At 41.5% G+C, this 121896-nt stretch overlaps 7 protein-coding genes across 10 annotated transcripts; 1 reads left to right on the plus strand and 6 right to left on the minus strand.

Moving 5' to 3' along the window:
* Window positions 1–14761: 14761 nt before the first annotated feature.
* Window positions 14762–30485, minus strand: LOC306964577 (cholesterol 7-desaturase nvd). Its single transcript, XM_079558646.1, has 7 exons — window positions 30089–30485; window positions 21259–21447; window positions 20061–20239; window positions 19005–19130; window positions 18462–18581; window positions 15707–15883; window positions 14762–15015 (listed from the first exon to the last, which is right to left on the minus strand). The coding sequence occupies exons 1-7, from the start codon at window positions 30480–30482 to the stop codon at window positions 14854–14856; spliced, it is 1347 nt and encodes a 448-aa protein (XP_079414772.1). The 5' UTR covers window positions 30483–30485; the 3' UTR covers window positions 14762–14853.
* Window positions 30486–41090: 10605 nt separating this feature from the next.
* Window positions 41091–67070, minus strand: LOC306964157 (uncharacterized protein). Of its 2 annotated transcripts, none has more exons than XR_013792954.1 (6): window positions 66990–67070; window positions 66350–66694; window positions 61501–61710; window positions 44009–44113; window positions 41564–41713; window positions 41091–41144 (listed from the first exon to the last, which is right to left on the minus strand). XR_013792954.1 is itself a non-coding variant. In XM_079558078.1 (6 exons), exons 1-6 carry the CDS (start codon window positions 67021–67023, stop codon window positions 60413–60415), a joined length of 798 nt encoding a protein of 265 aa, XP_079414204.1. In that variant the 5' UTR covers window positions 67024–67064; the 3' UTR covers window positions 60392–60412. The 2 variants fall into 2 exon arrangements, 1 of the variants encoding a protein (XP_079414204.1); XM_079558078.1 differs by lacking the exons at window positions 41091–41144; window positions 41564–41713; window positions 44009–44113 and adding exons at window positions 60392–60511; window positions 60596–60621; window positions 60727–60810 and having other exon boundaries at window positions 66990–67064.
* LOC306964171 (uncharacterized protein) lies at window positions 50490–52648 on the minus strand. The gene is made up of 5 exons (XM_079558113.1): window positions 52367–52648; window positions 52246–52278; window positions 50810–50893; window positions 50677–50702; window positions 50490–50600 (listed from the first exon to the last, which is right to left on the minus strand). The coding sequence occupies exons 1-5, from the start codon at window positions 52479–52481 to the stop codon at window positions 50496–50498; spliced, it is 363 nt and encodes a 120-aa protein (XP_079414239.1). The 5' UTR covers window positions 52482–52648; the 3' UTR covers window positions 50490–50495.
* Window positions 67071–75798: 8728 nt separating the features above from the next.
* Window positions 75799–81219, minus strand: LOC306964832 (uncharacterized protein). Of its 2 annotated transcripts, none has more exons than XM_079558991.1 (6): window positions 81138–81219; window positions 78908–79234; window positions 78798–78833; window positions 76321–76416; window positions 76118–76143; window positions 75799–76044 (listed from the first exon to the last, which is right to left on the minus strand). In XM_079558991.1, exons 1-6 carry the CDS (start codon window positions 81169–81171, stop codon window positions 75916–75918), a joined length of 648 nt encoding a protein of 215 aa, XP_079415117.1. In that variant the 5' UTR covers window positions 81172–81219; the 3' UTR covers window positions 75799–75915. The 2 variants fall into 2 exon arrangements, with proteins under 2 accessions (XP_079415117.1, XP_079415118.1); XM_079558992.1 differs by having other exon boundaries at window positions 78908–79231; window positions 81138–81212.
* A 5866-nt stretch (window positions 81220–87085) lies between these two features.
* LOC306964167 (uncharacterized protein) lies at window positions 87086–92979 on the minus strand. Of its 2 annotated transcripts, none has more exons than XM_079558109.1 (6): window positions 92843–92979; window positions 89965–89994; window positions 89544–89858; window positions 89348–89467; window positions 88169–88231; window positions 87086–87380 (listed from the first exon to the last, which is right to left on the minus strand). In XM_079558109.1, exons 1-6 carry the CDS (start codon window positions 92880–92882, stop codon window positions 87283–87285), a joined length of 666 nt encoding a protein of 221 aa, XP_079414235.1. In that variant the 5' UTR covers window positions 92883–92979; the 3' UTR covers window positions 87086–87282. The 2 variants fall into 2 exon arrangements, with proteins under 2 accessions (XP_079414235.1, XP_079414234.1); XM_079558108.1 differs by having other exon boundaries at window positions 89345–89467.
* A 6782-nt stretch (window positions 92980–99761) lies between these two features.
* Window positions 99762–107833, minus strand: LOC306964145 (uncharacterized protein). Its single transcript, XM_079558064.1, has 6 exons — window positions 107697–107833; window positions 103929–104333; window positions 103702–103791; window positions 102823–103185; window positions 102627–102746; window positions 99762–100073 (listed from the first exon to the last, which is right to left on the minus strand). The coding sequence occupies exons 1-6, from the start codon at window positions 107734–107736 to the stop codon at window positions 99946–99948; spliced, it is 1146 nt and encodes a 381-aa protein (XP_079414190.1). The 5' UTR covers window positions 107737–107833; the 3' UTR covers window positions 99762–99945.
* A 1676-nt stretch (window positions 107834–109509) lies between these two features.
* Window positions 109510–112020, plus strand: LOC306964644 (uncharacterized protein). Its single transcript, XM_079558727.1, has 4 exons — window positions 109510–109549; window positions 109808–110119; window positions 110602–110916; window positions 111929–112020. Exons 1-4 carry the CDS (start codon window positions 109513–109515, stop codon window positions 111958–111960), a joined length of 696 nt encoding a protein of 231 aa, XP_079414853.1. The 5' UTR covers window positions 109510–109512; the 3' UTR covers window positions 111961–112020.
* The last annotated feature ends 9876 nt before the right edge of the window (window positions 112021–121896 follow it).

The following is a 121896-nucleotide window of genomic DNA, read 5'->3' on the forward strand; positions in this document are numbered from 1 at the left end:
TAAGACGGCCCGCCACTGTTAATAAAATGGTTAAAATTACTCTATCGACACAGACATTTATATGGTTAGTCTGGCGTTGTAAGTGACTTGCCTCAGGTGCACTGTGGAGTGCGTCAGACTGTTTTTAATGCAGGCTAGCTGATATCGTAGAAATGCACTAGCCTTGCATTAGCCTAGCGCCACAAAACTCAGCAAATATTAGAACTGCTTGAATTACAAAAAAAATATCTCCAGAAATCAGCAGCACTCTGGATAACTAGGAAATGAGGCCCTATGTCAAAAATCCTGTTCCATTAAACTTGTGAGTTTTTAGAGAGTTTCTGCTTGGATTTATTTGCAGAGTGTCAGAATAGCCTCCCAGATCTGCTGTTTGGATGAAAACCTGCCTCCCACCCTTATAGATGTTTTGCTTGTTAATGCTCCAAAGGTTCTCAATAGGGTTGAAGTCAGGGGAGGATATTTTGAAGCTGCTATCAAAGAAGGGCTCCTATGTTAAAACATAGCTTGACCTTTCAAGATGTTTTTGATTGAAATAGCTTTTGATTTCAGTAAATATGACCTCCTAATGCTACAAATTCAACAAATGACCATTTTCAGTCAATTACAAGCTTTAAAATGTATTGAAACTATGAGTTACATAATAATTTGGAACAGTAGATTTGGAGTTTACTATATTTATTATCAATTTCAATGGTAATCAATGGGATATTTTTTCAATCACATTTAAATGATCCTCTACCAGTTAAAGACATGAAAATTATGCTGACTCTCATTAGAAAATCAGAGAAAAATGTCATTTGCATAATAATTTGGAATGCGGTGTACAGTGCCTCTCGAAAGTATTCATACACCTTGAACCTTTGCACATTTTGTCATGGTTACAACTCTAAACATCAAGATTTTATTTTGATTTTTTACTGAACGTTCACACACAAGTAACAGACAACTGTGAAGTGAAAGTGAAATGATACATGATTGTTATTTTTCAAAAAATAGAAAACCAAAAAGAGGGGCGTGCATAAGTATTCATACTTCCATTCCTCTTTACAAAACAACCCAAGCTCTGTCAAATAAGAAGGAGAACGTTTGTGAACAGCAGTTTTCAGATTATTCCACAGATTTTCAATAGGATTTAGGTCAGGACTTTGACTGGGCCATTCTAACACATTAATATGTTTTTATTGAACCATTCCATTGTAGATTTATCTTTGTGTTTAGGGTCATTGTCCTGCTGGAAGGTGAATCTCCGCCCCAGCCTCAGTTCTCTTTCTGACTCCAGCAGGTTTTCCTCCAAAATGTCTCTGTATTTGGCTCCATCCATGTTCCCAACTATTCTTACAATCTCCCCAGTCCCCGCTGAGGAAAAGCAGCCCCACAGCATGATGTTCCCCCCGTATATTTGACACTGGGGATGGTGCACTCAGGACGATGAGCAGTGTTAGATTTGCTCCATACATAACGTTTTGCATTTGGGCCAAAAAGTTCAATTTTTGTCTCATCTGACCAAAGCTCCTTCTTCCACATGGAGCTGTGTCCTCCATATGACTTCTAGCAAACTTCAAACGGGAATTTTTATGGCCTCCTTTCAATAATGGCTTTCTTCTTCCACTCGTTCATGAAGGCCAGATTTGTGTAGAGTACAACTTATAGTTGTCCCAAGTACAGATTCCCCCAGCTCAGCGGCAGGACTTCACAGCTCCTCCAGAGTTATCTTGGGGCACTTGGGTGCATTTCCTAACAGTGTCCTCCTTGTTTGATCTAATATTTTATGTGAACGACCGTGTCTTGGTAAGTTCATAGTGGTGCTATACTCTTTCCATTTCTGAATGATCGATTGAACAGTTGCTCCGGGAGATGTTTAAATCTTGGGAAATCTTTGTATAACTTAACGCTCCTTTAAACTTCTCCAGAACTTTATCCCTGACCTCTCTGGTGCTCCTTGACCTTCATGATGTTATTTAGTGACCAATACACTCCGACCACAGCTCTGAGGGCCTAAAAGAACAGCTGAAATTATACTGAGAGTAGATTACACACAGGTGGCCTCTATTTAATGGTTAGGCCAAGGAGTGAACATTCTGGAGTCATTAGGAATGTTATAAAGGCAATTTAATGCACTTAGAAAATGCTTTATGAATACTTATGCACGCCCCTCTTTTCACGTAACTTGTGTGTGAACGTTCAGTTAAAAAATCTAAATAAAATCTTTATGTTTAGGCATGTAAACATGACAAAATGTGCAAAAGTTTAAGGTGTATGAATACTTTCGAGAGGCACTGTATATTAGCTTGTGCATCAGTGATCCCTCTATATAATTGGAGCACACCCTCCGATCCCCCTTTTTAAAGAGAGGGACCACCTGCCAATCCAGGGGGACCGTCCCGGTCACGCCACGCGATGTTGCAGAGACGTATCAGCCAAGACAGTCCTACAACATCCAGAGACTTGAGGTACTCAGGACGAATCTCATCCACCCCCGGAGCCCTGCCAACTAACTACCTAGGTGACTTGGGTTAAGGGTCGAACCCCCCTCCGAGTCCCCAGCTTCTGCTTCCTCATTGGAAGACGTGACAGTGGGATTGAGGAGGTCCTCGAAGTACTCCTTCCACCGCCCGACCACATCCCCAGTATAGCAGCATAGGTATAGGTATACCTTCTGAGCCTGACCCAACGTAGGAAGCGTCTCAACTGGGCCAAGGAGAAAAAGGACTGGACTGTTACCCAGTGGTCCAAGGTCCTCTTTTCCGATGAAAGTAAAGTGTGCCTTTCATTCGGGAATCAAGGTCCAAGGGTTTGGAGGAAGACGGGTGAGGAACAGAACCCAAGCTGCTTGAGGTCCAGTGTGAAATATCCACAGTCAGTCATGATTTGGGGTGCAGTGTAGAGCCCTGCACTCCCGCGGGAGTCCCGCGGAACTCGCGGGACCCAACGCAAAACAGTGCGGCGCGGGACACATTTTTAAAGCTCATTGCGGGCGCGGGAGGGGGGCGGGACGGCAGAGTGCGGGAGCGGGCGGGTGGGACGATAAACTGCTGTCCCGCAAACTAAATAATTTTTCATTTTCATTTCATTTGTTCATTCTATTTTGATAACGAGAGCATTGGGCTGCCAACTCTCACGGTTTCACCGTGAGACACACGCATTTGAGTGCCTTCACACGCTCTCACGCCACACTCCTCATATCACACGCTCAACTAAAAAACATCCCTGACTTTTTGCAGTGAGCGGCTGCAGACGCTTTATTTTGTCTGTGTGCCTGTCCACGGCTCCTCTGGCGTGTGTTTGTGTGTCTGTCGGCGGCTCTAGTGATGTGATATGAACGGGTTCGCGGAGAACTTCTGCGGTACTAATGATTAGTACCGCAGAATCACTGTGTTCACGCTCAACATTGATACAGTTATTGGCTCCAGTCACTGCGTAACACAAACGCAGACTGGATCTATCAAACACATAACAACAAACGCATGCGCAATGAGTTAGTGCAACATGGCATTCAGCCAGACTTTACTCCACAGAATAAGCATAAAAAACACTACACTCACTGTGCACTCGATCTTCTGAGGATCCTTCGAAGAACTCGCTGCTCTTCGCCTCTTTATCCAATGATTCTCTCTCGTCGTGTCGTCATTAGCGCCATTTGGAAAAACTTCTTTTGCATAATCCACAACAACAGGCCTGTCTTCACCTGCCCCGCGCCCACCACCGCTTGTTTTACATGTCAAAAGTTGTAAATGTTTCATTCTGTTCCGTTTACTCAGTCTTAAACCATACAGAATGGACGTAATAGTTTGTAATCTCAGCTTTATTCGTAGACATGCGGGAACACACGTACATGCTACTGCAGCCTGCTCTTAGACCCGGTGTCACACTCAAAGTGGTCCCCCTAGGAACACAACAATAACATTGCTATTGACACATCCTTTCTCTTTTTTTTTTTCTTTTTTTTTTTTTATAATATCTTTCAGCTTACTTCAACCAAAATTTACATTTTTTTTTTCTTTTCTTTTTTTTTTTTTTTCATTACAGTGCAACAGCAGTCAGTAATAAAACAGTAAACAACCGTCACTTACAGTAGTCTTTCAGATATGCAGGTGTTTTAACCTGACGACCCGACCTAGTAACCGTGGTATCACCAGCTTTCTCAGTGGTTACTACCATCTGTGCTTTGGTCAAAGTCTCTGTTTGAGTGGGTGGAGTAGGTGGGCTGTGGTTGTGCCTGAGATGGCGACGATTACGCCTCAGGACACTACCTGACTCCAGCTCAACCTCGTATGATCTTGGGCTCACAGTCTTGAGTACTTTTGCAACTTTCCAGGTTTTGCAATGATCGAACGGTTGGACTCGCACACTGTCCCCTGGTTTGAGACAGTCCAAGTCCTTTGCTGTACGGTTGTAGTATTTCTCCTGTCTGTGTTTGTTGTTGATAAGTCCTTGTTCGTTGTTAGTCACTTCTGGCTCCAACAGTGACTCTTTTGTAGGCAGAAGCGTCCGGGTTCTCCTACTCAAAAGTCTCTGGGCTGGGCTTGTGTCAAGACCTTGGCTTGGAGTATTTCGATGATCCAGTATAGCCAAGTATGGGTCTTGTCCTGCAGCTGCGGCTTTCTGCATGAGCCGTTTTGCTGTTTTGACTGCAGACTCAGCTTTTCCGTTGCTTTGTGGGTATCCCGGTGAAGATGTTCGATGCTCGAATTCCCACTTTTCACTGAACGTTTTAAACTCCTGTGACGAATACTGCGGTCCATTATCGGAAATCAGCACATCCGGTATTCCTTGACGAGCGAAATGTGCTTTCAGCTTGTGGATTACTGTGGTGCTCTTGGTGTCTGGGAGATAGTCGACTTCCCAGAAGTTTGAATAATAGTCCACAGTTACCATGTAGTCCTTGTTATGCCATGAAAACAGATCACTTCCTACTTTGGACCACGGTCTGTAGGAAACATCATGGGGCTGTAAAGTCTCTTTTTGTTGTTTGGGGTCAACTGACCTGCAGATGTCACATTTGGATATGAAAGTCTTTATCTGTTCATTCATGCCCTGCCAGTACACACACTCACGTGCTCGTCTGAGGCATCCTTCGACTCCCAGGTGTGATGAGTGTATGCGGCAGGTGAGGTCGGCTCTGAGCGTGTCAGGGATAACTGCTCTTTCTCCCCTGAACACAATGCCATCCTGGAAGCTCAGCTCGTCCTGAAATGCAAAATAATGTTGTATGTCCAGAGTAATGTCTCTTTTGTGCTTAGGCCAACCTTTTTTGATCAGCTCTATCACTCTTTGTAACTTTGCGTCCTCTTTTGTCGCATCCCGGATTGCGGACAGTCTCTCTGCAGAAATCGGTAGGTAGGTTAGCATGTTAACAGTCTCTAGTTCGGACTCTGTGTCGCCCTGCGTACTGTCAGATAAGTATGCTCTGCTCAGCGTGTCTGCTAACAGCATGTCTCTACCTGGTACGTAAGTCACGTCAATGTCATATTTCTGCAGCCTGAGTAACATTCTCTGTAGTCTCTTTGGCGCACTAAGTAGTGGCTTTCTCACTATATTCTCAAGGGGTTTATGGTCACTCTGCACTGTCACCTTTCTACCATATGTATACTGGTGGAATTTTTCCATCCCAAAAACAATGGCTAAACATTCCTTTTCTATTTGGGCGTAACCCCTTTCGGTGGGAGTTAGCGCTCTGCTCGCGAAGGCTACAGGTTTACCTTTCTGAGTCAGGGCAGCACCTAGACCTGTCTCTGAAGCATCACACTGCAGCGTTAACTCCTCGGACTGGTCATAGTATTTCAGTAGTGGTGCGTCACTTATTTTGTCTTTCAGTCTGTTAAAAGCTGTCTCTTGCACCTCAGTCCACTCCCACATATTGTCCTTGTGTGTAAGTTGTCTCAAAACTTCACAGTCATCTGAAAGGTGAGCACAAAACTTTGACAAGTAGTTCAGCATCCCTACAAGTCTCTGTACACCTTTAACGTCTGTGGGCCTGGGCAAGTCTTTAATCGCCCGTACCTTCTCCGGGTCAATCCGAAGGCCCTCTGAAGTCAGTAAATGTCCAATGTAAGGGACTGACTCTCTCTTTAGCTTAAACTTGTCCGCATTCAACTTAATGTCCTTTTGCCTGCATCTCAGAAGAAAATGTCTCAGATTCTCATTGTGTCTCTCATTTGCCATTTCCTGTGTGTCTCCCTCACCTGTGATAAGTATATCATCTGCGATGACATAGGCCCCTGGTAAACCCTCCAGTGCCTGCATCAGCTTCCTTTGGAAGATTTCTGGAGCTGGGCTGATACCCATAGGCATCCTGAGCCATCGGTACCGCCCAAACGGGGTCGAAAACGTGGTGAGATAGCTTGACTCCTCGTCCAGCTTAACATGCCAAAACCCATGTTTTACATCACAAACTGTGAATACCTTGGCCTTTGAGAGTTCCGGTAAGATGTCATCAATAGTGGGTAGAGGGAAATGACTCCTCTTCAGCGCCTTGTTCAGCGGTTTGGGGTCAATGCAGATCCTTGGCTTTCCATTTGGCTTAGTCACCGACACCATGCTGCTTATCCAGTCTGTACTGCGCTCAACTGGTGCAATGATGCCTCTCCTCTCCAAGTCTTTAAGCTCTTCCTTGAGCGGTGCCATCAGAGCAACAGGCACTCTGCGCTTCGGGAGTTTCACTGGTGGGACACTTTTGTCTATTTCAATCTTGTACTCTCCTTCGAGGCAGCCTACACCAGTGAAAACATCTCTGAACTCAGTCTTTATCTGGTCCATGTTCGACAGCTGCTCACTTCCTTCTCGTGTATTCTCAGGACACTGCTTAGTCACTATGCTGTCTATTGCCAGGATGTTCTCATACTGTACTTTAATCAACTTCATGGCCTCACTAGCTTTTCTCCCAAGCAAGGGGATCCTGTCATCCTGGTCTACCACTTGGAACTCCAGCCTGTACAGCTTTTCATTTCTAGGATTTCTGAGCTTAACTTTACACTTTCCCAGCGGTTTCAGTCTTGTCTTGTTGTACATCACTAGTACTTTCTCTGTCTTGTCAAGTTGTGTGTCTGGACTTAGCATGTGCAGAGGTATCACATTACAAGTAGCGCCACAGTCTATTTGGAAGTCAATCAGCTTTTTATTCAACACCATACCTGCGAAAAGCTGTTGGTTTTTACAGTGCGCCTCTTTCACTTGGTTAATTGTCTCTTGGTTTTCACACACGTCCGTTATGGTCATGATGTCCTCACATGATCCACTCGACTCTGAGATTGTGTGTATCGGTCTGCTTTTCTTTACTCTCTCCAGCTTGGACTTACATTTTGAAGCAAAATGGTTCTCTTTTCCACACTTCTTACACTTCTTGCCAAAAGCTGGGCATTTATGCTTGTTTTTCTCATGCAGGTTACCACAAAAGTTGCAGTCGATCTCCTCCTTCTTGTCTCTCCTTGGACTCCATTTCACTGCATGTATTTCTTCCAGTGTCTTTCCTTGTATTGTTTTGCTGTTTTCTCTTGAAAGTTCTGCAGCCCTACATACTTGCATGCACTTATCCAGCGTTAAGTTTTCTTCTCTTAGCAGTCTTTCTCTCATAGCAGCGCTATTTGTACCACATACAATGCGATCTCTTATTAATGAGTCTTTTATGTCACCAAAGTTGCATGTGCTGGCCAAAACTCTCAGATCTGTAACATATTTGTCTATATTCTCGTCTTGTCCTTGGTTCCTCACAAAAAACTTGTATCTCTCAACAGTCTCATTAAGTTTTGGATTACGGTGATCATCGAACAGCGCCATCATAGAACTCACTGTCCTCCTGGCCGTCGTCCTGCCACTCTCCAGCGTGGTCAAAAGCTCCCTTCCTCTCTCTCCGAGGAGGTAGTTGAACAACTTTACTTTTGTTGTTTCCTCCGCGCTGGGCAGAGTGAGGTCCGTGTACAATGTGAACTCCTCTTTCCAACTTTTCCATGTCTTCGCCAAGTTGGCAGAGTCCAACACCAGTGTGGGTGGCGGCTTCAGACCTTCCATCTTGAAGTCCACTTCTCTCGGTTCCTCACTGTCACTGTTTGTAGTTGGCCCTGACATCGGCCGTCTCTCGTTCGCGCTCCCGGGCTAGGCTAACAGCTAGCGGCACTTTTCTTACGTGGCAAAACTCTTCGCCTCGGGTACTTTCATGACCGCTGCCACCATGTTTCATTCTGTTCCGTTTACTCAGTCTTAAACCATACAGAATGGACGTAATAGTTTGTAATCTCAGCTTTATTCGTAGACATGCGGGAACACACGTACATGCTACTGCAGCCTGCTCTTAGACCCGTTGTCACACTCAAAGTGGTCCCCCTAGGAACACAACAATAACATTGCTATTGACACAGTAAATAAGCCTTATTATCCATGGTGTGGCTACTGTAACCACGCGCTGTTGTTGTTGTGCGAGGCAGCGTGAGAGATGCATTCAGGGACCGTAAGAAGTGCGCACTTTTGCCGCCGCTCCTCAGGTGCTGAAGTTGTTCCGCTGGCTTTTCCTCCTCCTGCGGTCGTTCCTCCTGATGTTTGGGAGCCAGTCCCTGCCACCCCTATTGCCCCCCCGCTGAACCCCACTGTTATATATTTGTCCACATTTTCCTCACGTTTGTGGATAAAAGGGACAGTAAGAAGTGCGCCTTTCCCGCACTTCTTACTGTCCCTGAATGCATCTTCCACGCTGCCTCCACTGACCAAAACAACAGCGCGTGGTTACATACAGTCTATGTAGCTACACCATGGCTACGTTAAGGCTTATTTACAACTTTTGACATGTAAAACAAGCGGCGATGGGCGCAGGGCAGGTGAAGACAGGCCTGTTTTGTGGATTATAAAGTTTTTCCAACTGGAGCTGAGGACTGACCCAGAAGATCGAGTGCACAGTGAGTGTAGTGTTTTTATGCTTATTCTGTGGAGTAAAGTCGGCCCTTAATGTGCGGCTATTACACTGACTTATCTTACATGAAGCGCGTGCGTTTGTTGATAGATTCAGTCTGTGTTTGATGCTACACAGTGACAGCTTAGTTTGGGGTTGAACTGGCGTGACTGTCCCATACACCGTGAAAAACCTCTGTTATACACAAGGCTATATGGACAGGCCTGAGCTGGTCTATTTGCTTTTTGTGTAACCCGATTTGGCAAGAGCCCAATGAGTCAGGGGAGAGCAGGGCGGAGCAAGACGTCTCTGCTCTGCCCCGTGTGCGCGCCCGAGGTCTGTCCACACGTCTTCCTGCACTGGTCATGACTCCTGCAGTGCAAACGTCCCCATTTTGCATATTGCGGGATTTTTGCGGGCGGGAGCGGGACAAAACAACACAGATGCGGGCGGGAGCGGGAATAAAAATTACAATCCTTTGCGGGATGCGGGCGGGAGCGGTACTGCACCATGCGGGGGCGGGCGGGCGCGGGACTGAAAAATCGGTACCGCGCAGACCTCTAGTGCAGTGTCCTCTGCCTTCTTAAATCCAAGGTCACCGCATCAGTCTATCAGAATGTTTTAGAGGACTTCATGATTCCTTCTGCTGAGGATCTGTATAGAGATGCAGATTTCATCTTCCAGCAGGACCTGGCCCCTGCCCATACCGCCAGAAGCACCAAAGCCTGGTTTGATGCCCATGCCATCACAGTGCTTGACTGGCCAGCCAACTCACCCGACCTAAACCCCATTGACAATCTGTGGGGTTCATCAAGAGGAAAAAGAGGGACACCAGACCCAAAAACAAAGAGCTGACAGCAAGCATCAAGGAAATCTGGGCTTCCATAACTCCCTGGCAATGCCACAAAGTATTGAAGATTGACGTATTTCTTTATTTTTCTGCAAAAACTGAGAAGTAAATGGTGATTTCTTCACAGTAATTTTTAGAAATCCTGTTTTCGTGAAATGGTTGAAATGGTTTAAGTTGTGGGCCCTGAATCTATAATCTATGGAAGTTTAATGTTTTGAATGGAATTATGGTAATAAATACACTTTTCCATGACATTCTAATTTTTTGGCAAGGGTCTGGACATTTGGACATTTCTTTGTGATTTCATTGTTGGTACGATGGTTACATAATTGTGGAGAGCTACTTGTCTGGTATGGTATAGGCTGTTTTGAGGTGGCAGTGAGTAAAAAAATGTCCAACTTGCATCTAGTCCCTTTAAATGAAAGCAATTTAAAAATAGGTTTAAACTCACTCAAATGTGGGAACCTGGATAGAAAACTGGATAGAACAGAATTGGAATTTCACCCCGCTAAGGTCACACAGGCTCGAGAACTGAGAGGAACGACAGACTAAAAATAGAAGTTGGTGACATTACTTTTAAAATTATAGGTTTACAAAAGTTTGCTCAGCCTTTCTGTGTGGAGTTTACATGTTCTCCTCATGTCTGCGTAGGTTTCCTCCTGCCACTCTGGTTTCCCCTACCACTTAAAACATGTACAATAGGCCAGGATGAATGAGAGTGTGTTTGAGAGTGCGCATGGGGGATGACGGATGCGAAGAAGCCCAAGGCTATAATCTGGGGTGACTTGTTCAATAACATGCACTGTCCCAACCAAATAAACCAACAAATAAAATAAAATAAAATGGTAAGACACGGTTCTGAGACACTATTTATTTATTTATTGTTTTAAACTGTCCATCTCCAACCAATAACTACCTCCACACTGTCAAACACATGTGGAGCCTATAAATCAAATTAAACAGTGCCCTCTACAGGTTACACATGGGATTCTTAAAGGAACAGAAACCTAGAGAACGATGATGATTTCACACGTGAAAACCCATGAAAGGTCAGCTATTCGTCATGGAGGTATGTTTTAACTTCAAATGCAATACAATGGCTTTGTGTCGTATTGGTGAACATATATAGTAATTTTATGCACACATTGTTTGTAAATGCAATTTATACATGTTTGCAGGGTTTAGGTGCCTTTGTGGCTGTGTGCCATGGCCACACCATCACTGCTGCTACTGTGGCCGCACAGTCACCAGACGGGACCTATTTGTTCAGCATCTTAAGACCTGCAGCATTACTGTAGGTATTCCTTTGATTCAACTTTTTTTATTTTTATGTTTTAGCATACATGTACCTTCATTTCTCACAGTTTGCAGCTTCAATATACATGCTTTGTCTCTCTCCCCCATCAATACTGCAGCCTCCTCTGTCTATGCCTTAGCAGCATCCTGTGCCCGTGGAGCCTCCCCTGCCTCATCAGCGTCCTGTGCCCGTGGTAATGTTGACATTGATGGTATTGTCATAGAATAATGAATGTGAGAACAATTCTGAGTTGCTGGAGGTTAGTGAGAATCCACTCCAGAATCATTGACAAACGTTTTTTAGAATTATTTGGGAGAAATGTATTTTCAAATATCAGCATGAAGATATACTTAGTTACATTTCAAAGTGAAAGTCTTTTTCAGTATAAAAGGAAATTTTGTCATTTTAGTCATACTATCAATATGGACCATCACCATCTTCTTATGTAACTATTTGTTTTCAGGCTATCATAACTTGGGACCTTGTCTCAGCATGGGTATCCAGGAAAGAGAGGTGAACCCTTTTCCTCGAGGATGAGCAACTCCATGAGGTTGTCTCATTCATGTTTGCAATCATCAGGGAGACCCAAGAGCAAGATAGCAAGATGACTGGGTTGACGTCGACATGCATGTGCCCTTACCAGAGGTATTGCATGATTTATATATTTTTGTACATTACATTTGTAGGCCCGAGCGCCACCAGGCTGGCAAAGGGTCTATTGTAATCAAAGTGCGCACAAAACAAACACAAAGGAACCTGGGTGAACGGAGGAACCCTGCATTCTGGAATCTGAGGACTGGACGGTCTGCGATCTTGGCCCGTCTGCTGAGGGATCCTTCGGCCCTGGGTCTCTATAGCCTGTCCGTCCATGGGAGTGGATCTCTCCTTCTGTGGTTTTCCCCAAGGTTTCTCTTTTCTCCTGCCGGGTTTTGAGTTTTTCCTTGCCGTGCTGGAGAGTCTAAGGACGGGGGACGCCCACGCCGCTCGTCGCTACCTCCTATTGGACATTATATTTGCCATTATATTTACCTGAAATTTTAATTGTCATATTTATTGCTCTGTTTTATTGCCTTGATGTTTGGTGCAGCCCTGTGAGGCGACTTCTGTTGTGATATTGGGCTATACAAAACCATTAAACTTGAAACTTGAAACAAATCCCCCCTCAAACATACACTAACACACTCATCTCATTGTGCATGTTTCCGGGACGTACACTGTACTGGAAAAACGACCGCATCGCAACATTGTTAATGTACATGGGGACTCGTGAGTCGGACTTGAGTCTGACTTAAGTCGTTAATTTTAGAGACTTGCAACTCGACTCGGACTCGTTCCCTAAAGACTCGAGACTTGACTCGGACTCGTGGTCTGAGACTCGTGAACATTACCAGTCCCTCATGGACTTTTTTTGGACGCTTGATTCTGGCTTTTTTGCTTTTTGCTGGCTTGCTCTGTCTCTCCTCCTGCTCTCTCTGTCACACCAGTGCACGCTGGAGCCGCTGGAGCATGTGCGCCTGCTCATTGGTGTTGCTTTGGCTGGGTTATCCTGTTCAGAAAACTCACATGGATAGTGAGTAAACCAGTGCTTAAAAAGTCTGTCACTGCAGAAAAAATAAAACTTCCCAGAGTACGGGAGCTTAATCGTCAGCAAAAGTCTTCGTACCAGTTTTGTTAGGGAATAAAGAGGGATTAAATAAAGTACATTCATTCAGGCGGGGGTCACAAACCCAGTTCAATGTTATGGGGGTTGCGGCTCCAAAAGGTGGAGAACAAGTGGATTAGATAACGGTTGATAACAGAAATATTGGCTAATGTATTGAAATAAAAGTGCCATGATACAACAAACAGTCAATATTAAATCACATCATGTGTTGTATGCACAAATAAGGATGGTGATGGTTATACCGTAGCTGCCAAATAATCTTTTAATGTGTTGTCAATGCCAACCTGATTTACCAGACAAAAAAAAATCAAACTACCATCTGTTTGTGACAACAGAGACACTTGTTCCACTATTGAAGGTGCACTATGCACTTTTTAACGTAAAAAAAAAAAGTTCATATTAGTGCGTATTTAAGCTTTCAGTCAGCAGCTGTATGGGTGGTTAGCATGGTGCCTTTGCTTTCCATCTCGGTGTGTCACATGGCCCAAAATGCAGACTGCAACGGAACTGATTTAATAAGTGCCAAAATCCAAACAAGAAACTGACAAAAAACAAAAGTAAAGCAGGAGCAACTGAAAACTCAACTCACAGATGAACTGACCAAGAACAAGGGAAACGCAGGGGTAGAAATACATGAGGAAAGGGACAAAGGGGAGACACATAAGGGCGGGGCAGGCAATAACTAGGGATGCACCGATACCAATACCAGTATCGGGTATCAGGCCGATACCACATGCTTGTACTCATACTCGTACTCATTCATGAGGTCCCGATACCAGAAACCGATACCATTTGACGTGTGGCCAGGCAGCGCACCTACGAGGCGCAGCTCTCAGTTGAGGAGAGAAGAAGCAACAAACTGGAGAATTCTGTAGTGCAAATACAATATTCCACATAGAGCTGACTTTATTACAGACTGCGCTCCCTAAATCAGAGTCTGTGCTGGATTTAACCAGAGCTTAATGTTGTTAGTGCTGCAGCGTCTGCAGTGTTTACAACATACAGGCTACGTTGCTAACTCGCGTCTAGTAGTTTTGGCCATTCTGACGCCATTTTATGCCCAGGGGTTTATTCATCTGAAAAACTAACCCAGCGACTAAAAAGTCCTCCGAAAATCCAAAATAAAGAGATACAGCATGTCCATATTGAGCGAAAATGAGCTGCAGAAGAACAATGAAAACGCTGTAGCCACTGGCTAAGATGCAACAAACACACGAGAAAATCTGCAAGAGCTGAAGTAAAGACGAAAAGGGACCATTTAAGTAACATCTCAATACTATTGTTAAATAAAAACACATAAATGAATAAAGCACAGGCATTGGGGAGCTTTTGGACATGGGCTTTTCTGTCTATGATGGACAGAGCAATAAAAATAAATTATATTGAATGAAAATAAAAATAAATAATAAATGGCATCAACACAATTCTAATATAACTGCTCTTTAATGTGTAGCCTACTTTACTTAAGGAAATGTAAATGAGTAAATTTACTAATTACAAAACAGCAAAGTACAGATGAAAGAACTTTATTCTACTGTGAATCATTCCTGTACGACTTACTATTGACTATTGTCCCCATAGCGACCTCTGCAGCAAGTAGAAGGACTTGGCGTTTGGAAGAATGCTGCATATTATGCTAAGAGTTTCACAGTCTGACAAAACCTCTACTGCTATATGTACAATATGATTTCTATCTTTTTTTTCTTAGCTTCACAAAAATATAAAGCAAGCATTCTTTGATAATTGGATCATGAATGCCCCATTATAATTCATTCATTCATTTTTTAAATTTTTTTTTTACTACATATGTAGAGAATATTTTTATTTTCACATCTTGTAAATCAACACTCTGGAAAACATATTAGGGTAAGTTCAAATAATAAAATGCCTAGGCTAATATTTCTCACAGGGCTCATTGTGTTGGTTGCCCCCTGCTGGAGACACTACGCATAGCAGTGAAGACAATGTAGCTCTGAAGTCCCACAAAGAGCGACTTGAGACTCGAACTGGGTCTCATTTGGAGCGGAAAAGTGAGCAAAAGCAATTTCAAACACATCACCAGAGGAGATTGTGTATTTTTATGTTCCAGGGCATTTGTGGGAGCCTCATTTATGGACTGGGCTTCAACCACATCACAAGGAGTCCTGACAGTACTGGGCCCACACGGTTCAGAAGTCCATGGAGTCCCGTTGGTATTGGAAGCGTGGGCTGTTCTCGCTGTAGAACTGGCTAAACCAGCGCCTGTGCCTCTGGATGGCGCTGTCCTCCTTCACCAGCATGGGACTGGGGTTGTACTTCTTATTGTTCCACACCATCACGTCTCGCTCAAACTGAGCACAAAGAATCAGAAAAAAAGAGAGAATTAGAATTGTGTCTGTTTTAGTTACAAAGCTAATTTTCCTCCAGGCCTAATTAGTGCTAGTACAGGCTTCAGTGGCAGTAAACTACCAACCACCACCACACGTTCACTCTTGTTTGCTATTTTTAAATCATAATGAAAAAAGAAAGTACCAAAGAGACCCTGATCAAAAGTTTACATACCCCAGTTCTTAACATCAACATCAATGAGAGCTTGGAGTCTTTTGTGGTAGTTGTGGAGACGGTTCTGTTTATAATCTAATGGTAAAGCGGCCCATTCTTCTTCGCAAAAAACCTCCAGTTTCTGCAAATTCCTGGGCTGTCTGGCATGAACTGCATGTTTGAGATCTCCTCACAGTAGTTCAATGATATTGAGGTCAGGAGACTATGGTGGACATTAACAGGCCTTCACTTTAATCTGGAGCCAGTGAGATCAGCGAACCACCTCCATATTTCACTGTAGGTATGGTGCACTTTTAATCATAGGCCTTGTTGATAACAAAAAAGTGCACCATGCCTACTGTGAAATATGCAGGTGGTTCTCTTGTATGAGTACAAGAATGTGGGATCGAGCCAATACCCGATACTGGTATCGGTGCATCCCTACCTGCTTCTTCTAAAAGTTCCCTATTGCTTTCACTTATTTACAGGTACCAGCCCTACCTGCACACACTCGGAGTAGAGGATGAACTTGGGCACAGGCGCGGGGATGCTGGCCTTGTAGAAGATGGTGTGGGTGACCAGCTGTAGCAGAGGCTCCAAGGGGGTCACACAATGCATGATGACCCCCGACCCGAGGAAGCGGTGGTCAAAGCGGATGAACACCAAGCCCGGGCCTGTCTGCAAAACACGGGAGATGAAAGAAAATCCACCACAACAGCTATAAGATTCTCGCAAAGAGCCGTGTGCTTTGAGAAGCTTGTAAAATGTAATTTTCTTCTGTATTGCAAGTTTTCTTTTATCTTATAGAAGGAACCAAAAATATAATTGTAAAAATGTCCAAAACTGCTTATGTTATTTGGCAAAGAAATTTGAATTTGAATAACTGATAGAGCCAGGTTTCAATTCATCTTTATATTATCTTTTTAAGAGAAAAAAAAAATCATGTAATATATATTTTTTGTTATAAATAAGGCTAGAAATTAGATATCCTTCAACATATTGAGAAGGTCAAGACTGGAAAATGTGGTATCTATGAGCGCTACTGAAGTGGAGATTTGGTTGCAAGAGTGCAGTGCGGGGTCAAAAAAGGCACAGATGTTTTCATCAATAAACACTTGACAAGACGGAATGCCGACATCGTGAGGAAACCAAGACTCAGAAGACACAAAAAAGCAAGGCAAGATTCAACGCACCTGGGTAGTAACAAACTGTAAGATCTTCACCAAACTGAACGAGACTCCCGAGGAAGCTAAAGTTTTTGTGGTGAAGAAGATAGAAGGTCTTAACAAGTACTAAGACGGATGCACCACATGGTATCAAGGCAACATCCAACTCACTACAATGTCAAATACACCAAAAACGGCAACAACCCCAAGCAATGACATGTAGTCAGGAGGGAAATGAAAACATGTGACACCCATGGGCATTTTTTTCAGATTTTTGGCAACATAGCTACGTTTACTAATTCAAGGGTGTTGCGCTAACATAGCCAATTCGGTCCGGGGCGCTCCTACGTGTGTGACCCAGTAGCCTGTCACCTGCTGCCTGTGTGCTGTTGGTGCTCGTTGACCTGGTGTCATGTCATGCCGGGGTGGAGCACGGTGGTGGTGATGGCTCCTGGATTATTCACAACCGAGAGTTTCTTTTATCCCTGCGAGACTCATTTGGCTCTCTGACAAACAATGTCCCCATGGACCTCCTCAGACCAGGACCATCAAAACTTCGGAAAAGAGGAAGGAGTCTGGTCTAGCTGTCTGGTCTTTGTGCGTGCGCTCAGTCACGCAAATAGACCAAACATGTCGTTAGCATTCAGCCTCTCCCAGCATATGTGGCATCCGCACAGTAAAGATTACTGCGCAGTAAAGTGAGGAGTACTGCGCGGATTTCTAACTACTCCTGGTATTATTACGCCTTACAATATACTTCCCCTTTTTATTCGCTTAGAAAATCCACATTGTTTAATTTTGTGCAATTATACTTGGTAGTGTAACACTTCACGTAACCATATTTAAATGGGGAAAACGTGGAAGAGCTTGGTAGCTTCTATCTTGACCTGTTTTGGAGCTATAGTGGAGAGAGGGAGAGGATAAATGCTAACGCCGTCTGCGCTGTGTTTACATGACTGAAGGCACGGGGGAAGATCAGACAGGTCCTAAAGAACTCGTCAAAGCTAAGGTAAGAACATATCTCAGTATGTAAAAACGGCGGCCTATTCCTTTAAGGAAATTTAACTCTTTTAGTGTGTCTTTTAGCGCTATCTGGCCCCAGCGAGAAAGACAAACAGATATTGAAACTCATTTATTCTAACTGCCATTGACCTCTTAAACTCAGGACTGCGTCACTCACCTTATTGAGGTTGTGAGGTTGTGTCTCTGGTTGTTGTTGCCTACTATGTAGTGATGTGTCGGTCGCGAACGGTCCGGCTCTTTTGAACGAGTCTTTACAGTGAACGATATGAACGGTTTCGCGGAGGTGAACGGCTCTTTCACTGCTGGAGTGGGGCAGACGGAGAGAGGAGTGGCAGAGGGACAGTGTGTGAATGCACGACCGCGGGACGTGAGCGCGGCCTGCGGGGAAAGGGTTTTAGATCGCGGCTCTGGGGAAACAGTGAGAGCGCGCCTGAAAGCTCCCAGTGCCAGTGCTCTCCCGGGCCATGGGAGAGAAAAGGCGTGTGGGTTCCGTGAGTGAGAGGCGGCTACAGGAGCTGTTGGCCGCCTCCGAAGCGACATCACCGCACACTGCCTCCTCCTCAGTCCGCCCCGGTGTCGGCCCCACGAGGAGCTTAAAGTGAGCACGCATAAGGCAACGCGTTTGAGAAATAAAAATCTTAATGAAATAATAAACAACGGTTAGGAGATCACATTGAAGCTCGACCTTTAGTTTATTTTTCACATACGTTTTTCCCCCTCTTGCGTGAGGGAGAGAGAGGCAGAGAAAAAGTTAGGCTACGTGAATGAGAGCAATAGAAGCGCTTCTATCACTCTCATTCACGTAACGTCTATTCGGAGGGTATTTACTTCATTTAAAAAAAAAAAAATTATTCAAAGGAGCCAGTCTTTTGAACGGCTCTTTAAAGTGAACGGCTCTCGAATGAACGGCTCCCTTCAAGAGCCATAAATCCCATCACTACAACTATGAACACTGACAAATAACTATAATGTTCGTTGTTGATTGACATGATATGTACTTGTATGTTTTTTTTATCGTTATAACTGCTTGTAAAGGGTCTTTGCGTAATCTTCAGGGGAAGTTTTACCTGTCGAGCCACCACACTGACGTCGAGCAGGGACAAGTGCAGGCCAAACAGATGCATGGCGTGGTTGACCAGCATCTGAGAGCAGTGCGTGTTGGGATCGGGCTCGGGGTGCCACTCCACCTGCACATCAAAACAACCCGAGTCAAATCACAGATGTGCAGTGATCTTTATATATAGTATTGCATAAATTGAGTTTTTGAAGGATATAAACATATACACATATAAACGCGTGACGTGACAAAACAACAGGACTCACAAATACACAATAAGCAGCAAACGCTAACACTGATTTAACCAGAGTATGTTTGCCTGGCGACTGTGTAGTTTTCAACACCTGTGCACATGAGTGTCACTATCCACTGCGCCAGCCTAGCGGGATATTAGCTGTATGAAGACTTGAAGTTGCAATGTGATACAGGCACTGGATTTGGCGTCAATACAAATCACATGTAAATATTGTGGGAGGATATGAAAATCTTCCTTTCTCATAACTTGCCATACGGTCAAAGACAGGCATATAAGATCTTTGTTTTAATGCCTGACCTTCCATTCGTGCTTCATGAACTCCCAGGCTTTGCTTTTGGTGTAGCGTAGGTCCACGCCGCTGATCATCCCAGGCTGGTGCAGGTGGCCAAGGTGCGCAATGTCCGCCGCGTTCTCTGGAATCTCCTAAGAAAGAACTGTTTGTTGTTGTTGTTTTGATTGAAAATATGTACATTATTGGCAACCTGTTTTTATAAAGCAGCATGATTTAGAGAGGAAAAAAAAACACCTAATACGGTTTCTTTCCAGTGTTGCAATTGCAATTTACGATCAAATGCTTAACTTAAAAATCTGCTCACAAACTTCACAACACGCATTTCCTCTCCTCAACACGAGTGGAGGGACCGGTATCTCTCAAGCTCTCCCCTCTGTTGCTCACCCGAAGCAAAGGCGCAGTTAAACAGGACAGATCAGGAGCAAAGATCATGTACCAGAGCACAATGTGTCACTGTTTCAAATATTATTGTAGGAACAAATGAATGCAGCTTTGCATAGTTTTGTTTTCGCTTTTAAATGAAACTTAAGTCTACATGTCTAATTTGCATAAACTCCGACAGTCTTCACTGTGTTGTTAATGCAGCTGTTGCTAATTAACATAACTTTGGTTTTCTCCCCTACCGCTCTGTCTTACCCTACACGAGGTGCAGAGCCGATCTGGTCATGTTTGTCAGTGTTTTCTCCCTGCACGGTACCATCAGGTTGAGATTCGCTGAATCTGAGAGCTGCAGGTGCGGAGCTGAGAGATGAAAACAATAGGTATACAGTAGCTACAGTGGGTTGCATAAGTATCCACCCTATTTAACTTTTTGACATTTTGCCACGCTATGGACAACAAACATAAATAGATTTCATTTAATATGTATGTAAAAGACACACTCTAAGACACACAGTAAGCGACAGACCGAAATTAAATCGAGAATCTGTGGAAAGATCTGAACTGCGGTGCAAAAAGCTCTGAGCTTGAGCTGTTTTGCAAAGAAGAATGGGCAAAAATTCCAGTCTCAAGACGCACAAGACTGGTTGAGACATACCCCAACAGACTTGCAGCTTCCTGACCTGTATGTGTGCACTGACATAGTGCTCAGTCCTCCCGCGGTACACCCACTCCCCTCTGGAGATCTCCTCCTGTTCCGGGACGGCCCACTGAGGCTGCTGCCCGTCGCAGTGGAACCACACGTAGATCTGGCCGTTCACCTCTACGCTAGGCCAACGCCGCACTCTGGCAAATTCTGGCACTGAAAATCAAGTCAAAAAGTAGTTTTACAGAACAATTAGGAATGACTTCAGGATGCACAGCTCTCACTTTGTAAATATAGCAGTTACAGTGGCTTGCAAAAGTATCCGCCCTCCTTTATGATGACCCTGGATGAACTGCAGAAAAAAAAAAGCATCATAGGCTTCTTGGTAACAGCTGTGGTCAGTGCTTTCCTGGTTCGGTCAGTAAGTTTAGGAGGACGGCCGGGTCAGTGATGCCAGACTCTTTCCATTCCTGGATGGTGTATTTAACTGTACACTGAGAGATGTTTAAAGCTTTGGAAATCTTTTTATAACCTAACCCAGCTTTATACTTCCCAATAACGTTCTCCCAGTGTCTGCCCTCCAATGTCTCTTAACACTTTTTTGTCCTGGGTACCCCTTGAGACTTTCGTTTTACATTCAAAGTACCAATTATTTCAAGGGTGAAAAGGAAAAAACTGAACTTCCTCCCATTTCTCCAGCATTACTTTAACAAATGCTAAATTATGAATAAGTGTTCTACTGAATAAAGATACATAGACATGGAGAGGAGTAAAGTGGTTTAACAGCCAACAAATACTAAAAAACGAACAGTTCCTAACCAGGAAGCTTAGGTTAGCTTCATGCTACACACGCTAACATTAGCGACGAGTGCCGTTTTTCACTTGCTGTGAAAAAACATCCATATGGACCAGATTTTGGCTTGACTTTATTGGTGTATGATAAATACCTTTATATTCCACCAGAAAATGACTAAAATGTGGAAAAAGTTGTGATTCCCATGAGTTGTGATTCCAATCGGCTATGCCACGCCCCCTTGTATGCCACATTGCCATCTGTATCTATATCAATGACACTTTTAGATATACTGTATATTTTTGCATCATCTTGTAATAGATTGATTTAGGTTTTCAGATGTAATTATTGTATGAATATCTAAAATGTGTAAGAACACCTTTCACACCCAGCTTCTACAATTTGCCTGCCACACACTTTCACGCTGTCATCATCATCATACCTTTTTCTGCATAAGGAATCTTGGCACATTTCCCATCGCTGCCCTCAAACTGCCATCCGTGGAAGGGGCACTCGATGCAGTTGCCCACCACACGGCCCCCCACTGCCAGGTTAGCCCCCAGGTGAGGGCAGTAGGCGTCCAGCACAAAGGCCTTGCCCTCCTGGCCCCGGAACACCACTACCTGCTCCCCTGGAAGAGACAGGACATACTTATGTTCAGGAATCATACTATAAAATGTTAATTATTCCACCCAGAAAGAAAATGTTTTGTAAAATCGGTGTATTGTATTTTTCGGATTATTGAGTTGCACCAACAAAATTTAAAAACAATTTTGTTTCGTTTTTTTTTAATATACTGTATATGCCGCACTTGTCTATAAGCCGCAGGTGTCCATGTTGTTACAAAGCGCAAATTTTAAAATTATGCAATGTTTATTTGTGATTTTGTGTGTAAAATTGTAACTTGTATGTAAACCTGTTCCCCTGCATCTTGGCCAGGACACTCTTGAAAAAGAGATTTTTAATCTCAATGAGTTTTATCCTGGATAAATAAAGGACAAAAAAAAATCATAATGTTAAGAGATTTGTGGCTGATTCAAAGCACACACGGGTTTGTGCAGATAAAGGCACAATGAGGACAGTTTCTGCCAGAAGCAGCAAACAGGTATTTGAAGCTGCTGGTGCCTCTGGAGTCTCTCGAAAATCAAGGTGTAGGACCCTCCAAAGGCTTGCAATTGTGCATAAACCTTATATGCAGCCTCCTCTAAACTGTTGAATGAATGCTCACGAGCAGAAATGGCTGCAGTGGGCCCAGAAATACATTAAAGAGGGGTTATTGTGCTTTTTTCAATCACATAGCACTAGTCTATATCACACTACAACGATGACGAAACCTTCTGTTGGTCTGTAAATGCAGTAAATTAAAATAATTGCCTTGTATAAAATTGCTCTCTCAAAATGGCTGTAGTGAATGTCTTGAAATAGGCCTCTGTCTCTTTAAGAACCTCTGACCCTTTCCGACACGCCCCCTCCACACGCTGTCTGTGGCATCAGTGGGGAGGGGGTTCTGCTGAGGAACAGTGGTTGGTTACTCGGCTGGTGACGAAAGCTCGGAGGCGTCTCCAGGAGGTGGGGGTGTTCCTAGGAGGACTCAGGCAAACCTATCCCTAAAATGGCTGCCATCAGAGTTTTTACAGATTACTCAAAAATACGTGAATGTGTCAAGGCAACACTTCAGGCATGTTTTAATGAGGGAATGACATAATAACATGATGTAAGCTTGAAAAAGTCGATTTTGCATAATACCCCCCCTTAAAGACTCTACAGTCTTGTTCACTGATGAGGCCGTGTAACCCTGGATGGTCAGATGGATGGAGTAGTGAATGATTGGTGAATGGCCACCATGTCCCAACAAGGCTGTGAGGCAGCAAGGAGGGGGCGGAGCCAAGTTTTGGCCTGGAATCATGGGAAGAGAACTGGTCGGCCACTTTGGGCTCCCTGAAGGTGTGAAAATGACCTCTGAAACATATGTGGAGTTTCTGAATGACCACGTTCTTCTATGGTACAAAAAAAAAAGAGCCGTGCTTTCCCGAACAAAGTCATCTTCATGCAGGACAACACACCATGTCATGCTGTAAAGAATACCTCTGCATCACTGGCTGCTATGGGCATAAAAGGAGAGAAACTCATGATGTGGACCCCATCCTACCCTGACCTCAACCCTATGAGGGTGGGAGGCAGTTCACATCCAAACAGCAGCTCTGGGAGGCTATTCTGACATCCTGCAAAGAAATCCAAGCAGAAACTCTCCAAAAACTCACTGAAGCTGCTATCAAAGAAGGGTCCTATGTTAAAATATAACTTGACCTGTTAAGATGTTTTTGATTGAAATAGCTTTTTAATTCAGTAAATATGACCTCCTAATGCTGCAAATTCAACAAATGACCATGTTCAGTTCTCTACAACCTATAAAATGTATTGAAACTCTATTGTGAATCATAATTTGGAACAGTACATTTTGAGTTGTTTATTAAATGTATATTTGAAAAAAATACTGTCACTGTTTTTTTCAATCACATTCAAATGATCCGCTAACAGTAACAGAAAATTATGTTGACTGTCATGTGAGGTGACAATTTAGAAAATCTGAGAAAAATATGATTTGCATAATAATTTGGAACATACTTTATATGCGTTTGAGTGAGTGAACCTAGGTTGCTACAGAAGGCCCTGACTGAAACCCCACGACACGCCACTTAGTACAAGCTGTTGTGTTGTGCGTCATCTGAAGCAACCTTGTTTGGCCCTTTGAGTTGCGATATGAGTGAGTTCTGTTGATTTATGTGATGTTTACACAATATATATTAGATTATTGCGGCAAGTTTGACTGATTTTGTGACTAAAACATGTTTATCTTTTGTGTCTTTTTCAGGTTTCAGGTAAACCCCTATCCAAACGACACCAGCCAGTTCCTTGGAGGAAACAATGCAAAAGGAAAGTTTATCATGTCAGTATTTTATTTCTTGACATATTAGTCTAAATACTTATTGCTGCCTTATTCTAGATTACCTTTATCTCCAGCCATTTAGCAGCTAGCAAACACTAAACTCCTAATTACTGCTTGTCAGTGAAGCTAACACATTGTTGGAACAGATTACTTTTAGAGGCAGCTCAACTTTGGATTCTTCTGGTCCTCCTTGCCCCGTCCTCCTCGAGTCTAGAGTTTTCTTGCCCTTTTGTCGACCCCTGCAGAGCTCAGACTTGGTTTCAGTTCAGATCGCGCTGACCCTGAAGTGTGTGCTCTACTCTATAGTCTTGTGCCAAAGTCTGGGAATGGAGCACGGAGCTTGGCTAAAAGTCCCCAGTGAAAGAGCAGTAAGCGGACATGATTTATGAGGTAACAGCTGCGTGAGGGACGTCCTGAGGAGAAAATATGAGCCATGTTAGAAGGCTGTGCACGGGCAGCGCATGAAGCTTATGTAGGTCACAGATTGCTTTCTAATAAATTACAGGTCATTTTACAGATGGCTATCCGGTATTACATTTTAAAGTGACACTAGAGTGACCTGGGGCCAGATCTTCTGGTGAGAGGGAGTTGCTTATTAAAAAAGGAGGTTGACTAAGGCGTGGTTCATTACAAGCAGCAGTGAGAGTGCAGCTCGTCTTTCGCAGCCTAAACATTATTTTTCCCTTTACATCACACTGCCGTATCCACAAACATATGAAGGCTCAACAACGTGACATACTTCATAGATGATAGTACGATGTAAACAAAGCGGCTTAGGACAAAAGAGTTCAGCAAAAGAAGGCGTGTGTGGCTTGTTTATAGAAAACTGTTGGGGGGGGGTGCGTGCTGATACTGTACCAAAGTAGTTGCCAGTCTGCACTCGGCTAATAGTTGCATTAACGCGACCCACACAAAAGCACGTGTTCACCCCCACCACCCCTCTCCCTTGCCCTCGGAGTCTGGTTGGAGGAAAAACGTTGTTCTACATAACAACGCCATTGGCCACAGGAGTTTGTCCTGTATTTGTATTGTATTGTGCCAGGACTTTTAGATCTCTGCAAGATCTAAAAGTGCGCTCCTACTATAGTCTGCGTTTAGAAACACAAGGTCGGGTCCCATATGTCCGAGTTTACCCAGGACAGTCTCAGTTTTGAGTCCTCAGTCCCATGTCCCAGTACAATTGATGGCTGTTATTGTTTACTTCCATATTCCGTATTGTTTACTTCCGGCACATGCACAGTGTCCGGTTGGCAAGAGCTGCTAAGCTGACATGTGGCATGCCGTTTGTATTGCACGACTGGCAGTACACAATTTGCGTTCAAGTAGATGCTGGTGTCAATATAACGGCTGGAAAAACATACGGTTTTGTAGTTCATGTACAATTGTACATGTTAAAAGGTTATGTTTAGTCACATTTAAGTTCAGTTTCTATGTTTAGAGAGTAGACTGATGAGAGAAAAACTCCCGAGTGACTGTATGTAACAGCATAGTGAGAGCAACTCAACAAAAGTAAAGATTGTTAAGTGTACATCGTTACTACCCATTCTGAGGTACTGCATTGATGTTATTTTCCCAAAATTAAGAGCCAAACTTGCTTATACACAACCAATGTTTGTATGATTCCACCATAATAAATATTACATTTCAAAACATGACTCATTAGTTCTTTATAACCACATAAATCAACTTGAAGATATTAAAAAGTCACTTTGGTAAGTCTTCAAAAAAAGGTGGAGATAGAACTACATGGCTATATTTCATTTGATATTTTGCACACTTCATTGCTTTCACCCATGCTTTCGGTCTTTGTGGCGCCAACGGCAGACAAAGGTTCTTTTTACAATTATTAGATTCCCGGTTAGTACGGTTTATGGTACGGCATTTCGCTATCTCGTGTTGTTTTGCCTATACCGACCTTTATACCAGACAACCAGACAACATCACGATCGCTCGCATGTTTTTAACACGCAGCCAGTGACGTCCCATCAGTATGTCGCTGTCCGTGATGTTTTCTTAAACTATTAGTTGATTTGAGCAAGATCCTTATAAGGAAAATGGCGAGAGAGGAAGGACCGCCATGTCCGGAGATTGCACTCAGAAGTCACGTGTCATTTGCGGGCATAGAGCCCATTGGCAGCGCACAGATTCTTCTTAGTATCACGCAGTTTATGGAATATTCTATTTGTGTGTTTGACACCTGCGTTACACTAGCACTGGTATAGATTTATATGAAATTTGAACTTCAAAGTTAGTTTTCTACACAAACGCGAAACTAGGGAACAATTTGGTAAATGGTCACTTTGGTAAATGGTTTACTGTAGCACCTTTCTACCTGCTTTAGCCACTCAAAGCGCTTAACATCAAGGAATCGCTCACTCATTCATACACCAGTGTACGCAGACACTGGAGGCAAGGTGGGTGAAGTGTCTTGCCCAAGGACACAACGACAGTGTGCGTCTGTGGGATTCGAACCGCCGATCCTTTGATCACAAGACGAGCCGATCTACTACCTGTGCCACTGTCGCCCCTAATTTGGTCATCTTAGCGAAGAGTTGAATTACATTCTGAATGATTTCTCAAGCCTGCCCAGTCATGCCCCCCATTGAATGAAAAGACATGATGATCTGTGGTTACCGATAACAACTTCTGACACAAATCTGGAATTCGCCCCACAAACAGTTTAGAGTTTCACTTAAATGCTCACTGCTATTGTGCGGTCAGTCAGTTGACGCTATCGTATCCACAGCACGGCGTGAGCCATTTCTGTTCACACAATCAGCTTTATTTGGACAGGCGAGAGTGCCAGCCAATGTCCAAGGTTAATATTTACCCCCGTATCGTAATGCCACATCATTACAGTACTTTGTGCATTGTTCAGTCACCCTCCAGCACAGAACACTTTTTTCTTTCTTGGTCAATGTCCTCAATGTCCTCCTTTAAGCCTTGCACAACCGGGGTCCCACAGGGATCAATCCTGGGGCCCTTGCTGTTCAACAATTATATAAATCGCCTCCCTGATGTGTGCAAAGACCTGGATATAATTATGTATGCAGATGATGCCGTCATATTCACACATGGAAAGGATATGCAGACAGTGGCCTCAAAGTTGTCTTCAGCATTGGAAGAAATCCAAAATTGGCTCCAATCCTCATGTCTGACATTAAACACTAGTAAAACAGTTGGCATGTATTTTCACAAAACAAATAATACAAAAGAGATGCCTAACATCTATGTGAATGGAGAGGCACTAAAACATGTAGCAGAAACAAAATACTTAGGACTCTATTTAGACCAAACACAGACATTCAAAAAGCATGTTAAAAAGGTAACCAACACAATTAAATATAATATTTCCTCTCTAAAACATATGAGGAACAGCCTGACAGTCGCGGTGGCTTTCACTTATTTCAACGCCATGATAATTCCTCACTTTACTTACTGTTTATCCAGCTGGTCACAGGCAAAGGAGACCACACTCAAACCACTGTGATCCTTGTATAATCAGGCCTTAAACCACTCGATAAAAAAAAACACTTCGTCATCATCATTGCAATATCCTGAGTAAGTACAAACTGCTCAGTTTTGTCAATCTAATTTTATACAATAATCCAAGAACTATATTCAAAATCACCAATAACGCAGCTCCACCACCACTGAGGAACTTTGTCAGACTTTGTTCTGAGCAAAATACTAGAGCCACTCGATCCACTGCAAACAAAAACTGATTAGATTAGATTCATAGATTATAATTGTAATGCTTTATGTTCACACCTGTCCAGGGACTGCGGATGGAAAATAGCTGCTGACCTAAATCTGGTACAAACCATCTCCTCTTGTAAAGACTAATGGTTCTGTAAATGGCCTCACCTGCTAAATAAAAAGAAAACCCTCAGTGGGCTGTTTGTAATTGGCGTTTAGGGATATGCCTGCATTGCTTTAAAAGACAGTATTTTGCAGATGTTTCAGTGGCACATTTAGGCCTCTGGTTTAGGGCTGCACGATTTTAACAAAAAAAACAAATTGCGATTTTTCAGACAAATATTGCGATTTTCATATTTGATTCATTTATATGCATCAACTGCGGAAAATTATGAGTGAAGGAAGATACTTTTAGACTGTCAAAAAACATATTCTTGCTCAAATTGCCCCACGTTAGAACATTGCTCCATTACTTTTTTACGTTTAATTTTCGAGTAGGAGAGGAGGAGAAAGGAGGAGAGGATGGCGGCATGTTACTTGGTCCCTGAGCGCAGCAGTGATTGGAAAAGAGCCTCACTTACAGAAAATACAGTAGGCTATGTCTTAATATTTTTAAGTATAGAAATACGGCAAGTCAGTATATTCTTAATTCAACAAAGAAAACAGTGAATGGTTACAAGTTCAAGTAATTAACAAAGCATTTTTAAAGAAGAAACTATGATTCCCAATTGTTTCAATAATTGTGAATATTTGTAAAAATCACAATTATTTTCTCTCCATAATAACTGTGACTCAAGAATGTGAAATCGTGACATTCCTTGCCAAAAAAACAAAAATAATCAGTTCTTGGTGTCGTCACTTTTGGTCATCCCAATCTGGTCAGGTCAACTCGTCAATCAACCGCTTAGCCCAAGCCTGAACCAAGCACATTTTATAGAGTTTTGGTTTTTACCCAAATCTAAACGCTCCTAGAAAAAAAGTGCCACCATAGCGACAAAAATTATATGAGAACGAGGATGAAATCGCAACAAATGTGCAACAAAAATGTGACAACAAAGTGAGTCTTTTTCCAAATGTTTTTTTCCTGAATGTTTATTTTTTTTTAAAAGAAGAAAAACTGATTTTATGTGTAGCTAGGTTCTCCGGAGGAATATGTTTGTGAAGCTACTATACTTCAATGGTCTTGTTTTGTTTTTTTATTGTTCATTAGTAGTTATGCGGAGAGGCCAAGAACAAACAAGCGGGTCAGCCACAATCAGTGTAAACATTTGCACAGATACGAAAATTCAACCCTCATGTAATTATGATTTTAATGATGTTTCCTTGATGTTAAGAATGTGCTGTTTAGTTAATGCCATATTTCACGTATGTATGTGTATATTTCAATATGTGCAGAGACCGTCACAGACACTACTCGTCTTCAATCTGCTAATGGTCTGCCTGTTTTTGATGTGCACCACACAACACTTATTTTTTTGCCACCAATTTGAAATGATAGACAAACATAATATGCGGCATGTTTTTGAACATGTGCGGCCTATTGTGGCATTCCTACTGCTCACATAGGCGTAGGCATTACACCTAACAACCAAGGTTTGACCCTTTAAAAAAACAGCATACACACATTTTACATTATGATCTTAACGGGCATTTTTAAAGGGACTAGATGGAGTTTAAAAATTTTAAAATTAAGTATTTTCCTCTCCCTACTCCCTACAATGTCCTAATGTGTAGAATGAGCCCATACCTGCTCATCACAACTGCCTCTCAAAAAGGTGTTACTTCGGGTCCGAAGTGCCGTCATGCACGAGCTTAAAGGAACAGGCCACTATTTTTACATACTCAGATATGTTCTTGCCTAAGCTTAGACGAGCTGATACGTACCTGTCTGGTCTTTGTGCGTGCTCTCAGTCACGCAAAACGACCAAAGATGTTGTTAGCATTTGGCCTCTCCCAATGTATTCCTATAGCTCCAAACGGGGGTGAAGTTGGAAGCGACCAAGCTCTTCCACAGGCGGCACGCACAAAGACCAGACAGGTACACATCAACTTGTCTAAGCTCAGGTAAGAACATATCTCAGTATGGAAGAACGCGTGGCCTGTTCCTTTAATATAGAACACGCAGTTACGCGTAAGACCTCAGATGGCAGATTGTGATATTTACAAAGAAAAGTTCATATCTACATCTATTAGATCTACATCAGTTTTAAAGATTGAAGATTGATTTACTCACAGTGGGAAATGTAGCAATTATTTGTCTCAAGTAAGAGTATAGATACAGCATTTTTACCTTATTCCCGAGGAAGACCCTTTGTTTTGGACTTTTTAATTTTTCTAAAACTGAGTGCCTTGGAAACTTTCTTGCCACACTCCTTTTTTAATGCATTATAATGTTATTCAAGTAGAAGTAAAAAGTCCTGTATGATAAAAACACATGTAGGCCTACTTGAGTAAATGTAACTGAGTACTAGCTACCCTACATGAACCCAGTCATGACGCCTTGATTGTAGCAGAAGGCGATTTTTCGTAAGTTTGCAGTAAGGCCCTGAATAGTCAATACATGCGTAACTATTTAAAAGCAGGCATGATTAGGCTGTAAGTGTGTGTCTGCTGTTGAGTCACGTACCCAGCACCGTGAGACTGCGCACCTCCCCGCGGAGCAGCAGGTGTGAGTCCAGGACGCGGTACCAGCCATTGGGATACACCGGTGGCAGCTCCCCGGTCTTCCTCCGTCTGCGCGCCTCGTTCACCGCCTGCGCTCTGGACCGTCCCTCCGGCACCACGTAGCCAACCTGTTCGGGACACCTGAGCAGCTCTAGCGGGCTGAAGAGCTGGCGGTAGACCCACCGCAGCAGCAGGAGGGCCGCAGCGGCGTAGAGGCACAGCACGAGCCTCCCGGCGGCGGCTGAGTCCCAGAGCCCCTCGCCCACCAAGGAGGAGAGCTCCCAGCTGTCACCCTGAGACACGAACAAGCGGGACACCGCAAGTCCGAGCACAGCGGGCACTACGGCCTGATCCATCCCGCTCCCGGTGCTCTGCCGTGACAGCGGCTGCAGAGACTGCAGAGACTGCAGCCAGAAGACACCGCGCCTGACTGAAGCCCCGCCCACGAGCGGCTCACCTGTTAATGTTCACCTAAAGCATACAGTACAGGCTTTTAAACAGGTAGGCTGACTTCTATGAAGGTGCATGAGGTGCATCTTCCGGGCTGAGCTCAACCTTAGTGCACTGACGAAGCCTTTTGGATGAGAGGCGAAACGTTTGACACCAACTACAGAGTACAGAAGATGACTCAAGAACCTTCACTGAAGATGGATGACGACTGACAGGTAGGCTGACTGTTATTTACAGCCCGCTGAACAAAAAACGATGAACGTTTCATGTCAAATGGTGTCTTTCTCTTGATTTGTGTCCCATAGTAAACATCTCTGCCCGTGCATTTTGCTCAGTGAAGCAGTGATGGCACGCAGGGGAAACCGAGGCTCGTGGTTAACCTCTTAACCCCCACCTGAACCAAGCACATTTTCTCCAGTTTAGCTTTACACAAATTGAAAAGCCTCCTAAAAAAAAGTCTGGAAATTGCAAAAAACAGAAAGACAAAAACGTTGATTTAAATACAACAAAAGAGCAACACAAACGTGAGAAATAAAATCTATGAAAAAGTGACAAAAAAAACACAAAAGTGTTGCAGAAAAGTGACAAGAATGCAACAAAAAACGTCGACAATGCAAGGAAAAAGATTTGTTTAGATGAGTTTTCAAATGAGGTGCTGCTCTGGCCTACAGGTTGCACATTTTCAGATTTGGGTAAAACCAAACTGGAGAAAATGCACTTGGTTAAGGCGGGGGTTAAATTATATATATATATATAGTCATATATCGATATTTATGCCAGATATCTCGATATCGATACGATATAGCTACTGTTAGAGGACAACAAATCGCTATTTATCATACTGGGTCAAGGCTATGACAGAGATAGTACGACTGTAGAGCTTGACCCGATATGAGAAATAGCGATTTAATGTTAGCATTAAAACGCAAGCATTTTTCTTCATAACACAAAAGAGTTCAGTTTTATTGATGAGAATCTATATTGTTTATATCTTGTTTTTTCAATACTACACAGGAAAACGCGTAATTTGCTGTAATTGCTGGTAAGATACTCAAAGCCCAAACCGTTGTAGACGTTTACTATAGTTTCTGCTGGGGTGCTTATACATGTTCACAATTGTAAATCAAACTAAGCATTTACTAGTGCATTACTAACAGTGAATAGTTTTCCGTCATCTGATCTTCACCTACTTCCCAAATTGTTAAAGGTGCATTATGGAATGTTTTATGTGGGGGGAAAAAGTGGATATGTGTGCATATTTTACCTTAGTGACCCGGTGGCTGTATGTATAGGCTCAAGACCCACCTTTTTAGCTTAGTTTTTAACTGACATCTATGTAGTTATTTCTAGCTTCATTAATTCCTTTCACTTCAGGATTTTAAACTCTTATGAGGGTTTTTAGATGGTTTCTTATATTTGTAGGCTCTCCAAGTGTCTCCTCTGAAGGGGCCCTCTGGCTCGGGAGCAATGATGGGCTGTGGCTGTGTGGGTGCTGTCCTGTGGATGATCAGGTGGATAATAAAGTTTGATTTGATTTGATTTGATATGATGGGTCAGCATAGCGCCTTTACTTTCCATCACAGTGGTCTCTAGGACGCTCTAGTAATGGAGCCATTCAAACCACTCATACAGACTAACAGTTACGCATAAAGGTAGGAGGTAGCAGAGGCGGGTAAATAAAAATGACAACTTCCATAGTCCCTTTAAGTATTTATCTTACCTGTAATCCTGTAATCTGTTTTTGTTTACAGCTCCAACGTGCTGCTGTGCATAATCCTGGGTAATGACAATATTAGAAAGATTACTGTGGACCAGTTGCCAAACAGTGTCGAGGAATTCAAAGCCAACCTCAAGAAACACTTTAACTCTGTGGAGAACTTGTCATAGAATATCAAGACCCTGACTTGTGGAACTGTGCGATCTCAGTTGCATGATGGATCTGCCTAAAGAGAAAGCAACTTTGGCAGTACACACCAAGGCCCCAGAATCAGACCACACTGACTCCACACTGGACACTGAAAGCCTGTCATCATCCTGTGAAGAGCCTGCGAGTGGTCCCAGTCAAAGATGCGAATCACCACGCCCTTATCCAATCTCGACTTTTTCTTGATGATGTGGACTTGAGGCTGAGCAGAGCCAATGAAGAGAATGGGGATAGTTTTGAACCATCAAAAGAGATGAAAAGTCATATGTTTGAACAATTAGTAGAAGCCATGTTTGCCTACACCTGATATCCAACCTGTGAGGAGATTGATTACTAGAGCCTGCGCCTGTGCGTCTAACAGAAAGATCCAGGTTTCTTTGTGGTACATTTGAAAGTTTAGTTTAAAGTTCAAAGTTCAAAACAGCAGACCGAAGCTTCGACAAGCTGGATGTCCTGAGCGTTCACTAAACACGCGTTCCTCTTGTCAAACTCCAAAAGGCTCAAGAAAGCGAAAAAGTCAGGAGTACACCTCTTGCCAAGATTTCCAGAGGGAAAGAGTGAAGCTCTTGGAAAAGGAAAGGACCAATGAGATGAAACAAATAATTGACTGGAAGCTTGTTGATCAAGTGATGGACAGCACCTTCTCATTGAGGAGAATGGAGATTATCAAAGATGAACCACTGGTGGCACAAGTCTGGGAAAGATGGCCGGCTTTGTTCAATGTACGACAGGTGTGTGTATATAAATTGTGTATTTTAAAGACAAACTTGTATTTGTTTTACTTAAAGCCACACCACGTAGGATTTTACCTGAAATATTCAAAATGAAATACAACAATTTTTTTTTATGACAGATATTTTCATCATTGAAATATACCTCATAAATGTACAAGCAAACGTGAGCTTTTGCTGTGAGTGGCTCAGCTCTCCTAAGACATGACTGTAACTTTACTGGGAGTGGGTACGTCTCCAGCTCGTCTCCATGGAGATGTGACTAAAGTCAGCAGAATTTGAGATTTAAACAGGTTAGTTTCACATCTAAATACATTATGTGATTATCCACTGCAGTAATAGCATTTTCTGTGTTGAGCTGGTCATTAGGAGCATGTTTTGTACTAATGGCAACGGTATGGTCCAAAAAGTTACGCAGTGTGCCTTTAAGTAATATACACACATGTAATTCAACATATAAATATAACAACATATAGCTAAAATGTATTACAATGGATTTGTGTGTCTGTGTGTGTTTTTTCTCCCTTCATTAGACTGAAGTGGAATTTTCTATTATTACATCAGCTAACCTGAAAGACACACTTCTTGCAGGACTTCCTCGAGCTCTTGACGGCAAAGAGTGGCATACCTGGACTCGCCAGGCTCACAGTACTGTTGGATGTAAGATCACATTCACTAGCAAGGACCACGCCACAACAAAATGCAAATAAGATTTTATTCACAAGGTTGTTGTGTGGAGTGAGACTGTGGGTGGGGGCTCCGTCTCGGATGAACCCAGCTCCCCTCTCTAAGCAGTAGAACCATTGCTGAAATTGAACAGACATCAAGGGAGGGAGGGCGGGGTCGACAGTTTCAAACAAACTGAGATGACGAGGCTTGGCTGGTATATAGTGGCCCGTGAGAAATTAGAGGCGTGGTTAGGTGAAAGCAAGAGTGGATGGTGTGATAGGTTGAGGCGTGGTCCTGCTGCCCAACCTAGTCATATAAATATTGACTCCATTTGTTTTACACAAGATTTACAGTTCTTTTTTGAGAACTTTTCGTTGTATTTGTGGCGAGTTGCTAATTGACAGATGAAGTTATGATTGAAGTTTACCCATAGTGTTCGGTTGAATACAGGATGCACGACAACGCCACTGGGAAATATCCCAGAAACACCAACGTAAAGGCACTCGGGTTTGTTTGCCTTCAAGAAAACAACACAAGACTCAATTAAGTAGATTAAAGATTATTCCATTTACTTGTTTTCTTTATCTTTTTTTTTTTTTTTTTAAAGAAGGCAGCACCACCGGTGTCACCACGGGGAAACTCAGCTCCTGAAACAAAAAAGGGATTTAGTAAAACGGACACACTAAATTACACTCTAAAATGAACATTAAACACCCCCCGTCTTAGGCACACTGTTGTCAACTGTCTGTTAGACTGACTGGAGAAAAAGGGGTGGCGGAAGAGGCATTAAATCTGATACTGTATTAATCTCTGTAGAGAAATTAGTTCTCTGCATTTGACCCATCCTCAGTATCGCATGGGGCGACCTGTAGGAGCAGTGAGCTGCAAGCATGGGCCGGCACTCGGGGACCCATCTCCATGATGTGGGGCCAGGCTGGTGGTCAGAAACCACTAAACTATTGCACATGTTTTTTATAACCTACCACTAACCTACGCAGACACGGGGAGAACATGCAAACTCCACACAGAAGGGTCCCATCCAGGTGGGAATCGAACCCGGGACCTTCGAGCTGTGAGGCACGAGCACTAACCGCTACGCCAACGTGCTGACCTATTACACGGGCACAGTAATTCACCAAATGTTACACAACATATAATCAATAAATGCCATTTGTGACGAGGCAGATGAAAACACCGCCAAGAGACAATTAATCAAAAGAAAGCTAGTAGGCAAAACAACAGCGTGCGCCCCAGAGCTGAGTCATATTGGAGGCTGATGGCGACCTGGCACAACCAGAGTTGGAGCCAACGGTTACACCCCGCCATTCCGACACACCGCTACTCCGACATTTTTTTCCCCCCTTTGTCGGAGTGGTGACACTTTTATCTTTTGGACAACGTCTCGCCATTTCGACACACAAGATAATTACAGTTTTAATTTCGTCAACTAAAATATTTAGTCTTAATTTTAGTCATAGTGATATTTTTGACGATTAAAATTGGACTAAAACTAAATTAAAAGTTTTTCATGAGACTAAAACTATGACTAAAATGTCCAGATATTTTAGTCGACTAAAATAAGACTAAATAAAAATGAAAAGGAGAGACTAAAATCATCCAAACTTCTATTGACAGTTTGAAAGAGCCTCATATCATGTAAATTCTCTGCCAAAGGAGCAGCTCTGAGCTTTGTTCATGTGGGAGCAGCTCCATTTTTATTTTATTTTATTTATTGACCTTTATTTAACCAGGACCTTTATTTAACTCACTCACTCCCTTCACTCACCCACTCACTCACTACATTCACTCACTCACTACCTTCACTCACTTACTACCTCACTCCACTCACTCACTCCACTCACTCACTACCTTCACTCACTCACTTACTACCTCACTCCACTCACTCACTACCTTCACTCACTCACTACCTTCACTCACTTACTACCTCACTCCACTCACTCACTACCTTCACTCACTCACTCACTCACTCACTCACTCACTCACTCACTCACTCACTCACTCACTCACTACATTCACTCACTCACTACCTTCACTCACTCACTACCTTCACTCACTTACTACCTCACTCCACTCACTCACTCCACTCACTCACTACCTTCACTCACTCACTTACTACCTCACTCCACTCACTCACTCCACTCACTCACTACCTTCACTCACTCACTACCTTCACTCACTTACTACCTCACTCCACTCACTCACTCACTCACTCACTCACTCACTCACTCACTCACTCACTACCTTCATCACTCACTCACTCACTCACTACATTCACTCACTCACTACCTTCACTCACTCACTACCTTCACTCACTCACTACCTTCACTCACTCACTCACTCACTCACTCACTCACTACCTTCACTCACTCACTACCTTCACTCACTACCTTCACTCACTCACTCACTCACTCACTCACTCACTCACTCACTCACTACCTTCACTCACTCACTACCTCCACTCACTCACTCACTCATTCACTACCTTCACTCACTCACTCACTCACTCACTACATTCACTCACTCACTACCTTCACTCACTCACTACCTTCACTCACTTACTACCTCACTCCACTCACTCACTCACTCCACTCACTCACTACCTTCACTCACTCACTACCTTCACTCACTCACTTACTACCTCACTCCACTCACTCACTACCTTCACTCACTCACTCACTCACTCACTCACTCACTCACTCACTCACTCACTCACTCACTACCTTCACTCACTCACTACCTTCACTCACTCACTCACTCATTCACTACCTTCACTCACTCACTACCTTCACTCACTCACTCACTCACTCACTCACTCACTCACTCACTACCTTCACTCACTCACTACCTTCACTCACTCACTCACTCACTCATTCACTACCTTCACTCACTCACTCACTCACTCACTCACTCACTCACTCACTACATTCACTCACTCACTACCTTCACTCACTCACTACCTTCACTCACTCACTTACTACCTCACTCCACTCACTCACTCCACTCACTCACTACCTTCACTCACTCACTTACTACCTCACTCCACTCACTCACTCCACTCACTCACTACCTTCACTCACTCACTACCTTCACTCACTCACTTACTACCTCACTCCACTCACTCACTCCACTCACTCACTACCTTCACTCACTCACTGCATTCACTCACTCCACTCACTCACTCACTAGAAAATAGGGGTAGGAAATAGCCTAGGCCATATTATACCCCGGGGTATATTATGGCCTAGGCCATTTTATGCCCGGAGTATGAAATGGCCTAGGCCCCTTTAACCCCGGGTGTAGTCCAGATGGGGGTATACTCTGGCCTGTTACACCTGGTGTCGAGTCTGACTTTTCGGGGCGGCCCTAATGTCTTCAAAAATGATCACAAATTGCTAAAAGGTGCTCACGTCCTTGACCGACTTACGACTCAACTTTTTTGTATATTTTTTTCTTTTTCGTGAAAATCAGTAAATTGTTCCTGGGAATGGGGTACATTTTGCCTGTAGTGGGCAGAATTTTTTTTTTTTTTACTTGACAGGCTAAAGTTGCTGTTCCACGATTCTAATAAATTGTTATTTCAACCTGAAAAGACTCACAAGACATGCATTTAGAACGTTTTATTGAACATGGAAATCATTATTGGGGCTCAGAACCCGGCGGAAGCTCTCTTGAACGGCAAGAGCTGCTGGCATTGGACGCTTGCCAGTATCTTCCCCGGAGCCTGGACACTGGTGGTGGTAGAAGAGACCGGGGTGGCCTGACGATGGGTTGAGGAGAGGCCAGGCGGAGAAGGGGTGGAGGAGGGTCGTAGCACGGCTGGGAAACTCTGAGTGATTGACCAGGGGGCTTAAGAAGGGGAGCCTGAGCGACGAGTGGCTGGAGCATAGACGAACGCAGCGGCTATTGGCTGACTTGTAGGTGCGGCTTGAGCTGGGTCTGTGATTGGATGATTGACGAGCTGCCGGTGATGAGATGAATGAATGCAGCTGGTATGTCTTCCAGGTTGAATTTGCGCCTAAGCTTCATTTGTGACGAGCGCACGCAACCCATATCCTTTTTTTTTTTTTCATTGTTTAGTCCAACTTTAGACCTGGTTTATTCATAGTCTAGACCTAGTTCAGACCTGGTGTAGTCCTGGTTCTGTTCTGAGTTAGTCCTGAGTTGGTCTTGGTTTAGATGGTGTGTAAATTGCCAATAAATAAATAAATAATAATAATCTCCAATCTTTGCTTTGTTAGGGGTCAATAATGTATTAATGTGCATTTTTTTTTTCACATTTTATTGGCTAAGAAACTGTGGCTTCCTTCCGCTTCGGGACATAAGAAACTCAGGAGAAGGTGTCAGTTCGAAGAAGTCTTTAATTAAATCAATTGCACAAAGTACAAGTTACATTTGAACAAGTATTTGATTGGAAGTCTCTGTCCATCCCTTTATACTTAAGTTCAGCCTCTAGCTCTTACTGGCCTTCATTGAGATGTTTGCACGGAAAACAAGATAGTAACAAGGTCGAAAATGAATAACAAGATCGTGAATGGCTATATTAGACAGCGTTGCAAGGTTACTGTCACAGAACACTTGTATCAGCATGACACAGCAAAATCATCACCCAGTGGTCATGTGATTCTCTCCTATAAGTTTTAAACAAGCAGATACAATTATTTTTCTTACAATACTGTTGTTTTTCTTTTGCACAAGATAGAGTTTGAGCGAGACCGGGCCACAGACCCATATGACACACACACACACATCTTTGCGGTATGTTTTGTCATAATGCAATTCCTACAGTCTTTCCCTTGTAAAGGTGTGAATAAACTCTGTATGTTTTTATTACACAGCGCTGGGGGTTCAATGCAGAATCGATTGGATGAACTTCCCATGAAGCTGTCATGGACATTCGTGACCGGGACCGCAGCTATAGTGGAGTGGGTGAGTACCAAATGTCTATGTAGTGTTTTAGTAAGAGTCATGAACAGCATAAAATAGAAAATATGATGTAGGTGCATCTGTAATATTCTGTATCGGCGTAGCAGACACAAGTTGCGGATGTGGAACAGCCAGCCATTGCTCAAACATGGGATGCAAGGAGGGGACCACTGTCTGGGAATAATTACACTAAGATCGCCCTCTTCTTCAAATACATGAACAAGAGAATGGTGGCATCTTCTACTATGGGATGCAGCATTTCTACTGCGTACCAGCTGTAAGGGAGAAAAGAAGAGGGCCGCCCTTATCAAGCGATTACAGACTAAAAACAGTGTTGTCGCCCTTGGTTAGCAATAAACTGCATGTATTTGCAAATCCTCAAATAGCTGACATGTATCTGTATTTCTATTTTAGTTGGCGGATGAATGGATTCAGTCGTTTATGTGCTCTGTCCCATTTTTCGTTTGTAAATCAGAATCATTTTTGTATTTGAGATAGTGAGACACTTTCTAATGTAATGTTTGTGTTTTATTATAACAAGAGCTTCAAAGAGATAGGCGTTTTACATTCCCTTGACGTCTGGTATACTGCACAGCATCTCACTAAGAGACTTTATGCTGCAAGTGACATGATTTTCATGTTGAAAGTGTCATGCAGAAATGAAACATGAATTTGAAATTTGAGCTCTTTCAACAGGCTGGGGCGACGGCGAAGTAATAGATGTCAACTTTGCTTATTGCATAGTATATTACATAGGTTCTGAGCTATTTATGTAAATGACATTTCTGTGTTTTAGGGTGTGTGGCGAGGTGTACTCCACCATGTCATGAGTGAGCCCTTGGCAGATGCCTCTAATGGCCTTTAGGTGATAAAAGTAAGGAAAGAGAGGTCATACCCCCTGGATCTGCCTTTTCATATGAAGCCTATGAAGCCAGTGCATTTCTTGCAGCGTTTGACCACAACCACCAACACAACCACAGGCCAGTGCATGTCAACAACAAAGGCCATGTGTCGTAAGTGATTGCTTTACCCTACCCTCCATGAAGAGCATCTGACGTCTGAACTGATGTGTCTTTTCAAAGGGACCGTTTTCAATACCGTTGCGTATGAAGGGAGAAAGCATGTTGATGAACAAATGTGCAGATGGCGCGCTGGTGGTAAAAAAATTAAAATCTCGGAAGAAGAAGGAGGAGACGCTTTGGGGAAAAGTCCTGTTCACATACACGCTTCTGCCCGCGGCTATTGTGGTGCAATCTGTTTGTCAAAAGCTATATAGAACCAAGAGGGTATCATTATTTATCCCAATTTCCAATACTTACCGAAATTAATTATTACTTTGTATAATGAAAGTGACTAAAACGTGATGAAAATCTGTTTAGTTTTTGTCTAACTAAAACGTGGCTAAAGCTAAAACAACACTGGTTTCAGCTTTTTGCTTTCGGCCTAACCTAGCCTATAGTTCAGGATTAAAGTGTCACATCGCTAAGCACCATGGGATCAGCAGCAACAACCAACCAATGGACACTCTAAAAGGCGAAACTCATTGTTCCCATCAAAACACTTGGACTCCAGTGTTAGATGTATTTGATTATTTTTACACCCGCGGCTCCAGTGACGGTGGCCATCTTTGTAGTTGCCAAAAAGGTTCTCGGTTAAAAACACAGAATAAAAAGGACAGTTGTGATGTCGATGATGATAATAAAAATAATAATGAATTACTTCAATAGTATAATGAATATAACGATTATTGTATTCCCCTAAAAAACACGTGGCTGCCCTCTTTGTAGTTCTTTTTTTATTTTATATTTTTCTTATACACTTATAAATAAAAATAAAAATGTCTCCACATTGAAGCATAAAAATGGAAAATACTGCTATATGACGTACATCAGAGTGTGGGCAGGCCATTTGAGTGGATGTAGGACTAAATATGCAGGATGACAGAAACATATCTCCCTTACTGTTACGTTTCTGATGTAGCATTATAACACGTGTAAAAGCTTAAAATATAAAAGATACATTTTGCATTAGATGGACCCTTTTGACACCCAATGGTATAAATTAATTCACATGTGCCTGTGTCGCAAAAGAATGAAATGCAGTCCCGGTTATTAGTCCCAGTTTCCCTCTCACTCCTGTGGAGCAGCAACAGTGGAGTAAAGCGCATCATCAGTGTGGGTCTGAACGGCAGAGTACAGCACTGCTGCAGTCTGACTCCTGGGGGCGCTGTTCACAGTCAGGTTGTTGCTGTTGAGGAAATCCACTTCAGTGTAGTCCAAGTCATTTAAAGAATCCTCTACCTAAAAACAAAAACAAAAGGTAAACACGCTGCCATTTTGATAGTATCTACTCAAAACATTTGCATATTTTGTCTTGCAAACACCACATTTCCTGAGAACAGCGGATACCTGTGGTTGAAGATGGCCTGTATCTATATTAAGGCTTCCTCTTTACTGATACAGTAGCAACGCTTACTTTAAGGGGGAAAATAATGAATGGCAGTAACATAAGAAGAGAGAGAAATCTTCAATCTTCTGCTGCTTTTCGTTTTGCAAATTAAGAGAATTTCTTGCATTCACGCATAGTTGAGTTATCAGTTACTTAGAAAAGAAGAAATTGGTTTTATTTTCATGTTATGTAAGTTCTCTATGAAGTCGTTCCAGTTTTTGACTCCAGTATCGTCCACCCCGAGAAGCTTCAGCAGCAGATAAGATCTTACTTGGAGCTGGTCTGTGGGTGCTGTGGCCAGACTGTAGATGTCTGAAGAGGTCTGGTCTTCAGCCAGGTTACTGAAGGAGGCTGAAGCGTACACCGTGGAGATTTCCACAGGTCTCTTGATGTCTTGGATCTCCTCATATAGTATGTTGGACTAAAGAAAAGAGACTGGTTTAGGATTAGAGGCACCATGACAGAGGCAGATAAAGGATTGTTTTATTCTCTTAACCTCTTTACCCCCACTTTCAATGAGCACATTTTCTCCAGTTCAACTTCCCAAATCTAAAAGTTTCTTGACTGGAGTTTAGAGCCTATAGGTCAGAGAAACGGCTCAATTGAAAGCTAAGACCTACACAACTCATCGAAGATTTTTCACTTTTTTGTTGCGTTTTGATCACATTTTTGTTGTGTTTTTGTTGCTTTTCCATCTCTTTTGACGTGTTTTGTAACTTTTTTGATGCTTTTTTTTTTTCAAGAAGCTTTTAGATTTGGGTCAAATTGAACTGGAGAATATGTTCTCGGTTCAGGCGGGGATTAAGAGACTTACTTTTCATTCAGGTCAAAGTGAAGCAATTCTCCAAACCACCACAAATGTGACTGGATATAGCGTCTTACCCAAAGACTCAGAACAAGTCTGTCGGAAAGTCGCTTCAAGTTAACACTCTACTGTTGCTAAAACGTACCTCTGGTGTTTGTTCATGCTCTGCACTCCCGGGAGGTTCTGCTGAAAACAAATAAGCATTTATCGCAACACATTTGACCATTCATGATGAGACGTTTTCAAATCAACATGGACTAAAGCTCTTGAGTCATCTCATCCAAGAAGCTTCTCCAGTAAATTTTCTGACCACAGGCAGATTAAATAAAGACCACTGGGAGGGGTTTTCATAGTCCAACCTCTCTTCCTCCAGGCCTGGGGCGTAGGACATGGCTGTACAGAGGGGAAAGACTGAATCTGAGACATCAGTTCCTACACATTGAAGGATTTTGTTTCATTACAAAAAAAAAACGTATTTAGTCCCTTCCAAGCCAAACCTCACTGTCATCCAAGGAGTTGTTGGTGTCTTTAAGTGGCTTTAGGTTATGTGGACTGCAGACTGAGTGGAGGTGAACTGCACACTGAGGATTGAGCTTTCTCCACGGTGCTGGTAGAGCCTCTAATGCAGTTGTTGTTTAGTTTCTCCAACATGATGCTTTTTGCACTCTTCTTCTTTGCAATGAATTGAATAAAAAACACATTGCACAAAGAGTCCCTTTTGCAAAAGCCGATACCTGTTATATTTGTTATTGTACTCAACAGATGCCACTTATGCAACTAAAGTTGTGTGAATTTAATTAAGAACAGTTGATCTTAGATTTTTATGGCACAGAAACAAAAAATTCAAAAAACTTGAAAAAACTCAATGTTTGCTTGAAAATGTCTCTTTACGTCATTGCCAGTACATTAAAGGGGCTGGAAGAAAGTTCGCCATTTTATACTCACTACTGCCACCTCAGGCCATATGTGTAACTGCACCTTCTATATTAAGCTTGTGCTTGACGGCAATTCGGGCCGAAGTGACACATTTTTGAGTGACCGTACAGGATTTCAGAGGCAGTTGTGGTGAACAGGTCTGGGCTCATTCTACACATTAGGACATGGAGGAACATGTAGGGGGAGGAAAATACTTAATTTTAACATTTTTAAACTCCTTATAGTCCCTTTAAGTACATGTACTCATGTAACTTGTTGCTAATTCTACTTTTGAAAGTAGTTTTTTCATACAGTACATTTTACTTCGACTTGAGTAGTATTAAAGTGTCTGTACACTTACCGGAGAAAAAAAAAAAAAGTCACTCCACTGTGAGTAAAAACAATAGTGCCACTGTGAGTAAATCTCTAAGTGACAAATTTTCATTTTGACACGTGAAAACTGTGTTTCTCGTTTTGTTTTCTAAATTCTTCATAATGATTTACATATTTTTTATGGTATTTTCTTTGACAATCTGTTCATTTTGTTTCTCATCATTTCTGTCACTGCTGAAACATGAATCAGACTTTAACGCTTAAAGAGTTACTCAGTACTCACAGTACTCAAGTCAAATTTTCTCCAAGTACTGTTTTACTCTTGAGTAGTTCCCTGGGCCACAACTTTTTACTTGGAAAAGTATATCAAAGTAACGATACTCTAACTTGAGTAAACATTTTGGCTACTCTACACGCAAATGAACTGTTCTTTTGTCCTTGGGATGCACTCTTTCTTATCTCAGCATGTTCACTGGTTTGAAGTAAAGTGGGATTTTCTGTACCCGAAAGATCCTTTGAAGTTTTAGAATAGAGGGGCAGGATTAGGACAAGCTAACCCCTGACCGTGGTCTTTTATTTAATCCACCGGTCCGGAAATCTTTAATGACGCTGACAAAGCTTCGTAGACGAGAGCTGACATGGACATGAATCATTATAGCTCACCTGTTTGTTTACTGCGTCCCTTGTTGCAGTGGAATATGAGCAGAGCTGCTGCTAACAAGACTGCGACAGCTGCCAGAGCAAGGCCAGTGTACAGGGCTGCTGACCCTGTGGAAGAAAAATACTTTTATCCACATTTCTTCATTTTCATTCCAGAGGGAGCTCACAGTATGGGACGAGTAACAACACATGCGGATAGGCCAGTGGTTCTCATGCTTTTTTTTAGACAGGACCCCGAGTATAGAGAACTGTTGGTCTTCGCAACCCCCACAATACATGTTTTCCTTTCAAACTAGATAGAACATGTGCCTGCAATCCCCCCTAGTTTGAGAACCACTGAGATAGAGAATGGCACGACACAACAAATGCAAGCAATACGAGATGCAAGCGTTTAAAGCCTGTTCTATTTTAGGTGTTTAGGCCCAGATACACTATCGTTAAAAAGTTTGACGTCACCCAAACTATTGTGTGTTTTCTATAAACACTCATATTAACATCCTTCATTTCTCAGAATAAACTGTCAAGTGCCAGAAGAAAGTTCCCTTTTCTGGTAATTTTGAGTGTAAAATCGAACCCACACATGTTGCTCCAGATACTCAACATCCTGTTTTACAGCTTCTCCGAACAGCCCAACAGTTTTGAGCTGTGCAAACAAAATTGCACAAGGGTCATCTTATCATCAACACGATTGTCTAATACAATGTACCATTAGAAGATTGGAGTGATGGCTGCTAAAATACGTCCCTGTGCACTTATGTTGGTATTCCATTAAAATAACCAGTTTCAAGCTAGACATTAGGCTACCACATTCATTTGAAGTGACCCCAAACTTTTGAACGGCAGTGTACTTGTAGAAGTTGCTTTGACAACAACACAGCTTGGACAGACATAATTTTGCAAACCAGGCTACGACTGATCAGAGCAGAAATCTCCTCCAACTGAACATTTCTACTGACTTAACGGAAAAACAATCTGATATGAAGAGTTCACAGTTTTATGTCCAGTGTCCACGAGCTACAGTACCACAGGCTTATTTGCTGGCATCACTCTTTAAAATTATTACTTAACTTTATTGTATTTATTTATTTGGTAAAGTCTATTGAAATGTTTAAAGGGATTTGGACTTGGAACCAGGAGGAGGGTGAGACTGTTTCTTAACAAAAATCGGACTTTTATATTACAAACTGAACCTTGATTCATATTAGAGTGTCACTTAAATTACATTTTTCAGATTTTATTATTTATTTGTCTTATGTGGTCCAGCACTAACTGAGCAAAGGCTTTTCGATGATTAAAATCAAATGTGATTTTAGAGCAGGAGCCCAAAATAGGTAATTGCCGGGTTGCAGGTTCTAGAATATGATGATGTCATCGGACCCAGCGGGGGGCAGGAGCCAGTTTTTCCTATTAACTGCATTTCACAAGTCGTAGCTAAAAAGAAAATGTATGAATTAAAAAAAAAAGATCATTAATATCAGTCACTGGGTCCATGATCTCTCTGTACAAGACCAAAAATTTCCTCAAAAACAAAATATTTTTTCCTCTATATAGTAGAATAGGCCTTCAGAACGCTGTGATGATGAATAGTGAACAGTGGTAGCTGGAATTGTAGCGTGCCCCAAGCGCTTCCAATGCAGTGACTAAACAGGACTCCCTAATGTTCGGCATTTGGTCCAAGTTGGTGATTTTTGTAATATTTGTGCTGATTTGTTTTAATTGGAATATTCATGCAACAGTGCTGGGGTTTAAATTTGTTATAACATTGGAAAACTGGAGATCTGTTTCAACGATGAGGAACAGGCCTGAGAGAGTTGTTGGAGCACAGTAGCGTTTGATTTTGACCCGTCCCGAACATTTAGGGAGTTCCTCAAGGAGCACAGACTGAACTCAATGTACCTGATGCAGGGGTGTGCTGCTGGGGCTCGGATGGTGTGGATGTGTGAAGTGACACTGGTCCCTGGTTTAAACTTGGTTGTGTTGAAGTCACAGTAATAGTGGATGCAGAGTCACCTGTTTGTACTGCGAGGTCTGGAGCAGAGGTCAGTGTGTCGTTTGAAGGTTTTAGCACAAAAGTTGGGTTTAAGGCGGCATCTGAAAAATATAAAATGATGAAATTGATCCTTTAACTTTTCATTTTGCACACAGAACACAAGAAAATTTTACTAAAGATGTATTATTGTAAACTTACTTTTTGCAACATAAATCCTAAATTCCTCGTTGGCATCTGCTGCAATTCTTCCTTTCAAAACACACTGGTATCGTCCGGAGTCAGATCTGGTCACATTGGTAATGCTGACATTCATTACATCATAACCAAATTTTTTTCCTTTATATTCAATGCAGAATCTCTCTTGGCATTTATTATTTTCAGACGTCTCAACCAAAATGTCTTTTTCTTCACAGTCATCTTTACAGAAGATTCTTGTGTGTCCACGAAAAAGAAACTGACATACAACTGAGATATTCCCTCCAACAGCCACTTCATGCACCGTCTCTGCTCTGATGAAACCATTTCCTTCACACAGCACTGTCCAGGAAACACAGATACAGCAGAGAATAAACAATGTTAATGTATTAATTTCACAAATTCACTAAGAAATTAATTCAAATTGGTCAACATGAGATCCAAAGTAGCAACAGTAAAGAAAAAACACAAACATTCATGCTTTTTTATTTTTAATTCATCCCATACAGAGAAAATTATTCATAAATCTACACAATTACACTAATAAATATTTGAATTAATTTACTTTCTCTCAAACAAAAAGGGAAAAGACTTCTGTCAGACACTAAAAAGTCAAAAAATGCTGAAAGAGGGATGCTCAAAACCCCTGAAATGACAAAAAAAATATTGGGATGGGACACGGAACCAAACATTTTGTTGCCAATAGCCAGCAAGGCATCGAGAAGCAGGTTTAAGGAAAGAAACAAACACAAAATCGAACGTAGAGCCACCAGGAAACCATTATCTTCCAGCGCTGCCATTTTCACTGACCTGTAACTTGATGTCACAGCCGAGGCTTTACTTAAATAATAATAATAATAATAATACATTTTATTTGTAACGCACTTTTCATTCAGAGAATCTCAGAGTGCTACAAGAAAACACACACATTAAAAAACATCAACAATTATAAGCTTTCTTAAAAAGGAAAGTTTTCATTTTAGCTTTAAAAAAGTCCAGGTTTTTTGTTTCTCTCAACTCCACGGGGAGGCTGTTCCAAAGCCTTGGTGCAGCAGAACAAAAGGCTCTGTCCCCCATGGTTCGGCGCTTGATCGAAGGAACATGGAGGTGGAGGCTACTGGATTACCTGAGGGTGCGGTTGAATAAAAATGTAGTTACTTTAATAATTACCAACAACACCACCTTGGATTCTGGGCCCAAGGAACCACAAATCTTTGTTTCTGCCAGGCTTAAAAGGTCACAGGTTCGATAGGAGCACGAAAGTGGACAGACGAAGCAAAAGTTATCATATAAAGTTGAGTTTATTTATTATTTGTTATATTCAATTTATAAATCAATATATATATTTTTTTTAAGCTCGACTGCATTCACACTCATGAATATCCAAATCAACTCAAACAATGAATGAAATAAAACAATAGTCCTATTGCACAATGTGGGGCTCACATGATTTTTGTACATTTTGGTGTTGAAAGCCGCTTGCGAAAGAAATGCGCTCGAGTTTCATTTTGGTTTTGGGAGCCGCCTCGGCGTGCTGTCTGAACACACAAGAGCTTTCCCATCTGCACAACAGGACACGACTTGACACCAGACGCTGGCCAAACGCTCTGTCCCCAGGCTAAGCTACGTGACGTCAGAGGCGAAAAGGAGGGCTAAAGGTGAGATGCACCCTTCATATAGAGTCGGATCTAGCGGGGAGAGGTTAACTAGCGGAAGTGCGAACCACCACACAGACAACGTCAATGTGAGAAAAGTGGAAACCCGGCCTATATTATGCAAGACACATAAACGTCTAGACTAGTTGAGGAATGACTAGTTGGGTGGGGGCACGGGTTATTGTAATGTAAAGGATGAGTTAGTTGGACCATTTTGAGTTAGAGATGGACTGAAACTCAACTCCCAAACCTACTGCCAGTTTATAGAGGATCCTTCTTCAAGTCCATCCAGAGTCACCTTGACCTCATCCATCCGTAAAACAAACATCTGTCTTTAGATCATATCATTCTTTAGTGTTTTATTCAATACTTCCGTTGAAAATGAACTGGTAGATAATAAAATCCTTATGGCTTCATGCTTGACTTTGTTCCCCTGTAAACTCGCTTCTTGTGACCATGCTGACTATTGGTATCACAACATTTGATGGTTCTGTGGTCCGATCCCAGTGACGAGCTTTCAGCAGCTTTTTGACTTGAATGAGAAGGAAGCAGCGTAGTAATTCTGCACACCCAATTCTGAGTGTGGACCTGCTGTGGCCTCACTTCCTCATCCTCTCACAACCATCACCTGGAACCCTTCAATTCTACAGTCTTTACAGTTTTGTACAGTTTGTATTTTTAAATGTGAAGAAAAATAACAATATGGTAAAAAAAAAAACTCACTGTAATTATTGTAATGTAATTATTGTGCAAACACTGTACAGGCCTATTCTTCATCTGTTCTCCCATAATCTCACTAATAGATTCATTTGTTAGTGACCATTTGGAAACACATCACACACACACAGCGTGACTATCATTTAATGCGTTGTCTGCAATGACTGCGAGATTTATAATGCCATGCAAACGCATTTTGATCATCTCATCAATAAACGAAGCATCTCTCCGGGCTCCTGTTGTGTACAGAACTTGATAAATGAGATCTCATGGATGTGAACTTGTCTGTGAACCATCAAGGCTGCAATTCTAAATGTCTTATTTTGTGTCCACTTCTTCCATCTCTGCTCTAATTTACCCAACTTTCAGTCTTAGATAATAAGTCCTTCTTTCTATCACACACATTTCCAGCATAATATCTCTACATTGAGTCAAACTTAAACTCTATTCATCTATGTAATGATTTTCTTTCTGACTTTAAAGTTCATTTACTGAAACCTGCTTTGACCCCTGCAGTGAGTGTCAGATCGGATGTGGGCTTTCATTCTGTGCATCGATGGCTAAGTTCCTTCCTCATGAGTTGTGTGGTTTTGTCGTTGTTTGACCTTCAATCAAACCTCTTCTCTTCCCTTGGCCCATTTCCACCTCACAACGGTCAGAGCATAATACAAATCATTCATTCAAGTGTGTGAAGTACTCACTCAGAAAGACGGCTGAAAGCTGGAGCCTGAGTTTCATCTTTGCTGCCGCACTTTGTCACACACACCGTGTCAGTGTGTCACAAACCAGGAACTGGACGTGTACTTCTCTAAACCAGCGACCACATTCATGATCTCCTCCCATTTTTCATAAAACGCTTTGACTCTGAGTGCTAATAATAAGCCTCTGTGCCGTAATGAGCTATGTGTTTTGCATTTATGGATGCAGTGATTGAGGCGGCTTAGCGGTGGTCTTCTAACTAAAACCAAGTTCACTTTACACAGACCTGAAAGTTTGCGCTGTGTGTTCTGTTGCTGGGATACACCATGGTGTGGGCGGTGAGTCAAAAATTACCGTCTGTAGCGCTTTAAGGAACTTGTCAACTTTAAAATGGCCATTATGAAACTCAAATAAAACTTTAAATGAAATAATGTATGAGGAACTAACACGTTGACAATGATCTAATATGTCATTTTCTTTGAGTCAACAAAGGAATGAGGTTAGTCAGGTACTGTAGATAAAGGTGTTGTTTACATTTTGCTCTGTATTGCTACAATTGTTGATTTTGTTCTACTAAAACTAGGCTTTTGTCATAGTTAACATTTGTTTTAATGTATCATCTTATTTGTATATATATAATTAAATGCAAATACCCCAAAAAATATACCAAAAAAATCAACTAAAGTAACTATTATTATTTGCAGTTATCAGCACTTTGCGCTTGACATCGCCGTGTTTGGCCCGCGACCCACAGGCACTTTTTCATTTTGGCCCTCAGAGACAAAAACTTTGAGCACCCCTGGTCTAGACCCTTCAAAGCTAGGGACACGTTACTATTTTTATTTTTTTTTACCTGATTTTGAGACTCTCCTCCATTTGTGGTGGTGTGGGCCATAAAGCCCTTCTCATAATCAGTTATTTGTGGTGGCGCTTGTCCTGTGTGTGGTCAGTGTGATTCAGACTCAAAACAAACACAAAAGAGCTTGGATTTTAATTCTGTTTTTTTCTCTTTCAGGCAGAGGAATGAGATTGAGACTGAGATTGGATTACTCCAACATGCAAAACTGAAACACAGTGTCATAAGATGGAAAACTCCAAAATGGGTAAGCATGGCAATAGAAATAGAAATTCAAATGAAATTTAAAATACATGAAAGAAAAAAAGGTTCATCTCTTTCTCCTCAACGTTGTGAACAGCCCACAGAGTGAAGTGAATAAAACATATCTGGAGCAGGTTACAGTGTGCTGTAGATTTGGTTTTGGCCTTTTGCGTCCGAAGAGAGACTCTGGTAAGTGTCGCCTGCAGGATCCAACGTTGGATCATTGATGTACTCGTTCATCTGGAGAGAAAGAAATTGAACAAGAAAAAACATAGTCTTGTAGTCTTTTGTTTGACCGAAAAGAAATTGAACAAACCTGTGAGTTTTGAGAGTGTTCCCAATCTGCAAAAACAAACAGTACAGTTTATTGTGTAAATCCTCACTCTGAGGCATTTCTGCAGTTCAAATGTTCTCGCATAGAAAATACCCATAAATATAGGTATTCTTACCGTTGTGCCTCCTCTTCTTGTAGATTACAAAAACAGTGACCAGGATGACGGGAATCAGAGCCAGCAGCAGAAGAAAATACAAACCTGTAAAAGAAACATAAAGCCACACTGTGTGACATTTTACTAAAATACAAAACATCTATGTAAGATGAAAGTTAGAAATAAATTCATATCTGAACAGTGCGGCAATATGTTAAAACTTGGATGTAAATAATTCACCATTATGTGAGGTCTGTGTTTGTGAATGTAGTTTTAGCCTTGAAGCTAAAGGCTAACGTTGATTTTGATGCTAACAAAGGGTAAGTAGCGCCACAACCTCAACTAAATTGATGAAACCGTCTTGGCGTGACATGTCATTCAAGTCTCTTCTTTTCAGTTTATGTTAAAATTAGTGGTGGGACTCGATAATTAAAAAAAAAAATCGAGTTAATTATGGCCTTTGTAAATAATTAATCGCATTTAAGCATCATTTATGTAGGGGTTGTATTTTTTTTTTTATAGGTATATTTTAGATGCTTCTTTGTATTCGTATCCGGCATTTGAACTCATCTGAAGTGGAGATGTGAGGCCTGTGTGAACATTTCAAACACTTTTTGGAGAATGATCTTTTTAAATAGGTCCATGTTGGCGCTTAACTGTGTGAATAAACATGTTTAACAGTCAAATTGTTAAAGCAGTACTAAGTAACTCTTCCCCTAGAGGCCATAAGCGCAACTGCAGGTGCAGTAGCAAGTTACGATTTTTTAACTTATTAATTGTCTTGGAGAGTAAATCCTACGCTGACAGGAAAGGCGAAGGGAGAGAGGGTTACTGTGCATCCAATTATACAATGGAAATATTTTTTTTCACTCAAACTTGGCTGTAAATACTGTTTAAAGTGACGTTAGCCCGCAGTTAGCTTTGCCCGTTAGCCTGTTAGCTTCTTCTTCTCTTCTTCTCTTCGTGATTCCATTAGTGTGTATTGCTTTCTCCGGACCGGTGGCAGTCAAGTTGCAAACATGGTTTTCTGTCCAGAGACACCAGGGGAGATGAAAGACCCTCCAATCATCCCATAAACGCTTGTATTACCCTCACAGGGACTACGGAAAGGATTTAGTAAGGTAAACACGTTGCTTAGTACTGCTTTAAGTGCGATTAATTTTGATTAATATTTTTAATCGCACTAAACCTTATGTAATTAATTAATCGTAATCAATCAAAAAAAGTCCTGGCCCTAGTTAAAATGTTTAGCCAAAGTTATGTCCTCATATGGCAAACTGCATGTATTCAGTCATTGCTTCAGATGCTGTGTGTGGACGTGTGAAATGGCGTCACTTCCCCTGTTAAACTTGTGTTGTAAGAACTATGGTTAAGGTGTAAAAAAAAATATGTTGTGGTTTGACCTTCAGTGAGAGCCTTAAATCTATTGCACCACAGACTGTATGAACTCGAAGTACCTGCTGCAGGGGCCGTTGTGTTTAAGGCGGCATCTGAAAAATACAAAATGATGAAATGGATTCTTTAACTTTTAATTTTGCACACAGAACACAAAGAAAATGTTTCTTATTGTAAACATACCTTTCGTGACTTTAATCCTAAATTCCTCGTTGCCATCTGCTCTAAATCTTCCTTTCAAAACACACTGGTATCGTCCGGAGTCAGAGCTGGTCACATCGGTAATGTGCACATACATTACATCATAACCTAATGTGCTTCTTTTATATTCAATGCAGAATCTCTCTTGGCATTTATTATTTTCAGACGTCTCAACCAAAATGTCGTCTTTTTCTTCGCAGTCATCTTTACAGAAGATTCTTGTGTGTCCACCCAAAAGAAACTGACATCCAACTGAGATGTTCCCTCCAACAGGCACTTCATGCACCGTCTCTGCTCTGATGAAACCATTTCCTCCACACAGCACTGTCCAGGAAACGCAGATACAGCAGAGAATGAAGATTATTTATTAATTTCACAAATCATTTGCGAGTAAATTAACATAAATTGGTTCATGCTTTTTATTTTTCATTTATGCTTGATAGGAAAAAAAAAAAGTAAATCTACACTATTATACTAATCAATATTTAAATGTATTTTCTTTCTCTCAAACAACATGGTATGAAAACTAATAAAATAGTAATCAACTAACAAAAATAATCAATAGGGTCAAAAAACTCACTTATGTATTAAATATGTACAGTCCTACTTCTTCAAGAAAATCATTGATTCTCTCATAATCTCATTGATAAATTAATTTGTTAGTGGCCATTTGGAAACACATCAGTGAAAATCATGCTTTTAACTTATTTTGCGTCCACTTCTTCCATCTCTGCTCTAATTTACCAACTTTCTGTCTTAGATATTAAGTCCTCTCTATCGCACATATTTCCAGCATAGCACTGTATCTCTACATTGAGTCAAACTTAACGGGTCTCTATTCATCCTTGTGATTATTTTCTGACTTTCTTTCCTGGAGCCAGCTTTGACCTCTGCAGTGTGTCAGATCGGATGTGGGCCAGCTCTCATTCTGTGTATCATGCATCGATGGCTAACCACAGTTTGTTCCTTCTTCGTGAGTTGTGTGGTTTTGTAGATGTTTGATCTTCTCTCAAATCTCTTCCATGGCCCATTATCAACTCAAGAGCATTTACTCAAATCATCCATTCAAGTGCAAAAGTACTCACTCAGAAAGATGGCAGAAAGCTGGAGCCTGAGTTTCATCTTTGCTGCTGCACTTTGTCACACACCGTGTCAGTGTGTCACAAATCAGGAACTGGACGTGTACTTGTACTGTACTGTGCATATACAGTACGTTTGGTCGGCTTGGCGGTCTCTAACCAAGTTCCCTTTACACAGATCTGTGTGCTTGATGTTACACCATGATGTGGGAGGTCAATCTATAATGACCAGTGATGTGACATGCATGACCACGTGGCTCTTTTGAACGGCAATTTGACAGAATTCCCCCAAACGAAGAATCAAGTGAAAGCTTTGTACAAATGCACTAAAAATGATTTGTCAGACAGTTGCAGGTTCTTTTTCTTTGTTGTGGAGCAAGATTTTATTCACAAACAAGTTTTTCAAAAAGTAAATATCAGTCCCATTGTAATTTTAGATTATTTAAATTGTAAAAACTGTGCCTTTTATTAATAACGTCTTAGATATTGAGAGTTGTGTGGCAGGAGTTATTAATATTATTACATTAATCATCTTTTGAACAGCTCAGCTCCCAGTAAAGAGCTTTCCTTTCCAGGAAACTGACTTCTCACTGTATTTGTAAGTTTACAAACACATGAGTTTCCATCTTGAACCGCTTCCTCCTTCACCGCTCTGAACAGAATCCAATTTGACACTTGTTAACAACGTGGTGATCATAAATACACACACACAAGGTGCTGCTGCACATAACACAAAAACACATCACTTTTTTCAAAACATGACCATTTCAGTAAAAATGAGCTGTGCATAAGAAAACAATGATGAGGTGGTTTTAACATGGTTTATTAAAAATTCATGTGGCTGAATACATATAATCATTGTTTATGGAAGGCTTTTGTAGTTTGGAAACTTAGAATAGTTGTTGAAGTACTTTGATACACATAATCACTATGCTCATTTGTTGAATATTCTAATGTGGTTTTGACGCTTTTTCTTTCAATGTATTAGCTCTTAACCCTCTGTGTGATTTGTAAGGGAGCACAATGTATGGATACACCAAGAAGATTGACTGTGTTAAAAATAGACCGTGACCGTTAACAGATGGAAGGGGGGCATGTGATATGGTGTTTTTGTTTTGTTTTCATTACGAGGGGGTGAGCTAGTAGCATACTGTATATAAGGAGATGTTTTTCGCTGAACGAGGGGTCTTTTGGCACCCTCGAGATAAGGTTGTAATCGCTGCGTGTACTATTGCATTGTAATTCTTCATTAAAATCCGCAAAACATAGTACCTGTCCTCGAGTTTCAATTTCAAATTTAGACCCACTTCTGGCTTAGTATCTCAGGGATATTGACTTTGTATACTTTCCTCTCACACGAGGAGGCACAGCAGGGCCACTATCCATTAATAGGGTCTGTTTTCTTCTTGAGAACAAGAACAGAGTGAGTATTACGGTATTGGTATATCTTTAGAGTGTAAAGAATAACCCAAGCTTGTACTGTGGAGAACTTTTAGTTTTATCCAAGTCGTAAGTTTGTGTTTCACTTTTACAGAGGCGAAGACGCAATTCCAGTTAATATGCGCTAAGAGTGGTGTAGGAAGGGTGTGTACAACTTGTGCTCTGTCCACATCTCCTCATAGGCTTGTGAGCATACGTGAGGGTAGAAAGATATCAAAGTGGCTGTAGGCCTGAGGCTAGAGATCCTTTAATATAAAAGTTTTTTATGTGCAGTCCAGGATAGATGTCAATGCAAATGTTATGTCACTGTAATATCACTCTGGCCTTTGTCATGTAAGTACAGAGCCGTAAATCCTATCACTAATAATGACCTTCTGTAGCACTTTGAGGAACTAGTCAAGTTTATAATGCCCGTTATGATACTTTAGACGCCTGTCTTATGTTTTTTTTTTTTAGAAAACTGTATTTTTTTTTAAAGTATGTGCACCTTTAAATGGACTATATGGAGTTTAAGGGCCAGATCTTGTGCCTGGTGCAGTCCGTGCGCAACTTTAAACGCAACGTGGCACACGCGCGATCTTGCATGTGGCGCAGGTTTGGCACTCAAGGCTGCGCCACTAGGGAGAGAGCATTATTTAAGAAAAAGAGGCCGACTGAGGCGTGGTTCATTACAAATAGCACTTGTGCTACTCTTCTGTGGCAATCCCTTCATTAAGTTCCTCTTTACATCGCGCTGCCTTTGCCTTGAAAAGTCTGTTGGAGCGTCGGTTATGCACGGGCTTACTTCGATAGATCAACGCGCACACCCCCAACACCAAAACAACAACAGTTTTCCATAAATAAACCACACTTGCCTTCAAGTGCCACGACACCAGGTCTAATCTGAGTTTTAAGGAGACATTTCCATCGTGTGTCAGTCTTTACCTCCTGATGATGCTCCTTGTGTAGCCACAGCTCAGTCCAAAAGAAAGAAGCGCATTTTACAGGGTGCATAGCGACTTTTTTTTTTCAATTCAGCCGCTCCAAGAATCCTGCAGCTGTAGCGCAAATGTTCCAAAACGCAGTTTTCTTGCAACTACTGCATAACTCTGCAACTCCTCTGCAGCCATGACTGTAACTTTGCGCATTCGAACAGTGTCCAACGCGAGGCTGCTGCCTCTCTTTCACGCCCGCTCATCTTGGATCTGCAGTGAGTGGCTGCAGCACTGGAGTGACAGTTTTATTTCTTTAATCTTTATTAAACATTGCGCGCTGCATCACACATGTTACGCGTGTACAAGAGAATCCCCCCCCTCACAACCCACCGCCTTCCGCACGTCTCGGGAAAGCATGGGGAGGGGGCGGCACCACAACATGGCAATGCGAGTCGGTCCCCCCTCCTGTCCTGCCCACTTTGTTTGTCAGGTATGACACTGAAGATTGCAAGGAGCGCCACCCGTCCCGGAGTGTTCCTCACACCAGTCTTGGGGTACAGTTGTAGAGTGAGGTTAGTGTGACGTCAGGAGGACTTAGCGGAAAATTCAAATTCAATTCAAATTCACTTTATTTATCCGTTAGGAACTTCATTTGCAGGAGAAGTGCCAGTACGGGCCCGATAAAAACAATACATCCACAGACATTCAACAACATACAGCAATAATAAATACATTAAAAAAACAGAATAGTAGGCCTTCGATAGACCAAGGTCCACACAGTCATTTATTCAGCAGGCGGATGGAGGTCGGGAGGAAAGTGGAGGTCGCCCTCTTTGTCCCCAGAGGGAGGGACCTGAACCTGCGCCCTGACGGCAACAGGGCGTAGTGAGAGTGTAGAGTGTGTGAGGAGTCTGTGGAGATCTGGGTTCCTTTCCTCAGAACTCTGGAGTCATAGATGCTGCTGAGTGAGTCCTGCTCCTGACCAATGATCTTATTGCTGATTTTGATGATTTTATTGAGCATGTTGCGGTGGGTGAGAGTGAGTGAACCAAACCAGACAGTGATGTTGAATGTGAGGATGGATTCAATGAAACATTTATAGAAACAGGCGAGAATGGACGGGTGGACTTGGAGTTTGCGGAGTTTACGGAGAAAAAAGAGGCGTTGTTGACATTTTGAAAATATGTGTTCAGCATTGAGTTTGAATGTGAGTTTATGGTCAATTATGGAACCCAGGTATTTGTATGAATTAACCTTTTCTATTATTTCGTTGTTGACAGTGAGTGAGGGAGAGCTGGAGTGGCCATGTTGGAAATTGATAGTCATCTCTTTGGTCTTGGATACATTTAAATCCAGACAGTTCTCCCGACACCAACGTGAGAATGAGTCCAGTTCAGTTTGCAGTGATCCCTGTGTGTTTGTAGTGTCCATGATAACTGTGTCGTCTGAGTACTTGATGTAGGTTATACCTGGGGTGGTGCTCCTGCAGTCGCTTGTGTACAGAGTGAAGAGAAGTGGAGAGATGACTGAACCTTGAGGAGAACCAGTGGATATTGTCCTGACAGCACTGAGGTGGCCGTTCACTCTGACCCTCTGATCCCTCTCCGTGAGGAAGGAAAGGACCCAGAGGATGAGGTGAGGGTTGGCGTTCATCTGGAGCAGCTTACGTCCCATGAGATGTGGCTGCACGGTGTTAAATGCACTTGAGAAATCCACGAAGACCAGGTTGACATGGGACTTGGGCTTTTCTAGGTGGGTGATGACACCATGTACCAGCGTGAGCACAGCATCATCCACCCCTCTCCGTGGCTGGTAGGCGAATTGCAGTGGGTCAGAGTGCATACCCACATCAGCTTGCAGCTGGGCCATGACGAGCCTTTCGAAGCTCTTCATGACCAGTGATGTCAAAGCCACAGGCCGATAGTCGTTGTTGGTGCTGGGGTTACTCTTCTTCGCCACTGGACAGATGATAGAGGACTTCCAGATGGAGGGGATGGAGTGTTCCGCGAGGGAACGGTTGAACAGGGAGCAGAGGACACCAGCCAGCTGACTGCAACAGCCCTTCAGCAGGAAAAGTTGGGTTTAAGGCGGCATCTCCATCCATCCATCCATCCATTTTCTTCCGCTTTATCCGGGGCCGGGTCGCAGGGGCAGCAGTCTCAGCAGAGATGCCCAGACTTCCCGATCCACACACACCTCCTCCAGCTTTTCTGGGGGGACCCCGAGGCGACACCAGGCCAGCTCAGAGACGTAGTCCCGCCAGCGTGTCCTGGGTCTTCCACGAGGCCTTGTCCCACTAGGACATGCGTGGAACACCTCCCGCGGGAGGCGACCAAGAGGCATCCGGAACAGATGCCCTAGCCACCCCAGCTGGCTCCTTTCGACGTGAAGGAGCAGCGACTCTACTCCGAGCTCTTCTCGGGTAACTGAGCTCCTCACCCGATCTCGGCCCAGCCACCCTGCGAAGGAAACTCATTTCGGCCGCTTGTATTCGCGATCTTGTCCTTTCGGTCATTACCCAAATCTCATGACCATAGGTGAGGGTGGGAACGTAGATCGATGAACGTAGATCGATTGGTAAATCGAGAGCTTTACTAAGGCGGCATATGAAAAATACAAAATTATGAAATTAATTCTTTCACTTTTCATTTTGCACACAGAACACAAAGACAATGTTTCTAAACATTTATTATTGTAAACTTACTTTTTGTGACTTTTATCCTAAATTCCTTATTGCCATCTATTGTATATCTTCTTTTCACAACACACTGGTATCGTCCGGAGTCAGAGCCGGTCACATTGGTGATGCTGACAAACTATACATCATAACTAAATTTGTTTTCTTTATATTCAACGCAGTATCTGTCTGTACATTCATTATTTTCAGAAGTCTCAACCAAAATGTCGTCTTTTTTTTCAGTCATCTTTGTGTGTCCATCAAAATAAAGCTGACATCCAACTGACACATTCCCCCCAACAGCCACTTCATACACTTGATACGCTTTAATGAACTTGTCAAGTTTATAATGGCCACTATAAAACTCAACTGAAACTTTAAATGACTGTATACGCCTTTGTCTTGGTTTTTCTTTTTCAAATATGGTGTATAAATATTAAAGTATGTGTGTAGAAAAATATCTGAAAATAGTTGATATTCGTGTCTATTTGACCGTACAGTGTTCCAGCGGCTGTATGGGCGCTTTTTGCTCTCCATCACAGTGGCCTGTCGGGTGCTCCAGGATTAATTGTTTTTTGGGTTTCTGGTAGGTTTCCTCTGCTCAATGGTTATGCTCATGTTCCATTCAGAAAATACTAAAAAACACAATTGATCCTGGAGCATCCAACAGGCAAGCGGGATGGACAAATAAAGGCGGTATACTGACCACTCATACAGCCGCTGGGTCACTGAAAGGTTAAATAGGCACTGCATAAAAAGTTACATGATTCACCTTAAAGGGACTAGATGGAAGCTCTGGTATGGCGTGGTTTGTCGTCTTTTTACTTACGACTGTCACCTCAGGTCTTACTGTAACTGCAGTCTCTATGTTAACCTCGTGCGTGACATGATAGTAGCACAAATTTACAGACATGACTTCAACTGTGGTATGAGAAGTTTATTTGTGTGTTATGGCCATGCAGACAAAATATACATGTTAAACATATAGGCTCAACAATGCAAAATAAGCAACTAACAAAACAATCACTCAACCTTTGACTGAGTTGGTTCTGAGGAACAATTACGTTGGCCCCCCAGAGAGTGACCTACTTTTGCGTATAGTTAATAACTCTCCCATTCATTCTCAAAGGTAAATTTAGATGCAGTACACTTTTTGGCCACCAGCGTCAAATTGGGGGCATGTTTCAGTCCTTTCACAAAGTTAAGGAAACACTGTTGTGGTATCTTGGTAATTATCAATCACAGAGCGTTGTAACACATCAACTCCCAGGTTTCCAACTTTTATGTCAAATTAATCAACAAAGGTTCATGTTAAAAATGTACTTATAAAATTATGTATGCTGAACTAACACGTGCCATAGTTAACATTTGTTTTAATGTATGTAATGTTGTTTTGCACAGATAGAATTAAATGCAAATATACAAAAAAAATGCCAAAAAATAAAAGAAAGTAACTATTATTATTATTATAGAGTTTTTCCCTGATTTTGAGACTCCTCGATTTCGGGAGATGTGGGAAAATAAGCCCTACTCACAATCAATTATTTGTGGTGGCGCTCGTCCTGTGTGTGGTCAGTGTGATTCAGGCTCCAAAACCTCACACTGAAAGTAATGAACTTTTTTTTTTTATTGAGTGACACTTCAGTGGCACTTCCAACGCTCTCCTCAGCTTTCACTGCAGAATCCAGCCCAGTCTTCAACACAGAAGAGCTTGGATTTCATGAGAATGAGATTGAGACTGAGATTGGATTACTCCAACATGCGAAACTGAAACACGGTGTCATAAGAAGATCGAAAACCATAGAAATAGAAATTGAAATGAAATTTAAAATACATGAAAGAGAAAAGGTTCATCTCTTTCTCCTCAACGTTGTGAAAAGCCCACAGAGTGAAGTGAATAAAACATATCTGGAGCAGGTTACAGTGTGCTGTAGATTTGGTTGTTGTCTCTTGTGTCCGGAGAGAGACTCTGGTAAGTGTCGTCTGCAGGAGCAAATGCTGGAATGCGCTCGTTCATCTGGAGAGAGAAAACAAAATGAAATGTTATTAGAAAAACATAAATCTTGTTTTTGCTTTGATAGATACAAAATTGAACAAATACCTGTGAGTTTTGAGAGTGTTCACAATCTGCAAAACAAACAGAACAGTGCGTTGTGTAAATCCTCATTCTGAGGCATTTCTGCAGTTCAAATGTTCTCCATAGAAAATAACTGTATATGTAAGTATTCTTACCGTTGTGCCTCCTCTTCTTGTAGATTACAAGAACAGTGACCAGGATGACGGGAATCAGAGTCAGCAGCAGAAGAAAATACAAACCTGTTTATATGAATAAATCAGAGGATGTGGTGAAGACACAATGGAATATCCTTCAGAAAATGTATTTAAAAAAAAAAAGAAACAGAATTGTACATAGAGCAGGACAGTGTGAGATTTTACTAAAATACAAATCATGTATGTGATTTGGGATGGAGATATTGTATGCGTGGGAAGTAACAGCAACATCATGCTAATTACTGAGGTAACAACTTCATCCTGTCCTTGAGAGTTAGAAATAAATAAATATTTGAACAGGATGTTGAGCAGGATGTAAATAATTCAGCAGAAGAGATGTCTGCGTTTATGAATGTAGTTGTTTTAGCCTTGAAGCTAAAGGCTAACGTTGATTTGATGCTAACAAAGGGTAAAACAGCGCCACAACCGACGTGTAATTCAATTTGCAAGTCTTTTCTTTTCGATTGATGTTGAAATGTTGACAGGAAGTAGCTCGTCATTAGCCTAAACTTAGCGAGCCAAAGTTATGTCCTCATATGGCAAACTGCATATATTCAGTCGCTAATGCAGATGCTGTAATGTGAAAAATGGCGTCACTTCCTTTGTTAAACTTGTGTTGTAAGAACTATGGTTAAGGGTGTAAAAAAAAAAGTTGTGGTTTAACTTTGACACGCCCCAAACTTTTAGTGAGAGCCTTAAATCTATTGCACCACAGACTGTATGAACTCAAAGTACCTGATGCAGAGGCCGTCGTGTTCTGCAGGGGCTCGGATGGTGTGGATGTGTGAAGTGGCACTGGTCCCTGGTTTGTACTTGGTTGTGGTGAAGCCACAGTAATAGTGGATGCAGAGTCACCTGTTTGTACTGTGAGGTCTGGAGCAGAGGTTGGACTGACGTCAGGAGGACCTTTAGGCTTTAGCACAAAAGTTGGGTTTAAGGCGGCATCTGAAAAATACAAAATGATGAAATTGATCCTTTAACTTTTCATTTTGCACACAGAACACAAATAAAATGTTTCTAAAGATGTATTATTGTAAACTTACTTTTTGCAACATAAATCCTAAATTCTTCGTAGTCATCTGCTGCATATCTTCCTTTCAAAACACACTGGTATCGTCCGGAGTCAGATCTGGTCACATTGGTAATGCTGACATTCATTACATCATAACCAAATTTTTTTCCTTTATATTCAATGCAGAATCTCTCTTGGCATTTATTATTTTCAGACGTCTCAACCAAAATGTCTTTTTCTTCACAGTCATCTTTACAGAAGATTCTTGTGTGTCCACCAAAAACAAACTGACATCCAACTGAGATGTTCCCTCCAACAGCCACTTCATGCACCGTCTCTGCTCTGATGAAACCATTTCCTCCACACAGCACTGTCCAGGAAACACAGATACAGCAGAGAATGAAGTTTTCATCTTATGTTTTAATTTCTCTCTTTAATTTCACTCAACATAAATTGGTTGACATTAAACAGTACATCAAAACCACAAACATTCATGCTTTTTATTTTTACTTTATGCTTGATAGAATTTTCTTTTTTTTAAAGCTACACTATTATACTGATCAACATTTCAATTTCTTTTCTTTCTCTCAAATGAAATGGTATGAAAAGACTAAAAACTGTTGCAGAAATTACATATAATATCGGGACGGGACACGGAACCATCAAACATTGTGTTGCCAGAGGAACTTGACAGACCTGACTTATTTATTTTCTTACCATCTTTTTGTGAGGGAAAGAAAGTGCATGATAATTCTGCAAACCCCATTCAAAGTGTGGACCTGCTTTTGCCGCACTTCCTCTCATTACACGGATGGACATTTTCCAGATTCAGATTAAATTTATTCAGACATTCAAACATTTTACAGACAAAAAAATAAAGTCTGAAATGGAAAAGGCAGAAGATTATTGTGCCAATCCCAGTGTATCACTTGCAACACTTCAGGCCAAGTTTGTAATGTTTTTAAATGTGAAGAAAAAATACTATCAATGTGGTAAAAAAAACTCACTTACGTAGTAAATATGCAGGCACTGTACAGGCCTACTTCTTCAAGAAAATCATTGATTCTCTCATAATCTCATTGATAAATTAATTTGTTGGTGGTCATTTAGAAACACATCAGTGAAAATCATACTTTTAACTTATTTAGTGTCCACTTCTTCCATCTCTGCTCTAATTTACCAACTTTCTGTCTTAGATATTAAGTCCTTTCTATCACACATATTTCCAGCATAGCACTGTATCTCTACATTGAGTCCAACTTAATGGGTCCTTGTGATTATTTTCTGACTTTCTTTCCTGGAGCCAGCTTTGACCTCTGCAGTGTGTCAGATCAGATGTGGGCCAGATCTCATTCTGTGTATCATGCATCGATGGCTAACCACAGTTTGTTCCTTCTTCGTGAGTTGTGTGGTTTTGTAGATGTTTGATCGTCTCTCAAATCTCTTCCATGGCCCATTATCAACTCAAGAGCATTTACTCAAATCATCCATTCAAGTGCAAAAGTACTCACTCAGAAAGACGGCAGAAAGCTGGAGCCTGAGTTTCATCATTGCTGCTGCACTTTGTCACACACCGTGCCAGTGTGTCACAAACCAGGAACTGGACGTGCACTTCTCTATACCAGCGACCACATTCATGATTGCCACCCATGTCCATAAAACACATCGTCTCTGCGTTCTAATATTAAGCCTCAGTAATAAGCGTTCAGTAATGAGTTATGTGTTTTTCATTCATGTATATCGTATGTTTGGTCAGGGCAGCAGTGACTAAATAACTTTACATCGCGTTCCAAATTTTTATGCAAATTGTATTTCAGTGTCAAAAAGGTTAAAAAAAAAGGTTTTCAATGAAACTCATGGATGGTATTGTGCGTCAGGGCTCTTTGAATCTCAAAAAGGTGTTAATTCAGGTCTGAAGTGCCGTCTTGCACAAGCTTAATATAGAACCTGCAGTTACACGTAAGACCAGAGGTGGCAGTAGTGAGAATAAAAATGACCAACTTGCATCTAGTTATTTTAAGTCTCTCTTAAAGGTGCATTATGGAGCTTTTCATCTAAAAACTAACTTGCAAGTCCTTACATAGACTGAGGTGCTTGGACTTAAAATTAAAAAAATTAAAAAAAACACAAAGGCAGAGGAATGAGATGGACTTATATATGCGGATTACGACAAACACAACACAATGTCAAATACATGAAAGAAAAATGGTTCATCTCTTTCTCTACAGGGTTTAAAAACAAAAAAGTGAATAAAACAAATTTGGAGCAGGTTAGTGCAGTGTGCTGTAGATTTGGTTGTGGTCTCTTGTTTCCGGAGAGAGACTCTGGTAAGTGTTGTCTGCAGGCTTCAGCGCTGGATCAGTGATGTACTCGTTCATCTGGAGAGAAAGAAACTGAACTAGAAAAAACACAATCTTGTAGTTTTTAATTTGACCAAAAAGAAATTGAACAAACCTGTGCGGTTTGAGAGTGTTCACAATCTGCAAAACAAACAGTAGTTGTGTAAATCCTCATTGTGGGGCATTTCTGCAGTTCAAATGTTCTCCCATAGAAAATACCTGTAAATATAGGTATCCTTACCGTTGTGCCTCCTCTTCTTGTAGATTACAATAACAGTGACCAGGATGACGGGAATCAGAGTCAGCAGCAGAAGAAAATACAAATCTGTTAAAAAATCAATAAATCAGAGCATGTGGTGAAGACAAGTTGGAATATCCTTCAGGAAATGTATTTAAAAAAAAAAAGAAATAGACTTTAGAATTGTACATAAAGCCAGACAGTGTAACTTTTTACTAAAATACAAAACATCGATGTGATTAGAGGTGCAGTTGTTCACGTGCTGTGTCTTTGCTAACAAAGGGTAAAATAGCACCACAATCTCAACTAATTTGATGAAACACTATTGGCATGACATGTAGTTCAATTTGTAACTTATTTTTAAATTCTTTTTTAAAATTTACGTTAAAGTGTTGACAGGAAGTAGCTCGTCATTAGCCCCATAGCCAAAGTTACCTCGTGCATGGCAAACTGCATATATTCAGCAACTGATGCAGATGGTGTGAAATGGCATTACTTCCTCTGTTAAACTGTCTGGGTTTCATTTCGAATTCAGTGATATTTGCTGATTTGTTAACGTTTTACTGCTGATAATGGTTCACATTGAATTTCTAGGCGCAGCCATGGGACCAGAGGGTGTCCGGTTTGGGAACCTCATCTCTTCTGTTTGCAGACGATGTTGTTCTGTTAATTTCATCAAATCAGGACCTTCAGCTGCTCTGGGGCGGTTTTCAGCCGAGTATATAGCGGCCGGGATGAGGATCAGCACCTCCAGGCCATGGTTCTCCACCGGAAAAAGGTGGCTTCCCCTCTTCAGGTCGGTGGGGAGTCCTTGCCTCAAGTGGAGGAGTTCAAGTATCTCGGGGTCTTGTTCACGAGTGAGGGACGGATGGAGCGTGAGATCGACAGACGGATCGGTGCGGCGTCAGCAGTGATGCGGTCGCTGGTGAAGAGGGAGCTGAGGCGGGGGGCAAAGCTCTTGATTTACCGATCGATCTACGGCCGAAATGAGTTTCCTTCGCAGGGTGGCTGGGCCCACACTCCTAGATCGGGTGAGGAGCTCAGTCACCCGGGAGAAGCTTGGAGTAGAGTCGCTGCTCCTTCACATCGAAAGGAGCCAGCTGAGGCTGCTCGGGCATCTGTTTCGGATGTGTTCCAGGTGATCCAGGCATGGTTACATACCCTGGCAGTATTTTTATATTTTTGACTATTTTTCAAATAATATGAAAGATAAAGTTTTTTTTGTTAGTGGTTGTGTGAAGCCATTTATGGTGAAACAACTGAGTTTGCTATTTTTAAATCATAATGAAAAAAGAAAGTACCAAAATGACTCTTAGCAGAAGTTTACATACCCCAGTTTTTAATACCGTGAATTGCCCCCTTTAACATCCATGAGAGCTTGGAGTCTTTTGTGATGGTTGTGGATGAGGACATTATTTTTTCTGATGGTAAAGCGGCCCATTTTTCTTGACAAAAGCCTCCAGTTCCTGTAAGTTCCTGGGCTGTTTTGCAAGAACTGCGTGTTTGAGATCTCCTCACAGTGGTTCAGTGATATTGAGGTCAGGAGACTGTGACGGTCACTAACGGGATCTTCACTTTATTCTCCATAGTAGGTATGGCGCACTTTTTTGCTGTCAACAAGGCCAATGATGGCTTATGATAAAAAGTGAACCATTTTAGTGAGGGCCTTAAATCTATTGCACCACAGCCTGCGTGAGCTCAAAGTGCCTGATGCAGGGGCCATCGTGTACAGCTGATGCTCGGATGGTGTGGATGTGTGCAATCACACTGGCGGCCCCCAGATTAAACTAATAACGGATGCAGTTTCACCTGTTTGTACAGTGAGGTCTGGAGCAGAGGTTGGACTGACGTCAGGAGGACCTTCAGGCCTTAGCGTAAAAGTCGGGGGTAACTCGGCATCTGAAAAATCCAAAATGATTGATTCAACTTTTCATATTGTCACAAAACAGAACAGAAATCTTTTTAAACATTTATTTTAATTTCATTTTAACTTACTATTTGTGACTTTAATCCTAAATTTCTCATAGCCATCTGCTGTGTATCTTCCTTTCAAAACACACTGGTATCGTCCGGAGTCAGAGCTGGTCACACTGGTAATGCTGACATACATTACATCATAACCTAGTGTTTTTCTTTTATATTCAATGCAGTATCTCTCTTTGCATTTATTATTTCCAGAAGTCTCAACCAAAATGTCGTCTTTTTCTTCACAGTCATCTTTACAGAAGATCTTTGTGTGTCCACCCAAAAGAAACTGACATCCAACTGAGATATTCCCTCCAACAGCCACTTCATGCACCGTCTCTGCTCTGATGAAACCAGGCTCTCCAGACAACAGCACTGTCCAGGAAACACAGATACAGCAGAGAATTTAGTGCACACGCACACAAAAAAAACATTTAGACACACAATAGTGTAACCTTTGCTCAGTGTGTCGTCTACAGGGGCTGCAAGATTGTGAACAAAACTAGACAGATTAGGTCTGTTAAACGTAAACTTGTCTGTTAAACCCACAGCTGTCGTCCGTTCCTCCCTCGCTAGTGCGGATTTGGAGATATTTGACCTCTCAAATCTGCTCCTTGGCACCATTTCCATCTCTCAATTGTTTATTTATTCAAGTGCATGGAGTACTCACGCAGAAAGATGGTTGAAAGCTGGGAGGGTTTCATCTTTGCTGCTGCAGCTTGTCCCACAAAACACTCTGAACTTACTTCTCTAAACAACAGTCTCTCTGCTCTTTTGTGTTGTAATGAGTTACTTCTTCTTTGAGCCTAACTTGCCTTTTCCTGAGTTTGCAAGAAATTCAATTTAGTGTACACAACATGTCCCTATCGAATGTAGTGATCCGGGAATCTCGGAAGTTGCCCAGATGTTCGGAGAGCCCTAGACACCTTATTCGCAAATGATCATTGGACATTTTACACAAAACAATCAACGAAACATCAGATTTTAGTGCCCAACATTTCCCCTGGTTCTCGGATTAAACACCGGCTTTGCGCTCTTCCGGAAGCGTCAATACAAAGAGGCAAAAGTGGGCGGGGCAGAATAAGATGAATAAAGCTTGATCACCTCTCATTTTTCACTCTCTTCACTTTCAAACGTCATGAGTTACACACCCTGCTTTTACATTTAAATGGAGTTCAAGTCTTCAGATACATTGGCCAATACAAACGGAAAGACAATAATGAGCAAAAAGTTAAGGCAAGTATGGGGCAAACAGTGAAGTTATGTAGCCCTGGCAACATAGACATGATCAGAAGAAGTGTTGTTAGTTGCAGCCCAAGTCCGGAATGACCAGGTTATTCCAATCAATGGATTTCATCTTCCTTGATGGGACCGGCATATTCCAAGATGACAATGCCAGGATTCATCGGGCTCGCATTATGAAAGACTGGATCAGGGAGCGTGAGACATCGTTTTCACACATGGGTGAGTTCAGATCTAAACCCCATTGAAACTCGTCGGGAGGTGCTGGAGAGGGCTTTGCACAGTGGTCACACTAAAGATGAATCAATCAGTCTTTATTTATGGAGCGCTTTTCATACACAGGTGCATCGCAAAGTGCTTGACATTTAAAAAGAGATTTAAAAAATGAGGAACAGGCAGGACATGGTTAAGTAAGTAAATAAGTGCTTTAATAGTAATTGTGGGTCAACCTGACCAGCATGCTTTTGGAGGGTTGGGGAAACCAGAGTACGGCCTCTAGTGATCCTCTGAAACAGTGCAGCGCCTCCTGGGTTTGTCCCGTGGTGTCCTGCACTGGTCAGCTCCACCTCCTCCTTCCTCCTGCGCAGCTCCCTCCGCTCCAAGTCTTTCGCCATCTTCTGGAAAGAGCGTGACAGACGAATATAATCCATCTTATTCTCCAGTGAACGTCCATTAGCCAGAACACTAGGGATAGAGGGCTTGTGTGTTTGCTGTGAGTCTTGCCCGGATGCCTCCTCCTTTGTCCCTTCATTGTTTCCTGTAGCGCCTCATGTGATGCCTCCACTGGGCTAAAAAGTAACTTAACTTATTTACAAGGGAGCAGTCTGTAGTACAAAAGTTCATTAAAAAAAATCTAGGAGAACAAAATGGTTGGAAACATGTTTTAACTAAACCTATTTTGGCTAAGCCTACATTTTGATCCATAGCGAACACAAATCCGAGTGAACTTCCACCTGGATGAGCTCAATTAGAAAAAAACATCAGACTTGATTATCTCAGCAAATATGTCACTAATATAGCACAAGATTAAAACGTTTCGGGGAGCAAAACTATCTTCAATGAGCATGAAGCAGATCATATTGGTCACAATTTGTACTATGTATTAGTACAGTGTGCTGTAGATTTGGTTGTGGTCTCTTGTGTCTGGAGAGAGACTCTGGTAAGTGTCGTCTGCAGGCTTCAGCGCTGGAGCAGGAATACACTCGTTCATCTAGAGAGAAAAAATAAACTCTTGTAGTTGTTGTTTATACGATAAAAAAATTGAACAAATACCTGTGAGTTTTAAGAGTGTTCAAAATCTGCAAAACAAACAGTACAGTGCGTTGTGTAAATCCTCATTCTGGGGCATTTCTGCAGTTCAAATGTTCTCCATAGAATATACCCGTAAATGTTGGTATTCTTACCGTTGTGCCTCCTCTTCTTGTAGATTACAATAACAGTTCCCAGGATGACGGGAATCAGAGTTAGCAGCAGAAGAAAATACAAATCTATTTGCAAAAGTAAATCAGAGGATGTGGAGTGAAGACAAGTTGCTTTTATAACAAAATGCAGTATCTCTTTATACTCCTTTATAACACTTATAACACTTCAAAAATATATATAGAAAAAGACTTGTTGTTGTTGTACAAAGTCATACAGTGTAAGATTTACTGAGGCCAAATATATTGCACGCTCAATAAACAGGCGTCTTTACTGAGCATGCTCCCTTCTCCTCAGACATGACCAGTAAACTTTGCCGGGAGGGGGACATCAGTCGCTTATAGAAATGTTGGTGCTTTGCTTTGACTCTTTCCAAACATATGGTTTAAATCGGCTCTGCGCACAGTGATGCTAACTTCTAGGAGTAATGACCACTTCCTGTCTTTGTTTTCTTCCTATGGGCAGCTGAATAAACATGCTTCAGCAGAAGATATGTCTGTGTTTGTACATGCAGATGTTTTAGCCTTCAAGCTAAAGGATAAGGTTAATTTGATGCTAGCAAAGGGTAAAATACATAGATACAATATACAAGAGATCGATGATTAGCCATTCAGCCACATTTAATGATCCTGTGTGGCCTTTGAAATTAAGAAATTAAGATGGCTGCTCAATCTCCTCCTCTTTAAAAGGGCAAAAAGGCGGGAAGCTCCGGCTATGAGCCTCAGAGCTCCAAAGCCTGTCAATCATAGATTTAGGCTTCACCTCTTTATTGCTGATGTAGCAAAAAACAGCATGATCACATGGATCATAGCAATTTAAAAAAAAAAAAAATTCTTTGGAGCCAGGCTTTTAACCAGTGCAAATGAGGTCCAAAGCCACATAAGGACGCTGTTTAAGGTAGCCCGTTTTTTCCTGTATCGGTCCACTCACAGGCCGTCACCGCGCTCTTCCAAAACATTAAAGATACTGATAGTGACACACTGCTTTTTTCTGCTCTTTCGGGGGGGTTTTTTCAAGTAAGAAGCAGCGTTTTAATGTCAGACATTAATGAAATCGCTGAGATCACACTCGCTCCCAGACTGTCTTTGAAAAAGCATGTAGTTTGGCAGGCTAGGCAACTGTTAACCAAGTGTCTTTTGGAGTCGCCCTTGGCCAACAGGGGGTGGTATGACAGCAATGTCAGCCACCCGCCATGAGGACCAAAGAGAAGTGCTTTCCTCACCCATTGGTAAAATCATTTTCTTATTTTCATTTTTGTTGAAATGTTAACTAGAAGTACTTGTTACCCTACAGTGGCAGACGGGAACTGTTGTGACAATTTTAGTCAGAGTTACTATTATCCAATAACCAGCCACAGTATTGTGAATACATAAACTAGCCTCCTCTCGTCTGGTGACCCGCTGGGCCTAACCCACTGTTGGAAAGCGCCTGCTTCCTCCTTCCTCTCTAGGTTCCTCTTGCACATAAGACAATAAACCAAAAGGCCTGCTCCTTGAACCACTCAAAAGGCTTCCTGTCTGCTCCTCCCACCAACCTCCTTATTGCATTACCATCCCAGTCTCTGGCGATCTATCACTGTATCCTGCTGTCCTGCCTGTGCTGTCTTTCATGTGTTCACCTATATAACCTGTTAAGAAATCTTGCTTTGCCAGAATTATTCATGGACTTCTCTGTGTTGCATTCTCCGCATGCGTAATAAACCTCACACTTGATCGGACGACATTTCTTCGGTGTTTCCTTTAGATTGGTAAGAAAATCCACAACAGAACTTTACCAAAAACATGAGCCCAGACATTAGGTTACCTTCCACATGCGTCATTTTGATCATTCACTGTCTACATTGCTTTGTGTTAAGACTTTTTTAGTTTCTCTCCTTCCATAGGGCACAGAAGCACAGAAACAAAGTGCTTTTACAGTGTTATTTTCCGCAATAATAAACTACCTGATGCTTTGCGCTGCCGAGGCGCCGAAGTGTGAAATTGTGTCACTTCCTCTGTTAAACCATCTTGCTTTTTCTGCGAACTGCATTTGTGGTTTCTGTGTTCCACATTGTTTTACTGGATACTTTTGTACGTTTTTGCCGTGTTTTTGTGGGGTTCGGGGGATTATTTTTAGAGCCTTCCTGAGTGTCCATGATGGTCCTGGAGAAAGCAGCTTTAAGTAAACAGCTAGCTTATGAACTAGACCCATTTGAGACCTACACATTTCTTCTTCTGAGACACTGAAGAGGCACCAAGAGCCCCCACAGCTGCAGCACAGAGGAGGCGTCACAAGAGGAGCTACAGGAAACAAAAAAGGGACAAACGAGGAGGTATCCGGGCGAGACTCACATGCCTTCTACTGTTCTGGCTAATGAACGTTCACTGGAGAATAAAACATGAAGATGGTGAAAGACTGGAGTGGAGGGAGCTGCGCAGGAGGAAGAGGAAGGAGGAGGTGGGGAAGCTGACCAGTGCAGGACACCACGCTCTAAAACAGAGACAAACTCAGGAGGTCCTGCACCATCTCAGAGGAGACAGAGGGAAGCCAGCCAGGTTTCCTCCGGGTGATACGGTTTCCTGACCTCCAAAAATGTGCTGGTCAGGTAGGCACACAGTGGTGGCGCGGCTCAGTCGCAGTGGCTCAGGACTATCAACTGAACACTATTTTGTTGTACAATGACAAATAAAGCTCTTACTTACTTTGTGTTGTGGGATCCATATCAGCTTTGGGTTTCATCGAGAGATTTGGAGTGTGGAGTAGCATCCGATTTCAGAATCAAATGAGAGTTTAAAACCACAAAAAAAAAAAATCACGTTACCAGAATATAATAATAGTATAGACAGAAAATTAGTTTGCAACTTGTTTTACAGTATTTTAATATAAACATACCTTTTGTGACTTTAATCCTAAATTTCTGGATGCCATTAATAGGATATCTTTTTAAAACACACTGGTATGGTCCGGAGTCAGACGTGTTTACATTGATTATGCTCACATTCATATAGATTTTATCAGGTAAAACCAAATTATTTTCAAGGCAGTATCTTCCATTACATTCTTCATTTTTTGAAGTCTCAACCAAAATGTCTTCTTCTTTGTCACAGTCGTTTTTACAGAAGATCCTTTTGTATCCACCAAGATAAAACCAACAGGTGACGGTTATGTTTTGCCCTTGAACCGCCTCGTGAACCGTCTCCTCACTCATGAGGCCAGGTCGGCCACACAGCAGCACTGTTGGAAATGCAGCCGAGGATTCAGTCAGTAAATCGCACCTTTGACAATACATTCATTGATATATATGTGAAATGTGAACCAAACGTGGTTCTGTTCTGTTCTAAGATGCATGGCTTTATCCACTACCCATTTGCTTTGCTCTGTGCTGTGTGCGCCCCTGACCACTAATTCATGATTGTCCTTCACCACAAGAACTGCAGCTTAGAAGAATTGTATTTTATTTTTCCAGCCGCAACAGCATTTGCTCAGAGCTCACCCCATTCATTCAGTTGCTCGGAGTACTCACCTACAATGATGACTGGGAGCTGGAAGAGTTCCATCTTTGCTGCGAAATGCCACACTGTCTCTGTATGTCACAAATGAGGAACTGTGTTTGTGCCAAACTCTGATGTACTGCCTAAAAAGGGTGACGAACACAACGGTTAGTCATTGTTCTATTTTTACACTGAATTTGTTTCAGTGTAAACAAATAAACAATAATCTGCTATTGGCACAGCTCCCTTTGAAAGTGCAAAATCCAATATGGCCCTAAAAGATAGCCCATACTTGTATTGGATGCTTTAGAAATGTTTTAAGCAATGCTACTGCGCCCAATCAGAAACAGCAGTAGCATTGCTGTTGTGCAAACATGGCCTTGCCATGTTCTTGAAATCTTCTTGAAAATTGTCGGTTACTCACCACAACAGGTAAGTTTGGGGAATCATACTGAATTTATTCCTAAACAAAGACTGGCACACTCCATGGGTTAGAAAAATATTTATAAGCCTTTATTAATTCATGGCAAGCATTAGATTTTTCTTTTTTTTTTAATAGCAACATGGTTCGGCCTTGTTCACATGACCAGATCATCTTAAAGGCACAGTGTAATGCAGGGGTCTCAAACCCTGCAACAGACCAAGCCTTTTTTATTAAGTCTATTATGATTTAGCCAATTTTTATTGTTTGCTATAATATACCTTAAAATAGACTGTACATTAACTATCTGCACATTTTTAAGCTTCCAGAGGTTTAAAATTGGCCAAACATTTGCTGAGCTTCTAAATTTGAAATTACAGACTTAGACAACTAGTGTTTTTGAACTTAATCTCATTTTGGTTCAGTTCTGTGAGCCTATTTAGAAAGAATTGCAGAATGTACAAATGTCATTTTAATTTAGAGTAGAAAGGCCCAACCAGGGGCACAAGTAAACACAAACTTGTTTTGTACTGTGCTAATTTTCAATGACCCTGTCATATTAATAAATACATCAGTGAATGTGTTGCCAACTCTCCAAATGCCGTTTTGCAGACCCTGGTGTGTCTAAAGCTCAGTAAATGATGTGGAGTCACTGACCTCAGGCCTTTGACCTACAGTTAGAAAATTGATGGGGCTTATATTTTTTTACTGTCAATGTTGCTGTAATTATTTGCTGTATTCTTGTACAGCACATTATGAAACTGCATGCTTGAAACTTCTCTTGCACATTATTGTGTTGGTGCTCGTGTTTATGAGAAGTTGCAATTAGTAAAGTTTGTCCACAAGGGGTCAGTGTTCAAACAGAATGAAGCAGCTACTTGAAGCAGAGACTTCGAACTTTACCAGACTTTTTTGCCAGGAAAGCGTCAAAGTGTTACTAGGCTTCACTCGCCCGTCGCTAGTGTTTACCGAGTGTGCAGTCCAATCTGTAAAGCCTATCCAAATCTCCAAAAAGACAATTCACAAACCCATCGTATTATTTTTATGAATGTCCTTTCTGCTGGCCAACATCATGCTCATAATTTTGAATATTGTCACCACTTTTGGACACTGCACTGGTGCTAAACTAATGCTAAACTCAGGAGTTAAACTCATGCTTATGAGTCGCATGGCCTCTCTAAACGAGCTATCAGACAGTTACAGTACATCCAGAACGCTGCTGCTCGAGTCCTGACAAGAACCAGGAAATACGACCATATTAGTCCAGCGCTCCGGTCTCTGCACTTGCTTCCTGTCACTCAGAGAATAGACTTCAAAACAGCTCTGCTTGTGTACAAGTCTTTTCATGGTTTAGCACCGAAGTACATCTCTGACATGTTAGAGCCGTATGAACCATCTCGGGCCCTGAGAACTTCAGGAGGGGGCCTCCTGGTGGTTCCCAGAGTCAATAATAAACACGGTGAGGCTGCGTTTCAGTTTCATGCAGCTAAAATCTGGAACAGTCTTCATGAGGATGTGAGACAGGCCTCAACTCTGACAATGTTCAAATCCAGGCTGGAAACAGTTCTTTTTACCAATGCATATGACTGAAAGTATTTTATCTGCACTCTTGCCTTTCACTGTAATTGATTAATTGATTGATTAATTTTTTGTTGATGTTTTTATTGATTCTATTTGCTTTCTTGTATTTATGCAACTGTGAAGCACTTTGAATTGCCTTGTGTATGAATTGTGCTCTACAAATAAACTTGCCTTGCCTTGCATGTTGAAGAAAGCTCTCGCGATTTATTAGTTATATCTGTGGATTAATTTTGTAAATAGTGCAAATTTGCCCAAAGATTTGGATGGGTGCCCGAGCCCTGAAGCACCCACAGGATCGATGCCTATGGCTGTGCATAGGGCATTTTATTTATAATGAATTACTGATTATATTGATGTTTTATGGATTGATTTTATCTGCCTTATCAGTATGTTGTATGTTGACTGTGTGCGGTCCTTCTCACCACTGTGTGGGAAGTAAATGACTCTGAATTTGCTGCAACATTTGAGGGACTTCCCCACTGTACACCGCTTTAACCGAGCTCTAGTTTGGCTTTACCCAAATCTAAAAGCTTCTCAACTGGAGAGCAAGAGTGCAATGTCTATTTTGAACACTAATAAGGCCAACAAAACTGATCCTATCCTTTTTTGTTGCGTTGTTGATTTTTGTTGCGTTTTCGTCATGTTTTTGTTGCTTTCTCATCGTTTTTTTTTTGTTGTGGTGGTTTTGACACATTTCTGTTGTATTATTGTTGCTTTTCTGGTACATTTTTGTCGCTCTTTTGTTGCTTCTTTGTTGTATTTTTGTCACTTTCTTGTGGCTTGTCCCATGCCTTTTTTTTTTGTGCCTTTTCATCACATTTTCGTTGCTATATAGACTGTAGACCAGGGGTCCCCAACTGGCGGACCTGGGTCCAAATCAGGACCTCCAGAGGCTTCAGTCCGGACCCCAAAGCCTTTTCATCCTCTAAATGTACTTAATTTCTAAGGCTGAATTGAACATTATCTAAACAATTTGAATAACAATGAAATAAGATGGCAACATTTTTGATTCATTAATCAGCTCTGCTTTGTAAATAGATAACCTGTGCTCATGTTTTAACATTTTAAAGAGTAATGTCCGGACCCTGGACATATGTCGGAGGTTATGAAAGAAAAGTTTGCGGACCTCGAGCTGATTTAGTTGGGGGCCCCCGCTGTAGACTGTAGAAAATGTGCTCGGGTCAGGTGCGGGTTAAGAGATTAAAACTAGTTATAAAGTATGGTTCTAAAAGTCGTACCTTTTTCTTTATCCAGGCATTTTGAAGTACAGTACTCTGGACACCTACGACTTGGTAAGACTGAAAATATTTACTCATATATGTGCAAGAAAGACAAAAACCCTCTCGATATGTGTGAGGGGGAAACACAGCATGAAACAGTTTATTAACACCGAAATGTCAATTTGGCAGAACACATGTCCTTTGAATGAATATTTACAAAAACATAGGTGTCTTCTTTCCTTATTAGTTACAATAGTCCACAGTGTGCGGCGGGCGCTGTGTGCTGAGAGAGCAGTAGATTTGGTTGTGGTCTCTTGTGTCCCGGCACAGACTCTGGTAAGTGGAGTCTGTATAAATGTTCTCCTGGATCGTCTGACAAGGAAGAAAAACAACATGTGTAATGTTTGGATATGTGTGCACAAAAGGCGGAGAAAAAAGAACTCACCTTTGTGTTTTGTGCATATCCACAATCTGCAAAACATGGACACAAATGAATCAGAACATGGATCATTATGGAACTTATTGTGGTCCGATTTAATACCTTTGTAATTATTCAATTGTTTTACATTTTGAGGAGACAGAGACTGGCAGGATTGAAAACCTAAATCCCAGTGTGTCTTCATGTGTCAACAACGTGGTTAAACTAACCTTTGTCCATCGTTTTCTTTTTGTAGATCACAAAGAAGATGACCAGGATGACCAGGATGGCAGGGATCAGAATCAGCACGAGCAGATAATACAAATCTAAAGAACAAAACCGTGATTAGAAGATGTGGTGACGACACATTTTAGACAAACGTTGTGTATTCATAGTTTTCAGGTGACCTCATTTGACCTAAACTTTGCATTTCATTTTTATTCCGAGTTTTCACAAATAAATAAAAAAATGCTGTTTTATTTTTTCACTTCAGTAACTTGTCGCATCTCACATGCCTTTTCCTACGACGGTGGCCCTGAGAGTAAAGCGGGTTCCTTTAACGGAGAGGTCGCCGGGTTGAGTCCGTCCTCCAACAAGTGCATGCCGTCACTGTGTCCTTGGGCAAGGCGCTTCCTTCACATTGCAGATGTATGAATGTGGGACATGTGTGAGTGAGTGCATGGTCGTGGTCGGAGAGGCCAGTGACACAGTTTGGCAGCCTACCCAGGGCAGCTGTGGCTGCAATTGTCGTCTGTAGCAGAAAGGGAGAGGCTTTGTCAAGAGAACTAGAACTATCACGCTCCCACAAATATATCACAGCGACGTGATATATTTGTGGGAGCATGGATTGGAACCAGAAACCTTTCAGTCATAAGTAAGTAAGTGCTTTGTTTTGTTGTTTGTTTTGTTTTGTGTACTTTATTGTCCCCGTTGGGAAATTTAACCCATCCTTCGATGCCGCTGGGGCAACCTGTAAGGTGCAGTGGTTTACGGCAGTGCCACGCCCGGGGACCCATCTCCATGATGTGGAGCCAGGCTGATGTTTAGAATCACCTGGCTGGAGGATTCACCTATTGCACATGTTGTAGGTGGTAGAGGAAACCGGAGTACCCGGAGGAAACCCACGACTCTAAAACTCCACACAGAAAGGCCTTGTCCTGGTGGGAATCGAACCCGGGACCTTATTTGTCATTGTAAGCGTCAAAATTGTGTTCAGGTGTTAGTCCTGAGCCGCTGCGACTGTGCCGCACTGTCATTGTGGGCCAACCTGACCCAGAGTTTGGGGAAACCGTAGCACCCGGAAAAAAACCTGGCTGGCTGCCTTCAGTCTCCTCTGATTCTCTGAAATGGTGCAGCGCCTCCTGGGTTTGTCCCTGTTTCAGAGCGTAGTCAGCTCCTCGACCTCCTCCTCCCTCTCCCTCCTACGCAGCTCCCTCCGCTCCACAACAGTCTATCACCATCTTCTGAGAAGAGCTTAGCAAATTATCTGTTTTATTCTCCAGCGAACGTCCATTAGCCAGAACAATAGTATAAACAGAAGACATGTGTGGCTTAGCTGTGAGTCTTGCCCGGACACCTCCTTGTTTGTCCTTTGTTTGTGTAGCGTCTCTTGTGACGCCTCCATGTGCTGCAGGTATTTGGGCTCTTGATGCCTCTTCAGTGTCTCGGAGGAAGAAGTTTGTAGATCTCAAGTGGGTTTAGCTGATACGCTAGCAGTTTACTTAAAGCTGCTTTCTTCAGGACCATTATTGACTCTTGCAGTAAAAACATCCACCAAACCGCACAAAAACACGGCACAAATGAACAAAAGCATCCTGTAAAACAATGCAGAACACCAAAACCACAAATGCATCTCCCAGAAAAAGGCAAAAAAAATGGAGCTGTACCAAGAGTGGGAGGTTAAAACAAACCAAAGCTGATGAAAATCCAGCACAAAATGTAAAAAATTGAATGTGTGAATATGAATGTTGAACTATAGGCGTTATTGGACCCTACAGGGCGCTATAGCACGCAGCTCGACAGGTGAAGCAGAACAAATGGCTGAACTCATAAAAGTGATTAGAATGATTTGAAAAAAACAAACCATCACTGTTTGACCTCATTACCTTGACTATTCCTCAGTAATTGTGACGTAAAGCGCCCACAAGCGGTCATTTTCTCGATGACACAGACTGGAAGCATAAATGAAGTGACCTCCTCCTCCTTCTACTTCCTCCTTTACCTGCAGTGCAATGAATTTAGCAATTACCAACCGAACAAATATAATCTGAGCAACTGCACAAATGTCAGAATGATTTCAATAAACAACTCTTTATAAACAGGACTGTTCAATTATTACTGATATTCACCAAATCCTGTCCTTTAGTTCACCTCAGACAACTGCTAAGCCTCTGTTCTTTCACAGCGGATCTTATGCAAACGATGTGGCTTAAGTTTCATTCTTGTGTAAACAAAAGTGTGCAACGTTGCTTTAAGTTAATAGATTTCTGTGGCTCTAACGCTGCATGACCTGCTTTATACTAGTGAACTACTCGATCAAAACTCGCCAGTCACTTCACTGAATCAAGAGTCATGGTTCACCTCCTCCATTAACTCGTTCACTCATTTGGTGCTGTTTTTTTTTTATGTTAAAGGCAATTCAGCCAGTATTAGTGTGAAGTGATGTCACTGAAAACTGTGAATACCATGAAGTGTAGTGTAAACAAACTCTGTTCTGTTGAAAAGCCGTTAGCTGGAGGAGAGACTGCAAAACAAAACAAAAGCTTTGTAAGATAGTGTCCAAAGTGGCTTTTCCTGAACAATCTGAGATAAACTTGCAGGCTGTCACATTGAAGCTGATCTTGCGACGAGCTGTGGTCACCATCCTCTCCATAAGGCACTGGTACACTCCGGAGTCAGCGCTGGTCACATGGGCGATGCTCACATGCATGACACGAGCATCAGCGAGTCGTGAATACTGGATGCTGTACCTCCCGTTACGTGCGCTGTCTCCCGACATCTCAACCAAAATGTCCTCTTTTTTGTTACAGTCATTTCTACAGAAGATCTTCTTGACTCCCCCGGCATGGAACCTGCACTGACCGGTGACATTCGCTCCTTCAGTCACGGAGTACGTCTCTGCTGTGGTGGGGCCAAACAGCGCTGCTTAGAAAACACAAAGGAGTTACTTCATATTTGTCTCATTTTGTTTGCAAATATTCAGCAATGACAGAAATGGGAAGCCAATACAATTTTTTATGAGCATCAGCATGGCACGTGGGCACATTGTTGATGCATTAGCATGGTCCCTAAAACTGCTTTTGGGCACTTCAGAAGTGACTTTTAAAGGTACCTTATGGAACTTTTAAAACAAAAAGTAAAATCAGTGCATATTTCACAGGTTTTAGACACAGTGGCAGAATGGCTGGTTAGTAAAGGAGCCTTTACTTTCAGGGTGGCCTCTAGGGCGCTCAAGGGTCATTTGTTTTTTTAGGGTTTCTGGTAGGTATTCTCCACTTAACCATGGCAATGGATCCATCAACAAGGAAAACCTACCGAAAACAATGCCTGGTCATCCGTCCACTCCTACTTTTTGTGTCTATTCAAAATATTCAAAAGCAGGACTGTCTGGAACTTTGCTAACACATCTTCAAAAGTTTTATATTGCTCCAACCACAGAGCATGTAAATCAAATTTACCCATAGTAATATATTTTCTTATATGTACTTGTGCGTAGATGTTAAAGACTCTAAGGTTTTTCTTTCAAACGTACAGTGACTAAACTTGAAAAAAGCTCCCACATACAGTCTCACTGTTTTTTTTTTGCTTTTATTGCTGCAACCTTTATTTAAAGGTATTTTAAGTTAAGTATCCTCCCTTATGCAACTGTCGCCTTCTAAGGAGTGCAGAGCTGCTTTTATCAAGTACAAATGTACATTGATTGAAAAAGTCGTTGCATATTCCTGTTGAATTCTCCAATGTTTAAATTCTGACTTTTGAGTTGCTAATGACTCTTCGAATCCTTCAGTTTTTGTACCAAAAAACAATGCAGATCGTTCACATTTGTGCTCTTCTGGCCAATACCATTATAAAACTATTAACTTCCTTGTTAAGGTCCCCCCAGAACAGCTGGAGGAGGTGCGTGTGGATTGGGAAGTCTGGGCATCTCTACTCAGACTGCTGCCTCCGTGACCCGGCCACGGATAAAGCAGAAGAAAATGGATGGAGGGACTTCCTTGTTTTGAAAATGCGACACATGCCGCCTGCGTCATATCTGACTTTTCTCTGATCCCAGACTACACATTTTTGTAAAGAAGAGGAAAAGTGTGTATTCTGAAAAAATGTATAGGCACCATGCTAACCACTCATACAGCTCTCTCTCTCTTTTTTCACATATGCACCTTTAATGTGGTATAACTTTACTGTTTATGGAATTAAGACTTATCACTGTCACATATAGCTCTCTACAGGCAGCAAGGGGAACAAAACTAAAGCTAAATAAAAAAGGCTCCACTTTTACCCAATGGCATGCTATCAAAACAATGGCACTGTAATAAATGGTGTTTTTTCGCAATTCTGGTGACGGATCATGGGCTTTAAAAATGCATTAATCCTGGAAATGCAGACGGCTGCGCTTCAGCAGTAGAAGATGAAACAAGCAAAGTCAAGAGGATTTCTCAAAACTGTGTGAATAAAGCCAAATACGAACACAAACGTTTTTTTTATGAGGTTATACCATGTTCAAAAATGGACATTTTTTAAAGTATCCCTTTTAAAGCAACGAGTCATGCCCATCAAACTGATTCTTTCTGTTTCAAATATTGAGTAACAAAGCATGACACAAATACTATCTAGTCTGGTCAGAGTAATGTAACAGGAGGGGCATCCGGCGTAAAATCATCTCTACATGAGGAAAACAACTTAGCAATAACACGCATGTACATCCAAATGGTTTTTAAGTAATAAGCTCAGATGTCCTATCCCGGGCAAATATGCAAATAAAATATCATGGGAAATAGAAATCCAAGAAAAAAAGGCTAGAAACTGTGATTAATGCAAGAGTACTTACCAAGAAACGGGAGCGCAGGCACCAAGAATCTCATAGTTGCATTCCCTCGTGAGCAGACCAACAATGTGAAGCTGTATTTTGTAACACGGCCAAAACAGGAACTCATTAATGTTGCAATCTAAATGTCAAATAGCGTGACTTGCGTGATAGTTTGATTTATTTGGACAGATGTTACACAATCACGCCACTTTGTGTGTGTGTTTGGCTTTTTGTCATTTATAACAGTGGATTCATGAGATATATTATGAATATAAATACTGTGCAATGAGAGTATCATTTTCCACTCTCCAGCCGAGTATAAGACAACACGTTTTTCTGCTGTAAGCTTCGGGGCCCACTTTCAACCCCTGAAAGCCTTATTCACATGGGATTAGAATTGCCCATGGACCGTGGTAAAAAAAATAATAATTGTGGTTCTCAACTGGTTCTCCATTGGTTTGGTGTCGGGACCTGCAATCACAATCGTAAAATACTGGGTTTTCCTTACAAAACGTCCCAACCCACCAGTTGAGGAACACGGCCGGATAAGCAATGCCAGTAATGCACTCATTTTAATGACTTTTTAAAAGAACAGGCCACCGTTTTTGCATACTGAAATATGTTCTTACCTGAGCTTAGACGAGTTGATGCGTACCTGTCGGGTCTTTGTGCGTGCCCTCAGTCACGGAAAACGACCAAAGATGTGTTGTTAGCATCTGGCCTCTCCCAGTATAGTCCTATAGCTCCAAACGGGTTGAAGCTAGAAGTGAACGAGCTCCTCCACGGACACGCACAAAGACCAGACAGGACAGTATGGAAAAACTTTGGCCTATGCCTTTAAGGATTTGTATTTTCACTCCCAAACCATTCACTCTGATGCAGCATTCTCCTCGCCTCCGGGTCACGTCTGTAATATCATAATTTGTTTTCGCGTTTGTGCTCTATAGGACAGATTACAAACAGGCGTAATTGTATCAATACAGCTTTAATAAGGCATGGAAAAGTGAGTGATAATTACATTTTGAATCGATGTTGCCTGCATTAGATTTCATGCTAAAAACTTTCAAAACATACATGTAGATATCTGAGGACCTCGGACTTGCCGAATTAAATCGGGGGAATTGGTACCTTCCAAATTACCAGCATGACAGTTTCACACAGGCAGGATGTCAGTCATTTTTACTTTTTACCCAACATCCATAGTTCATTCTAATCCCGCGCACCTGGGTAATTATAACTTGAAATTATGAGACAATAAACAGTTTGCAGTTTAACACTATTTTAACAGGTGGTATCAAAATACTGTGTTTCTTTTCCAAAGTTCAGGTCTTCGTGATCCCGTAATCTTTTGAAGATCCAGCGGGGGCCCCCAATAATAATATCTCACTATGTTCAAAAGAAGCTGGGATATTTTGAAGCCATCCCATATCATAGAACAAGTAGTGATGACTGTGGGCTAAATACCAATTTAAAGTGGTACAATTTAACAAATACATTAATACAATTAATAAAAGTCTATCTTTTACAAGGTTACAAGGTCTCCGGACCCAACTTAATCACTGCCTAAGAGAGTTCTGTTATTGAAAGCATTTATCAGTATGACAAAGTATCTTAAATGATCAAATCTGTTTATCTGAAGTCATTTTTGGATTTGCAAATGATAAACCGCAACCCACTTTTGGGCCCAGATTATCGAACCACGAATTACTAATCACTTTTGTAAAGAATTAGAAAATCATCACTACACGAATCACTACACAAATTCCGTTACCTTAGGCTGCATGAGGAGACAATCACGTGTGCCAATGCCATTCTCCATTTGAAAGCTAAGAACTTCCAGAGTTCAGTCGCTGAGGTGTAACTACTGGAGGCTGCACAACAACTCATAAGGACTTGATGAGCAGGGGACAGGTTCTGGGATTGCAGGAAGGAATCCCTTTCTTGGTCATTTCCAAACTGGCCATCGCATCTGGCTACGCTAACTGCTAACTTCAGCTTTCCGATTGGATAGCCTTCTTGAGATCCAAAACAAAATTGAAAACATGAACATGTACAATTGCGTGGCAAGAGACACACAAACTACTCAGCCATCCTGATCATGACCCCGTCATGTTCATCGCTTATTTGGCCTTTTAGACAATCTGGAACTGGAAATTTAGTATTGTGCAATGACTTGATTCCCTAGTTACACAAGGGTCAGTCAACAAACATTGTGCCCTTGTTGCTAATACCTCACAACAACATACGCAGACTCTTTCTGTCTAGTCTTCCTTCGGTGACAGTTTATAATCAGTCAAGTCACACACTTTAAATACCAATAATGCAATGTAAAGCGTCTTTGAGTGTCCAGAAAAGCGCTAAATAAAACCGATGCATGATCATTTATTAATATTATTATTCATTTAATTTGATTATTTACATGTATTGAGGTCCTTTGGGCATGTACAGCTATAGAAGATGTTGGCTGACTGAAAGTTGTAGCATTAAGTCATAGCATTGTAGTTCGAAACAGTGTAAGGCGAGACGCTGCAGGTGAATAGGGAAAACAAAAGTTTAGAGATGACAATGTGAAACATTTTCTGTAGATTACTGACACAAATAATAATAATAATAAGAAGAAGATCTTTATTTATATAGCGCCTTTCACAGACATAGTCACAAAGCGCTTTACATGAGACAATTGTACATTCACTCCATACTCGGTGGTTCAGTTTCCCCTGGGGGAGACAGACAGAAGCGCTGTCGTGACTGCATACATCTGCGCCTCTGACTACCACCATACATTCACACACACATCATTCATCCTGGCCTATTTTACATGTTTTTAGTGGTAGGGGAAACCGGAGTACCCGGAGGAAACCTACGCAGACACGGGAGAACATGCAAACTCCACACAGAAAGGCCCCGTCCAGGTGGGAATCAAACCCGGGACCTTCTAGCTGTGAAGCGAGAGCGCTAACAGCTGCACTACCGGGAATAAAATGTATAGCATGTTTTCATATTTTATGCAAAACATGGCAAAAATTACCAAATAATTTTGGCGACAAAACCTAATTGTGGACTGAGCAAGGGTTCAACTGATAGTTTTACTTTTGTTAGTTAAAATTATTTTTGGATATCTTGTGTAGGAGCCATTTTGACTGTCCTATGTACAGTGCCTCTCGAAAGTATTCATACAGCTTGAACTTTTGCACATTTTGTCCTGTTTACAACCCTCAATATTAAGTTTTTTTTTTTCATTTTTTTACTGAATGTTCAGACACAAGTAACAGACAACTGTGAAGTGAAAGCAAAATGATACATGATTCTGTTATTTTTCAAAAAATAGAAAAGTGAAAAGTGGGGCGTGCATAAGTATTCATACAGCATTTTCTGAGTGCATTAAATTGCCTTTATAACATTCATAATGACTCCAGAATGTTCACACCTTGGCCTAACCATTAAATAGAGGCCACCTGTGCGTAATCTACCCTCAGTATAATTACAGCTGTTCTGTGAGGCCCTCAGAGCTGTGGTCGGAGTGTGTTGGTCACTAAACAACATCATGAAGGTCAAGGAGCACCAGAGAGGTCAGGGATAATGCTGTGGAGAAGTTTAAAGCAGCATTAAGTTATACAAAGATTTCCCAAGATTTAAACATCTCCTGGAGCACTGTTCAATCCATCATTCAGAAATGGAAAGAGTATAGCACCACTATGAACTTGCCAAGACACGGTCGTTCACATAAAATATTAGATCAAACAAGGAGGACACTGGTAAGAAATACACCCAAGTGCCCCAAGATAACTCTGGAGGAGCTGTGAAGTCCTGCCGCTGAGCTGGGGGAATCTGTACATGGGACAAGTATAAGTCGTATCTACACAAATCTGGCCTTCATGGATGAGTGGAAGAAGAAAGCCATTATTGAAAGGAGGCCATAAGAAATCCCGTTTGAAGTTTGCTAGAAGTCATATGGAGGACACAGCTCCATGTGGAAGAAGGAGCTTTGGTCAGATGAGACAAAAATTGAACTTTTTGGCCCAAATGCAAAACGTTATGTATGGCGCAAACCTAACCTAACCTATGTCAAATATACGGGGGGGGGGAGCATCATGCTGTGGGGCTGCTTTTCCTCAGCGGGGACTGGGGAGATTGTAAGAATAGTTGGGAAGATGGATGGAGCCAAATACAGGGACATTTTGGAGGAAAACCTGCTGGAGTCAGAAAGAGAACTGAGGCTGGGGCGGAGATTCACCTTCAGCAGGACAATGACCTTATACACAAAGATACATCTACAATGGAATGGTTCAATAAAAACATATTAATGTGTTAGAATGGCCCAGTCAAAGTCCTGACCTAAATCCTATTGAAAATCTGTGGAAAGATCTGAAAACTGCTGTTCACAAACGCTCTCCTCTAATGTGAAAGAGCTTGAGTTGTTTTGTAGAGAGGAATGGGCTAAAATGTCAGTCTCTATATGTGCAAATCTTGTAGAGTCAGACCCCAAAAGACTTGTGCTGTTATTGCAGCAAAAGGGGGTTCCACAAAGCATTCATTCATGCTGTATGAATACTTATGCAAGCCCCACTTTTCGGTTTTCTATTTTTTTTAAAAATAACAGAATCATGTATCATTTTGCTTTCACTTCACAGTTGTCTATTACTTGTGTGTGAACGTTCAGTATAAAAATTAAAATAAAATCTTCATATTTAGGGTTGTAAACATGACAAAATGTGTAAAAGTTCAAGGTGTATGAATACTTTCGAGAGGCACTGTATGTGTGCCTCCTGCCCCTATGGGGCACTGTGGTAGACCCTTTCTTGTAAGGACACACAGCTGAAGGCAGGAAATTGGCACCAGGTGTTGGAAGGTGCAGAGGCGATATGATGATATGATGATCTTAAAGAACCTCTGTACACCTTCAACCTATATAATGGCTATTAGCACAGAGCATTGAACCACTACATCTTGTTTAGTTTTTGAATAAGCTGTAAATGAGCTTTATTGCAGTTCAAAGCTCAATAAATCAGGCTCGTAGGTACAGTATTAGAACCATCTGAAAAAAGGGTGAGGAATAGTTAAGCCTTCAAAATATTAAAGGTGCACAATGCTCCATCTCCATCATTTGTACATATTTTACCATATTTTACTCAGTGGCTGTTTGAGTGGTCAGCATGGCGCCTTTACCTGCCATCACAGTGGTCTCTACAACGCTCCAGGATCAATTGTGTGGAAGGTTTTCACTGTTGACGGAGCCTCTCACTGGAAAATCAACAGAAACAATTGATCCCCGGAGTGTTGTAGAGACCACTGTGTTCGAAAGTAAAGGTGCCATGCTGACCACTCATACAGCCGTTGACTCACTACAAGGGCAAATACTCACAGATATCAACTTCTTTTTTACATCAAAAGTTGCATAATGCACCTTTAATACATTATGACCTTTTAATGACCCAGTGGTTACTTCGGTGGTTAGCTTGGCGACTTCGTTACCCATGTTGATGGCCTGTAGGACGCTCCACGATCAATTATTTAAGGTTTTCCCTGCCAATTGAACCATATCCATGGCTACATATGCATTCCATTCCTAAAACCTACCAGAAATCCTAAAAAAAAAAAAAAAAAAGTGTTATCCTGATACATCATAGGACCCCTTGGGATGGAAAGCAAAGTTGTCAAGCTAACCACCCATACAGCCGCTGGGTCACTGAACTGTCAAATGACCATATTTGGATTACAGCGTTATCTCGGTCGCCACCTTTCATGCTACACGTGGATACCAAACATGTCAATATCTGTGAGTGAATACGTGTAAGAAAGATAAGAAAAACTATAGCTCGCGACTCGACAGTACATCATAAAATAAGCATCACAAAGGGTTTGTTTGGTCTAATTTTTACACTGACATTAGAATTAAGGTGTTAAGGGAGAAAACTAGCTTAAACTTAAACTTAAACTAGCGTGTACAGCGTTATTCTATATGGCAAGTCACTTTTCTCCTCCTTATTAAAGACCATCACCACCAGGGGGCAGTGTCTGCGCTCAGCACACAGTATCATAGAGCTTCGGTGAGTCGATCTCGCTGTAGATTGGGTTGTTGTCGCTTGTGTCCAGAGGGAGATTCTGGTAAATGGGGTCTACTGGAGCTGGAAGGTTCTCATAGATTACCTGACAGGAAAGACATACATCAAAATGTTATGAAGTCTGCAGTGTTGAAGGGGAGGAGCAAAAAATAAAAGATTAAACTTGCCCAGGTGTCTTTAGAGGTGTCTACACTTTGGAGATCTATTTGGGAAAAAAAGAGAGGAAAGTTTCATTGCAGCAGTTTCAAAACTAGAGTTGTGTTGGTGTGAACACTACCATAAACATAAAGAAGCCAAAAAATGTGGATGGATTAAGGATTAGAGGAACAGGCCACCGTTTTTCCATACTGAGATATGTTCTTACCTGAGCTTAGACGAGTTCATACCTGTCTGAGCTTTGTGCGTGCCCGTGGAAGAGCTTGGTCGCTTCTAAGTTCAACTCGTTTGGTCCTATAGGAAAATACTGGGAGAGGCCAAATGCTAACAACATCTTTGGTTGTTTTGCGTGACTGAGCGCACGCATAAAGACCAGACAGTTACGCATCAACTTGTCTAAGCTCAGGTAATAACATATAAAAAAATTTAATGAAGAGATATCTGCGATATGAATTTGAAACCTTTGCTGAACATTACCGTTATAAATATGAGAGAGAAAAAATGGGCAAAATTGCCTCAAGTCTAAATAGTGGATAGACCCAGGTGTAAATTTATGGTTTTATTTTATTGACATATTAGCAACAAAGATTTTTTCAGAAGGGATTTTTGATCTTATTTAGTTTTTGAATAAGCTAGTCATAAGTGAAAGAATCTGTAAAAAGTCAGATTTCACCTAGCTTTTTTGGGGTTCAAAGCGGAATAAATCAGGCTTGGAATTAGATATAAAAAAATCGGTACTGAGTGTCTCACAGAAGGATAAGTAGCATATTTGAGTGACAGCGTCCTTCACAGGACACGTGGATGTAAAATCTGTCAATATGAGTGAATGAATACCTGTTTGAAAGACGGTTTTGTGAAGAGACGGAGCTGCTACTTCTGGGATATCTCCGCCTCGCTCTGTAACAAAACATCACAAAATAAGCATCGTACGGGGTAATTTTGTCATGTTATATTCTGACATGAAAACTAAGATGCAAAGCTGTGAAAAATCCCCAATCCTCCACTCATCCTGCTTTGGCTCCTCCCTTTTCCCTGTCGTTGCCCCTCCTTCGGCCTCCTCCTTGCCCCACCCCAAGTCCATAATTAGGGGAGCAACACAACTGCGCAGCCGTTGTTCTCCTGGAGCTGGCATGCCTGGTGGAGCCTCCAATCCTTCCCAAGTAGAGCATTGGTGGAAATAGGACAAACACCACTGCCCTGCTTCCCCACACTACGCTGCTTCCCCCCTCAGTCTCCACTGCACTTCTTCCCCTCATGGCCAACCATCCCTCCACCCTAATCAACCCATAACCCCCATCTATCCATAACTCCATCATACCTTTGGCAATAAACCATTTTAAACCTTTCTGCTGGCTGCTCTGAATTGTCTGTTGCATTGGTGCTTCACCTGGAACCAGAGTGTATACGAGGATTCACAGCTAGAGAAATTTTGCACAAGCTTTCACCTTTGGTAACGGCATGCAAACCAACAATGGCCCCATGGTGAACACGCTTTCAGCACAGATTGTCTCAAAACGGGTTTGGTGATGGATTGTGTACTTGCAGAGGATTTTTCCTAGGTCCATCTATTATCCAAAGGTTCCCAACCTTTTTTGTCTCACATATCTCTTGGTCTTTTCATTTACACAATAAGTACTCCCTACCATGAGGGTGCTACCAACTATTTCGAAGGTTATCAACTAGCCCATTTTCTTTTTATTAATAAAACGACTGTTGTTTTTAAGACAAACCTCAAACACTCTCATAAACCATAAACCAAACCTTATTTTTTAATAATATTCCGTTTCAACTTGAAATGATTCCAAGTACCCTGTATCACGTATCTCAATTTTTGAGAGAAGATGAGGAATGAGGATGAGGAAAAATAAAACATTGTTGTATAAAGTTAAACACTCTAAAAGCCCATGTTAAAATGCAGAATGAGAACGTAAACAAGGAAACTATTACCCGTCAGACATGCACAATTTTCATCTGATATTGCCTCAGCCTTGTAGCATCCTGTGTCCTCACCACGGTCTGGTTTCCTCTTTTTGTAGCACAGCAGAGCCAAAAGTCCTCCAGCCGTCAGCAGCAGCAGCAGCAGCGCCGGGATCAGGAGAAGCAGTGAAAGCTGCTGGTTACTCTCTGTCACAACTAACCCAACACAGTTTCATCAACACGAGTGTCAACATTGATACTTCAACTTTAAACATAAAGATGACCCCCATACCGATCTCAAACATAAAGGTGTTCCCAGAGCCTGCTTCCACCCCACAGATGTACTGGCCTGCATCGGCTTTGGAAACATTTGTGATGTCCACCGTCAAGAATTTCTCCCCGTATTTCAGGCTGAATGTCTTATATTCACTGTAATCTTGGTCCGTTATGATAAATGGTGCAAGGTCTTGTACTTGCTTGAGATACATAAGGGGTTGGAACTTTGAATGCAACGCCAAATACTCAAGAGGACATTCAACAGTGATGTCTTGTCCCTCCTGTGCGTAGACAACTTTCACAGGGGACGGTTTCTTAACGGTGGGAGTAGCTGAAATGAAGACAGGTATCAGAGATGTAAAAGTTACTAAAAATGAGTGATTTAAAAGTTTACCCAAAAGGGTTTTATGTGTTTATGTGTGAAATAACTGGCCCACCTTCTTCAGCTGAAACATGCAGGCTCCTCCCTGGTGCCGGAATTAAAAATCCCATTAAAATTCCCCATAGACAATTCCGAGGGAAAAAGAAAATCAAATCATTTCCTTGTAGTCAAGTACATTTCATTAGGCACCTTAATTCTAGGTTGTAAACATGACATTTATGAAAGAATAACAGACCATGTGCGCTGTTGTGCGCCAACACAAACCAGGAAGTCAGAGGCTAAATTAGCAAAGTGCTAGCATTGACAGCCCGCCCTTTTCATGTCAATCTTCACATGTCACGCAATGAACAGAAAATGTAGGCCTCGGTTTGTGAATGTGGGAAACATGTGCGCATCTCCTGATTGGTCAACAGAGTCACGTGATCACTGTCACAACAATGCAGTTCATGCTACTGCAGCTACTGCTACTACGAGCTTCAACTTGGCTATAGTTCTGTCAAAATGGAGATAAACGTCGACAACACAAAGATGCGGGACGTGTTTCTTTGGATTTAATAAGAAAATGGACCATCAGCCCCGAGGCGGAGGAGACAGCGGAGAGCGGAGAAAGAGAAGCTAACGGAGAAAAGAAGCTGGAAAGTTCGTCTCCAAACTCAAGTGCCGCGGTTAAACTCTGCTCGCGGTTGAAATGTAGCTGGAAAAGGTGCCTCTCGTGAACTTTCCGTGATAAAGTTGTGCTGTTTCGTGTGGGGCTGTGGCTATGGAATGAGTTATTTGTGCCGCTGTTTTGAAAGAGAAATAAACACGGAGGGGCTGCTGAGTATTTCTGTCTTTTTTTCACTCTGTCATTGGCCGCTGCTTCTGTGTGTTCGCTTTGGAGACGCTATGATCACTCACGTTTCTCCTGTGCGTCCACAATTGGGCATAAAAGTCGTGTAGTGTGTGCTGACCTTAAAGTATAAAGGTGAAAGTCATCATAGCTTGCATAGTATAGACCCAGCTCCCAACCCAACTTTGAGAATAGATTTGTGGCGATATTTTTGTTAACGCCTGATTAGAGTCTCACGTTAACGCACCACGTTAACGTCGATAACGGCCCACCACTAATTTTTAGCATCCATTTTTCTTAAGAAATGACATATTATGAGTTCAAAAGCACAACACTGGCTACTCTGCATTCACTCTGACACAGTTGCAGATAGATAAACTCCTCGACAATTGACAGGTGTGTTGTCCTTTTATTGACGTATCCCTCAATTACCGACAGTGACAGCACTTAGACTGTATTCTCATGTATTTGTCACATGTCTATGCAAAATCTGGCTAACATTCATCAAAACTTAAAACTATCAGATATAATCATCTTAGTTGATGATTATATCTGATATTATGATGTTCACAAATAATAACAAATATTGTTTTCAAGACTCATATTCAACATAAAATACTCACAAGCAATGCTTTCTGTAAAGCAACAACAAGCTCGGAAGTGGCTTCTGCTATCAGCCATATTTCAACATGTGCTGTTTACTAACTCTAATGCTGGTAACAAGTAAAGGAATAGGCCACTGTTTTTACATACCGAGATATGTTCCTAGCTTAGCTTAGATGAGTTCATTTGTACCTGTCTGTTCTTCACGCGTGCCCTGAGTCACGCAAACACAGCACAGCAGGCGTTAGCATTTAGCCTCTCCTCTATAGCTCCAAACGAGGTGAAGATAGAAGCGACCAAGCTTTTCCACGTTTTCCCTATTTTAATATGGGTACGCAGTAATATCTTTACTTTACTGTGCGGATGTTGAAGTACTCCTGGTATTATTACACCTTACAATATAGCTCCCCTTTTTATCCAGTTAGAAAATCCACATTGTTTGATTTTGTGTAATTAAACTTTATCATTTAACACTTCATGTAACCATATTTAAATAGGGAAAACATGGAAGAGCTTGGTAGATTCTATCTTCACCTCGTTTGGAGCTATAGAGGAGAGGCTAAATGCTAACGCCGTCTGTGCTGTGTTTACGTGACTGAGACTGAACTTGTCTAAGCTAAGGTAAGAACATAGCTAAAATGGTGGCCTATTCCTTTAAACATAACACTCATAACAACTAAAATGCCTCCTGCTGGTGGGAGGGAAAACTACTCCAACACACTGGCTAATAATCTATGTGCTAACTACCTACCATTTTGCGGATATTTTAAGTAAGAAAACACTCAATACACTATTGTATAATTAATTTCGGCGTATTTTCAAGTATTCACTATACTTGAAAATACGGCGAAATTATTTTATACATTTATAATGTTTTAGGCAAATCTTCAATCTAACCGTGTTCGTTTAACGTCCATAAATTGGCACAGCCCTGACTAGCTTGCATCATGCCATAAATCTCATAATATTTTAAATTTTTAGAAACATGAATGCTAAAATGAAATGAGAAATTTTTCATTGGAACCAGACACATGGCCGGACACTGTGTAAGTCATACATTTCATAACGGGGTCATTCAGGTCGTGCAGCTTTAAGAGCTTAACATATGTGCTCCCGTCTATAACCAATGGTTTATTATCAATGATCCAAAAGTCAATACGTGGGCTTGTGAGTGGAGGACAACGGCTGGCAATCAAACCATGGCGACAATCCAATCTGTGTTGATATGCATAAGTGTTCATTAGCATGTACTGTCCCGATAGATTTTCATTGTTTAGTTCTAGAGTATAATATTTCATTAAATAATTATTAAGTTTGGACAAAATAATGAACAAGAAAGTTTATCCAGTGTGTGACGAGTCTTATTTTTAGCTATGGTGTAATCTGACAAAACGACTAAAAGGTGTAAATTATGTAAACCCACTTTGAATCTTTATCTCTAAAAACATACACATGCGCTGTCCTTTGATGTTAATTCAATGAATAAATTTGTAATACTCACATATGATGGCCGTATAAAAGAGAAGCCCACGGCTTTTCATGTCGACTCCGGGACGGTGCACTCCTGAGTTTGAGGAGAAACTTCTGCAAAACGCTGCACTATAATGTTCTAACCGACAATATTGAGAAAGATATATTACTACACTCAGCCTGATAAATGTCAAATCTACACTCCTTTGCCTTTTCTCTCTGTATCAGTTAAAGGGATATTTCAGGTTTTCTTTTTCTTTGTTTTTATTATGCAATAAAAAAAAATAGCACAATGGCAGGGCAAACAGACAACTGGTCTACCATCCAAGTAATAGCCAAGAGTAAACAATGTCCCCTGTACAATATGGGGGAGGGGAAAGAAAACCAAAATGTACATTCCACATTCCATCTCCAGAAATCAGCAACATGCGACATCCTGAAATATCCCTTTAAGGCTCATGACAAGCTTGTAAAAGTGCCAAATAAAACAAGATATATGCTTATACAGAGTGACACTATTTTGTAAACTCATGAGCCCCTGAGACAAAGCTGTGTAAGGCGTATATAAAACATAGTCCATGCATATGTGACGCGGACTATAAAAGGGGTTCAGTTTCCTTTCTCCGCCCCACCCACCGCGCAGTACTATCGTCAAAATACTTGGATTGTGTAACGTTTCATGTAACTGTTTTTAAATAGAGAAAACGTGGAACAACTTGGTAGCTTCTAACTTCAACCCAGTTTGGAGCTATATCTATGCTTCAAGAGGCTAAATGCTGACAACATTTGTGTGACTGAGCGCACACACAAAGACCAGACAGTTACGCATCAACTCGTCTAAGCTCAGGTAAGAACATATATGTAAAAACAGTGGCCTGTTCCTTTAAGACCATCTACATCAAATCACAGCTTCTGGGTAAAACCAGTAAGTTTTAACTCGGAAATGGAAGCATTTCCTTTATTAGTATAAAGCTTTGTCATCATGTAATCATAATAAACACTGTTCATTAAAACAAAGTGTTTTCAACTGCGAGTGTTTGCAGTTTCTTTCACACACTGTAACGAAAACTTGGGTATAAAAATGAATTTTAACGAATAATCAGGCGTACGCTAGGAGATGGGCTGGTCCTGTGCACCATCTTGTGACAGTTTAGAGAGTTGCAGACGAGTCAAATGCCAACATTTGTTCAAAAGAAATATATTTTCAAACATTTTAGTGACTGTAGTAGAAATGTTAATTATTACACACGTTTTATTGTGCAATGAACAACAATTTGTTGAACTCTAGTAACCAGAGTTAAAAAGGTCTGTCCTCCATCTGAAATTACGTCATCACCTTCCGTCACATGTTGATGAGGATTCAAATGATTACATTACGGTACGATTAATTGTGATTAATCGTAACTTGTAGGCCAACGGTATGAGCGCCTTCTTTTTTTTATAGACTGATAACATTCTTGAACTCGCTGTTTTCTTTCAGAAAATCCTTCAATGTGTGGCAGTAGGATAACAGCTTTTGGGCTTCATCTTGCTTCGGGTACTCCCAGTTATTTTTTCCGGCCAACAATCTTCACCTAAAGCATGATAAAGCACATACATATTGAGTAGTTTTAAATGGACGTCCCTATGCACTGGATCAGGGCATCCAACACTGGACTGCACAACATAGCAATCATTAGTCATCGAACCACAGGTGACCCAATAATCTAAACATGACTATATTATACCTACATTTTAAGTCAGTCATTTTACAACGTCATTGAGCACTTTTATTAACAAAGCCAATAACACTTACTTTTCTTTAATTAGAGCTGACAGAGGGGATTCCACCAGATCCACGACAAAAGAATATCAAAATGCACACACAAAAACACACTTTAAATTTGGATACCAATTCAGTACAGCTTTGAGGTACAAAAATGACGGAATCAAAATCTTTGCGCAAACCTTCACCTTTGATGTCTGAAAATTGCTCCAAACATAGTTAAGTTCTGCCACCATGCACGATCCATTATAATATCACCTAGATAACGCTTTTATTGTATAATAGCGAATCATCCAGGGACTGATCTTAAAAAAAAAATGCTATGGTTTCAGTTGACCACGATGGATCGAGTCAATGGATTGATCAAAAAAAGAAAAAACCACACATAACATAACGCAACAACCAACTCCAACATCCTCTATGCATCCTTCGCCCCTGTGCAGTCATATCCGCTTTGCGTGTACAAAAATAAAATGATGTGGCTACAAAATTCCTTCTAACATGGACAATGTACTAGTTGGCGGTAAAGCGACCGCCAGGGTGCCAACTGCAAAATAACTAAACGAGAAAAAGAAGAATATTATGAAGTCACTTCATGGCTGTCACTTTCACTTCATTACTGTCACTTCATGGCTGCATGAACAGGACCAACAGTAGTCGCTTGTTGCATGTTTAAATATACTATATATATACTAAATATACTATACTATATAACAAGAGTGCCACAGTGGTTGACGCAAATGCTGCTCCAGAAGGCCACGTTACAGCTCTAGGTGTTAAACAGTCATTCTTAGCGGTGACTGGAAAGCCAACTTGTTTGTGACATGAGGCCACCATTGTCCATAGGCACTACTGTCACTTCAGTAGCCTATAAAAATGGTCCAGTGTTTAACTTTTTTACGTGAAATACTGGACCACTGCTACTGGAGTGATGCATTAGAGTATTCAGATTACGTTTACAGAGTAACATGTAAAGTAGCAAATTAGTTTTACATTTGCAGATAATCTAGTGATAGTTTCTTTTTCAAACCAGTAGCAGCGTTAGTTTGGGTCCTAATCTCTTCCTTGTCCCATTCCTTCCGCTGCTGCTCAGACTGACACGTCCCGTCAGTGCTCGTGAGCATGCGCAGATTGTGTCCTCCAAAACTTCACATCAAGTCAGCAACATGGCAGAGTTTTCGCAGGTAAATGCAATCCAGGAAACAATAAAAGGGGATTAAATATATAAAAGTAAACATTTAAAAGATTATTTTCCCCATATTGATCGACCTCGATTTTCGATTTGATTATTTTTGTTTTAAAGAGGGGTATTGTGCTTTCTTCAATCACATAGCACCAGTCTATAGCACACTACAACGATGACGAAACCTTCTGTTGGTCTGTAAATGCAGTAAATTAAAATAACTGCCTTGTATAAAATTGCTCTCTCAAAATGGCAGTAGCGAATGTCTTGAAATAGGCCTCTGTCTCTTTAAGAACCTCTGACCCTTTCGGACACGCCCCCTCCACACGCTGTCTGTGGCATCAGTGGGGAGGGGGTTCTCCTGAGGAGCAGTGGTTGGTTACTCGGCTGGTGATGAAAGCTCGGAGGCGTCTCCAGGAGGTGGGGGCGTTCCTAGGAGGACTCAGGCAAACCTGTCCCTAAAATGGCTGCCATCAGAGTTTTTACAGATTACTCAAAAATACGTGAATGTGCCAAGGCAACAGTTCAGGCATGTTTTTAATGAGGGAATGACATAATAACATGATGTAAAGCTTGAAAAAGTCGATTTTGCATAATACCCCCCCTTTAAAGAAAACAAAAAATGTGGCCTTTCCTGAGGGCTGTTTCATAAAGCTGGCTTACTCTATAAACTAGGCTTATTTGGCCAAGTCTGGCTTATTGTGTTGTCTTTTCGGTTTCATAAACTAGGATCATTCTGAGTCTGGCTTTGTTGCTATGGAAATATAGTCAGAGAACTTAGCCTGGTCCGGACCAGGCTAAGAGCAGACTGAGCACGAGCTATGTTTCTTCTTCGTGGAATCTTCTTCGACTGCTTAACGGCGGATGCGAACTGTCCTAGTGCATTACCGCCACCCTCCAGATAGATTGTGGCTGCGTCTGAAACCATCAAATTGTAGCCTCTAAGCACTAACACAAGCAACTAACTCCTTAACTCCTTAACCTTAACCGACTGTTAGATCTCTATGCAGTTAGTGAACTAGAGCTTCAGCAGGATTTTGAACAATCCGTCCGTCCTTAAACTGGGGAAAGGGAAGTGACATCACCAACAGCTGTTTTTCTTCTTCTTTAAAGTTATTGGTGGAGTGCAGGCCAAACAAAAGTGCATATCGCCCCCTACTGTATAGTGTCCAACAACAACATAGTGTCCAAACAAAGACATTTAAAAATAAATCCAAATGATCCATACATTTCCCTTTAGTGTTATTTTATCTCAACAGCTGTTTCTTAAAGCTACAGCAGCAAATGATCCATGTGGCTTAAGTTTCTACTAAATGAAAACAAAAGCATTTAATCCGTTTACTGAGTTTCCTCTTTAACACTGACATGTGACTGAGCTGTGGGGACGACAACATGGATTTTTGTCACTTTTATAAAGTTTGGCTTGTGCAGAATCTTATTATTATTATATTATTATTAAATGTGCACCTGTCAATCAACAGTGGTTGCGCATGAATCACTCCAGGGTGGGGGCGAGGGGGGTGGGGGGCTTGGCGCAGTGGCTTATGGGATGGTACATAGCTCCTAATCACCGGTTAGTTAGCACCAGAGGTCCCTATGCTAAAGTGGCCATGATAGTTAGCATTGAGGCTCCTTTTCCTAACTACTTCCTGACAGACCAATTCGGAAGCTTCTTGTCATGGCGGATGCTGACGCACATCCGGTTTGGCGTAAGAGCTCTTAGCAATCTGCTCGTTTCGGACGCAGCACAAGTCTGATCATCAGTATAACTTACATCCTTAAAAATACTGCAGCCTGCAAGCTACAGGAAAAGAAAAAGAAACAAAAAAAACCAATTACCTCTATATTCTATCAATAAGTCCAGTGTGCTTTAAAAATTCAAACAAATATGTTATTACCCTCTGCTCTGAAGTCTCTATTTTCCTTTTAATTAAATCTCTTTCTCTATTAAATGTTCTACACATCATAACCACATACTCCACTTTTTCTGGCACATTGCACCTCTCGCAGTTTTCTGAATTATGTTTTCCTATTAGATGCCATGTTTTGTTTAGCCCGGTGTGCCCTATTCTCATTCTTGTTAAGATTACCTCATCTCTCCGGCATCTTCGTACCTGGCGACCCTGCCCAACCTCAGGATTTATATTGTGATAACCCCTCCCTTTCTCTCCACTATCCCATTCCTCCTGCCACAACTTTTTAACATATTTTTTAATCAGTGACATGGCCTCTGCTTTTGACACTTTACACTGGACAGACACATCAGCTGCTTTCTCCAACACCAATGGGCACTGTAAATGACACAAGCAGGGTGTTAGCGCCATCATCTGGACAAAATGTATGTTGGCCTCAAAAATGTGAAAAACATGACATCACAAAATCAATTACTTTATGCAATAAATTATAAATATTCACCAACATGGTCTTTGTCGCTCATCTGGTAAATACAAAGTTGTGTGACATTAATGACTTTATGTGTCATCAAAAAGCTTGTCTTATAAAAGGAACCTCATCCCACAGGCCCCACCCTCATGACCTGTGTACTGTGTCGACAGTGTTTTCTTTTTTTCCATCATGTGATTAAATTCCTGGAAAAAACCCAAAAGTTTTTAAATTCATGGGCGCCAATTAATGTTCTTCCCAGTTGGTGCCCAGTCTAAAAAATGAAAAAAAATGAAAAAAAGTGGCCATGATTTCTCAGTGAACTCTGTGATGGTTAGTGTGGTCTGCTTATGTACATGGCAAGTGCTAATAAGTTGAACCTGTCTTGAATTAGTGACATTAGCCAAGCTCCGTGTCCCACGGGTGAAACCCAGTAATCGCAGCTTGAATTATTGTGCCTAACGTAAGTCAGGATTTGGAGCCGGAGCCGAGCTTTACTGAGCGAGTTTTATGAAACAGCTCCCTGGACTTACAGGTAAACAGATGCTGCGGCCAAACTGAAAACTGCAGCTAACTCAAAACAAGCTCCACACTTCTAGCATCACAGTATAACATTCCTTCACCTGCCCACGCAAAACATACACATCTGCAAAGGAGATGCGTAAAAGTGAAATGTTTGAAGAATGTCAGAAGCGAGAATTGGTGCATGGCTTGGCTTCAGAGCCTAACAAGGCCACGACTTACAGAGTCCAGGTCCTGTTTTCTTTGTGCCCAGTGTTTCCCTGGGATTGACCTGACAGGCACTGCAGTATACGAGCGATTGTGATGTCGTCACATCCGTTGGCTGTGGTAGGCATTTTACATTTTCATATTTGATAAACATTTTATTAAAATCCTATGATCAGCAAAAACAATGTCCAAAAACAGGGCATTGCTTCTCTAATAATAATCTGTATCTGTTCAGCTCAGGAAGAACTTGTTTGTGTCTAAAGTCAATGTAATCTAGACATTATAATTTATTATGCTATAAATGTATATTGATTTGAATATTGGGTAGGCACTAATAAGCATTTTGAGCATCCACAACTGTATGAATTTTGAAAGTCAAAATTACTAAACGGGGCATTTATAACCTCGTCTACTCCAAAACTAGCGTTTGAAAATCTGGCGCAGTTTCGGACAGACTCAAACTGTTTACATATAGTGAATGAAGCTAAGCTTTTATTCGTAGACAGTTCATACTCATTATTGTTGCCTATTGCTGTAATTTGTCCACATGTAAAAGCTCAGAAGAGAATGTTCGTGCTACTATTGAATACTTTCAATAGTATGTTTGCGTGAGATGCTTTTTTGACGACTAAGTTTGAGAAATGGAGCATTCCGTGTCATAAAAAATATCAACAAATGAAAGCTTTATATAGATGTTTATTATTGGTACTGGATGACTACTCATAATAAAGTAGCGCAGTAATGTGTTCCAGAGGAGATTTGTAAATGAATATGTGTGGGAAAGACAAGGGAGCACAACGCTATTGCAGTTAAAAACTATAGCTTGTGACTTGACAAAATGTCATCAAATAAACATGGCAACGGGTTAGTTTGGTCTATTTTTCACTCTGACTAAGATGTCAAGGGAGAAAACCTCCTCCTTTAGTAAAGACCATCACCACCAGGGGGCAGTGCTCAGCACACAGCGTCATAGAGCTGTGGTGAGTCGAGCGAGATGTAGACTTGGTTGTTGTCTCTTGTATCCAGAGAGAGACTCTGGTAAGTGGAGTCTGTCGGCCTGTGTGCTGGAAGGTTCTCATACATTACAACCTGACAGGAAAGACATACATAAAAATTTTATGAAGTCTGCAGTAATAAAGGGGAGGGGGAAAAAAGATATTAAACTTGCCCCGGTGTCTCTAGAGGTGTCTGCACTTTGGGGATCTATTTGGGAAAAAAGAGAAATGTTTCATTACAGCAATTTCAAAACTGGACAAATGTTGGATCCTACTTTGTGCCTGTTAATGTTTTTTGTAACAAATATGGACAGGAAGTCTTTGCCCTATGGCTGGCCAAAAACATTCCATGCAGAGCCTATGAAATAACATCAAAGTGACCTTTGAAATGTGTTAATCAAGAGTTGTACTCTCTTTGTGTGCTTGTTTTTCTTCACCTTCTGAGCAAGCACTGAATAAGGAAGCTAGACACCACCCACTATCAATATAAAATGATTTATTATTATTATTATTATTATTATTATTATTATTATTATTAGTAGTAGTAGTAGTAGTAGTAGTAGTAGTAGTAGTAGTAGTAGTAGTAGTAGTAGTAGTAGTAGTAGTAGTAGTAGTTTTTCTGTTGCTGCTTCAAAGCTGTGGAACATGTTGCCTATAGAGATTAGACAGGCTCAGTCTCTGCCTGTGTTCAAATCCCTCTTGAAAACGCATCTTTTCTCGCAGGCTTTAAATCACTTTAGATTTCCTACAGTATGTTGTTTGCATCACTGGATTTGTCTTTGTCTTCTACTTTTGGTTGTTTGCTGTTTTTTCATCACTTTCTTGTTGCATTTTTGTTTATCATCACGTTTGTTGGGTTTAGTCTGGTTTTCGTCGCTACTATGATGCTTTTTGAAGCTTTTAGATTTGGGTAGGCTAATGCCAAACTGGACAAAATGCGCTCGGCTCAGGTGGGGGTTAAGAGGATAAACGCTCTTTCTTTGAAAAAAAAAAATCAGTTTCAACTTCAAATGATTCCAAGTAACCTCTTTTAAGCGCTCACGTATCCCAATGGGAAAAAGAATCCACTAACATAAGAAAATGACTTTTAACTGCTTCAGATATTGGAATTCTTGAGAGAGGATGAGAACACAAAAACATTGTTGTATGAAGTTAAAATACTCTAAAAGCCGCTGTTAAAATGCAGAAGGAGAACGCAAACAAGGAAACTATTACTCATCAGACATGCACAATTTTCATCAGATATTGCCTCAGCCTTGCGCCATCCGGGGTCGGCCCGTCATTCCGACAATCCTCCATTGCGACACACCGCCAAATCAACCTTTTTTCTATTCCAACAATTGTTTTGAGCGTTTAGTTTGTAAACTCCACTATCCTTACGGTTAGGGCTACGGTAAGGTTAGAGTTAGTTTGTAAACACCACTATCCTTAACGGGGCTAGATGCAAGTTTGCCATTTTATACTCACTACTGCCACCTCAGTTCATACGTGTAACTGCACCTTCTATATTAAGCTTGTGCATGACGGCACTTCAGACCCGAATTGACACCTTTCTGAGTGACAGTGCAGGATTTTAGAGGCTGTTGTGGTGAACAGGTCTGAGCTCATTCTACACGTCAGGACATGGCTGGAACATGTAGGGGGAGGAAAATACATAATTTTAACATTTTTAAACTCTATTCACCTTCTCGGCACTTCCGTTGTACAGACACTTCCGGTCGAGCGCGAAGCCCGTTCATTTAAACGGAGAACGAGGAAAAAATATTCTCCGCTCAAATCTGATATTTAGTATTTTGTGTAAAATGGCCAATGTTCATTTGCACCAACATGTCAACACTGCACCGTTTCTCTGCGCGGCCGAAAAACAGCTTTGTTTTCGTGTAGTGACTGATTTAATGTGGACTTCTCCAGCTCCATGTTAACAGATAGGAGTAAATGGGCGGGCACAATTCATAGCGGCGCCCACGCGAACGTCCGGAATCAGGTAAGGTCACTAAGGGGGGTTGGGGTTAGTTTGTGAACTCCACTATCCTTAAAGCAGTACCAAGTAACTCTTCCCCCTAGAGGCCATAAGCGCAACTGCAGGTGTCGTAGCAAGTTACGATTTTTTTAACTTATGAATTGTCTTGGAGAGTAAATACTACGCTGACAGGAGAGGCAAAGGGAGAGAGGGATATTGTGCATCCAATTATACAATGGAAATATTTTTCTTCACTCAAACTTGGCTGTAAATACCGTTTAAAGTGACGTTAGCCCACAGTTAGCTTTGCCCGTTAGCATGTTAGCTTCTTCTTCGTGATTCCATTAGTGTGTATTGCTTGCTCCGGACCGGTGGCAGTCAAGTTGCAAACACGGTTTTCTGGCCAGAGACACCAGGGGGAGATGAAAGACCCTCCAATCATCCCATAAACACTTGTATTACCCCCACAGGGACTACGAAAAGGATTTATTAAGGTAAATAAGTTACTTAGTATGGCTTTAAGGTTAGGGTTAGTTTGTAAACTCAACTGTCCTTAAGGTTAGGGCTAAGGTAAGGTTAGGGTTAGTTTGTAAACTCAACTATCCTCAAAGTTAGGATTAGTTCTAGTTGGCCCACTTATTTTTGATAATTATCTTGTGTGTCGGAATGGCAGGACGTTGCACAAAAGATAAAAGCGTCATCACTCCGACAAAGGGGGAAAAAAATGTCCGACAATTAGACCTCAATCTTGGAGTAAGGGGGTTTCGTAATGGCGGGGTGTAACCTTTCCTGTGTCCTCACCATGATTTGGTTTCCTCCTTTTGTAGCACATCAGAGCCAAAAGTCCTCCAGCCGTCAGAAGCAACAGCAGCGCCGGGATCACGAGAAGCAGTAAAAGCCGCCGGTTACTCTCTGTCACAACTAACCCAACACAGTTTCATCAACATGAATGTCAACATTGATTCTTGGATTTTAAACATAAAGATGACCTTCCTACCGATCTCAAACATCAAGGAGGAGGTGTTCCCAGAGCGTGCTTCCACCCCACAGATGTACTGTCCCGCATCGGCTTTGGAAACATTCGCAATGACCACCGTCAAGAATTTCTCCCCATACTTCAAGCTGAATCTCTGATGTTCAGCGTAATATTGTTGTGTAATGATAGTTGTCGAACTTTGTACTTGCTGGAGATACAAAAGGGGTTGGAAGACGAGAAAACACTGGCCTTTGTCTCGGAAACATTCGTTCGGTGGCAGTGTGAACGCCAAATATTCAAGAGGACATTCAACGGTGATGTCTTGTCCCTCCTCTGCGTGGACAACTTTCGCAAGAGTAGAAGGTTTCTTAACGGTGGGAGAAGCTGTGATAAAGACAGATAGCAGAGATGTGAAGGTTTTAATGTGTGAAGTAATTGGCCCACCTTCTTCAGCTGAACCCTGCAAGCTCCTCCCTAGTGCAAGAACAAAGCTCCACAATCCCACCCCCTCCTGGTCCCGTGTCAGGGTCCGACATAAAAAATCCCATGTATTGTTAGCCTCGACTTTTTGAAAAAGTCAACTATTTAGAATTTAAAGCTGATAGCTGATTAGCTGGTGTCATGATGTTAAACTCTTAACAGTTGACTTTTTCGAAAAGTCAATGCTAAAAATACATTGTCGGACCCCGACACGTGATCGGGAGTGGGTGGGACGGTTGAGCTCTATTAATCTCATCAAAAGTCCCCATAGACAATTTCAGAGAAATACTTCCTTGTAGATTAAATTTCATTTGGCACTTTTCTCCATGCCCCAGCTTTTGGACAACACGGTTTAGATAGGATAGTCTACGATCTGTATATTTTACTACACGTTTCACATTGATCAGTGTGTATACATACCTGAACGGATGCTTGAAGGCTGGAGTTTGGCGGACTCTTTGGCGGCCCTCAGGCTAATATCAAAATCTTTGTCTTTAGGACCTATTATTGCTAAAAAGAGACAATATTGGTCCACAGTAATATAATAAATATCAACATTTGGCTGCTTTCTTCATAAACAAGTTGTTAAAGGTAGGTAGATATTATAAATACATTTTATTTGTAGAAAATGAAGGCTAAATACCAACCAATCACTGATAGATTGAAATGACAGTTAATGTGCAGACCCCACGGTGCACGCAGACCACAGGTGTAGAGGCCAGCGTCCGTGGAAGTCAGACGTTCAATGGTCACCATCAGAGTTCTTGAAATGCTGCCCTTCGTGTACACAATGTGGTATTTTCCATCGTTGTATACATCCGTGTGATTCTCAAACAAGGGCTTTTGACACTCGTCACGGCACAGGTACATGAGCGGCTTACGATAGGCCAGACAAGCAATCTCATCTGAGATGCAACCAGGTGGGGTTTCCAGGGCTGTAGCAACATCATACACGCAATCCACTATGATGTCCTCACCTTCTATACCACTGACTGGTCTAGTGGCTGTGTCATTGGCCTGTGCCAGGCCAAGAGGAAGAACAAAGCGTGTCCCTACATGCAACAAAGGGAACAATTTAGTCCACACCGCAGTAACATATCTTGCAAAAGTCTTACAAAGCAGTTGTGTACTAAAGTTGTATACACAAACACGGATCCATGTACAGGTGATTACTGTGTATCGTCATTGTAAAAGGCGCACACACTGGTAACTCACTGCGCGCGTCAACTGTTCAGAACACATTCAGGAAAAAGGACACAAATCATCTCAATTTGGAGCAACATAACCATGTCTATTACTTCATAAAGAAACAAGTGAAACACAAACACCCGAGAAGAGGAGGGAAAGCTTTATGTCAAGCAGCAGCTGTGGTTTGAAATGCCTTTTCCGATCCCAGGCATTCGGATCAGAGGAATTATACGTTTCAATAAACCTATGAAAACACAGATGGGGACGCAATAAAGAACGCACTGGATTACAAACATGTTTTAAACAGGATTTTGTCATGACAAGGCTGGACAGACAGGTGCCGCACACTCCAAATCACACATAGTGAAATAATATCCGGGAGAGGAAGGAGGGAGGAAAGCGGCGATGTTTGCGTGTCCGAGAAAGGTAGTAAAACTATTCCACTATCACCAAATCAGAAGCAAAGAATCGGGGAAAAATTTCTTTTTTTTTTACATATACACTGCGTTCCAAATGATTATGCAAATGTCATTTTTCTAAGATTTCTAAATTGTCAACTCAAATGAGAGTCAGCATAATTTTCAGGTCTTTAACTGGTCGAGGATCATTTAAATGTGGTGGAAAAAATTTCCTAGTGATAACAGTATTTTTTTCAAAAATAAATATAGTATATACCTCAAAATCCACTGTTCCAAATTATTATGCAACTCATCTCTTCAGGACATTTTAAAGCTTGTAATTAACGGAAAATGGTAATTTGTTGTATTTGTAGCATTAGGAGGTCATATTTACTGAAAACAAAAGCTATTTCAATCAAAAAAGTATTAACAGGTCAAGTTAAATTTTACCATAGGAGCCCTTGTGTGATAGCAGCTTCAAAATTCTTAAATCCATTAAACTTGTGAGTTTTTGGACAGTTTCTGCTTGGATTTCTTTGCAGGATGTTAGAATAACCTCCCAGAGCTGCTGTTTGGATGAAAACTGCCTCCCACCCTCATAGAAGTTTTTTTTTTTTGAGGCTCTAAAGCAATGGTTCTTAACCTGGGTTCGATTGAACCCCAGGGATTTGGTGAGTCAGTCTCAGGGGTTCGGCGGAGGTCAAGACAATTACCCGACTCGTATGATTCGTGATGACACGCCCTGCTTGAAGGGTTCGGTGAAAGCGCATATGAAACGGGTGGGGTTCAGTGCCTCCAACAAGGTTAAGAACCACTGCTCTAAAGGTTCTCAATAGGGTTAAGGTCAGCTTCAATTAACAGTTTAGGGGAGGCCTGGAAAGAAGGTTTATGCACGACTGCAGCCTCTGGAGGGTCCTACACCTTGATGTTCGGGAGACTCCAGAGGCACCAGCAGCTTCAAATACCTGTCTGCTGCTTTGCAGCATCTGTTCTCTTAATCTGATGTGTTGACAACTAATCATCCCAGGTCTCTGAGATTAATGTCAGTGATTCGTAGAGCCCTGAGACACGATGCCATCCATGAGTTTCATTTTTTTTTTATTTTTTTTTTACCTTTTTGACACAAAAATACAATTTGCATAATTATTTGGAACGCAGTGTATATATTTTTTATTTAGAGCAGTGATTCCTGAAGTGAGCCCATGCAAGCGACTAAATGCAAGCTCTGCTTTTCAAGCGACCAAATTTAAGCGGTAGCGCGATTCGCCCGGTTAGGCGAATCGCCCAGGGAAGTCCCTTTGAGCGAGGGACTTCCCTGGGTACACACCTGATAGACACACATGTAACAATGTCAACTTTATTTTTATAGTGCATTCAACACAACACTAGGTGCCCAAAGTGCTTCGACTAAACGACTGTATGTAAAGATAAGACACATAGTAAAAAAGACACAGAGTAAAATCAAAATGCAGCTCAACTTGAATCAAATGCCAACCCAAACAGATGCGTTTTAAGGAAAGTTTAAAAGTTTCTAAGGTCAGAGCAATTCTAATGTTTGGGGGAGGCTGTTCCAGAGTCCAGGAGCTGCCAGTCAGAACGCCCTATCTCCTCACATGTTTAAACGGGATCTGGGCCAATTCAAGAGCAGCTAATTCACAGACCTCTATGATCTGACCTGTGTGAAGTAAGTAGGAAGGTAGATTGGTTTAGTTGTGTTGCGCTTTACAAGTTTCTCAAAGCGCAACACTGTCGTCATTATTCATTCACTCCATACTCAGTGGTGGCAAGCTACTGTTGTAGCCACAGCTGTCCTGGGGTAGACTGACGGAAGTGAGGCAGTCTGTGCCATCGCCCCCTCTGACCACCACCAACCACTCACTCACTACATTCACCCAGGCTTCCTGGTCTTCTCAAACAGTCTGCCATCCAAGTACCGACCAGGCTCTTCCTGCTTAGCTTCTTTCTTTGTTATTGCACAAAATGAGCGCTTGTGCACACTCAGTTTTTGGATTCATGATCGTTGATTGGTTATTGGCCGGTTTATTATCAGGAGGTCGTGAGTTCGAGTCAGATGATGGTCTATGATGGTTTAGTTGTTTGACTTGACATCCACTGGTAAAAAAAACAAAAATATGCCTGATGCCCTATTATTGTCACAAGCACTATCTTTTATTAAATCTTGGTCACTGACTTTGTTTTTAGATGGTTATCACTGACACTACTCATTAATTATCATTCATTTGTTTCTATTCTCATCATCCGATGCAGTTTTCCTCTTTCTAAATTATCACTCTCAGCTGGTTAAACAGCTCAATCCTGACAATTTGGTTCACATTTCTGAATGAGAATAAATGAGCTCTGTCAGTTTTGAGGTTGTTTTTTTCAGGCTCACTGCGGCAATGCTTTTTCACCACCAGATGACGCCAATTTGTGTGACACACACTTTGAGATATCATCTACCCATCAGTCCTAGAGTATAATATTTAATTAAATAATAGTGAAGTTTGGAAAAAATATGAAAAAGAAATCAGTTTATCCAGTGTGTCCGAGTCTTATTAGTCCAATGGTTCCCAAACATATGTAACTTTCCAATGAATTTACTCCAGTAGCTGTTAAAAAGTAGTGAATGAAGTAACCAGGTACTTTGTCCGTTACTCAGTTTTTTATTCATGATATTAAATAAATCCTGATTTATGCTTTAGCGATGGTGTAATCTGACTAAACGACTATAAATTATTTAAACCTATTCTGAATCTTTATCTCCAAATACATACACATGTGCTGTTTGTTGTTAATTCAATGTCAGGAATTTCAATTTGTAATACTCACATATGACGGCCGTATAAAAGAGAAGCCCACAGCTTTTCATGTCGACTCCGGGACGGTGCACTCCTGAGGTTGAGGAGAAACTTCTGCAAATCTCTGCACTATAATGTACCAACCGACAATATTGAGAAAGATATATTACTACACTCAGCCTGATAAATGCAACAATGGGGTTTGAAAATCTACACTCCTGGGCCCTTGATCTCCGTATCCGTTTAAAGGAATAGGCCACCGTTTTTACACATTGAGATATGTTCTTAACTTGTACGAGTTCATGTATAACTGTCTGGTCTTCGTGCGCTCAGTCACGCAAATGTTGTTAGCATTTAGCCTTAGGTATAGCTCCAAACTGGGGTGAGTTAGAAGCTACCAAGCTGTTCCACGTTTTCTTGGGAGCTATATGGCCTATTCCTTTAAGGCGCATGACAAGCTTGTAAAAGTTGCAAACGATGGTCAAATAAAACAAGATATATGCAATACAGAATGACAGTTTTGCAAAATTAGCACTCAATAGATTGGGAGGACTTTACGTCACAGGGCGACTGCAGTGGTTGGTGATCTGTGTCATTGTCAGTAACAGGAAAATGACTAAGAATGACTTCCCTCTATGGTCACTTTTTACCAAAAATGACACACTTTCCCTGATGAGCCCCTGAGACAAAGTTGTGTAAGGCGTATATGAACATAGTCCATGCATAGCGAGACCTATCGTGCTATTTTAGACCTCCCAAAGTCAAATACATGCGCATATTTGCTAATACTTTGATTTTTGGCTAAATGGAATACTGGCTTACTGCCTTTCAACCCAGAAGTTAAGATAAGATCGCTGTCGTAGGTCCTCTACACCTGACCGCGGTGTTTACTGCACACCGGAGCGGGGCAGCAGGATGCCCTCCCGTTTGGAATATGTCACATTTCTGAGTAAATTGCTCAAAAAATGTGGTCTGAGTCTGACCTTTATTAAAATCACATGAATGAGTAAACAGTGTCTGCTTAAACTAATACCACCCAAACACTTTCATTTATCACATTTTTATTGGCCATAACATGTAAACATTCACAGGATAGCGAGGAATAATTGTGAGCCAACCTGAAGTCCACTCACTGAGGTGTGGCTTAAAGCTGCCCTGGGCACTGAAAAACACACACTAGTTAAGAATTGTGTCTTGTTGAGAAGGATTGTCTGATGTGCAACATGCCTTACTTCAAAGAGCTCTCTGAAGACGTACAATCAAGAAGTTGACTTAAATCACTGGCACGAAAATGCATCTTTTTCAACCATTAAGAGTTGAAAATTGTGTTTTTCTTTAATTAAGTGCATAAATACTTATTCTGGCAAGATATATGTTTTGTGCAATAATCTCTGTATCAGCTGCACTTTAACTCTGAGTGATCTTCTTGAATGCAGACTGTAACAAGTGAATTTCTGCTTTGTGAGATCAATAAAGGATTATCTTATCTTATCTTTTGCAGTATACAAAAGATGCTACAACACGAATAACAATAGCAATACTTTCAATGCACCATCTCAACATAAACGGTAGATTCGAGCACAATAAATACAAAATATAAAGGTAAGTCTAATGATGCAAGGAATGGTCAAACTCTGTAATGGAGTCATCAATGACTTGCTACGAGTGAGAACAGTGAATCACTGTCTATTTTTAAAACGGGATGAGCCGTGATGAGGATAGTTTCTTGGTACTGATGAATGTGTTTTTCAGTAATATTATGCAAAAACAGGAAGAAGAGACTGAATAAATGCTGCTGCAGGTGTGCAGTCATTTCAGTCAGATACAGTATCTCCATTTCTACCACAATGAAGATCACAATTCTGCCCCTCTGCTTCTTACTCGGTGAGAAACACAATTATTCTGTGGCTCATAGGCTACGTGTTTTTTTGCAAATATCTATTAGGAAGTAATGATCCATATGTCTGCTAAAAGTGATTCATGGCTTTGAATTAAAATGAAAAACATTTGCTATTTTTAAGTAAGTATTTTTGCTTTTTGTCATGAGAAGCCGCCTTATACCTGTATTTCATTTGTACTATGTATGAGTAAAACTTGCCACATCTGCCAAAAACATTCCATTCAAACACTGTTCCTCCTCAGCTGTTTGTGCAGCACAAAAGCCTCTGGTGTTGCCGACTGTGCTGGAAGGGGAAGACTTCAGAAGCAGCTTTAGCTTTGCCGTTCCATCAGGACAGACCCAGATATACTTGTGCCGACTGCCCTGCGAGCCAAGAGACATGCTGATGCAGGTCCACGGCCAGAGGACCAAGAGCGGTCGATACAACCTCCGACTGGACGGGCAGGTTCATGTGGCCATCACCCAAGTCATCAAACAGGACGCCGGCGACTACAGAGTGGGACTGATCTCTGCCACCTCAGAGGAACACATCGACTTTCAACTGAAGGTCAAAGGTAATCTATGGGAACTTAAAGAGCATTTGATAGGCATGAATCCTTTTGTAATGATGACTTGGTTTGATGGATAATATTTGGTTTTAATCATAGATTTACTTCAGTGGAGCAGCAATTTGATTAAGAAAAGTTGGTGGGGGGTTGTGAGTGCCGTTATTTTGCTTCTAATGGACAATTTGCTATGAGAAAACATCCGTAGGACCTGATTTTGACTTGACTTTATTCGTATGAGATGAATACGTTCATAGTCATTGTCAAAAGAGTCAAAAGAATGATGATTGCACAGTGGTACAGTGGGGACTCTTATCCTACAGCTGTTTGGTCTTCAGTTGTACACTTACAAACTGTACAAACTGTTTTGAGTTGGCATGTTTTTCTCATACTGAGGCTTCTTCCAGGCAAATCCATTCTCCTCAAATCAACTTAAAAACCCAGAGTGCTTCAACACACACACACTGACTATTGATGTCCTTCTCTCGTAGACTTGTGCGACATCGTGGACATAGACGAAAAGCGCGAGTTCTGGGCCTCCCCGGGCTCTGACCTCACAGTGCCCTGTGGGGTTCACCTCCAGCCCAAAAACAGGAAGTTCTTGTGCCGCGAGGACTGCACCGCCTTCCTCATCGAGACCACCGATGAGAAAGGATACAGCGCCAAGTACGGCCTGGAGTTGGTGGGCCGCAACTCCTTCAATGCCATTTTCAAGAACCTTAGCGCTTCGGACGCGGGACGGTACCGCTGCGGCAAGGGGTGCGTGAGGAGATTCGACTGCCAGGAGTTCACCATCAGGGTCAACGGTGAGAGGCTGTTTAGAGGTGGAACATGTATGACCAAAATGAATATTTAAGTTGCTGTTTATGCTGCGTTCCATTTGTCTTCGGAGGTCAGAACTCGGAGCTGCATTCCAGTTGTCAAGTCGGATATAGTACTGACAATGAAACAAATACAAAGAATTTAAGCAACAAAGCAAATATGGCCTCAACCAATGATCAACAATGTTTATCTGTGTGGCTAGTTTTAAAATCTATAAAATTAAAAAAAGTGTGGCAAATCATTTATAGAGCGCAGTTGGTGTTTCTAGTAATAGGTCCGTGGTGCACGTTAGAAATATTAGTAGCGATGCACCAATCAGCATTTTTGGGACGGATCACCAAAATTTGAAAATTGGCCGATACCGATCATGACCAATACGATCACATGGTTTTCACTGATTATTGTTACAATGCTTTTTTTGTCTATATCATATTGTTTAATTACTTTATTTATAAAGTTAGTCTTTAGTCTTTTATATACTTTTTATTTTTTATAGTATGTTTCATAGTGCGTGTTATTTTGACCAATCAAATCAAAGCGTGTAATGAATGGTTACAGAGAGGCCAGGCGGAGCACAGCCAAGGATACAGTGGAATTAGGAGCAGCATTTAGCTTTGGACACTATTTGAAGAAAGAGAAGATATGCCGAACACACATTTTACTTTCTCTTCTGACTCCATGGTTGTTTGGTGTAGTTACACTACACACTGCTGCCGTCTAGAAACAAGTAGATGCACTTAGAGCAGTACATCCAGAGCTGTTGTGTAGCCACGCATTACATTTAAAATCGGTTTAGAGCGGCGCTATACTGTGGAGGTTTCACCGGTAGGTGATCAGGTCATTATACCAATCACACAGATCAGGCTATGATCGGCCGATCATGATCGGTGACCGATCGGATTGATGCACCTCAAAATATTAGAGAGGGAGTTTTTGTACCTTTTTATGTTTGCAAATAGATTGTTTTACATTAGCCTGTTTCTCAACTACCCATAGATACTCCTCTGGAAAATGAAGACGAGAAGTAAGACCTATCTACAGCATCACCGACCTCCATCCATCAACAACGCCACAGCCAATCCTTTAAGACATCTTCAATGGTCATCTAACTTACTCATAAACATATAAGTGATGTCTCCTGTCGGGGTGTGAGTACTATTGATTCATGTAATAAAGCTTTCCTAATTGCATCCTTGTTTGTCTCAGTTTCTCTAGGTTGAAATTTATATTTTTTTCCCCCACACTAACTACTCCAACTCAAAGAACTACACAAATAACCTTCAATGATTTAGGCCACATGTGACATTTTAGGTTAACGAAATATGTCAAACATTGAGAGCAACAATGAGAGCATATCTTGGTCAATGGTCACGAGGGGGGAAATTTTTTTATCATTTTTCTATTTACATTATCCTGCAAAGTGGAAGTTATCCACCAGGTGGTGCCGCAATACTTATCACTGCCTTGAAAATGAATGAACATAAAATAGCATGTTTTATGTATGGCAAACAGCTAGTGAAAATAATGTTTATTCTCTTTTTTTTTATTGTGAGGAGGTCTTTACCAGGATATAGGTTCTCTGTGATGAGCACAGGGGAGGGTGACCGCTGTGCTGTGGACAGGTCACCCGCTCCACAGCAGAGAGGAGCATGCTGGATCTGTGCTCTTCGCAAGTCCACTTCAATCTCCTTTGTCTTCTCCACAAATACAGAGAGAATATTCTGTGTGCACCACGAAGCCAGGCTGACAAAGTTGATTTGGTTAGAGGGTGCTGAGGGGCAAGATGTCCCCCAAAAATGCTATTTCTGAACTTATATTAAAGGCTTAAAAGGTACAACTACTTTATACCCCTTAGCTTTAAGATTTGTTGTGATATATATTAAATAACATAATGTATCTGAATAGAATGGTTGTTTTTAATGCTAAAATAAAGGCCAATTACAGGTTAAGCCAGCACACTCCCTCCTTTTGGGCAACAGTGACCAGAGCAAACGGCTAAGTATCAGCAGACATACTAATCCGCGTGAGGAAGAAAGTTTAGCCACGGACAGGATCATAACAAGTTTGGTGAAGCAGTCTAGACTCTAGGATCCGTTCCACATGTACGTATTTCCCGTCCCGAGCACAGGTAGCCTGGCCAGAAAGACTAGACTTTTCCAATCCTATACAAAGACGTGTTGTCTGGTAGTCGTCATTATCTGAGTGAATTCTGTTGGCTGGAATTGACAGGCAGAATTAATCCATCAGAGAAAGACATGGCACGTCTAACATGGCAGTTTACGGTGCGTGAAAATATTAAATTCAACAAGAAACATCACACTGGAAATGTCCATCTTCTGCGAGACACGTGTTGTTCTAAACTCTTTTAATTACAGATGAGAGACATGTAAAGATTGTTCTGAATTAGAGAGTCTTCCACATTTGAGTGACATGTTACACATTTGCATCTGTGATTGGAGCGATGCAGAGCTGGGAAAACTCCCAGACTCTCTGTGTTTGAACAGAAAGTAGAAGAGGCTGTGTGGCCAGGCGAGGTTGACTGTGTTAGTTGGTGATCTGCCTCATAGAAACAGCTCAGCAACAGGAAACAATTACTCACCCTCTATGGTGAATAAGTTGTGGATGGCATGTATGAAAATAATCTGGACCATGAGACAAGGCCATTAAAGGAGACGTGTAAAAATAAACAGAAATTAAGTTATTCTTGAACCATTGAGGGGATAAATAGATAAAACTTGAATACTGCCTGGACTGTTCTACAGGCCCTGTCCAGATCATTGTTGAGCCATAACCCGACTCTACCTTTGGGTTTTTGAACTTGCCAAAAGGGCTGGACCTGTTAAGCTTTTTAAACAACAATTTTTCAATGACCATATTCTATATTATCATTTACGTACCCAAATGTTTTAATTGTGTCATTGCAAGGTAAAGGGTTGTTTTGGGCAATATATACACCAAATATGCAATGAAATGTTCAAATACTATAGTAGTGCCATGTGCTTCGAGTAAGTGCACTCAACAACCCTGTATCTACTTCTAAAAACAGGAAGTGGCATGATGCAAAGATTATTTCTTGGTGCTGGTGGTGAAAGCACTTGGGGCAGTAGTTGAGCAGAAACGGGGAAGAGCGGAGATTGAATAGATGCCGTTCTGGTCTCGGGTCATTTCATCACAATGAAGATGGCGCTTCTGCTCCTCAGCTTCCTCCTAGGTGAGAAATATACCTTTTTGTGGTGTGTGTTTTGTGTTGATCTGTCAATAGATAATCATGGAATTGAACAAGGGCTGAACAAAGACAGAAATGATGAATGGAACATATTGACTCTCAGTCATACCTTTGTTACATTGTGGGCCCCTCATATCAAAATGTGAACATCAACTTTAAAAAGCTATACCAACATACATAGCACACTAAATACAAAATGGGTAATTTCTGGTCTGGTTGGTACAGCCAAATTTGTTCATGCAGCTCAGGCAGTTTTTGTGAAATAATAGTGATGTGGATCCAATTCGCAGACAGATTACTCCAGGAAATCACTTTTCTTTTAAAACAGCTACTGCAATAAAAAGTAAAATACAGGCATTTCTCATTTTTCTACTGATCATTTAAACCGTCTGGGTCCAACGATTTTTTTTGGTCCGTTTTATGATCAACGGAATAAATGTCATATTGAATGTTTAATGACTTTTGTCCATTTTCATCATCATTTGTCTTCATCATAAGGTCAGATATCATGTCTAAAATTGTCGTGTTTTCATCATGTCGGAATTCGGTCGTCTCCCCCCCATGTACATAGCTGCTCATTTAGTAATGTTGTAACGCAGACATTTACTATAGGTGTTTTCTTCTATAAGAGGTCAAAATTACCTCATAAAAAAAAAAAAAACATGTCAGGGCATTCAAGTGAAACCTGGGGGTTCAGACAATATGCAGAGATTTGAAATTGAATGTTTAATTTCTAATTGGTTGAAAAATAGTGATTTCAGTGGAAGTCTGTGAGCACTTTTGTTTAATCCTAGAGACTGTATAATGGGTTGAAAATCTAACTGACATTAAAGTAACTGACTGTAAATTATTAGAACATTCAAAAACTACACCCCTTGGGGAAATTTTACTCAATTTGCATGAAATGTTGGGTGTCCATTGTTTGTCTGAATAAAGTTAATTGCTAAGGCACCGAATTATGTTGAAAAGAAAGCGCTCTTTAAACTCAGTGCCAATATCAATGGTGATCAGTATGTGAAAAAAGTCAGGATAGTCACACAAACCAATAGGACTAAATTACAGTATTAAAAGTCCAGTGTGTGGCTTTCTGAGGAAAACTTTGCAGAAACTGGTTTCTCTACATAGCGTTTGTTTAACACTTACTTCCTGTCTCTGTTGAGTGCAGATGTGTTTTCTAACTGCTCCAGCCTTTCGTGCTTTTGTTTGACTTTTGTTTGTCTTGGACCACCTGCTCGCTGTCCTCCCGAAACACTTCACTATAGAATTGATAACTGGAATCTCAGCACAATTTCTGAGTTTTTTTTCACAAAGTGAGGCCACGGAGGAGGTCGTCTTCCCTGACCGGACTTTCACAGCTACGGTGGACAAGAGTAAGTCTATCGTTTGCCTTGCGGTCCTGTCAGCACCAAATTCTGGGCCCTAGGTACAAACTATCTTTTTGGACCCCCCTCATATTTCTTGTTCTTTAACCACATAACAGTGGTTTGACAGTGCAGTTGATTTATTTTCTATTATAACTTTATTATATACAGCGACCTAAAAATCTAGATTAGTCCTGGATACTTAGTTCATTGTTTTGTTTTTGTTTGTCGTGTACTCGATGTTTGGCTTGAAATTTCATCTGGATTGGCTTCAGTTACAGAAATTGAATAACCTTCAATCCCGGTAGTGATATTTAAATTGGTGGTGGAATATTCTGCATACATAATGATTATTAGCATACCACATAAAACAGGACGACGGCACCAGGGACATAGGATATTTGTGCTGGGAATAACAAATGTGTGACTTTAAAGTAGGCATTAAAATGCTATTTTGCAAAAAAGAAATATTAAACTATATGTTGTCTCATGAACAAAAAAGCTCAAGGGCTTCAGCCTCATTTAGTCTCGCACCATATTTGAAGCCGGCTGAACCATTTGGCACATTTTTAAATTCATCCATCATTACTGTTTGTGCAAAATTCTGTCTAGCAACCATTGTATTTCAGCCCAGTTGTGTTCAATTCTTATACTGTAGTATCAATTATGAGGAAACTAAGTACAATACAGAACGCTTTTTGCAGCACTTTTTAGGGCCCCCACCCTGCTCTGGGCCCTGGGTACACAGTACCCTTTACCCCCCCAGTCCGACGCCCCTGCCTGTCGGTCTGAGACATCAAAGATATTCACTTATTTGGACTCTTGATAACTGGGTATGGACTTGGATCAGCCCTGGTTTATCATAAAGTCGGAAAGTCGACATCTTGCGCCCCGCTGCTGTCGCTTGAAATTTATGAGCACTTGAGTGAGACCGAGTGATGGACTTACACCAGAAAGTAACGCACAGTGATAGACTGTTGTATTCGACCTGGCAGCCCGCTGTGGAGACGGACAGAAGGAGGGCTATATTTTGGCTGGAAAAGGGATGAACTGTGTAGGAACTACCTGCTCTGGAGAACTGAACTAATGCTGAGACCAAGTAATTAATCATAAATTGATTAACTAATACTGGAATAATTATTTTGCGAATATATTTACAAACATTCATTCACAACATTAATTTCAAGAACTATGCAAATAACTGCACACACATCCCCTCCCTAACCACAACCTTTCTTGTCGACAGGCGGCCGCGTCCTATGTCTTGATGTTATGTGCTTTGCCTTAATTTAATCTGATTGTAATTTCACATATTTTCTTTTGTAAGGCGCATTGAGTTGCCTTGTGTACGAAATGCGCGGCATAGACAAAGTTGCCTTGCCTTTATCTCTTACCCATGAATACATAAATCACCCTCGTATTAGCAGGGAAGAATTCAGATAATCGTATTTAAGTACAGCGAAAGGTTTGTGTTTTAGGGCTCTGTAAGAGCTTGTAGACAGTGTGGACAACTGAGGAACAGCAGGGGCTGATCTAAGCTAGAGGAGCTTTCTTGTTGGAGAGGGCTTTTTCACAAATGGAGTTTTCTCATATTGTGACACACTTCTCCTCAGCTGCAGCACAGGAGCCTATCACTGTGCTGGAAGGGGAAGACTTCAGAATTAGCTTCAGCCCCACTGTTCCATCAGGACAGACCCAGATATATTTGTGCCGACTGCCCTGTCAGCCAGAAGACATGCTGATGCAGGTCCACGGCCGGAGGACCAAGAGCGGTCGATACAACCTCCGACTGGACGGGCAGGTTCATGTGGCCATCACCCAAGTCATCAAACAGGACGCCGGCGACTACAGAGTGGGACTGACCTCTGCCACCTCAGAGGAACACCGCGACTTTCAACTTATAATCAAAGGTAATCTATAGCCTGGCATTCTGGGACGTCTGGGCTTAATCCCAAAACTTTGGTCACAAGTTTGTACATCTATTTTATGTATTTAATGTTGTATGTAGACTTTCGCGTATAATTTCGGAACCACAAGAGATGGAGACTTGGAGACTGTTTTTTTGTTTTGGAATCTACAGATTTTTGTCTTTCAAACAAGCCCCCTCTGAAGCAACTACTAAGTATGAATATACAGTGTCTCCTGCTGTCACAGCTCAACACTGACACGTTTAGAAGCATCATACATGCTTCTAAACACCAACGGACCCAAGGACACAACGACAGTGGGCACCTTCAGGAGCTGGAGCAACTGCGCCATCGTCGTTTAGTTTTGCCTCTCATCCGAAAGGCTTCATCAGCGACACTGAAGTTTCTTGATCAAATCGCAGACAAGATACAGACCACAGGGAGGATCTGAGCTGGAACTTAAGTGCTGCTGACAAAGCCTTTTCGGATGAGAGGCAAAACGTCCTACTCCTCAACTACTGAGTACAGAAGATGACTCAAGAGTCTTCATTGAAGATGGGCAACTCCCGTTCGACTGAGAACCTACACAGACAATCTAAGAATTGTTGGGTCAATATTGTGAACTATAAGGACAAAATTCATGTAATTCTCTTTGAAATAGAATTTTGACTACTAATTCTCCTAAGTTGCATCTTTGAAGCAAGTAGGTCTCCAGTGTTCTTGTGTGTAAAAGTAGCTCACCGGGTAAAAACTGTTGGAGACCCCTGACTCAATGTCTTATAGGCCAGAGTTTCAGTAGTTTGCAAACTTTGAGTGGTCATGCACTGAACTTGACTATTCTAAATATTATGTACATGTATGTATGTATATGTACATTGTTTTGAACTGGCTCACTTTGTCCTGAGAAAAAGTGAAGAGAAAGTCTCTGTGCTTATTTATTCAGGATGATGCAGGAATTCAAATCAAACCCAAGATCGGTGATTAGATCTATATTGATTTTTTTCATAGACTTGTGCAATGGAGGCGTGAACAGAGACGAAAAGCGTGAGTACTGGGTCTCTCCAGGCTCAGACCTCACGGTGCCCTGTGAGCTGCCCCTCCAGCCCAGAAACAGGAAGTTCTTGTGCCGCGAGGACTGTAAAGCCTTCCTCATCGACACCAACGACGAGAAAGGATACAGCCCCAGATTCGGCCTGGAGTATGTGAGCCCGGACTCCTTCAACGTCACTTTCAAGAAACTGAGAGCTTCAGACGTAGGACGGTACCGCTGCGGCGTGGGACGCGAGTCAAGCAACAACTACTGCCAGGAGTTCACCATCAGGATGAATGGTGAGAGGCTGTTCAGAGGTGGAACGGGCATGACCAAATCAAATATAGAAATATTGACCCTTTTCTTCTCTTGATTTCTGATCTTAACATCTTAACAGGCAGTGACCTCATAGATCCAAACAATGGCAATCCTGATGAAGGCCATGAGACAGGTCAGCTTTGCATTTAAAAATTTGCAAGTAAAAATAATGTTACGATTCTACATTACAGAGTTCAATCCACACTATTAACACTTTATTCTGTTTTAAAATATGCTTCTAGTTTTGAGGAAACAGGTAAGTTATGTTTCCTTTTCGACTAGCGCTGGTCTGAGGTACAAACTACTTTTGTTCTTTTTTTCCCTTTTGAAATCTACATTCACTTGGGAGGAAATAAATCCCTTTGTTTAGGGGGGATAGTTTTCCCTCACCCAAAAAGTACTATTGTTTACAAATACAAAATATTATATTTCTGAATAAACAGCTGTTGTAAATATTTGTATGTTTATTGTTTTGAAGAAACACATTACTTTTCTCTTTGAGCTTGTTATTCTTGTGATGTGAAAGTTTGTGAGTGGTCTGCTCTAGTTGTTGTAGTTCTTTCTCTTTGGCCGTCAGGTGTGACGGGTGTGGTGCTGCCCATTGTGGTGGGTTTGCTTGTGGGAATCATCATCGCCCTGGTGATTCTTCTGATTCATTTGAGGAAGAAAATACAATCCGGACGCTGTAAGTTACACCTTTACATGTTGTACTGTCAAAATGTGAGCAGAAAGCAGAAACCTTGAAGTTGGATTTCTAACTTTACAGATGTGAACGTCAATGCAAACACATCCACCAGACCCGGACGCCGTCCCACTCAGGTAACTTCTCAGATCTCGCTCAAGTCTATTTCTATTTAGTTGTGATTGTTATATTTATCACTGGAGATCTGTCTCTTTTATTTATGCATCCAACTTTTCACCTATGAATTAACAATATAACTCTGCTGTGGCCAGAGAGCCATTATTAGGCATTTCATTGATCTTTCAGCATAGGCAACAAGATCTACATTTAACAAGGAATGTAAATAAAATTGTATCTATTGTATTTGTTGCTCTTTGTTTTTTCTGTAATGTCTCTGGACAAACGGAACAGACATCGCCTTGTGTGAGTAGTTCACTGTTAGCAGCTGAAAATCGAATGGCCACAAGGATCATCTCACTGAGAAAAAAAACGAATCCTTCTATATGTGGGATGAAGACCTGTGTTCTTATTAAATAAAGCAAGCGGCTTCAACCTTCCTCCGATAATGTTTCAAGGCTTTTCTAACATACACAATGTTTGCTTTGTTCACCTACACTGTCTTTGCGCAGTACAACAATATGTTGTGCACTTGGAAGAATACCGCGTACCTGCACACAACACCTGTTTTTCTGAAGTTACTTAAAATAACATTGTTTACACATTTTTAGGCTTTTTAAGAAGAATTTCCAGTATTTCTTAGACCGGTTCTATGTATATAATAAAGATGGCTTAAGTTGACGGTAGGAGGTCACTGAGTGCAGTAATGAATAACTCCTCTGGACACACACTTCGGTCCTCGGGCCAGTACCTCCTCAATGTCCCAGTGGCCTCCTTTAACACCAGAGGAGACTTGTCCTTTGAATCCGTTGCTCCTAAATTGTGGAATTACCTTCCTCTGTCGCTATGTGTGGCCGACTGTTGGTTCTTTCAAGAAACAACTAGAAACACGGCTGTAAAGATGAGCTTTTAGTGGACCTTACCATAGTTTGGATTTGAATTTGTGTCATACTCAGTTGTTTTTGTGATTTTATCTGTGAAAGGTGCTATATGAATAAAGTTTTTCTTTTTATTTCAGGCTGCCTCAAACGACAGTGGTGTTCCAACCTACGCCAGCCTGAGACCAGAGACCAGAGAAAGTGAATACTCTGCATTGGCACTTCAACCCATGCAAGGGCAAACAAACAGATTATGTTCAAGTTAACTGACTGAAATCATGCATTTTGATGACACATCATAACAACATTAAAGGAAAAAGTAAGAAAAGCCAAATATACAGTAACAGCTACACAGCTCATAGAAAGAAAGTGAATTTAGTTTCTTCTTGATACTTTACTCCGATTACCTAAATGTTTGCAGTTTTGCTGTAATGTTTTTTTTATAGTGCAACAGTTTGGTGCACAAATAGAAAATGCATCTGTGTGAGTTATTTAAACACTGGCTGCGCTGGGGGGGGGTGATACGCAGGTATACGCCGTATAACCACTAGAAAGCCTGCAGAATTACCGTGTAACCACAGGTGGTGAGAGTATGAGAATAGATAGTATTTTGTAAATATGTTTTCTGTCATGGGTGTGGCTATGGCAATTAAAGCTTGAGCATATTGTTTGCAAACTACTTGATTAATTAATTAATAAAAAAACAAATGAGTTGATATGCTGTGTTGTTTTTGTTGTTGAGTAGCAGTAATATGCAGTTATTAGCCGTGTGATTGAAAAGCATTGACCAGTATTCATGAGAAAGATGAGGAGTAAAAGAAACATGTGCTAACGTGGCCAGCGATCAGGGCAGACATCACGCACAGGCATCATGCTCAAGTCATGATCACAAACTCAGTTCTGCTCTGCACTGGTCACAAACAGCGCTGTGGGGATGACGATCCGTGGGTCGGGAACATCATGATCGGTGAGCGCTCAGATTGGTGCACCTCAAAATATTAGCGTGGCTCAACTCCTTTGCAGGAGCTCAGTGACAGACAGCGAGCGGGCAGTAGAGGACAACTTAAGGGTTAAGATCAAAAGAAATGTATAACTATAGAAGTCGGGTGTTTTTATTTTACTGCCAACACATGCGTCGCCATGTTCCCCAGCTCGGAGCTTGTCGTCCGACTTTCCCAGTGGGAAATATGTCATCGAGGAAGTCTGAGTTTAAATTCTGACTTCTTAATGCAAATGTTAACCATTAGTTATTCCGGGTAAGGGATGGGGGTGGGTGATATGGTCAATAATTATATCACAATTCAATTCTGGCGGCTGCTGCATCTTATTTATTTCCCTATTTAGGATTTGAAGTGTCTTGTCTAAATCGATATAGTTGAAGAAAACATGACGGACAGTGAGTTTCTAAAGGACAGTCACATAATTTTGCATCTAAATACTTGACA

This window comes from Gobius niger (genome assembly GCF_951799975.1).
Source record: "Gobius niger genome assembly, chromosome: 6".
NCBI classification, from domain to species: domain Eukaryota; kingdom Metazoa; phylum Chordata; class Actinopteri; order Gobiiformes; family Gobiidae; genus Gobius; species Gobius niger.

Coding starts and splice junctions, on each gene's coding strand:
- LOC306964577 (XM_079558646.1), bottom strand. CDS start 30,482: ATGGATCAGGCCGTAGTGCCCGCTGTGCTCGGACTTGCGGTGTCCCGC. Junction 18,582..19,004: donor TCATGAAGCACGAATGGAAG/GTCAGGCATTAA, acceptor TTTGATGTGCAG/GTGGAGTGGCACCCCGAGCC. Junction 15,884..18,461: donor TCAGTGTGGTGGCTCGACAG/GTAAAACTTCCC, acceptor CGTGTTTTGCAG/ACAGGCCCGGGCTTGGTGTT.
- LOC306964171 (XM_079558113.1), bottom strand. CDS start 52,481: ATGTATGTGCACATTACCGATGTGACCAGCTCTGACTCCGGACGATAC. Junction 50,894..52,245: donor CACAACGGCCCCTGCAGCAG/GTACTTCGAGTT, acceptor TTTCTTTTACAG/GTTTGTATTTTCTTCTGCTG. Junction 50,703..50,809: donor CAAGAAGAGGAGGCACAACG/GTAAGAATACCT, acceptor TTGTTTTTGCAG/ATTGGGAACACTCTCAAAAC.
- LOC306964157 (XM_079558078.1), bottom strand. CDS start 67,023: ATGAAACCCTCCCAGCTTTCAACCATCTTTCTGC. Junction 61,711..66,349: donor TAGGATTAAAGTCACAAATA/GTAAGTTAAAAT, acceptor TGTATTTTTCAG/ATGCCGCCTTAAACCCAACT. Junction 60,622..60,726: donor CAAGAAGAGGAGGCACAACG/GTAAGAATACTT, acceptor TTTGTTTTGCAG/ATTGTGAACACTCTCAAAAC.
- LOC306964832 (XM_079558991.1), bottom strand. CDS start 81,171: ATGAGATTCTTGGTGCCTGCGCTCCCGTTTCTTG. Junction 78,834..78,907: donor CAGCTTCAATGTGACAGCCT/GCAAGTTTATCT, acceptor TTTGTTTTGCAG/TCTCTCCTCCAGCTAACGGC. Junction 76,144..76,320: donor AAAGAAAACGATGGACAAAG/GTTAGTTTAACC, acceptor CATGTTTTGCAG/ATTGTGGATATGCACAAAAC.
- LOC306964167 (XM_079558108.1), bottom strand. CDS start 92,882: ATGAAAAGCCGTGGGCTTCTCTTTTATACGGCCATCATAT. Junction 89,859..89,964: donor GCATGTTTCAGCTGAAGAAG/GTGGGCCAGTTA, acceptor TCTTCATTTCAG/CTACTCCCACCGTTAAGAAA. Junction 89,468..89,543: donor CACCTTTATGTTTGAGATCG/GTATGGGGGTCA, acceptor GTGTTGGGTTAG/TTGTGACAGAGAGTAACCAG.
- LOC306964145 (XM_079558064.1), bottom strand. CDS start 107,736: ATGAAAAGCTGTGGGCTTCTCTTTTATACGGCCGTCATAT. Junction 104,334..107,696: donor CTTTTATACGGCCGTCATAT/GTGAGTATTACA, acceptor TGTTGCATGTAG/GGACACGCTTTGTTCTTCCT. Junction 103,792..103,928: donor TTTCAATCTATCAGTGATTG/GTTGGTATTTAG, acceptor GTCTCTTTTTAG/CAATAATAGGTCCTAAAGAC.
- LOC306964644 (XM_079558727.1), top strand. CDS start 109,513: ATGAAGATCACAATTCTGCCCCTCTGCTTCTTACTCG. Junction 109,550..109,807: donor GCCCCTCTGCTTCTTACTCG/GTGAGAAACACA, acceptor GTTCCTCCTCAG/CTGTTTGTGCAGCACAAAAG. Junction 110,917..111,928: donor GTTCACCATCAGGGTCAACG/GTGAGAGGCTGT, acceptor AACTACCCATAG/ATACTCCTCTGGAAAATGAA.